The 144179-nt window shown below is 37.4% G+C and overlaps 4 protein-coding genes and 2 long non-coding RNA genes across 10 annotated transcripts in view; 3 read left to right on the forward strand and 3 right to left on the reverse strand.

Moving 5' to 3' along the window:
- The first annotated feature begins 1591 nt into the window (after positions 1-1591).
- On the forward strand, positions 1592-26149 carry cfap91 (cilia and flagella associated protein 91). The gene is made up of 17 exons (XM_051906956.1): positions 1592-1728; positions 1880-1956; positions 3509-3666; positions 7701-7778; positions 7933-7989; positions 8132-8316; positions 8897-9074; positions 9473-9630; positions 14811-14993; positions 15448-15581; positions 15677-15790; positions 17503-17574; positions 17659-17805; positions 18383-18604; positions 19798-19946; positions 20916-21007; positions 25846-26149. The coding sequence occupies exons 1-17, from the start codon at positions 1641-1643 to the stop codon at positions 26097-26099; spliced, it is 2346 nt and encodes a 781-aa protein (XP_051762916.1). The 5' UTR covers positions 1592-1640; the 3' UTR covers positions 26100-26149.
- Positions 23536-28409, reverse strand: LOC127519324 (uncharacterized). The gene is made up of 2 exons (XR_007931782.1): positions 28251-28409; positions 23536-26113 (listed from the first exon to the last, which is right to left on the reverse strand). It is a non-coding gene; the product is annotated as an uncharacterized LOC127519324 (long non-coding RNA).
- On the forward strand, positions 28259-64804 carry nr1i2 (nuclear receptor subfamily 1, group I, member 2). Of its 3 annotated transcripts, none has more exons than XM_051906959.1 (9): positions 28259-28635; positions 44545-44735; positions 53414-53544; positions 56512-56681; positions 56793-57073; positions 57194-57339; positions 63683-63799; positions 64200-64305; positions 64386-64804. In XM_051906959.1, exons 1-9 carry the CDS (start codon positions 28633-28635, stop codon positions 64525-64527), a joined length of 1287 nt encoding a protein of 428 aa, XP_051762919.1. In that variant the 5' UTR covers positions 28259-28632; the 3' UTR covers positions 64528-64804. The 3 variants fall into 3 exon arrangements, with proteins under 3 accessions (XP_051762919.1, XP_051762918.1, XP_051762920.1); XM_051906958.1 differs by lacking the exon at positions 28259-28635 and adding an exon at positions 40302-43346; XM_051906960.1 differs by lacking the exon at positions 28259-28635 and adding an exon at positions 45519-45551 and having other exon boundaries at positions 44573-44735.
- A 6517-nt stretch (positions 64805-71321) lies between these two features.
- Positions 71322-132566, reverse strand: gsk3ba (glycogen synthase kinase 3 beta, genome duplicate a). Of its 2 annotated transcripts, none has more exons than XM_051906961.1 (11): positions 131679-132566; positions 103707-103900; positions 95325-95408; positions 84970-85080; positions 83676-83806; positions 81549-81655; positions 80344-80441; positions 79020-79127; positions 76107-76293; positions 75920-76018; positions 71322-74059 (listed from the first exon to the last, which is right to left on the reverse strand). In XM_051906961.1, exons 1-11 carry the CDS (start codon positions 131764-131766, stop codon positions 73989-73991), a joined length of 1278 nt encoding a protein of 425 aa, XP_051762921.1. In that variant the 5' UTR covers positions 131767-132566; the 3' UTR covers positions 71322-73988. The 2 variants fall into 2 exon arrangements, with proteins under 2 accessions (XP_051762921.1, XP_051762922.1); XM_051906962.1 differs by having other exon boundaries at positions 79032-79127; positions 131679-132561.
- LOC127519325 (uncharacterized) lies at positions 85090-112342 on the forward strand. Of its 2 annotated transcripts, XR_007931784.1 has the most exons (4): positions 85090-87764; positions 99764-99955; positions 111155-111303; positions 111513-112342. It is a non-coding gene; the product is annotated as an uncharacterized LOC127519325 (long non-coding RNA). The 2 variants fall into 2 exon arrangements; XR_007931783.1 differs by having other exon boundaries at positions 111155-112342.
- A 5764-nt stretch (positions 132567-138330) lies between the features above and the next one.
- Positions 138331-144179, reverse strand: part of gpr156 (G protein-coupled receptor 156) — a 23928-nt gene continuing 18079 nt past the window's right edge. The window contains exons 9-10 of the mRNA XM_051906955.1: positions 143987-144148; positions 138331-143395 (exon numbers count right to left, since the gene is read on the reverse strand). Coding sequence (XP_051762915.1) covers positions 142070-143395; positions 143987-144148 — 1488 coding nt within the window. The 3' untranslated portion in view covers positions 138331-142069. The remainder of the gene's footprint in view (positions 143396-143986; positions 144149-144179) is intronic.

The raw sequence follows: 144179 nt of genomic DNA on the forward strand, positions 1-144179 counted from the left end.
GGGATTCTGAGCCATTTCTCTTTCAGAACAGCGGCCAGAACACTATGTGATGCTGGTGGAGAAAAACATTTTCTTACTTGCTCCTCCAAAATTCCCACAAAGTGGCTCAGTAATATTCAGATCTGGTGACTGTGCAGGCCATGGGAGATGTTCTACTTCACTTTCATGTTTATCAAACCATTCTGTCACAAGTCTCGCTGTGTGTTTTGGTGCATTATCATTCTGATACACAGCACCCCCTTCAGGGTACAATGTTTGAACCATTAGGTGCACATGGTCCTCCAGAATGGTTCGGTAGTCCTTGGCAGTGATGTTCCCATCAAGCACAGTAAGGAATGCCAGAATATTTCAGTCCAAACCATCACTGATCCACCTCTGTTCTTCACTCTGGACAGCAACAGTCCGGCGTTAAGCCTCTTTGGGACTTCTTCACACCGTAATTCCCACGGATGTGAGAAAGATGGTGATGGTGGACTCATCAAAGAACATTACGTTTCACATTGTCTACAGCCAAAGATTTGCAATGTTGTCACCAATGAAACCGACATTTGGCACTGGCACGAGTGACCAAAGGTTGGGCTACTATAGATGAATATTGATCCTGTGGAGCTCCCGACGAACAGTTTTGGTGGAAACAGGAAAGTCGAGGTGCGTATTTAATTCTGCAGTGATTTGGGCAGCTGTGGTTTTATGGTTCTTGGATACAATCCCGGTTAGTACCTGGACATCCCTTTCAGACAGCTTCCTCTTGCGTCGACAGTTACTCCTGTTGGATGTGGTTCGTTCTACATGGTGGTATACCAACATTACCCTGGATACTGTGGCTCTTGATACACCACAAAGACTTGCTGTCCTGGTCACAGATGAGCCAGCGAGACACGCGCCAATATTTTGTCCCTTTTGAACTCTGATATGTCTCTCATTATGTTGTGTGGATTGCAATATTTTATGTACAGCTGTGCTTTTGCTCTGCTAATTCAACCTTCTCACTGATGGAATATAAAATCAGTGAAGACTGGCCACCAGGCCGTGCATATACATACGTAAACACTACAATGGCCAGTGTTTCAGTTTCATTGTCCAACCATTGTATATATATCATGAAAATGGGATATAGAAACTCTTGATAGTTTATAATTTTAAGTTTAAAGTTTTAAATGCTGTAAAAATGTTTCCAAATATTTTTTAAATCAACATTAAATATTGTTAAATGATCTAACAGCTTTAAATTGATATTGTTCGGTAAGGCAATGATCATGATCTTTACTGGGGACTCGAAAGGCAGCGAATACCATTTATCAAAACAAAGTGGGATATTCAATTTACCTTCCAGTATCTCTGTAAGTGCATGATAACAGTACAGTTGGCCTCCAATAGTTCATGTCTACATCCACGTGTGTATATAAAGCGTCCGTTAATTACGAATGAATAAAGAGGAGTTCATCATTCATCAGACCGGAAAAACAACATACAGGTATTTACAAACTACGGTTTTGACATGAGCATGTCGTGGTGGGTTTGTATCGACTGCCCCCTAGCGGTGTTATAGCGGCAGTGACGTGATGTTTACGATCTCCATGGTGACCATTACCCCAATCTCTTAACAAATAAACACATACCAGCTAACGTTACAAGCAGACATGAGCGTCTCTGTCACACGCGCATTTCAGAAGAAAAATGAGGGCGGTAGAGGCTTCAGACAACAGAGGACATATGATTATTTGTACGGTGAGTTACGTGTGAATACGCTACAGTTGCAAATTATTATTTGACTTTTACAATACAAATATATTTTAGAATATAATATATATGGCTATTATTAGAGTATTGCGCCGTTTGTCATAAAAAGTTGAATTGTGGATGATGGTGCTGTTTTTAGATCCGGTATATACATTGTCAACTGATGTGGATCACGCCAGGGAAAACCTCCGAGCTCAGGCCTCACTGGATCGAGTGGTAAGATGAGACTGCCTCATGAACGAGACAGTAGGATACAAAAGATATACAAGAAAATGTATTATAGTTTAAACTTATATTAACTCCGAGCTGAACTTTAGAGCCCATTTCTCCCCCAACCAACTCAGTGAAGTAGGCTATGACTTAGGCCTACATGTAATTTCATAATTATTTCTATTGCCTTTAAAATAAAGTGTCGAATGTACTGTCAAATGTACTGACAAACATTTATGGTGAACTAAAACATACTTCAATCATCAATTCTATTGAAACTTGAATATCTTGTTTTTAAATACCCTATATATCTGTAATTATACATTTGTAATGAGGAAACAGCAATTTAGTACATTTAAATTACATTTGTAATGATGAAACTGCAATTTAGTACATTTAAAGTATATTAACTTTAATATTGAAAAACACTCTATAGTTAAAATGATCAGTACATGTGCTTTATTGTCAACACATCAAAATAAGTGTACTTATTTAAAATTTTAAATTGACATTACAGTGCACTTATTAAATAACAATAGCATTAGTTCATTATCATTAGGATGAATATGATAAATAAAACAGGATAAATTGTTGTATAAAAAAGAGCAAAATACTGTTAGGTTGGCAAAGGGGTAAAATGCTGCAAGTCTGAACTGCTGAATTGTTTTAGGTTATCGAAATAAACGGAAAAATGGAAGACCCTGCAGAGACTGAAGTGGTTATTTTGAGTTATTACAGATCTCTCTGGAATACTTGACACTGGTCACATAATTAAATATAATGGCCGCTAAACAGTAGGCTGCGTTTGTCCCTGGCAGCCAGTTTCCTATACTGTGCTAGTTTATGTCACTTTCTTCTTACACAATTTCTCAAGTCAACTAAAATCAATATTCCAGGTCCAGTTATTTACTTATTTATTATACTTTTTATTTACTTGTTTACTTATCTGTCTTGTATTAAGCATTCAGGATAACGTACAGCCAGTCATTATCACATTATGATTTCTATACAGGGAAGTCTGGCCAAATTCCTCTGACCCTTTTTCTCTAAGTTCTCTTTTTCTCATGCTCTGCATAATATCGTCAGGATTGTAAGCATGGATTAGGGAACAACATTAATTATGTATTTGGTATTAATGGCACACATGAATGTAGAGAGATGACAAGATGTTTTGCTAAGCTCTAATTGTAGTTCCAGTGAGTCATTGAGAATGACTGTTTGTGATATATTTCAGTTACTTAGGAAATCTGAAATAACATTAACATTTTTGCTTCATTCTAAATACATCAGAAACCTTGAACATTCAAGGTTTGAACAAAACATTCTGTAACTTTCAGAACTAAACTCCTTCCTAAAAAAAAAAAATGTATTGAAAGTAAACTTGTTCTGTACTTCTGCTACTTTTTGACAGCCTGTTTCATTCTAAGGGTCAGAGAAAGAGTGGAAAATGGTCATAAAACTGACTGGTGTTGTGCAAAAATAAGTGTGCTAAAAAAAAAAAATGATATGACCTAATATGTCCCTTTAAGCGTACAAATAATTGTTTTGTTTCTATTAGCGGAAGGTCCCAGAGTTTAACTCCATGTTTAGTAATCTTCCACACCACCCCCGTTATACATTACGCCTTGAATCCACTGACCCTGTGCCTGCATTCATTGACCGGCGTTGGCGGGGCTACGCTGAGCAGAGGAGGCAGGCCCTGCAGCAACTGACAGGGTAAAATTCACCAGATCCCCACTCTGAACACCATTTTAAGACAATAGTACTTTATAAATATTACAATAGATGGGTGAAACACACAAAAACATGCCCAGGACACATTTCACCCTAAAGGGTTAGTTCAACCAAAAATTAAATTTCTGTCATTAATTACTCACCCTCATGTCGTTCCACACCCATAAGACCTTCGTTCATCTTCGGAACACAAATTAAGATATTTTTGATAAAATCCGATGGCTCAGTGAGGCCTGCATTGCAAGCAAGACAATTAACACTTTCAATGCCCAGAAAGCTACTAAAGATGTATTTAAAACAGTTAATGTGACTACAGTGGTTAAAACTTAAAGGATTAGTCCACTTTCAAATAACAATTTCCTGATAATTTACTCACCCCCATGTCATCCAAGATGTCCATGTCCTTCTTTCTTCTTTTCTCCTTCGTTCTTGATGAAAACATTCCAGGATTTTTCTCCTTATAGTGGACTTCAATGGTCTCCAAACGGTTGAAGGTCAAAATTACAGTTTCAGTGCAGCTTCAAAGGGCTTTAAACGATACCAGACGAGGAATAAGGGTCTTATCTAGCGAAACGATCGGTCATTTTCTAAAAAAAATCAAAATGTATATGCTTTATAGGCACAAATGATCATCACGAGTGCTTCCACCAGAACGCGATTCCGTGTTCTTCAAAAAGCTTACGCAAAATGTCCTACGCCTTCCCTATTCAACTTACGGAAAAAACGGAACTGGTGCCACGTTCGTTCCGTAAGTTGAATAAGGAAGGCGTAGGACATTCAGCGTAAGCTTTTTGAAGAATACAAAAATAAGGAATAAGGGTCTTATCTAGCGAAACGATCTGTCATTTTCTAAAAAAATCTAAATGTATATGCTTTTAAAGGCACAAATGATCGCATCACAAGTGCTTCCATCAGAACGCGTTTTTTTAGAAAATGACAGATCGTTTCGCTAGATAAGACCCTTATTCCTCGTCTGGTATCATTTAAAGCCCTTTGAAGCTGCACTGAAACTGTAATTTTGACCTTCAACCGTTTGGAGACCATTAAAGTCCACTATAAGGAGAATAATCCTGGAATGTTTTCATCAAAAACCTTAATTTCTTTTCGACTGAAGAAAGGACATGGACATCTTGGATGACATGGGGGTGAGTAAATTATCAGGAACTTTTTATTTGAAAGTGGACTAATCCTTTAATGTTATGAAGCGACGAAAATACTTTTTGTGCACCAAAAAAAAATAAATAAAAAAAATAATAACGACTTTATTCAACAATATCTAGTGATGGACGATTTCAACACACTGCTTCATGAAGCTTCGAAGCTTAACGAATCATTTGTTTCGAATCAGTGGTTCGGAGCGTGTATCAAACTGTCAAAGTCACGCCCCCCCAGTGGTGAACCATTGAAATTTCGAAACACTTATGATGTAACGTAGCCTTGTTTACTGAAATCATATGACTTTGGCAGTTTGATACACGCTTCGAACCACTGATTCGAAACAAATGATTCGTTAAGCTTTGAAGCTTCATAAAGCAGTGTGTTGAAATTGCCCATCACTAGATATTGTTGAATAAAGTCGTTATTTGTTTTTTTGGCGCACAAAAAGTATTTTCGTCGCTTCATAACATTAAGGTTGAACCACCGTAGTCACATGAACTGTTTTATACGTCTTCAGTAGCTTTCTGGGCATTGAAAGTGTTAATTGTCTTGCTGGCAATTTTATCAAAAATATCTGAATTTGTGTTCCAAAGATGAACGAAGGTCTTACGGGTGTGAAACGACATGAGGGTGAGTAATTAATGGCATTTTTGGGTGAACTAACCCTTTAAAATCAAAAGGAAAAAATAAATTAAGTAATTTTGACTGAAGAAAACTTTTTACATTTTGTGACATATTGCATTTTTTAAGCACATTTCCCTAACAAATATTCCACCAAATGATTTGGCTGTTCATTTATTTATTGGAGTTACAGTATTTCTTCTTTATTGTTTGTGGGTTCTTTTTGGGATATTTTAAATCTGTTTTCTTGCACTGCTCGCAATTTATATACTGTTCAAATGCTTAGGGGCCGGTGTGATTTTTTTTAATGTTTTTGAAAGGAGTCCTCTTATGCTCTGCACCAAGGCTAATCAAAAATACAGTAAAACAGTAATATTCTGAAATATTATTACAATATAAAATATATAGGTCTATTTTAAAATGTAAAAGGTGGCAGAAGCCATTACTCCAATTACTCCAATCTTTTTATATGTCTTTACTGTCTCTTTTGATAAATGTAATGCGACCTTGCTGAAAAAAAGTATCAAAGGGGTCCTATTATCCTTTTTTAAATTTTCAACTTTCTTTAGTCAGCCGACCAATCTGTCACAGCAACTCTCAGTAACCAGCTCAGTCACTCTCTCAGCACTAAATTTCCCAGCATCCCTCCTGATCCACACCTGCACTCTGTCAGCCATCATCACCACACCTGCTGCATATCATCTCCTGAACACTGATTCCCTGCACCTGCACTTCCTCGTCAACACACCCTTCTTAAGCCACCGTTCCCATCACATCTTGTTCTGGTTTCTTCTATGAGAAGTTCCACAGACCTTACCCGTTGGAATCACCTGAGATATCTACCTGTTTGACTCACCTGAGTACCTCCCTGTTGTTCCTGAATCGTCTTCTGTTTGTCATCATCTGTTCCCCATCGCCGTCTTCCTGCATCCTCTGTTCATCAGCCTGCATCTCCACCACGTCACCTGCACAAGAAACACCATGTTACAGCCTGCTAAGTCTACTGCAATCTATCATCTGCCATATTTCCTTACCTGTTGGATTCTCGCTCTGCTCCTATATATATCTGCAATAAAGACTTGTTGTTTAACTTACTTCCCTCGTCTGTCCTCTTCTGTTTATGACAGAAGACCAGACTTCAAAAAGAAAAAGGAAAGATGAGCTGGGAACTTGCAGGTCAGATTATGGCGGTGGCTATACACCGCAAGATTCTGTCGTCTTGTCATCACGTCATGGCCACCATTCCAGAGTCTTGTCCCCTCATGGCTGCCATTCCAGAGTCTAATCTTGTCATGGCCACCATTCCAGAGTCTCGTCCCGTCATGGCCGCCAATCCAGAGTCTCGTTCAGTCATGGCCGCCGTGCCTGTGCCCTCAGCCAAAATGGCCACCGCACCTGAGCCCTCAGCCAAGATGGCCGCCAAATCTGAGCCCTCAGCCAAAATGGCTGCCACTGCGCCTATGATTCTAGTTCCTGTCCAGGATCCAGTAATGACTCCCTTCTTTGTCCAGAGTCCAGGGATGACTCCAGCCCCTGACCAGAGTCCAGTGCAGGCTCCAGCCCCTGACTAGAGTCCAGTGCAGGCTCCAGCCTCTGACCAGAATCTAGTGCAGGCTCCAGCCCCTGACCAAAGTCCAGTGCAGGCTCCAGCCCCTGACCAGAGTCTAGTGATAGCTCCAATCCCTCCAGTCCTCTCCAGTCCCTGAGTCCATCCCTGAGCCCGCTCCAGTCCCTGTGCTCATCCCAGTCTCAGAACTCAGTGCTCGCTCCAATCCCAGAGAGCATTGCAGTGCCCCTATTGGCACTAGCATTGGTGTGTATCTGGGACACACAAACTGCGGCTCCAGCCCATGAATCCGCCTTAAAGTTCTCCTCAGCCCACGAGCCCACTACAGAGATCTCTTCAGCCCATAAGCGAGACCCTGACCCTGACCAGAGTCCAGGAACTAAATAGAGTATTACTAACAGACTGGGAAGAGAGGAGCTGCAACAATGTAAAATTTGAAAGAATGTTTTTTTTTTTTTTTTTTTTTTTTTTTGTTGAAAATCAAGCATGAAAAACAATTCTAGTAGACCCCAAAAACAAAATCAAGAGTTTGAAAAATGGCATATTAGGTCCCCTTTTAATTTCGTAAATAAATAAATAAAAATTCCAACTGACCCCAAATTTCTGAATGGCAGTGTATGCTGTAATTGCATATGAATTAATAATCTTTATATTTTTGTATCTGTGTAAGGGTTGTGTCTGGGGATCATATACATAGACTGAACCCTGCTGATGTGACAGGAGTGGACCGCTGGAAGTTTTTCAAACGGTAAAAAACACAAATATACAGAAAAATGAGTGAAAGTGACACCAGCTAAACATTTTGATTTAGCTAGAATTCTTTGAACAGTTAAAGCATATAAATAAGAATAATGATTTTCTCTTTCACTTCTCCCTTTTTTCTCTCATTGTCTTTCTCTCAGCCCTCTTATTCCTTTTGCTCAACAGATTCCTCCTGATGTTGTATTTGCTTTGTCAAAGTAAGTCATGCGGTGCTTGTCACTTCAGCCTTGATCTGTTAATAGAGTTACTGTATTCAATACTATGATATCAATTACTTGATTTTCTTTCTATCTCTCTATGAGTCTGTCTCTGAACTACTAACACAACTTTTTCTCACAGATCTGACCTCCTTACTGGTCCTGATGGAGATGATAAACGGCCCCCCACTCCATTCCAGCGGAGCGTGGGAGTTCAGACTGACTATCGGGAGAGTGAGACACAGACAGACCCCTACACTCCAGACCATTTGGTTCGTCCTGGGACAGCCTCCCCTGAGTTGCTCACACTGGCTACACTCACATGGGGTAAATCGCATAAATATAATTATAGTCACATTTATTTGATGCATTATATAGATACATTTATTTGATGCATTATATAGATAGTTGAAATCCATGGCTTAGTGTCGATGTCAAAACCATAATTACATATTACTTAACAATTAGTTAATAGTCATGTGCCTCAACAAGTAAAGTCATAGCATAATGATACATTTTCAAATTATTAGTTAATGATTAATTAAAGCAGTCAACTGGAAGTTAAAGTACATGACTTCAACCCATTGTGGTAATTAACACATTAATTTACACTTTTAGTTAATAAAATATGTTATTAAGGAATTAATACATTATGACACATTTAATTAATAACGATTCATATATTACTTAATCTATTAATCATATAGAAACTTTATTAGTTGCTAATGCAGTAATCATTAATTAATGGTTTAGTTCTTCATGAGTCATACATTAAAACATGATTATCTGTGCATTAGTTAAGCATGAATTAATGCATATTAGTGCACCCGTATTGTAAAGTGTTACCGTTATCTTTATATAGAAATTAATGTTCTTGGTGTGAAAACAAACACTGGTTGTTTTTCAGGCCGTGGGCTGCCTGCAGGGCTGGCAGAAGTGGAGATGATCATGAGGGCGAGAATGAAGAGAGCATGGGAGGCAACTTTGCCCCCGCTGGACGACCTCTCTCAGCTTGACAAGAGGAGAAAGATGATGGAGGAGATGGAGAGGAAGGAGTGGGCCTTTAGAGAAGAGGAGATAGAGAAGTGAGCACTACCTGAAGAAAAAGTTTGCCGAAAAACGAAAATGCTGTCATGATTAACTCACAACGTAAATGTGAATTTATCGAAGAATATTCTGGCCACTCTCTTCCATATAATAACAGTGAATAGGGATGGGGTTTTTCAATTTCCAAAATGACAACAAAAGTACCATATAAGTTTCATAAAAGCAAGAATGGTCCATACTGAAGTTTGTTGTATAGACAAAAATCCCTGAAACATTTTTCAAAATATCTCCTTTAGTATTATGCAGAAGAGTACCATATTACTGTACTTTTTCGGGGTAAACTTATTTCTTTAACAACAGTATAAAGAAACTTTCTGTACTTCTGCAATGCACAAACATGTACATGATGACTTTTGTTTTACTTGTGTTTTATTAGGCTGCAGGAGGCACGACTGACCTTGCTGGTGCAGCTCTTGCGTCAGAGGGAGGAGAAGCAGGAGGAGGTCAAGATGGAGCGATTGGACGTGAGCTTTTCCCAGCACCAGCAAGAGAAGGAGGCGCGGCTTAAGAAAATACGCAAAGACTACATCATTTGTGAGGACACAGTTAGATAAATCACCATCATTATGTTGCACTTAAGAGCCGATTGTATTTATGTATTTTCGCCAATTGGTCATGCTGAATTGGAATTAGAATGTCTGAGAGAAGTGATGTGCTGTAATCTGGTGACTCTCAGTGTTGGTCTGCCAGTGCAGTGTGCGGTGGCCTTTTCAGAATGAGTGTGGCGTTGTGTTAATTTATGAGTAGTTAATTTATAAGCAGTGCGTGATCCAGTGTTTTCAGTCTCAGGCATGCATTGAAAAATGCAACGCGCACCATGCATTTTCCCAAATTTGTAACGAGAATCATTTATAAATCTGTTGTCAACAAAAGAGAAGCTTTAAAGGGATAGTTCACCCAAAAATGAAAATTCTCTCATTATTTCACATATCAACAGTCATTAACTCACACATCAGTTGTGGTAAATGGAAGCTCGTGCATGCTTGCTATAGACGTGCAAGAACCAATGAGGTTCATTTTAGTGTGTTATGCTGCAGGTTTGAACTTCTGCATGAACCAATGAGGTTTGTCCTCACACGTTAAGCAGGAATGGTTGAGCTTCTGCTTATGTTCGCTGATCAATGTATATGTGTGAATAAAAGCCTAAATTCGGTCTGTTCAGCATATAAAGCAATCGTGTCTCTTCAGAGAATTTGGACTAAACCGCTCAATTCATATAGATTAGTTTTACAATCTCATTATGAACTTTTTAAAGCGTCAAAGTGTTGCATAGCTGTCAACAGAGGTACAGAAATCTCTCCAATGTCATTTAAAATAAGCAAATGATGACAACATTTTCATTTTTGGGTGAACTAACCCTTTAAGTTGCCTTTCTTATGTTTGTGTGTGTGTGGGCAGTCTTGTTCTCTGTGTTAGGACTAGGAGTTAAAAAAAAAAAAAAATACAAAAAGAAGTTTATTGACTGTCTTGTGTGTTGAGAATGGCATCAAAATATTATGAGCAGTGTGTTCTGTCATGCCTTCGTTATATTACCAGGGATGATAAGCACAATCTTTGTGTTATCTTCCTGGGAGTGGAGCATGCTCGATCGGTTCTCGAGGGAGCCAGTTGCCCTCATTGAGCACGTTTACATGCACACCAGTAATCTGATAGCTCACAAATATCAGTTTATTGAAGTAACCAGTTTTCCCCATTTACATGCAAACCAGTAAACTGACAACACAAGTAAACAACGTTTACATGACTTTATTAATAAATCAGGACTAGTGACGTCAAAATTAATCATTTGCGGATCTGACTCTGAGTATTTCATATGTCATGTCAGTTGTGATGTTAAATAAAGCTTGCAACATGTCAGCGAGAAACGTATGGCTCATATATTATTCTCTCATGCAGTTACAGATGTTTTGACTGAATCACTTCTACTTCTGCTGCACGAGAGATGAGAGATCCTTGAGTGCACGTTCTTAAGCTGATTATGCTTAATATGCTTCATGTGCTTAATATGCTTCATGTAAACACGGTAACCCGTTTTCTTTTTTCAGAGTAAGGTCATAAACGGCTTAAGCATAAACCGGTCGGAGCAGGTAGTTTTTTGGCTCTTTCACCAATTTCGCGAGGCATGTAAACGCATTAACCTGCTATCTGTCGGCTTACTGAACTGCACATGTGTGATACATGACAGAAACACATCCTTGGCGCAGATTTAAACACATCCAGACAGAGCGAGCATTTTGCAGGAAAGGAAGAAGGAAATATCACAAAAGCAGACTCTTTCAAGACCCAGAAAATTTTAAAAATGTGTTCTCATCTCTCGTGCGGCAGAAATAAAAGTGGTTCAGTCAAAACGCTGCATTTCTCGCTGACATTCTGTAAGCTTTATTTAACATCACATCTGACATAACATATGGAATACTCTGAGTCAGATACGCAAATAATTATTTTTGATGTCACTACAGGAAAATAACCCCATTTATTAATAAAGTCATGTAAACACGGTTTACTTGCGTTTTCAGTTTACTGGTTTGCATGTAAATGGGGAAAACAGGTTATTTCAATAAGCTGGTATTTGTTAGTTATCAGCTTATTGGTGTGCATGTAAACGTGATGATTGTGAGAATCTCACTTTGAGGAATCTACACTCACATCTGTCTCTCTTCACGAACAATGGGAGTCAGGCGTCTGCACCCTGTGGTTCAGGTCCCACATCTACCGAGGCGGCGCGGTGGCTTAAATCATGGAGTTCGCAGATGGATCTTGTTGATGAGTTTTAAATGGGCACTGCCCTTGCTCTTGCTCAATCGCCAAAATCCGTGGACTGCTTTCTGGATCCGGAAGCTCGCCTAGCGATTTCTTCCGATCTAGACGCAAACCTACTTTCGGTCACCTATGGTTCTAAGGAGCTGGGTGGCACCCAGATACCTTGAGTGTCACTCGAACGTCTACAGCACAGCCTCATGCATTTGAGAAACTTTTGTAAGTGGTTAATTGTGCAGTAGACAAGTGAAAATTAGAATGGCCAGATGAGAAAAAAAGTGGTTAGGAGAAGTAAGATGGATGATGGCTTACTTCTGGCTTTGCACTACACTCTGAAGACATTCAGGTTCAAGATGCTAAATTTCAAAGCTCTCATATCATCCGAGGATTGGTTTGCCACGATAGATATGATAGATATGCAGGATGCCTAGTTTCATGTCGAGATTATGCCACAACACAAGAAGCATCTCGGGTTCGCTTTCTGTGGTGAAGTGTACCAGTATCGTGAACTTCCCTTTGGTCTAGCCTTATCACCCCGAACATTCAAGAAGTGCATAAATGCAGCTCTGGCTCCTCTGTGACTTCAGGGCATCCGTGTTATCAGTTATATTGACGATTGGATCATAGTCGCCAAGTCGAAGGAGCTGGTGATTCAACATCGAGATGTCATTCTCGCCCATTTAAAAAGGTTGCGGTTGAGATTGAACATCAAGAAAAGAGTAAGAGGACAACCTTTTTTGGGGGTGGTATGGGATTCAACCTCCAGGCACAGTTGTCTCCTGTTCAAGTCGATTCTATTTTGACCACGCTGAAAAACTTCAGGCTAGGTAAAAAAAATAAAAAAAAAAATCTGTCAGCCAATTTTTAAAGACTTCTGGGTCTTATGGCAGCAGCTGCCAAGATCATACCCTTGGGGCTCCTGCACATGAGGCTGTTTCAGCTGTGGCTACAGAGCAGGGGGTTCCATCCATTTTGCAACCCCCTGGGGAGAATAAGGGTTATGAGCAGAGGACTTTGTACTCTTGCTGTGTGGAACAGTCCCCGGTTTCTTACCTTGGGACCCACGTTAGTGGCATGTTGTTGGCAGAAGTTGGTAACGACAGCCTCCCTCACGGATTGGGGAGCAATCCTGGACAGTCGCCCAGCGGGAATCTAGGAAGGCCAACATCTCTTTTGTTGGTATGGACAGACAACACGTCGGTAGTCTCATATATAAATCACTAGGGTGGTCTGCATTCATGCCCTCTGTTCAGGTTGGTGCAGCAGATCCTGAATCCTAAAGTGGCATCTCTTTGAGTCTTGGTGCGCAAGGTACGAATCTATCCAAGTTAACTGTCCAGTTGGTTCAGTTGGTGCCTGATGCTAGTGTAATACTAAACATTGACTAAATAACTGTTAGCAGACAAACACATTTAAAATCTTTCTCTTCAGACTGAAAATATCAATGACTAATCCTGCACTCATGGGCGTTTCCACGTTTACAGAAACAAAGCAAGGAAAACTGTGCTTGCAGTCTTTACATTATGAAAAAAAAAAAGTTTTCCTCTAATACACATTGGCCACAATTATTGGTACCCCTAGAAATTCTTATGAATAAAATCTGAAGTATATTCCCCGTCATATTTACTTTTTTTTTTTTTTTTTTAGCACACCAGTGTGACTAGGAACATGACATTAGCCATGACTTCCTGTTTCACAGGAGTATAAATATGAGAAAACACAAAGGCTAACTTCCCTTAATCATCCATCATCACAATAGGAAAAATATAAGGAATAGAGTTCTGATGTGCAACAAAAGATTGTTGAGCTTTAAAAAATGAATATGCCTGGAAGAGGATGTATGTCTATATTGTCTTAATACTCGGCAAGGATAGTTCAAGTGTCCTAAGTCTCTACAAGGATTACAGGTGGAGAATTGCAGAAAATAGTTTAGTCTTGGGGCCAGAAAGCCTCAAAAAATATATATCAAACAGCACCACTAATTGTTTGGGAGGGTTTCAAGAAAAATCCTCTGTTCTCATCCAAAAACAAACTCCAGAATATTCATTTGTCAGACACCTCTGGAACTTCAAACAGGACCGGGTTTTATGGTCAGATGAAACTAAAAAAATAATAATAATAAAAAAAGATCTTTTTGGCAGCAAACCCAAAAGATGGGTTTGGTGCACACAGGGGAAAAAAGTATCCTGTGTGTACAATTAAATATACTGCTGGATCTTTAATGTTGTGGGACTATTTTTCTGCCAGAGGTCCTGGACATCTTGTTCAGAAACATGGCATTATGGATTATATGAAATACCAAGAGATAAAAAATCAAAACCTGACCACTTCTGCTAGAAATCTTATGGGCCGTGGTTGGATCTTCCATCAGGACAGTGATCAAAATCAACACAAAAATGGGTCACTGAGCACAAAATGAAGGTTTTGCCATGACCATTTCAGTCCCCTGACCTGAATCTTGTATAAAACTGAACAGGAGAGTCTATCAACATTTGAAGTATCTGGAGAGATTCTGTATGGAGGAATGGTCTCTGATCTCTTGTCAGGTGTTCTCCAAACTCATCAGGCATTATAGGAGAAGACTCAGAGCTGTTATCTTGGCAAAATGAGGTTGTAAAAAGTATTGAATAAAAGGGTGCCATTAATTGTGGCCAATGTGTATTAGAGAAAAACATTTATTTCATTATGAGATTTTCCCTCCATTTTAAATTGTTTAACCTCAATGAAAGGTAAGATTTTTGTGAATTTTTTTGAATAAAAGGTCTAAAGGATTAACAGCACAGATTTATTTTCACAGGCTTCTTTGTTCATATTTACCAAGGGTGCCAATAATTCTGACCATGACTTTCATTGTGTTTAAATCAGATTACGTTTTTAAGTCAGATTATCCTCATTTATGAAATAGGCATTTAAAAACAGACATAATTTTATTTATCATGTCTTCTTGTTTCTCACAGCAATGCGGAAGCTTCTGGCAAAGCGGAGGAATGTGGAGGGAAAGCTGGAGAGACGTGATATTATAAAGGATTATTCAGATTATGGGTCTAAGACATACGCTCCTCTGTCCCGGATTGGCCAGTTCCCTGAGCGAAATTCCAACCGCAATGTGGTTAAAAGTCACTTTCTCAGCACGTACCAAGGTCTGATTCTGTTTGCAGATCAGCTAGGTTGTTTTCCTTCTGACTATTTGGGACACAGTAACGTTTTTTGTTAATTATTATTATTATTATTTTTTTTAATTTCATATCATTCTTTGTAAAAATAATTTTTTGAAATTTTAAGATTTTTCTTTCTTTCTTTCTTTCTTTTTCTTTCTTAATTTAATTTAATTTAATTTAATTTAATAAAATATATTACTTATATATATATTATAATATATAACTTTTCTGAGCAATTACAATGTTTTTTTTCTAAACTTACAATGTTCATCTGGTGGATGAAGGGTAAAAAAATCTCTCCAGATCAGAATATTAGATGTAGGGGTTGGATCTTTTCACACACAGTACACTGTCAAGCACCACTGACTTAAAAAATGATTTTATCTCATTTAAAATAAGTAGTAAAGGCCTGCAGTAACATCTCTGTCTTTCTTAGGTCTGTTAGAGCTGGAAGCAGGTTTTTCTCCATCTGTCATGGAGCCTCAAATTAAGGTGCCAAGACCTAAAGTGACTAAAGGCTTCATCACACGCTCAGCCCGCAGAGAACTAGAGCTCATGAAGACTCATCAGGTAATGAGCTGCTGGGTGCTTTTCACACTTACTCACACTGTGGGAAGAGATATATGAAGTGACAGATATCACCCTGAGCTCTTCTTTCCCACTAGGCTCTGAAAGATGAAAAGGTCTGTAGGGTGGAAAAGAAGCCTCTGCGTTTCCTCTTTAAGACGGAAAAACCTGCTCCACGACCCCTGACCCCTGCGGTGGATGACCCCCCTGAGGTACAGCCCACATTCATACTGTAGAAATTCAAGTCTTCCTTCTGATGTGCAGTTTGCAAGTCAAAACGTGTCTGAATACAGGTGGTTTGGGTAGATTGTAGGTATAAGCACACCTATGTGATTCTCTAAACTCACTTGCATTTTCAAGGAAATAATCAAACTTAAATGTACCTAAATAAATACATTACAATACAATTTCATGACTTTCATAATAATGTCAAATTAAAAGTTTTACTCTAAAATGTATTTTAAGTCATTATGGCCCAGTTTCACAGACAGGGCTTAGCCTAAGCCAGGATTAGGTCTTAGTTCAATTAGGATATTTAAGTATCTTTTAAAACATACACTAGAAAAAAAACATTACTGGTGTACATCTTGAGACAAAACAATGTCACTGACATATTTTAAGATAGGTCAGTACAAGTTGCTTTCAGTTAAAACAGCTCAAACATGCATTTTAGTCTAGGACTAGCTTAAGCCTTGTCTGTGAAACCTGGGGAAAATGTTTTAACAATCTTTTGTTGTACTTTAAAGAAGTACACTTATTTTGATATGTTTACTAACATACTAAAGCACATACTAAAGTACTTGATTATAATTTTAACTGCACTTTTAACTATAACTTTAACTGTGTGTTATTGGATATTACATGTAAAGTTAATATATTTTAAATGTATTAAATTGCAACTTTGTTAATATGTAGTTACAAATACATGACATACAAGTTTCAATAGAAATGACATTAATGCATATTTTAATTTACCAAGAATGCTTGTCAGTACATTCGGTAGTACACTTTACCATTTTTAAACATATTTCAAAGACAATAGAAGTAATTATGAGATACATTTACATATAAAGATGTACTTAAGTTCTTCTTAAGTGTCAAAAAAGCACACTAAAGTTCAACTAATTGCATTTAATATAAATGTAACTATAATACATCATTTAACTGCAATTAACATGCAAGTTCCTCAAAACATTACATTCAGGTTACACTTAAGTAAATTCTTCTTAACTATATTGTTTCTGTAATAAGTACTCTTTAAAAAAAAGTTCTAAAGTGTACGTCTTTTTCACAATGTGGTCAAAGGTCTTAAAAGAACCAAAGTGACCTGAAGATACTATAGAATACATATATAGGAAGGGAAGGAAATTAATACTTTTATTCAGGACACATTAAAATAACAGAAAAGACATTTCTAATGTTACAAAAGATTTCTGTTTCAAACAAATGCTGTTCTTTTGAACTTTCTATTCATCAAAGTATCCTGAAATAATCACGGTTTCCACAAAAATATTAAGCAGCACAACTGATTTCAACATTGATAATAATAAGAAATGTTTCTTGAGCAGAAAAGCAACATATTAGAATGATTTCTGAAGGATCATGTGACACTGAAGACTGGAGTAATGATGCTGAAAATTCAGCTTTATTCACAGGAATAAATTACATTTTAAAATATATTCAAATAGAAAACAGCTATTGTAATAATTGTAAAAATATTTCACAACATTTCACTGTATTTTTGAATAAATAAATAATAAATGCAGCATTGGTGAGCATAGGAGAAACATTAAAAAATCTTACTGGACCCAAACTTTTGAACGGTAGTGTATATGTGTAGACATTGACTCTTTTTGTTTCATGTATTATGTCATTCTTTTTGTATGTCTCATTTATCATTCTGAGATATCAATTTCTATAACAGGGAGATGAGGAAAGGGAACTGGCTATCATCTTTCTGCAGAAAGTGCTCAGAGGAAGATCCACCCAGAATCAGGTAAAGCTTGGTGGGTGGAGCATGTTTTGCTAACTGATGTCTTGTGTAGTTGTTGAATGGATAATGATGTCTGATGGTTGTCAGATGTTTGAGGGAAAAGAGAAACGTTTGGAACTGATCCAAGAACTGCGTACCACCCACGCACTGCAGAAGGAGGAACAGGACAAGAAGGAGGTGGAAAAACAGGCCACACTTGCTTTGCAGAGACAGAGAGACATCCAGTCTGACAGAGTAAGACCGGAGATATAAACGCTTCAGATATGACAATAAGCACCTGCTGTATCATGCGAACTTTGACAGATAAACTACATATCTCAGTACAATCAAAATATGTCTTTTGAGGCATTTACAACATCTCCTCTGCTTTAACATTTACCACTGATCTTGTCAGGCTTTCATGGTTTCTCATGGGTCATGTCATTAAGTGTCAGATTTTCCTGTTTTGAAATGAAACAATATTCATATTTTTTCAGTAATTTTCCAAACTCAAAATTCCTCCCCCCACCCCACCAGTAAAAATTATTAAAACTACTACAAGCTATTTTTAACAAAATCACTGATCATTGCAGTCTGAACATTTTGTAGAAAAAAAAAATCTATTTTAAATGTAAAAAAAAATAAAATAAAAACATTGTAATCTCGGGATAAAAAATAATTTAAAAATATGTTTGAGCCCTTTAAATAATTGAGTGTTTGTGCTCTGAATAAAAACAATCACTCTGAACAAAACAATGATGCAAGAATTAACTATAACTCAATTATGAAACTGATTAGATTCTTATTCCTTCTCAATCTGTCTTTCTCTCAGGTGTCTCAGATTGAGTCCTGTATAGCTGGCCTGTCTGGGGGAGTAATCGTGGACATGCTGGACTTTTTGTCTAAAGAGTTGGTCCGGCTGCAGGAGGAAAGGCGAATCCATGCCTTCACACTATTGGCTGAGAGAGACCGGCGTATCCGGGAGGCTGAGGAGAGTGGAAGGCGGCAGATAGAGGAAAGGAGACGCAGAGAGGAGGATGAGACATTTAAACAGGTCACTAGAACATCAGTTGACAATAAATGTGCTCTTATTTCTACCCAAACAAAATCTCTTGAACATACACTACCATTCAAAATATGTTTTTTGTTTGTTTTTTTGTTTTTAGAAATTAATAGTTTTTATACAGCAATGACACATTAAAGCAATGACACATTAAATTGATCAAAAGTGACAGTAAAAGACACTTATATTAAAGAAAATGTATCATTGTTGCCTCAATATTAAGCAGCACACCTGTTTTAAACATTGAAAATAATAAGAAATGTTTCTTGAGCAAAAAAAAAAAAAAGCAGCATATTAGAATGATGTTTGAAGGTGACACAAAAGTCAAAAAGTTTTCAAAGCTTTAAGTTTAAAGGTTTTGAAGGCAATACAGTCTATCAGAAAAACAGACAGATAGATAGATAGATAGATAGATAGATCATTTTGTTTCTAGCATGATTTAACACATTGCTAGCATGGTTTACCATGTTTATAACATTTAACACTTCGCTAGCATGATTTACCATAATTGTTAACATTTTTCTAGCATTATTTAACACATTGCGAGCATGTTTTAGCATTTTGCTAGCATGCTTCTGGCATAAATTAACTGCTAACGTATTTTAGCATGTTGCTAGCATGTCTCTACCATGAATTAACAATGCTAACATGCTTCTAGCATGAATTGGCAAACTGATAACAAATTTAGCCTGTTGCTAGCATGCCTCTACCATTAATTAACAAATATTTTAACCTTTGTAGCTAGCATGATTTCATACATTGCTAGCATGTTTCTAACATGATTTAACACTTTGCTGGCATGATTTAGCATTGTTAACATTTTCTAGCATGATGTAACACATTGCTAGGTTGTCTAACATTAACAGTGTTAACATGTTTCTAACATCAATTAGCACATTGCTAGCATGTTTTAACATGTTGATATTTTTGATCAAATAAATGGAGCCTTGGTGAGAGACTCTGATTAACCTCAAACTTTTGAAAAGTAGAACATAAAAATGGTTGTTGTTATTTTTGTTTTTTTCCCCACAAAATTCTCCACTATTGTCACAAAGCAATCAACCTTCACCTTATGTATTTTTAATGTGTGTCCTAGTCATGCACATTTTTATCTTGTACTGCAACCAGCAGCTTTGCAATCTTCTTTTTCTATCAGAGATCTCATGTATAGCTTTTGGTATCAGGTGGTCAAGGTGCATCAGGACACAGTAGACATGTACCTGGAAGATGTCATTCTGGGCTCCATTAATCAGACAGCTGATGCCCAGGCCAGAGAGGAGATACACCGTAAAGCTGAGGAGCTGAACAACATCACCTATGCCATGGAGGAGACGTACGTTTCTATTCTCGAATGCTATGCTATCCAGTTAAAACCAGTTTCAAGATCTCACAACTAAACAACTTATTGATGACAATGAACCACAAACTCTTATAATCATGCTGGTCATTTCAGCAGGAAAAAAATTAACTTTTCAAATTGCCAAAACAAACCACTTCACTGAGCTTCCCTGAACAAAAAGGAATAAAATAAATAAATGCACCTTTAGATTTCAATACATTGAAAAGATTATATCAGCCCTGTACTGACATCATGTTTGCCACTGTCAGTCGCATACGTCAAAGGTTTTATTATAAGATTCAAGATCATTGGTGAGCTGCCAAGGACCTTTGAATCCCATGAAAACAGACCCAAACAGTGTTGACCATGAATGTTTTCAATTATTTTATCTCTCCATTCATTCATACCGTCTTTGAGCATTTAGTAAAGACAGACCATTGAAATAGAGATCTTTATAAAAAACAATCTGATAAAATAAGGCATTTAAAGTGTACATATGACTCACTTCCACTTTCAGAATGTCCTGAAAATAAAATATACAAAGCCATGCTTAGATTTGTCTACAGGGTGACTTCCACCTATTGTGCTCTGCCTGTTCAAAAACTTCAAACCCTTCTTATCATTTAATGTAAAATGCAAAGAAACACAGTTACAGCCTGAGAAATATGAAATGTATGAAAAACATCTATGTCCACAAATTTCTTCCCTCAATAAATAATAAATTAGGGATGTCAGATGTGACAGCACAGCTGTGGGAAACCACTAGAATCAGATGCTGTGTATTTGCAGATATATAAATAAACTATTAAACATTGTATGACCACGTTTCAGAGATCATTGTTATGTTTCCTTCGGTGAGGCTGCCAGCATTGACTGTTTTGGAGCAATTTCTTTGTCACAAACAGAATGGATCAGCTCTAATGGACCTGTTTTGTGTCTTTCTTGGTCTGTGTATACGTGCAGGAGGAACAGTCAGCAGTCAGAAGAGATTGTGGCAGAACTCGTCTACAGATTCCTCATTCCTGAGGTCCAGAAGATTAATGTCAGAGAAAGAGGTGGGTTATTCAATCAGGCAGATAATCAGTAAAATACCAAGCTATTACAGGCCAAGCCAAATTAGTCCTCAATGTCATTATCTTCTTCTCATGCCAGTTGACCCTTCGCCGGGAGTTTGATTGACAGGCGATCTAACCAATCATAACGCAGAATCTACCATTTTGTCTGACAAAGCAGTCAGGGGAGTTAGCAGATTAATGTTGGTGGGCTTAAACTTGAAAAATTATGTGTACTGATGTCTTTCTGTGGTTGAAATGTGGTTCATTCATGTTTATTTGATGATATAAATGAACTAGTAAGAAGTGATGATCGGTTCATGAGCCGCCTGATCTGAGGCGCTACAGCAATCTGTCACAACACATTAAAGAGCCACAAAATGGTATTTATTGTTTCAATTTCTTTTTTGAGACTTTGTTTCATATCAAAAGTAACCTGCTCTGTCTTGTCTGTCGATACGTGTTCAGTGTCCTCTTTGCTCCGCGATGTATTTTTCACTGCGTGAAAACATGATGTGTGGGGAGAGAGCGGCATGGCTTGTCGGACATAGCAACAGTAACTAAAGGAGGCGGGTCTTTGCGAACGGTCAATTAAAGGAAGCATGATGTTGTTCTGCTGTGGAACACAACATTTTAAAGATTTAAGGAACAGTGAATGAGTCATGTTGCTGTTCTCCATACAATGAAGGAGATGTTAACAGAGGCCATCAAGCTCCAAAGGACAAAATGTACCATAAAGTCAACTCATGCTATACTGTATGTCTCAAGCTTATTACAAGAAATTTAAAGGGGTATCATTTCTACCTGAAAATATCTTAATGTCACACTTTGGAGAAATCAACCTGCAAATAACTTATTTTTATTATATTATATTATATTATATTATATATTAATAATAATAATAATAATAGTGAGAGTTCCACATTTAAAATCAATGTATACAATTATTAAATATAAAATGATAAAAAAAAAAAAAAAAATGAAAACATTGACAGGGCAAGTAGAACCATTCCAGCAGAAAAGAAATCCTTACTGATGATCTTGGAGTTTAGTTTGTAATCTGGATTTGAAACAAACTGTACAGTACTTCAGCGTTAAGTTTAGTGACATGAGGATACTGTCACAATCTGCTGGTGTAGATAAACACAATGAAGGTTAGTGACAGTCAAACTCAGACTTCACTTGATAACCCCCAAGGTATATAACGAAGAATGCACACCACACATATCCACGACATTAAACAAGACAGGACTAAAACTGAGGGCTTATATACAAGCCAAGCAAATTAGATAATTAATGAGGTGATTAACCGAGCACAGGTGAATTGGATAAATTAATTAAACACATGGGGAAAACTGGGTCAAAGGAAAAACTAAGACAAAAATCCAAAAACTCAAAGGCAGCACACAAACATAACCCTGACAGATACGTATATCATTGTCCTTTTTCGTCATTGCTGAGAGATATAAATGTAGCTAAAAGCTGCCTATTTCTGAGGTTAAAGACACACAAACAGAGAATAAAGCCATATTCAAAAATGAACACGGTTTCTCAGGCTAGTTCTACACAGCCTTTCAGTTTATTGGCATTTATTCAAACACCTGATTTGAAAAGCTGATCTTAATGCAGATCTTTTCATGCTTTTCATGGTCACCTGACCAGTATTTGTTAAGTTTGACTTTTTAGTGACCTGTGAGTTTGACATGTGCACAGTATGTGTCGTGTGTGTATTACAGTGGAAGTCATGCGGCCTGTGTTATATATTCATTGAATTATCCTCGCTGTTTTCCATGACATTTTTAATTTGCCACTTCTATTTCCCCATTGTTTGCTTCTGCGCAATACAGACCCTATTCATACAAAGTCATTGACCACATGACCGAGAATAAAAGAAGAAATCATTCTGTTTCCTACATACAACAACATTTAAATGAATATTTGTTTGCATGAAGGGATATCTGACCAAAAATGTACTTCTTATTCATTTACTAACTACCATGCCCTTCAATCCCATATGAAAAGCAGAAGAATGTTATACAATGCTTTTCATACAGTAAAAGTGGGTTGTGACTATGACCGTCAGCCTTTATAAACAACAAAAAAACAACATAAATGATCAGAAAGGAACATGAAAGTGTTCTTAAGTTAAGTGTTCTTACTTAATTGTGAAAAAAAAAAAATGTTGAATGGTGCTGTTACAGTGCAATACCAAACAAGTGGCAGTTATTAGAGTCTCCCACTAAGATCTTGGCTTTTGTTGGATATGAGTCATTACATTAGACTTTTAATGATATTTTGTCTTTTTGTGACATTTCTGAATTTAACTGGAAACGTGAGCATCATCATCATCAAAAAAAAAAAAAAAAAAAACTGTAGTAAACTGTGTCATAACACCCACCCACTCTATTGTGAGCCTGACTTCTGCTTGAAACCACATTGCATACATTTTCCTAGATTTTATTACTAGTTAACATATGATTTAATTGTGGCATTTATTTGCTTTAGAACCCACTGGAAATCAAACGACCCAACACAGTACAAAAACGGTTTATTGTACAAAAGTAAACAAAAAATGTCCCTAAAATCACAAACTGAAGTTAATTTAGTTTAATAATTTTAATATACTATCAAGTGTAGTAATACTAATTATTAAATATTTATAAACAATTAAAAATAATTAAAATACTTCAAACACACACACACACACACACAAAATAACACAACTTGACAAAAACACCAATGTATTCGTTGCAAGTGAACACACATATAATTTGGTTATATTTTCATATTTTCCCCAAACATGGTGGGATGTTGTATAAAGCCCCTTAAAGGTTTAGTCCACCCAAAAATGAAATTTCTGTCATTAATTACTCACCCATTCCAAACTCGTAAGACCTGTTCGTCTTCGGAACACAAATTAAATGTTTTTTTTTTTTTTTTGTGAAATCCGAGGGTTTCTGAACCACACATAGGCAGCAACATCATTGCACCTTTTGTGGTCCAGAAAGGTAGTAAAGACTAGGGATGTCCAGATCCGATCACGTGATCGGAAATCGGGCCCGATCACGTGGTTTCAGACTCGATCGGAATCGGACGTTACCTCCCGATCAGGACTCGGATATGCATATATATTCTCATTATATTTAACACATCTATAGTTATGCGGTGGCACAGAGTTACGCCTGTTTCACACTGCAAGCGTGAGCGTAACTACACCGTCACTGCAGCTGCAGAGACGCGTGAGTATTCACACTGGAAGCGTTTGTACAGCGTCACAGCAGCGGCTCGAAGCTACATATGTGAGCATTTCTTTACAAAGACAGCTATACATTCGTTTTTATAAGTTGGTCATTTATAAACTTGATAGTCTTGAAAGTTTGTTAACATGGGGAGGTGTACGTGCACATGTTTACAAGACAGCAAACTCTGGTTTAATTTGGGTATGCTGCAGTCTGTGTAATAACTAAAATAATGCATGCCGAAAAAAATACGCGCTGCTCACGCGCCGCTTACGCTTGCAGTGTGAAACAGGCGTTAAGCCTCGTTTACACTGCACGCGTCTGCGGCGCGTTACGGCTCCGGCAAGGTTTTGTTCAGTCCACTGCGCAGTGTCAACTCACACCAGAAGCATTTCAGAAGCGAAGCGGCTGAATTCGCAAGACCACGAGATTTGACTGTCTGATGTTTTTTCCTTGATTCTTTTCGTGTTTTTAATGGCTAAATGGTTATATTTTGTCCGGTTTAATTGTGTTTATTGCTATGCCATAATTTTTTTTTTGCTGTAGCCTACAGACGAAGTTTATACACTTAAAAGTCCAATGGATGACAAGAACAAAAAAAATTCAAGTTTTTCCAACTTCGAATCTCTTGTCTTCAGTTTCTGGCCTCCTAGCGATGTGAAATATGAGCGGGAGTTTACACAGGGTGATTATTTTGATTTTATTTTGTATTTGAGCTGTGCGTCTTGGACGCAGCGTCCGTCAAAAATAGGCTTGGCGCCTATCTTTAGCGAAGCGGCGCGGCGAGCCGCTTCTGGGAGGCTTCGAAAACGCACAGCGGCGCGGCTGGTGTAAACACGAGCATTGACTAGAGTGGCCGCGTATCAGCTCCGGTAGCCGCGTCGCAGCCGTAACGCGCCGCACACACGTGCAGTGTAAACGAGGCTTTAGACCCTTTTGACTCAACACAGAAACAGCAACACGTGCGGCATGACATCACTTTGTTGCAGAGACGCTATTGGTTAAATGCCGGCAAAGTATTTATATAATATAAAAACAAAGTCTAATATAAAAACAAATATATTTATATTTGTTTTTATCGGATCGGGACTCGGTATCGGTAGATTCTCAAAATCAAATGACTCGGACTCGGACTCGAGGGCAAAAAAACCTGATCGGGACATCCTTAGTAAAGACATCGTTAAAACAGTCGACGTGACTGCAGTTGTTCAACCTTAATGTTATAAAGTGACGAGAATAGTTTTTGTGCACAAAAACAAAACAAAAATACAGACTTTATTTCAACAATTTCTTCTCTCCCCTGTCATTCTCTTACACTGTTGACGTAGTAAACACAGTGCAGTGCTTCCGGGTTCTACGTCAGAACGCAGACTCAGTATTGGCCGGCTCATGCGTCAGCATCACACACATGCATCGTGCTGCTCACGTGTGCAGCTTTGGCCAACACTGAGCCGGCGTTCTGATGTAAACACGGTGAACTAACCCTAAACTATAAAAAGACGCATACGTTTTTGCAAGTGAACGCAAATATCTTGTGAGCGAGCTTTGCATGTGAGAGAATGCAAAAGCATTGATTTGTACACATTGCTCATTCTCTTTTAGTTCATCAGAGCCAGAGAAGGCATCTGCAAGCAGCTCGTTCAATCATCAGTAGCAGTCCAGGATCTTCTGCGGTCTCCCAGCCCCCATCGCCCTCAGACAGAGCTTCTTCTGCAGTCCTGAATGACATACTCAGCCAAGTAGAGGAGGCTGTTCCCAGAACCATGACCCCAAGAGACCCTGGACCAGCACAAAACAATCTGTCCAGTGATCCAACAGCAGACACTCATGACGGGAATGGAAAACACGCAGATTAAGCCAAAGGGCAGCACTACAAAACATTAAAAAGTCCTAAATGTTAGCATTAGCTGTTACAGTTGTCTTGATTTTTTTTTTCTACAGTACTTCTAGAGGCACAATGAGTGACAGAGTGAATGAACTATAGAGCAGCTTGAGTCCAAAGTCAAAAGTTAATGGTTACACAATAAACCCAGCATTTAATTTCATTATAAAACAGTTAGTTCCTATCCTTGATTCTGAATAGCTGTGTTTTATTCACGATAAAACACTGCTATGACCGCTTCACTCAATGTTTTTGTGTGTCACTACACAACACCCTTAGCAACCACTCTTAGCAACATAAACTCTATGTTCTCAATTGATATTGTTCATTGAAGCTTACTATATTATATAGAAGAGTACTGTGAGAAAGAGATTGATTGAGCGAGTTTATTACCTGCATTCAGATTTAGCATTTTCCTTCAGGTCAGTCCTATGTTAATAAAAAAAAAAATCTGTTTAAATGTCCGATGTATTATCTTGTCCTTTTAACAGTTAGGGAGTTTTCCTGTGACTGACAGTGCTAGTCAAAGCATTTGTCAGTTGCGTCTTGTTCCGTGTTCACAATTCAGTATTTTCAATGTAAAAGTCTTTGCTACTGACTGACACACTCATAAAGACAGTCTTTGCCGCCATCTAATGGCGTAATAATGTAACTTCTGTTGCTGTTCACAGTCAGGGACTATTTTTTTCTGGCGGAAGGAAGGATTTTAGTGAAAGTTGACTTCATGAAAGTTGCATTGATACATATTTTTGGCTTTAATATTTGTATTATGTGGTAACCGTTTTATAAAAGCAATTAGGTACTCAAGGCTAGTGCTGTATCGTGAATAAGTGATGCTTTGCGTCATGCCTAACAACGCCCCTTCAGCCATGACTTATTCACGATACAGCACAGCCTCTCCTACCTTATTGCTTACATAAATTACACAATTTTACATTAATAATGGAACACATCAAAGTCTGTAGACTACTCTGTATTCTGTAGTACAGCATAGCTAAAAAGCAGATACTTTAAGACATTAAAATAATATCAGGTAATTTCAGGTACATGTAGATATAGACCTACAATATTTGTGTTAAGCACTGATAGCCTGGGTGGCTTTTTCTGACCATAAGGTCCATTAGATCCTGCCTGAGAAATGGGACAGTATTTCCTGAAATTATCTAGAATGATAAGAGAGATTTATTAGGCCTATTATACCCTGTTTCTCGCATAGCCCAACAGAGGATCTGTAGATCTTATGTTATTTCTAAAAACCATGAACAGCCTAATTACCAGTTACTAAATACAAACTCATTTGCGTTTACATGATGAAAGCTCAAATTCCAACAATCTTGCCTTCTGCTTGAATACCTAGATCATCTGTATATGAACAGGCAATAATAATTACATGTCCAATCCTGCTGCTGCAGGGCCAACATCCTGATGATTTTGTTTCAGACTTACCAAAAACACACTTGCCAGTAATCCTGAAGACATTGATTAGCTGATTCAGGTTTGTTTAATGAGAATTGTACGCAATATAATTGAAGACTTTTTGTATTGTTTGATATATTACAGATCACTGCATTTTGATTTAAATGTATATTTTTGAATTTGTTGCATTTTTAAACACTGTGTTTGGCAATTTTACATATTTTCCAAGTATACAGCATGTATTTAAATAATACTAACAAAATTATTTAAAAATAAAAGCAACGAATGTCCTGAGTATACAGATTTCCTTTAGATGTATTTTTATTTTGATGAATTTATTTTGATGAGGGCTTCTGTGTGTAGGACATGTTTTGTTCTATCTCAAGAATCAATGAGTGAATTAAACTTAAAATGATAAACAAAATGAAGTTTCTGATGCAGTTTGTGTTTTATTTGGTTACAGTTTAAAACTGGCGTAAGTTTAATACCGAAAGGTGTAAATTAGCAATGTTGCTTTAATCCAGCTTGTTTACATTATGTATCTTATACTACTATAATGTTTATTAACATGCCTTGTCCCCATCAAATAAATAAAGTACAGTAAAGGTGTAGAATGATTGAGGAATATCGATACAGCGCTGCCTTGAAAACATACGTACTGCAATAGTAGTTGCATAATTTTCTATTTAAAAAATTGCATAATACCTACGTTCCTCAGTTTGCCCCGCCTGTGATTGGCTGTGTTTCCCTCTGTTTCCCTTCCCTCTCGACTTCCAGACGGTCCTATCTATCGACTGATCGGGAAATTAGAAAACAAGCAACAGCATTCGTCTCTATAGCGAGAAAGTAGGACATGTTTTCTCGTTTTCCCGTCAAGCGTGTCCTTCTCAGGACATCTGTAACCAGGAAGTAAAAGTGTCTCACGTATAGCACACACATCAGTTGTGTGTACTACTGTATACGTGCTTTAAAAATCAGGACTGTAACTCTGTAAATGTGAAACCTACAGTGACATGATTTATTTCGGAACCGGAGGTCGTTGTGCATGGTCATATTGAAGCATTACGTGAATGTCCTGCTGCTGATATGACATGGTAAGTGACTTTGTTTTTATTTACAAAAGTAAAGTAGATCGCGAGACGTGACAACAACTGTTGTGCAACATGCAGTACAAATAATGGTGTTGCTTGTAAACTATGGGAATGAATTTCAGCACGGTGTGTGTTTGACGGAATTTTAATGAGACTGTACTGTCGAGACGTCGTCTCAAAGGTCATGAAGAGACAACTCAAGCGATTTACAAACTTTCCTGTCCGTATAATTTGTTTTAAGCAGTCATTCAGCAAAGCGATGTATACATACTGTGAAATATGTGCTGCACTTGACTGTGGCTGTAAATGGGTTAAAGACTCAAATAAATAAATAACACAAATAAAACAATACAAAAATGCATTCAAATTGTATTATTTATTAAGTTTAACACATATTTGTCAGTGCAATCCTCATTTATCTGTAATATAAAAAAGATGGTAAAAATCTTTTCTATTCTATTAGATCTGTTCAGTCATACTGTCATTCAGTGTAATGGATAACACTGTGGTTTAACAAAATTTGAACTACATTAAATGACAAAAACATTACTACTTCTACTACAAACATCCTCTACTTCAGCTCATATTCAACTGACCACCTATATCAAATAGGGAGCTTGACCAGTGAAGTTAATCACTATTATTCTCAACATTTACTTATCTTTCAAATGATCTAACAATAAAAGTGTAACTTAGGTTACCACACCATGAAAAGGTGAAATTATGAAATATATAAGAGCAATCATCTCACTTTGCTGCAGCACCACACAGTCTTCAGGGTGTCTTTCAATTGATTTCACAGACTGTTGATTGATTATCAGATTTTTATACGATTTCAGAATGACTTCTTGTTTCCTTTTACACTGAAAGACCTCTTAAAAAACAGTAAGACATAGTCCTTTTAATATAACATAGCAACACTGAAAATGCCAAGAAAACAAATATATTTTTAAGCTTTGTATTTTATATGTTTATTTAAAGATATCATGGTAAAATCAAAGTCTGAACCATTGATGACAATGACAGTTTTACAGTTTGGAACATTTCACCCATATTTTGACATTTTATTTTCAAGAAAGTTATTTGAAACATGAAAGTAGACACTTTACTTGAGTTTAATGTTTTTTGTTTTTGTTATATATATATATATATATATAAAAAATCACTTTAGTAAATTTACTTTGATGCGGACACCAAAATGGTGACGTCTCATCTTTTATCCAGTCCAGTCGGCTGTGCCGTTAAATAACTTGAACCCAGTACTCCTTTGCTGTTTTATGTAATGATTCAGTATTAATTTACCATATTACTGCAACAGTCTGCAAATGTCAATACCATTAGGATAGCTAATACATATTTTTACATTTTAAAAATTGATTATTAACGGTCATGCACAGTTACATGAAACTCTGAAATAATATATATTTTTAAATTAACATTTTTATTTGATTTTGACTGATTTTCTCATTACCGCAACACCTGCTGCCATTTACAACCAAATATTTTTTATTTTATTGAAACCTGACATATTTTCAAAATGATGTGGCAAACCTGAAAGAACATATTGTATATATTCTGCACATGCATTTTTTTCCATCTATTAAATAAATATTAAATAAACACTTGTTGCGGTAATGATACGGAAATGAGATTGCAGCCACGTACCTCATTTAAATTCTCAGTTAAATTCCATGCCTGCTCGCTATTTTTTCAAACAGTTAGTAAATATTATTTAACTTAATAACTCATAATATATATTTAGAAATAGCCTGTATAATTAAATTCTCATTACTGAAACAGAAGTTCTCTCTACCGCAACTGGCTTTAAATTGTTGCGGTAAGTGAGAATAGCATTGCGGAGGATGAGGTACCTTAGCATGTCTTATTAAATTCAGAGAAGTCATGAAAATTTAGCCAACTTTTATTCAATGTACATAATTAGACATTAATGAAGTACGTTTTTCACAGGAAATTGTTAGTTTAAAGTTTTTCTGTTACAGTAATGATAATCAAAATGTTGTGTACATGGTCTGACAAGAGAATTTTTAACTTTTAACTGGATAAATATAAAGAGATCTGACTACCTGGTAGCCATCTTTGAGGTGTGTTGCTTAGTTCAAAATCAAGATTTAATTAAAATTTTGTGTGTGTAAAGAGTCCTTAAAAAATGTTGCGGAGGATGAAAACATCACACTTCATTTTTCCACTATTTTTTCATTATTATTGTATATTATTCATTAATATTTTTTCTGTCATTTGAAAACATCTGTTAGAACATACATATATAATTTGTTTTTAGAATATTTAAATTTTTTTCTGTTTAAATTAGAACACAAACATACATTCAGACATACCTTGATGCATTGCGGTAATGAGAATTTCAGCTGAAAATTTATATGTTGAAATTACTCTTCGTTCAGTGTAGAGAACAATATTGTCTTTATTATGATGTTTTTATATATTACTAAAATACATGTTTAATATTTAAAATCATTAGTGCCGTGGTGTTTTAATGGTTTTGTGAGAATGACCCATATACATTTTTTTTTTTATATATATAACATTCTATCACAGTCATGGCTGTAGGCAGGACAGCTCTGCATAACAGCTGCGCTGATATTCATTTTTGTGTAATATTTCTTTTATACATCACTTAAATAAAGTAATTAAAATTACCAATTAAATTAAAATCCTATATTATCCAGAAAGGGTTTATTTTGTAGTAGAGACAGGCTGACTGTACATTATCCTGCATTTTATGTATAGATATACTTACCAAAATATATGTACATGTAATGTTTGAGTTAAAAAAAAAAAAAAATACTATAAATTATTTTACAGCTTAGCTCATTACATTATAGAAATCAGCCTAGCAACAAGATAATGAAATTAGTTTATGTATTATTATTATTATAATTATTAATATGCAGTCCTGTTCTTCTATTTTAAAGGGATAGTTCACCCAGAAATTTTAATTCTGTCATTTACTCACAATTTACTCACCCTCAAGTCATTCCAAAACTTAAGTTTCTTCTGTGGAACATAAAAAAATAATTTTTTATTTTATTTATTTATTTATTTTGTCCATACAAAGGAAGTCAGTAGGCACTTTGTTAATTGGTTCACAACCTTCTTCAAAATATCTTACTTTGTTTTCCATTGAAGAAAGTAGGTCATAGGTTTAGAACAACATGGGCAAGTAAATTTTGGAGTGATCTATCCAATTAAGTTCTCATGCAGCTCTTTGTGTCTCTTCTGGTTCCTTAATCTTACATAGCATTTTTTTTTTTTTTTTTTTGCTTTAACTGGAGACTTCTGAGCTTCTAGCTGCATGAAAGCTTTTTGTGTTTATAATAAAATGAATGCTGAAAGTCTTCCAAGGCCAAACTGTCTGAAAGTTTTGAAAAGAAAGATGGCTAGTATTTACTCACATTAGTATGAAAAGAGAGAGAAATGGTAACACTATTATGTTCAGTTATACACAATTACCCGGATGAACAGTCACTGTTCACTGTTCCACTTGACCACTGAATGATATGACTGATCCGAATCAGTTTTTGAGAGAGCTGTGTATAATATGGAGTAGCTTATGAGTCAGGCTAAATTAGTCAGTTTGTATAGTTGTACTATATAAAATAGATAGAATAGAATAGATTTGGGATGGCTAACGTCAAAAACACGGGTGTACTTTGTTTTATTTTCCTTAAAGGATAAGAATAAGGAGATGTTTTAGCTAGATGGCTTTTTTACCCAGCTTTAGTTGTGTAAAAAACTTCTTGTGCAGTACAATGAAGTATAATGCATTTAACATTCAGCACAATACAGATTGAAAGCAAGAAATTTGTATTTCATTCATTATTTAACAAAAAATAACCTCATTGGCCTGAGCCAGAATTAGGCCTTAGTTTAATTAGGAAATTTAAGTAGCTTTAATAAACGTGTCATAGAAAAACAAACAAACAAAAAACATTACTGGTGTGTATCTTGAGACAAAACAATGGCCCTGACATATAAGATATGCCAGTGCAAGTTGCTTTCAGTTAAAACAGATCAAACATGCATTTCAGTCTAGGCTTAAGCCTGGTCTGTAAAACCGGGAATATTTGTTAGCTTGTTTCAGTCTGAATATCTGAGGAATGCTTTGAGCAGTTTGGCCTGTTTCAGACATGTTGACCCAGTTGCAGTTAGAACATGCTGTTCAAATGCAGCACTCTGTTCTGTTTGGACATTCAGTAAAGTTGCTTTTCCCATGGGGAAGTTTGTTATTACTGTAATTGTCATTTGAATACACTTAGCCTCTTGCCTGTAGCTAAATAGTCTCATAATAAAAGAGTCACTAAGTTGTACTTGATTGAATGTGCAAATAATTGTACCCAATAAATACACAACATTTCAAAGATCCAGGTGGATAATTCCATGCAGTGTTTGGTAATGAAGCGCATATTGTTATGTCCCTTAAATTTTTAGAAATTAAACTGAGGTTAATTTGGCCTGAAGTGCACAGGTTCAGTTTTATGTTTTATCTGTGTAGTTATTGTAAATGTTTTAATTTATTCTAGAAATGTCATTGTAATATTTGCATCAAGTTGTGATTGATTTTGTCATACTTGTCATCCTGCTTTTACACAGTGACTACGCTTGTGTGAAGTCGACTGAAATAAATATATGTACTGAGTGTCATGACAACAATAAAGCAGCTCTGATGCTGCATTTAATTTACACAGAATCAAAGACTAAAACTTGCATTTAAAGTGCCCCTATTATGCTATTTTAAAGGTTCTTAAAGAGTTAGTTCACCCAAAAATGAAATTTCTGTCATTAATTACTCACCCTCATGTCGTTCTACACCTGTAAGACCTTCGTTCATATTTGGAACACAAATTAAGATATTTTTGATGAAATCCGAGAGGTACATATTGCCAAAAGTATTGGGACACCCCTCCAAATCATTGAATTCAGGTGTTCCAATCACTTCCATGGCCACAGGTGTATAAAATCAAGCACCTAGGTATGCAGACTGCTTCTACAAACATTTGTGAAAGAATGGGTCGCTCTCAGGAGCTCAGTGAATTCAAGCATGGTACCGTGATAGGTTGCCATCTGTGCAATAAGTCCATTCATGAAATTTCCTCACTACTAAATATTCCACGGTCAACTGTTAGTGGTATCATAACAAAGTGGAAGCAGTTGGGAACAACAGCAACTCAGCCACAAAGTGGTAGGCCACATAAAATGACAGAGCGCATACTGAGGCACACAGTACGCAGAAGTCGCCAACTTTCTGCAGAGTCAATAGCTACAGACCTCCAAACTTCGTGTGGCCTTTAGATTAGCTCAAGAACAGTGCGTAGAGCCTTACATCAGCAAGTGCAATGCAAAGCGTGAGATGCAGTGGTGTAAATCACACCTCCACTGGACTCTAGAGCAGTGGAGACGTGTTCTCTGGAGTGACGAATCATGCTTCTCTGTCTGGCAATCCGATGGATGAGTCTGGATTTGGCGGTTGCCAGGAGAACGGTACTCGCCTGATTGCATTGTGCCAAGTGTAAAGTTTGGTGGAGGGGGGATTATGGTGTGGGGTTGTTTTTCAGGGGTTGGGCTTGGCCCCTTAGTTCCAGTGAAAGGAACTCTTAATGCTTCAGCATACCAAGACATTTTGGACAATTTCATGCTCCCAACTTTGTGGGAACAGTTTGGGAATGGCCCCTTCCTGTTCCAACATGACTGTGCTCCAGTGCACAAAGCAAGGTCCATAAAGACATGGATGAGCAAGTTTGGTGTGGAGGAACTTGACTGGCCTGCACAGTCCTGACCTCAACCCGATACAACACCTTTGGGATGAATTAGAGTGGAGACTGTGAGCCAGGCCTTCTCGTCCAACATCACTGCCTGACCTCACAAATGCGCTTCTAGAAGAATGGTCAAAAATTCCCATAAACACACTCCTAAACCTTGTGGAAAGCCTTCCCAGAAGAGTTGAGGCTGTTATAGCTGCAAAGGGTGGGCCAACATTAAAGTTCATGTGCACGTAAAGGCAGGCGTCCCAAAACTTTTGGCAATATAGTGTATATGACTCCTCCATATAGAGCCATCACTTTCAAGGTCCAGAAAGGTATTAAAGAGATCGTTAAAACAGTTGACATGAATGCAGTGGTTAAACATAAATTTTATGAAGCGACAAGAATACTTTTTGTGTGCAAAAAACAAAAATAACGACTTTATTCAACAATCTCTTCTCTTCCCTGTCATTATCCCTATGCAGCTGATGCAGTTGATGCAGTAAGCACAGTGAAGGCTTCTGTGTTTACATCTGAACGCCAGCTCAGTATTGGCCAAAGCTGATCACGTGAGCAGCATGACGCATGCATGTAATGCTGACGCAGGAGCCGGCTAATAATGAGTCGGCGTTCTGACATAGAACCCGGAAGCACTGGATGTAAACAGCGTATGAGAATGACACAAAAGAGAAGATAGTCAAGTTATTTTTGTTTTGTTTTTGTGTACAAAAAGTGACAGAATGACATTAATGACAAAAATTTTATTTTTTGGGTGAACTAACCCTTTAATTTTTTTTTTGGAGGTTTACATACATCTAAGGTTTACATACATCTAAGCATCCGCATCCGCGAGCCTACCCAGTCTGCTGTGATTGGTCAACTGCTTACAGTGCCTTTTGGAAGCAAAACGTCCATAGCCATAGTTGAACTTTAGCTTTCTAAAGCTCAGCGATTGTACACACTGTACAGACAGTAACAATTTTGTCATATTAATCTGAGCGCGAGTCCAAAGATGAAATATTGAAGAACTAGTTATTCATCCCAAACCTCCGCAAGGACGACTTGAGCAGAACGTTTTTCAGTGATACGCTACTCAGTTTGACGTTCATCATGAGATATTGCAACTGCAATTCCACTACATCAGCATTAACAAGTGTGTGTCCATCAACAAACCGATGTGTATATATTTAAAATTTATTGCGGTGCCCATGTGGGAACTGTATTATTAACTGCATCGATAATACTGCTAACATTAGCCGAGCACTAACGTGAATGACTGATGTAACATTTGTAAAACAAATCTTGCTCCGTCCTTATCATTACTCAGAGAAGGACAACAGACAATCTGCTTTAACGGACACGATTTAGGTAATAGTGAACCACAGTTGATTAGCAAAAGTATTTCAGTAAGACAGTAGTAACGTGAGTTAGCCGGTTAGCCCGGAGACCTACACAGTATAAAACCACGTATTTTGAACATCCTATAGAAAATATATACATCAATAATTAATTATACTTACAGGCTGTGATTCTGAGGAGCACGTTGGTCCAATTAAAGTGGCTATTGTTCTCTCTTTAATGGTGTTTTGTAAATCCCATTTAGACCTCACAGAGATTTGAGAAGCAATTGTGAAAATGTTATTCTGCTGTTGTATCGCTGTGGTAATTTTAACCACTGACTCTTCACATCCTCATCCTTTCGAAGAGTTTACAAAGAGAATTTGCTTTTGCAGAGCGTCTTCTCGCTGTTTGAGGGTGGGTCAAAGTAGACGTTGTTCGCAGGCAGCCAATGAAGACCTTAGGCGGGCATTAGGCAAATGTGTTAATTTGTGACGTGTGGCCATCACGGAAGTGGGATTCGAATTCCTAACTACTTATTTAGGCTGTTCAGAGTCAATTCTTTCTTTTGAAAGACAATAACTTTATTTATCATGTACTTTCGGCTTTACAACTTTGCAGATTGTTTACATTCACAGACAGCTACATTACACATTGCATGAAATAGTAATATTCAAAAAAGCATAATGGGGCACTTTAAGATTTGAACACTTCTTCTGTTTTGCACTGGTATTTCTTTCTTGGAAGTCCTAATGTAGTCATTTTTTCAATTTTGAAAATTTAAGTTTAAATAGTGTATATAAATAAGACATTTAAATTACCCGTTCACTAACTACTAGATTAAATACTCCAAAATATGCAGGATGTTATTTAAAAAATTCTAAATATATAATTACTTAAATTTCACTTTAAAGTCATCATGAAACAGAAGTTGTGATAGTCTTTTCTTTCCTATTGAGATGTATATTTGAGTAAAAAGGCTTCTCGAAAAAGACCAAATGTAGGGCGGGACTTGATTTTGACCCTTAGAAATTGATTAGACCATTGGGTGGCTGTGGTTTGCTATTGCTGTGATGTCATGTGAGTGACAGGTTGATCGCGCCTTTGCGCCAGTAAACGAGAGATCATCAGAGAAGAGATGTCACTGCAAGAGTGAGGGAAGTTTATTTGATTAAAGATTACGAGGGCATGTGGATATTAAAAAAAATAATAATGTGCATAAAAAAGTAATGTATTATAAAACTGCAATATTCCATAGAAAAAATAGAATTGTCAATTTTTATTTCATGATGACTGTAAGGACATATTTAATCCAAGTTTGAAAAGGTTTATGGGGATGAAATTAGTGAAAAAAAAGATTAAATTATTTAAAGGTACTCTGTGTAACGTTTGGCCCTTTAGGTCGCCGATTACGTTCCCTCCAATTTATTTCTTATAGTAATATGACCCGTTGCGCTCTGTCTCACTGCCTGTATCCACTTTGTATCAACTTTTGATTTTAATGCATTAGTAAATGTTGAAATTAACATTAACTAAGATTAATAAGTACTGTAGAAGTCTTGTTCATTACTTTGTGTTAACTAATATAGTTAACTAATGTTAACTAATGAAACCTTATTGTAAAGTGTTACCATATAAACAATTATCATAATTATCATGTCAGGGTATGACAACAAAACATGTTTTGGAAGAAAGATTTATGATGTATGGTCTCATTATTAATTTAATTTAATTATGGTTTAAAAGAAAGTTACATAGTGAACCTTTAAATGAAAATTACAATGTATCATAATGACATGACTAAGTGTAGTTTCACCTTTACTAAAGCAGCAGGATGTCGCTACAGGCTGTTAATGTTGTCCCTAATGTGATTTTAGCGTTCTCTGTCCCTTCCCCCTTTATCACACTCTCGCTCTCGCTCTCTCTTCCTGTCTCTCTCCCCCTCCCCCTCCCCCTCCCCAACAAAAGAATTTCAACAGGTTTGACAACTGGTTATATAACATTTATTTTTGAACTTCCTGGTAATTTTACTGTATCCCAAGAATCAACAGCATTTTTAATGTCAAGATCTTGGAACTTATATATTATGCACTTGAATATAACAATTCATATTCCCAGGAATGCTTCTTTCCTAAACCCTATCATGAACATATATTTTAAATTACAGTTATTCAAGGTTGAACATTTTGTCCTCAGGCATTCAGTATGATGTCATCATAGAGAGCAGAGGTCTATAAATGATCAATGAAATTCAGTGTAGCGCTTCAATCAGTGAATGAGAGCACAGTGGAGAGACAAGACCCTGTGAGTAATGAGCACTTAAATATGCTCTGTAAGCCTATATGGTTAAAATTATACACAAGGAAGAACACTTGAGTAGCTTTGTAATGATCAAGATATATGCATTTGTATAAGAGGACTTCTGGACATGCAAATTAACAGTCTTAACCTAGATAAAGTGCTAGATTGAAATCCATTGATGTAAATAAAGTGTGCTTGTGATTGCAGATTGCATTAAAGAACTCTGTGATGTGTGTCTCTGTGTGAACAAAGTAAAGTAAATGGATAAAATGTAATTTATGACAATTTGTTAATGCAGTGTGTGGCATTTTTCAGTAAGAAGATGGATCAACAGAGCATTAGCAAATAAAAAATATATGATAATATATAACAGCTGAAGACTGACATGTTAGTTGAAGGGATGTGCCTGAAGCCTATATCTGAATTCGGAAAGGTATGGAAAATGAGTAACGCATTCTACGGAGCCCCTAGGGACGTTTAGGCTTGCTGCAGTAGTCGGTTACATTACAGATTTCACCTATCACGTGAAGATTGGAAGAAGAGATGCTATATAATCAATATTATATAATTACTACAATATTATATAATATATGAGCAATATCACACTCGTAGCCGTGCGATATGGCTACATATCAGCACGGCTGTGATATTGCGTTTATACAACAGTTCGATGGCACGAGTGTAAATAAATAAGAAATTACAACGGATTGTCTTTAAAAAAAAACTCTTTTTTTGAGGAACTTCCTCCTTCCGCTACGGAGTCAAATCTCAAGTTAACAGTTTAACAGTTGAGCACAAGCCTCCGTTACTTATTCTAAAACGTCACTTTAGAACTAGTAACGAAGGAACGTTGAGTCACTTCATTGAAAATCATTGTAATATGTAGAGAATTATGAGAGAGTGAGTGCATTACCTAGCTGATATTCTTCAGGTCAGTCTTATATTCATAAACACAAAATCAGTTTGAATGTCCGCTGAGAAAAGCGATTTTTGTCTTTGTCCTTTTAACATTAAGACATTCCCACAACAGCGCTAATCAATGCATTTGTCAGTTTCATCTCGTAAGATGTTTAAAGTAAAAACAATGTCCTTGTTTCCATGTTTCATAAAAAAGTCTATAAAAGTCTTTGTGACTGACTGACTCACTCATAAAGACTTTCACTGAAGTCAAAATCACTAACGGACTCTTTCTCAATACCAAAAAATATGGCATGTTATTTATATAAAACATTATTTATTGAACAATAATATTTAAATGAACAACAATAGCCATAACAGTATAAGAAGTAAAATAGGAAATAAACACAAGCAAACAGTTCAGTCAAACGTACAAAAGCAGCGCTCTAGTTAGTACAGGATTTACTTTCAATGTAAATATAAAGTTATGAAACTTACTATAGCCCTTAAACCAAATCTATTAGCTCTGGAACAAGTAATAGATTAATAAGACCATAGATTGCCCTGTTTGATATACCCAACATGAATTATACCTCATGTTTAAACACTATCTACATAAGAGCCAGCGGCAAATTCTCTGTTGAAGCTGTTCTCTGCGGGTACATGAGCGTAGAGCTGGACGATTATGGCCTAAAATCAAAACCTCGATTAATTGAACATTTTACCCCGATTATGATTAATGAACGATTATTTTGTTTCTGGTTTTTTTTTGTTTTGTTTTTTTTGCCCTCATAGTTCACTGACAAGGTTTGTACTGTAAATATGCTTGACTTTTAAAGGTACTAGTTTCTGCGTTCCTCTCTATGCACGCGATCTTCACGTTTTGCGCAGCTACTGTTTGCAGGAATGTTCGTGCCACAATGCAGCTGCGCGAGCATGGTAGCTCGAAATAATATACATCCAATCGTCTAAAATCACTTGAATGTCCAAACTGGCAAACCTTAAAACAAATACAACTGACAAAGTTTAGTGAAGACGCAAGGCTCACCGCTCGTGCGCCATCACTATGTGTTGAACCGGCGTTCACCTCCGTGTTGCTTTTATGCCACTGACTGGACGGGGCGGAGTCACGTGGCTACAGACGCGGTAGTATGTTTTTAAGGGGGAAGCATTAACAGGATTAAAAAACCGAAATAACCGACATGAGAAAATTACGTCGGTTAGAGGTTCTGAATAGTTCCCGTAGCGATACTGATAAAATATCGCATGACTGGAAAGACCTCTCAGCCAATCAGATTTGAGAACCAGAAAAAACTGTTGTATGAAACTATATAATTGTGAAAGAACGCAAAAACATTGAAATATTTTTTTACTCCGTTCTCATATTTTTTTCCATCAACTTGTCCCTTTAGGGACTCCATAGAATGTGTAATTTTCCTTTCCAAACATAGTACTCGGCTTCGGGCACATCACTAGTTGTTAGTTAGAAGATTGATAAGTCATAGCATGACCTCATAGCTGAATAAAGAACAAATTTAAAAATGCAGTCTTGCAGGAAAGTGGTGTAGCTTGTATGATTTTACATTTTGGATTTATTATTATTTGTTATGTGTTGAATTTTTTTTTTTTTTTAAAGGTGCAGCAGAGCGTGATGTCATATCACAACCGTTGCAGTGTCCGAAGAGATTCTGCATGCTCAAACTGTACTTCGCTTACTTCGGTTTTTACAAGTGCACGAGGGTCTGCGTATAGTGAGTGTGAAAATTTCGCACAGACTATCAAATGGAGTATATATTGAAAGGCTATGCATTCGACTGTACACATACGCTAGCGTTTGCATAAAAAAAAAGTACACTTTGGGCTTTAAGCACAGACATTTAAATAGCGCAGTGTCTATTTACACTAAGTGCAAATAGTGTCCCTTGTTCGCAAATGCTATTTACACTAGCTCCGCCCACCAATGCCTGGTTGGGCCACTCAAGTTTTAAAAAAGATGCGCGGAATTCAACATCTTCAAAAGGCGCAGCAGTAGCGAATAAGACTCGCAGACCTGGCTTTTAATGCGAATGACGCAGGTTCGAATCCGCCTTTTGCCGAGATCGCACTTATTTTCAAAATTGAAAATGATGTTCTAAAAGTGGAAATAAACTGTGAACGAGTGTTTAATAATATTAAAAGTGTTTATTGGGTAGGTCTAGGGGAAGGTGTAGGGAGGATTTTTATTCTCCCAATAAGGCAGGATCTATTTAATAATTTTAGTATAATCATTTACACTCTATGATATTATTGCATCTTGTTAATGTACAAAAATACTGAGTTGCAAATAGTATGTGCCAATATAAAGTAGCATCTAATTACTATTAATCTTATTGCAAGGAACTGATACTTTTACATGGTGTAAATAGAATCTATCGCTATTTTCAACTAGTGTAAATAGCATATCGCTAAGAAAATGCTGCTATTGTCACTTAGTGTAAATAGCATCTTAAACCATGTTACCTTGATAAATTTAAGATAAGAATTGTTGATTTGTTCCAAAATTGATTTTGACAATGCAGAAGGTGGTGGAGTAAACAGTGTTCTTAATCTCTAGGGAAAGTGAATAGTGAAAGGGAGGAGGCATTGCTAATGTAGGGATTGAGTAGATAAGAAGAAGGGTAATTGGAGCTGCGGGGGGAGGAAAACGAACCTGTGCTCATTTTGAATAAAGGCACAGGAAAACGCTCTCTGAAAATGGCACATTACTTAACCAACAGGTTATTGCTCTTTGGACCCAGAGAATGAACTAATGCTGACCTCACGGAGTTCAGCTGCATGAATTGTTAGCATTAAGGTTTTAGGATCACGTCCTTAAACACTTCAGCCTCTACCAGTCTCTGTAAAATAGGTCACTATTCTGTCTAGTGACCTTCATTTGGTCATTTTTGCGCTTGAAAAAAAAAAAAAAAAAAAAAAAAAAAAAAAACAACATGAGGTGCTGTAGTCAAGGTAAATGTTAAGCTGTGATATCAGTTAGATAATAGTTAAGGATTAATAATTACAGTTTTACAGATTGCTTAGCCCAGCTTAAAAAAAAATAATAATAATTTCTAAGAACATTTTTCTAACAATTTTATTAAGTTATGAAAATGTTATTTTGATCTCTGGATGTTCAAAACGTCCTGTTTTTGTTTTAAATGTTTTTTTTTTAGTTTTTTGTTTGTTTGTTTGTTTGTTTGTCCATTTCAAAATATTATGGGAATATTACTTTTGAATGTTTTCTGAACATTCTGAAAGAAGTAGTAACATTTATAAAAAAAAAATAAAAAAAAAAAATAGACAAATGTCCAACTAAAACATTTCAGGTAAAAACATTCCATGACTAATAATATTTTTGTGCTAATGTTTTAAAAACATTAAAAACCAGATAACTTCGAATGAACATTGTATCAACATTCCTAGAACAACATTTGTTCATAAACATGCCAGAAGTTTCTGAAAATGGCCCCTGTTAGCTGGTAGTTCACCCAAAAAGAAAATGTTGTCATTTATTTACAAGGCAGTTCTTTTATTGTTTTCTCCCTTGAATTAATTGATTCTGTTTGCATAATTATTAAGTTTGGAGTGTAAAGTTTAAGGGCGGGTAAGAATTTTTAATGTTTTTAAAAGAAGCCTATTATGATTAATTAATACAATAACTGTTTTCTACTGTAATATATTTTTAAATGTTATTTATTTCTGTGGTGAAAAGCTGAATTTCAGCATCATTACTCCAGTCTTCAGTGTCACATGATCCTTCAGAAATCATTCTAATAAGGTGATTTTCTGCTTAAGAAAGAACATTTATTTATTATAAATGTCTTTTTCTACTTATTTGTAATTCGCTAGGACAAAAGCCTCTGTTAAATGAATAAATTGATTACACCAAAGTCTTTGATTTGACAGTTAAAATTAAATTAGGAATTATTTATTCAGATTAAATTAAAATGATTAAATCAGCTTTTTGTAATAACAAATTGGCTATTTTATTCATCATGATAAAAATATGATATAGTAAAAAACGAAATAATAATAATAAGAAGAACCAGAAGAGTGCATTTTGTTATTAGACACTAATTCTGATCACTTTTTTTTTTTTTTTTTTTTTGAATCTGTAATCAGACATGAACCTTCACCCGACCCTGAATAACTATATAGACTATTATTCTGCAGGCACTTCAGTATTATATGGCTAATAGCGAGGGAGTCTGACTTGACCAATGATTAGTGGTCCCATGTGGATACCATGGCAACACGTAATTTCAGCTTTCTTTGGCATGGTGTGTGTGCATGCGCTGTGTTCTTTCGATAGCTTATTTAGGATAAAGGTCTTGGCCTGGAGGACGCACTCCAGATTTCTGCGTTTCATGGATCATGCAAAGGGTATGTTTCCTGAGCTTTGAACACCTACTCTGTTTTAAGTTTTAAAGTCACAGTCGTGATTTATTCAGCCTGCTCATAATAACTAACTATGTAATGATTATGTGATGATTGATGATTGTTTTATTCACTGTGATTTTATCATTTGAGTGTTTATGATTAGTTGGGAAGGTTGTTTAAAAGTTGTCATCTGTGTGAATGTGATATTTGTGTGTTTCATACACTATTGTAATGTTCATTGTCTTGTCTTAATAGAAATTAAAGAAGGCATTTATTGATGACTAATGTACAGGTGGATCAAAATTGAACAGGAATGAATCAGAATGTTTATTTCTTTTTCTTTTCAATATCATCAGACCATTTAAAACAGTTGTTCTTTCTTAAAAGAAATGAAAAGAGAGGTCATGAAATTTTAATTGCCAGACCAAACACTTTTGAATTGTTTTATAGATTGTGTATCTCTATTGCTTTCTGTCCTTATCTCCCTTTTAGAACCAGTTCAAATAGGGTGCAAACATATAAATGATTTAAATTTTAAATAATGCATGCTAATATTAACATAAGTTAAATATTACATTTTAATAAAGAATGTCATTTTCCTTCAAGCTCTTTATTGTCATTGAACATGTACATATATATATATATATATACACTACATATATATATATATATATATATATATATATATATGTACACTAAATGAAATATGCATAAGTATAACAAATGCTTAATCCTAAATAGACAAATGCAAAGGTGCTGCGTGTGAAATGAGTCAACTCGACAAGGCAATTCAGAATAATATTATCATTCTGTACTGAGGCAGTGCAAATATTATGTCTGTGGATATTGTTTGCTGGAGGCAGATTCTGTGGTTGTGCAAATATTATGAGGATGTGCAAAAGGTTAAGATTAAAGCAGGAGCTGGTATTAACAGTAGTGCAGTATGAAGTACTTGCAGTGATTTTGGTCATAATGCTGTATGTTTTATGGTATTTGTACACCATAACCATCACCATATTACTTCTGAGTCATTTGAAATAAATGTAGCTAATAGTTCAGTAAATGCAGCCTATTTTTTTTTTTTTTATTTACCATTCATGTAATCTCTGCATGAAGTCATATTAAATGTTGTTGACACAACAAACATATGTGTGCAAATTAGCCATATGAGTGATATAGTTACTTGTGCCTTGTGTTGCAGTGCTTACTTCAGCTCAGGATGAGTAAAGAAATGGAGGAGCTTTCTCCCCTGGGCGACTCGGGGCACGGTGATGGGTCTGAGGAAGAAACAGAGGAAGATGATGAGCCCAAAATTTGTCAAGTATGCGGTGACAAATCCACAGGTTACCACTTTAACGCCATGACCTGTGAGGGCTGCAAAGGCTTTTTTAGGTGAGTGAGTAAACAGCTGCTGTAATTGTTGTAATTGAAGATAATTTACTCACCCTTATGTCGTTGTGAACCTGCTTGACCTTTTTTCTTCTGTGGAAAACAAAAGGAGATATTTAGCAGAACATCCCCGCTGCTCTTTTACAAATATAAGAGAGGCTGCCAAAAAAGTAGTCCATATGACTTGTGTGCTATATTTCAATCTTCTGAAGGTATGTGATTAGTAATGAAAGTTTACAATCAGCCTACTCAGTTGAGTTAAAATGGGGTCAGATTAAACTGTGTGAGGTTGGGAGTGTTTAAAAAGATGAAATGAACAACAGTAATAAAGTGAATAAATTAAGTGCATTTACAGTCTTTACATGAAACTTAAAACAACACAATAAAACTAGAAAAAACTTAAGCTGTTAAAAGTCTCTCCTCCAATTACATCCATTAAAAAAACAGCCTCTGGTCTCCTTTCCTGCTTATGCAACGTTAGCTGACGTTACAATTTTATTTTTAATTGATTAATTTATTTCATTTATTTATTTTTTGCTAACATCGCAGGCTTGCCTTTAAGTGGCTTTGCTGGCATGCTGCCTCCTTTATGCTGGTCTAATTCCTTTTTCCTGTCATGTGATCACTCACATGACAGGCAGACCCAGTAACATTCAAAGACAAACATACACACATGTAAAATGATAAGAGGAATAAAATCATTATAATACATAGAGCGATTAAAAGATGTCTTATGTAACAGTGTTACAACTGAACAGGATTAATATCTCCTATTGTTTTCCACAGAAGAAAGTCATACAAGTTTGGAATGACATAATGGTGAGTACATTGTGAAATAATTTTCATTTTTGGGTGAACTATCCTTTAACCCAACCAGTAGGAACAAAGCACGGCAAAGTAGTTTCCATAATATGCCATGGAGAAATTGTTCTCTTCCTAAACAGGAAATGTGAAATATGACCTTCAGGATGTACACAGAGCTTTTAAAAACTGTTAAATCATCATTTCATTTTTGATTATGATTTGCATCAAAATTGTGAAAGCAACCTTGAAAAGAGAACATAATTATAGGGTAGTCGTGCATCCGAATTTGTGACCAACCCACACACATCACAGCACATTTTGTGCATCCAACTGCATTCATACAGTAATTGTTTGTTTCCTAGGATGCCTTCAGCATATTTAAAAACATGAGAACAATGCTGATGTCACAGTGGGGTGGCTGCAATAAAGCACTTAACAACAGAGAACACCAAGATCAATATTTAATTATAAATGCTCAATCTTTAACTATAAATACTTACAATCTTTAATTATAAATACCAAACATAAATGATACTGGACAAAGAAATGGACAGAGCTCAGGGATTAAATACACAGGGAGAGATAATTATCGGAACTAGGAACAAGAACAAAACAATCACGTAAACTATCTAGGGACACAGAACACAGGCATAAGAGCACAGGTAACAAAGTGAAAACAAAACTAAGACAGAACATGCATGTTACAGCTGGTTGAGAATGTACATGTACAAAATATTTTTCAGAAAATATTAGCTACTGTTGACATGGCTGATCTTTTAGATCATTCTTGTCTCACACTCACATAATATATATATATATATATACTCACATTTTTTGGTCAGTGGTTTAGACATTAATGGCTGTGTGTTGAGTTATTTTGAGGGGACAGCAAATTTACACTTATACAAGCTGTACACTCACTACTTTACATTGTAGCAAAGTGTCATTTCTTCAGTGTTGTCACATGAAAAGATATAAAATATTTACAAAAATGTGAGGGGTGTACTCACTTCTGTGAGATACTGTATATATATAGAGAGAGAGAGAGATGTATAGATACAGTAGATAGATCTAGAGAGAGAGAGAGAGAGAGAGAGAGAGAGAGAGAGAGATGGCATAATTAATAGACAGTAAGTTCAGCTCTTAAAGAAATAGTTCACCCAAAAATGACAAAAATTATTTACTCACCCTCATGTCTTTACAAAATAAATTTTCAAAAAATTTTCATTTATGGGTGAACTATTCTTTTAACCAGGGCTTGGGGCAAAAAATGCCACTGAAAGATATTTAAAATGAGGGGTCAAACATTCCTAGTAGCATGCGTCTAATTATATGTTCTGTTCTGTTCTGTTCTATTCTATTCTATTCTATTCTATTCTATTCTATTCTATTGTAGGCTAGTTATTGTATAGGTTTAGTATAAGTTTAGGGGAACTCTCAACTCTCAACTTAGCAAGCTTCTAAGTGGCTGCAGGATGACTTAGATTATTTTAATAGAATTTAAATATTTGTAACTTAATTTAAATGCTAAAAACACATAAAATCTAGGTATAAACTATTTTTATTTAAAACTATTTAATTGTGTTTAAGTGCATTAATAATAATAATAATAATAATAATATAAACTGTTTTATTAAATAATATACAGTTCTTGAAACTTCTGGAGTAAATAAAAAAATATTTTTGGTTAATAAATTTGATATAAAGTTTTGTCATGAAACTCTAGATGGCACAGGCTGATAGTTCTTAACTCAATCTGCTTGCAATCACATCATTATCTTTAGGGCACAGCTGATTGGTTCCCTCTGTAACAGTAGCCAATGAGCTTGCTGCTCAACTCTCAAATACTTGGTTATCGTTTGCTGTAGCAGTTGCAGCATGCTTTCAGAAACCCTCCACCTTCCCCAGCTCCACCTGTATAGATCTGTATTCTAAAGAGTATTCATGTATTCTTTTGTGCAGCAGCAGCATGTCTTACTTGCTCACAGCAACGTGTCGTGTATGAATTGACAGTAGCAAGTCCCGTACTTGCTCTGCAGCAGCAGCAATCTGTCCTGCCAAGACCAAACATATTAACATTGTCAAATCCATTACCATGCCAAACACTCAGAGAGTTGGCATGACAGAAATATATTGCCACTCCCAGTTCTCATTCAGTCAGTCACGTTCGACGTTACGTCGATACTGACGTAATGGGGTCTCGCTTGGGAGCCCAATCACCTCCAAGGGATACAAAACAAGCCAATGGGAATTGGCCAGTGAGATTTATATGCCAGACCACGCCCCCGGCATCCGGGTATAAATAGACCCGGCATACTCACCTGCATTCATACTTTTGCTTCGGAGCCGATCGGTTTGGATCTTCCTTTCTCCTCTGAGTGAATATTCTTGAAAAAGAGTGCAAAAACAGCAATTTTAATTGCTTAGGACCAGTTCCTTCAACAGCAATTTTAATTGCTTTTGTTGTTTTTGGTTCCGGTGGCTGCTCGAGTCTCTCCAGCTGGTGGGAAGGCACGCTTAGCGGTGGGTGTGACAGCGCGCTGCCCAGAGGACGGTGCTGCACTCATCCCTGTGTGCTTCGGCTGGTGAGTGTACTAAAAGAGCAAGCACGGGCGATCAGCGTCTTTTTCAAGATGTCTTTTCGTCCGTGTGTTTCTGGATGCGGTCGTTTCCTGACCTCCTCTGACGGCCACGATCACTGTCTCACGTGTCTGGGTAAACAGCACGCTGAGTCAGCGCTCGTGGATGGCACGTGCCCTCATTGCGAGGGCATGTCCATGTTGGCGTTGAGATCGCGACTCTCCTTCTTTAACACGGAGGCACGAGTCCCCTCTGTTACTACCCAAGCACCCGCGGCTGGCAAGGCCGCCGGTCTGGTTAGTACTTTGGGAGAACTGAGGGTTACAGTGGGAGCCTCTTCGTCGGGTCCGCCCCCACGAACCTCCCCCTCCTCTGCAACGCCATGTGCCGTCGAGTTGCCGGCTGCTGCCGCGGGGCCCTCCACGGGGGTCCCCCGCGTCACTTTCGGTGCTCCGGAGGAGGACCAGATGTCAATTGCTGCATCGGGGAGTGGGCTAGATGACTCGGAGGACGACAACGACTCCGAGCTTCCGCTCTCAGGGACGGTTGCTCAGTCGGAAGCGGACTCTGAGTTGACTGCCATGCTTGCCCGGGCCGCCGCGGGCATCGGTCTCGTGTGGAACCCTCCACCGTGTCCCGAGCGCTCGTGGCTGGATGATTGGTTTCTGGGTTCGGGCCGTGGCTCCCAGCCACGTCCCGCCCCAGTGCCCTTCTTCCCAGAGGTGCATGAGGAGCTCCAGAAGACATGGATGGCACCTCACACTGCCAGAAACCGTACTTCTGCCTCCTCCACTCTCACTACTCTCGACGGTGGGGCCGCCAAGGGGTACGTGGATATTCCGCAGGTGGAACGTGCGATTGCGGTGCACTTGTGCCCTCAGTCCGCGGCCACCTGGCGAAACCGTCCGCGTCTCCCGTCCAAGGGGAGTAAGACCACGGCCGCTCTTGCTGCCAAGGCTTACTCTGCCGCTGGACAGGCGGCCTCTGCCCTGCACGCCATGGCCATCTTGCAGGTCCATCAGGCGAAAGCTCTCAAGGAGCTGCACGAGGGTAGTTCTGAGCCAGGGCTCTTGCAAGAACCGCGTACGGCGACCGACCTCGCCCTCCAGGGCGACGAAGGTCACGGCGCGGGCCCTGGGTCAGACGATGTCCACCCTGGTGGTCCAGGAACAGCATCTTTGGCTGGACCTGGCCGAGATGAAGGACGCCGACAAAGTCCGCTTTCTCGACGCCCCCATCTCCCAGGCCGGCCTCTTCGGCGACACTGTCGAGGACTTTGCACAGCAGTTCTCGGCAGTGCAAAAGCAGACGGAGGCCATAAAACACATCCTGCCCCGGCGTGATGTTGCCACCAATCCGCCACGGGCCGTGCCTCCGCCTGCTCCTCGCCGAGGGCGTCCTCCTGCGGCTCAGGCTTCCGGGAGATCGGAGCCATCCCATCCTCCCCGAGCCTCCCGCAGGAAGGCCACGCCACCCGCCCAAGCCGCCCAGTCTTCGAAGAAGAAGAGGGCTAAGAAGCGGCCCTGAGACGGGAGACCCAGAGGTGATGGAGACTGCTCTGCAGGAGACGGTGACCGCGCCGCTCCTTCCCCCGGGACAGGGCCCGGGGGAGAATCCTGTGTTTTGTTTTCTTTCTGTTCCGCCGTCCACAGTTTCAATAAAAGAGCGATTTCCAACACCTCTGGGTCATATAAGAAGGTCTGTGCTGAGGGTAAGCGAAGCTCCGCTTCCTCAGTCTCAGCCACTCCTTCCTTCGCCACGGGCAGGGTCTTGGCGCCCCGGGGACGCACAGCCTCCCCACGCCACCCTGCCCACTCAGAGCCATGTGAGTGGACCCCACTCACGGCCTCGACTTCGGGACGCACTGCCTCCCCGTGGGTACTTCTGCTGCCCGGATGGTTCCACTCGTACAGTGCTTGGGGGCGTGGCTATGCCTTCCCAACCCGTCCCGTTGGCTCATTCGGACAGTCAGACTCGGCTACGCGATTCAGTTCACCAGGCGTCCACCCAGGTTCAGCGGTGTTCTGTTCACTTCGGTGACAGGTCCAGGAGATTGCGGTTCTCTTGGCGAAGGACGCAATAGAGCCTGTCCCTCTAGCCGAGATGAAGTTTGGGTTTTACAGCCCATACTTCATAGTACCCAAGAAAGGCGGGGGGTTACGGCCTATCCTGGATCTGCGTGTCTTGAACCGGGCCCTTCACAAGCTCCCGTTCAAGATGCTCATGCTGAAACGCATCCTCACGTGCGTTCGCGTCCAGGATTGGTTTGCAGTGATCGACCTGAAGGACGCGTACTTTCATGTCTCGATCCTTCCTCGACACAGACCGTTCCTGCGGTTTGCGTTCGAGGGGCGGGAATATCAGTACAAGGTCCTACCCTTCGGGCTGTCCCTGTCTCCTCGCGTCTTTACCAAAGTCAGGGAAGACGAGGAGCAGGTCTTGCTAGTTGCGCCGTACTGGCCCAACCGGACCTGGTTCCCAGAACTCATGCTCCTCGCGACAGCCCATCCCTGGCGCATCCCCTTGAGGAAGGACCTCTTTTCTCAGGGGCAGGGCACCATATGGCACCCACGTCCCGACCTGTGGAACCTCCACATGTGGTTCCTGGACGGGACGCGGCAGACTTAAGTGGCCTACCGTCCGCGGTAGTTGACACCATCACTTCGGCTAGAGCCCTCTCTACGAGGCGCGCTTACGCCATGAAGTGGAGTCTGTTCTTTAAGTGGTGTTCTTCCCACCGGGAAGACCCCCAGAAATGCCCAATCAGTGCCGTGCTTTCCTTCCTTCAAGAGGGTTTGGAGCGGAGGCTGTCCCCCTCCACCCTGAAGGTCTATGTGGCCGCCATTGCAGCACATCACGATGTGCTCGATGGCAAGTCACTAGGAAAGCACGACCTGGTCATCAGGTTCCTCAGAGGCGCCAGGAGGTTAAATCCCTCTAGGCCTCGCCTCATTCCCTCTTGGGATCTCTCTGTCGCCCTCACGGGCCTGCGGAGAGCTCCCTTCGAGCCCCTTGAGTCAGCTGAGCTGAAACATCTGTCTTTGAAGACAGTGCTCCTGACCGCGCTCGCCTCCTTCAAGAGGGTTGGGGACCTGCAGGCATTTTCGGTCAGCGATTCGTGCCTGGAATTCGGGCCGGACTTCTCTCACGTTATCCTGAGACCCCGGCCTGGATATGTGCCCAAAGTTACCACCACTCCCTTCCGGAACCAGGTGGTGAACTTGCAAGCGCTGCCCCCGGAGGAGGCAGACCCAGCCCTTGCGTTGCTGTGTCCCGTTCGTGCCCTGCGCGTTTACGTGGACCGCACGCAGAGCTTCAGGGGCTCTGAGCAGCTCTTTGTCTGTTTTGGAGGTCAGAAGAAGGGAAAGGCTGTCTCCAAACAGAGGTTGGCCCACTGGATAGTGGATGCCATCGCCTTGGCGTACCAGTCCCAAGGCGAGCCGTGCCCCCTCGGGTTGCGAGCTCACTCCACTCGGGGTGTTGCTTCTTCCTGGGCGTTGGCGCACGGCGCCTCTGTTGCAGACATCTGCAGAGCTGCAGGCTGGGCGACACCGAATACATTCGTGAGATATTACAATCTCCGAGTGGAACCGGTGTCCACCCGTGTGCTGTCTACTCGTAGGTAGCCACGGGTGTTCGCTTGCTGTGCCATTTCCCTCGGATGAGGGAATGCGAGCACTTTTCCCGCTCCTCAGTTCAGTTCCCCGCAATGGTGAACCCTGTGGAGTTCCTCCTGCATCCTGCGGCAGCCAGACGCGGCGGAGGCGTCCGGCGCTAGGTCCAGTACTCGTGTGTATGCCCGATTGGTCTGCCCTTGTACTGGGCTAGATGCCCATATGCTGTGATTTCCCCGCAGGTAATCCCATATGTGTTTGTCCACGGTACGGTTTCCCTGACGGTAAACCCGTGTCTTTCCCTGGGCGGCTTCGCTCTGCCCTGTCTCTGACTGCTAGTGTGTTCCTCCCGGAAGGTAGGACCTACATCAGAGATCTTCCATATGCGTTACTGTCCTCAGGAAAGTCCATATGTGTTTTCCACACATTACCTCCCTTCGGGCAGGGTGTGGTCTCCGTAGCTCTCCCCTCCTCGGGGATCGCTTTCCTGGCGTTTTGGTCATGGCTGAGAAAACGTGGGAACTGAGTTCCGAAGCACTCTTCCCCGGGGGTAAGGAACAGCAGCTTCGACCTTCTCCATGGTATCGCCCTGTCCTCTCCATCCCACTGGTATGGAAGACATTCCTGGGCTTACTCTGGGCGCTGGAGGGTTACGAGTAGGGGCCGCACTTGCACTGGGCACGCTACGGCTTGCCAGCATCTGCCTCCCTAACACTCGTAACGTGGTTCAGTCGCTATGGCGCTTTCCACTGGACCCCATTACGTCAGTATCGACGTAACGTCGAACGTGACTGACTGAATGGGAACGTCTAGGTTACTATTGTAACCCGTTACGTCCCCCTGCCATAGCTCTGAGTCACCGCTGAGCGGCCAGATGTCTATCTCAGCTCCTCAGCAAAAATATGAATGCAGGTGAGTATGCCGGGTCTATTTATACCCGGATGCCGGAGGCGTGGTCCGGCATGTAAATCTCACTGGCCAATTCCCATTGGCTTGTTTTGTATCCCTTGGAGGTGATTGGGCTCCCAAGCGAGACCCCATTACGTCAGTATCGACGTAACGTCTCCATTCCCTCCTTCAGGGAACGGGGGTTACAATAGTAACCTAGACGTTCTGTTTGAAAAATTGAAACCAAGCAGCTTTATCACAATTACAGCAGAACGAACCAGAAGAAATATCATAGCTTATAAGAGGGCCCTTCGAATATTGTGTTGGACAGTGGGGGGCCTTCAGGTCTAAAAAGATTGAGAACCGCTGGTTTAGTGTGTATGCAGACTCAATAGTCACCTGTTTCTGACTGATTTGTTCTGTATTTGCTTTCTGACATAGTGTACAGCGAATTATTCAAATTAACTAGAACTAGCAAAGCATTTATTATGTTATAATATTTTATGTATTATACAGTTACTTGTTGATTAGATTTAAATATATTGAGAATTTGTTTCAATTTATTTTCAATTAAATTGAAGCATTTGATAAATAGACATGGACAGCAAACAATGTGCTCTATGGTTAAAAAAAATAATTTGCCCTTGTGAATGTAAAATGCTCGTGAAAATCACTTCCAGGTGACAAATATGGCCCTTGAATTAAGTTAATGTCTGACAATGGTAATGCATGTATCTTTTTCTGCAGTCCTGCATCAGTGTGACTCACTATGTGTTTGTTTATGCCTATTGTAAGGCGTGCCATGAAGCGACCCGCACAGCTCTGCTGCCCGTTTCAGAATGCCTGCGTCATCACCAAGAGCAACAGGAGACAGTGCCAATCCTGCCGTCTCCAGAAATGCCTCTCAATAGGCATGAAGAGAGAGCGTAAGTTTAATTAGCCTTACTTTTCATGTTCCTGAACTGCTAGCTGCTCTCACACAGAGTGTATTGTTCACACACCAATTTAGCCATTTTATTTTCACCAGGACCTTCAGGGCAGTGTAGCAAATCAGCTTAAAGGGGAAATATTAATATTTATTCATAACTCATTATGATTATTAATTATGATTAATGATGAATATTTGAATCAGTTAATCAGATTAACTTGATGTAGCTACATTAAAATTGCAATCAATCAATCAGTTCATTCTGTGAACACTCAGTATTGATTATTAATTAATTCTAAGATAATGGTATTTTTCATGGCCATAAAAAAATGATTCTTTCTTAGCATCTACAGCACTTAAAGCTGGTAATAGGATCTAAATCATTTAAGAAACAAGTTATCAGCAGACAGGGAGTCAGAACCAAATATGTATTGTCCACAAGTTTTATTAATTAAATCACAAACACATAACTAAACTAACGAACACATACATACACGCAGGTCACACATACATAGGTAAAATGAGCAATGATAGAGTTGAACCGGAAGTGGGACAAGAAATGGAGCTATGGAGAAGCCAAAAACCAGGAAAGAATCATCAGTATTCATTAAAAAGCTCCTTTGATAACAAAGGAGGTTCACAACTTTAACTGATTTCAATCAGACGGAGCTAAACACCCTTTTACCCATATTTGTAAGGACTTTTGGGATGTTTAAAAGATAATATTCTTGTGAGTGAAGACCATATATATAAAGATATACCAGTGCTTGAGTATACAGATTGACAGCAAGGGCCATACAACCCAAGAGTACAGCAAACAATAATATGCAAGGGCTTTTGATTTGGAAATAAACCTTAAAGCTCCATGATAAACGGAATCCAATGCCTGTAAACAAGGCATAGGTGCCTGCAGATAGATAATATTACAGTAATCCAACATTGACAAGAAAGTAGCAGCTACCAATCTCCTCCTTGCTTCAAAAAAAAAAAAAAAAAAAGACACGAGAAAAACATCTAAAGAAAATGCCTAATTTCAACTTTAATTTCTTCATAAGATGCTGAACATAGGGCCCAAATGAGAGAGATTCATCAATTAAAAATCCCAAATATTATATTGAGAAACTATTTCAATCGCTGAACCTTGAAGAGTAGTTATTGAACATGGATTTGAGAGTATAGACTTTCTAGTTGAAAACATCATTAGTTTTGATTTTTCTGCATTTAAAGGGTTAGTTCACCCCAAAATAAAAATTCTGTCAATAATTACTCACCCTCCTTCTAAGCCTGTAAGACTTTCGTTCATCTTCGGAACACAAATGAAGAACAAACCTCTTCCAGAAGCTCAAACATGCTGCCTAACACACAAGAATGAACCTTATTGGTTACGCAGCATGTTTGAGCTTCCGGAAGAAGGTTGTTCTTGTGCGCCATTCATGTTCGGCTGAGCTTCAGCTTATGCTTGCTGATCAATGTTTATATGTGAATAAAAGCCTAAATTAAATCTGTTCATCATAAAAAGTGATCAAGGCTCTTCAGAAAATTTGTACTAAACCGCTCAATTCATATATATTAGTTTTCCAATCTCTTTATGAACTTTTTGAAACATCAAAATGTTAGTTGCAAAGGCAGTGGACAATGGACAGAAATCTCTCAGATTTCATCAAAAAGATCTTCATTTGTTTTCCGAAGATGAACGAAAGTGTTACAAGTTTGGAACAACATGAGGGTGAGTAACTAATGACATTTTGGGGTGAATTAACCCTTTAAAACAAGTTTTAAATCCCTCAATGTATGCTGAACTATATTAAAATCAGATTGAAGATAATTCAGGACCTGATCTAGCGCTGTTGAAGAGGAGTAAATCACCATATTGTCAACATATTAATGAAAATATGGATGTGTAATGTTAATCCCAATATTATTATTAATATATAAAATAAATAATAGTGGCCCAAGGATGGAACCCTGTGGTACACATTTTACAGTTACATTTTAAAATATATTAAAGGGTTAGTTCACCCAAAAATGAAAATTCTGTCATTTATCACTCACCCTCATGCCGTTCCACACCCGTAAGACCTTCGATCATCTTCGGAACGCAAATTGAGATATTTTTGCTGAAATCCGATGGCTCCGTGAGGCCTGCATAGGGAGCAATGACATTTCCTCTCTCAAGATCCATAAAGGTACTAAAAACATATTTAAATCAGTTCATGTGAGTACAGTGGTTCAATATTAATATTATAAAGTGACGAGAATATTTTTGGTGTGCCAAAAAAAACTAAATAACGACTTATATAGTGATGGCCGATTTCAAAACACTGCTTCAGGAAGCTTCGGAGCATAATGAATCAGCGTATCGAATCATGATTCGGATCACGTGTCAAACTGCCAAACTGCTGAAATCACGTGACTTTGGCGCTCCGAACCGCTGATTCGACACGAATCTTCCTGCTCCGAAGCTTCCTGAAGCAGTGTTTTGAAATCGGCCATCACTATATAAGTAGTTATTTAGTTTTTTTTGGCACTCCAAAAATATTCTCGTCGCTTTATAATATTAATATTGAACCACTGTACTCACATGAACTGATTTAAATATGTTTTTAGTACCTTTATGGATCTTGAGAGAGGAAATGTCATTGCTCCCTATGTAGGCCTCACTGAGCCATCGGATTTCAACAAAAATATCTCAATTTGCGTTCCGAAGATTAACAAAGGTCTTACGGGTGTGGAACGGCATGAGGGTGAGTAATAAATGACAGAATTTTCATTTTTGGGTGAACTAACCCTTTAAAGTAGAAAACAACTATTTTAAATTATGATTATATTTCACAAAATTACTGCTTTATTTGTAATTAAATAAATGCAGCCTTGGTGAGTGCAAGAGACAAAAACATTACAAAGTCTTACCGACCCCAAACTTTTAAACATTGCGTAAACTTCACTTGATTCCTGTGTTCCTCAGTGATCATGTCGGATGAGGCCGTGGAGAAGCGCAGGATGCAGATCAGGAGGAAGAGGATGCAGGAGGAGCCTGTAATGCTCTCCCCTCAACAGGAAGCTGTCATACAGGAGCTGGTCGCCGCACATCGAAAGACCTTCGACATGACTTGCACCCAATTCATTCAGTTTCGGGTAACATATTTACTTTATTTTGTTTGTCCGATTGAGATCCTGACTAATGTATCTACTGAAATATGTTTTTATAAGCACTGTATTTCTTTATCAGTGGTTTTATGTCCACAGCCTTTAGATCGGGATAAAAAATCCATGCTTGAAAACAGTCGAGAACCAAGAAGCGGCAGGTCTTACACAATCATGGATAAACCACCGCCTGAAGAGGCAATGCAGCGGACCATCAGCTTTGCCTCCGTCTCATCCCCTTCCTCCAGCTTTCAGAGTCTTGAAAGTAAAGAGAGGAAGTGGCTTAAAAGTGCCATTTTCACCTCTCTGCCACATTTTGCAGACCTCACCACATACATGATTAAGAACATAATTAACTTCAGCAAGACACTTCCAATGTTCAGGTGAGTACTGGCCCTCTTACACCTGATATAAAGATTCATCACTGGTGGTTCGGTCACATTGCTGTTTTAGTCAAGCAGCTTGACTGAGACAAATTTATAATGAAGCTGTGTTTTCCACAGGGCTCTGATCATCGAGGACCAGATCTCGCTGCTGAAAGGCGCCACCTTTGAGATCATTCTGATTCACTTCAACATGTTCTTTAATGAGGTGACAGGCATTTGGGAGTGTGGCCCGCTGCAGTACTGCCTGGATGATGCCATGCGAGGTAAACGTCCGCACAAGTCTCCATGAACCTCAGGGTCAGATTGGGGTGGGTAGTGTAAACAAAATCGTATATATTGTATATTCTACCATTCAGAAGTTTGGGGTCGGTAAGATTTTTTTAAAGAAGTTAATATTTCTATTCACCAAGGATGCATTAAAATGATCAAAAGTGACATTTATAATATTACAAAGGATTTCTATTTCAAATGTTCTTTTGAACTTTCTATTCATCACAGAATGAAAAAAAAAAAATCTAGCATGGTTTTCACAAAAATATTAATCAGCACAACATTGATAATGATAAGAAATGTTTCTTGAGCAGCAAATCATCATATTAGAATGATTTCTGAAGGATCATGTGACTGAAGACTGGAGTAATGATGCTTAAAATCACATTGAATAAATTACATTTCAAAATATATTCAAATAGAAAACAGTTATTTTAAATGATAATAATATTTCACAATATTGCTGTTTTACTGTATTTTTTGATCAAATAATGCAATCAAATTGCAATAAATTTAAATAAAAAAACTTGCATATTTTTTCTGGACAGTCAGCAAAAAATGCAATTAATACTAAAGAACCATGTAGTAATGATTATTTTGTATCAACTCTGAATTAAATACTTTAGAGAAAGAAGATCCTCATTGGATTATTTTTGTTGTTGTTGTTGTTTGTTTGGAACAAACAAAAAAGGTCATTGTTAATAGATCCAAACCAGAAGTCTGGCATCAGTGCAGAAACCACTTCACATAATATAACACTTGAGCTAAAGACCATAGAGGAAAAAAAGACAAAAAAACAGATGCAACCAACTGTAAATCCCATTTAGATGAGGCACGTTAATGCTGTACTTTGTAATGTAAACTGAGAGAGAGAGAGAGAGAGAGAGAGAGAGAGAAAACGGAATTTAACAACACTCCTAAATGTCAAGCTCTTCTTCGTCTTAACTTGTTTGGGACACATCCTGTTCTGTATGTTCACGTTACTCCATATTTGTTCATCGCTCTCATGTAAATTTCTACCATTACACAGCACTATATATAAATAGACAGACAGACAGACTGATTGATTGATTGATTGATTGATAAGTCACCTGTCCATAATACAGTGTGATCGATTGATCGATCATTCGATCACACTGTATTATGGACAGGTGACTTATTACTAACCAAAGGTTTCCATGGTTCAATGTTTCCAATGAAGACTTTTGTATGTGCATTAGTATTTTGTTGTTCATTACACTTTGAACTTTGCAGGTACAATATAGCATTATGCTTAAAAGGAATAAAACCAGGCAACCATAACCACACAAAGCCGTAAAGAAAATAGGACCACTTTAATAAGACAGTGAAAAGATCTCTGCCCCCTGCCACTGACATAACACTCCAGTTAAGAGGAGGAAGGAAGAGATGGAGGTGAGCACAGGAGGAATGAGGGGGAGAAACCCCTTACAGCGCTAGAGAGGTGTTAGGAGCACAGCAGGGAAATATCTGAAGATAATGAGGGAGATAGAGGCAGTGTGGCAGTGCCATAGAGCAAAAAAACAGGTGAACAGAATAGCCAGGCTTTCTTTAAAATGACTCCGTGAAGCTGTTTCTGTTCCTGCCCTACTGTTTTTAATTTATGCGTCAATCGGTGTGTGTTTATTGGCTTCTTCATTACTTTAAATGGGATTGTGTCATGTAAACTTCATTTTAAAGCATATTTTGGTCACACTATGGGCCCTATTTTAACGATCTAAGCGCATGGTCTAAAGCGCACAGCACAAGTGCACTTAGGGCATGTCCGAATCCACTTTTGCTTGTTTAAGGACGGGAAAAATGGTCAGTGCGCCTGGCGCATTGTCTAAAAGGGTTGTCCTATTCTCTTAATGAGTAATGGGTGTGTTTTGGGCGTAACATGTAATAAACCAACCAGAGTCTCGTCTCCCATTCTCTTTAAAAGCCAGTTGCGCCATGGCGGATTTGCTATTTACAAGGCGGAATTTGCAAGCGGAATAACTGAACGCGTCTATAGTGAGGAAATGGATCTGCTCGTGTGCGCAAGCAGACCATCTACGGGAAAAGCCGGATTCCACCAAAGCATTTTTATCTTTTGTGCACACAATAATAATCTTTTACATTGTAATCCTTTTATTTTTAATATTTGGCATGTTTGTGTGCTGCTGCGCTTCCCTGTGTGTGTAACAAGCAGAGTGTACACACGTTGTGCACCGGCCTATAGGCGCATATTAATAACGCGCTGTTTAAATAACAAAACAAATATTGCGCCATTGACTTTAGACCAGGTTTCAGTTGGTCAATGGCGCAGTCTATTTCAGTTGCCTCAAAATAGTAACACGCCAACAATGCACCTGAACACACCTCGTTTTCAGACCAGCACACCCATGGGCGAACAGATGGGCGCAAATGCATTTACTGTTTAAACAACGTGGTGCTGGACGTGAAAATGATAACTGCGCCGGGCTGAAACTAGCAAAAAGCACTTGCGTCGCACCTGGCGCCGCATTGCGCCGGGTGTTTGATAGGGCCCTTTATATTAGGTGTCTTTAACTATGTACTTACATAAAAATATACAGTGCTGCTTGAAAGTTTGTGAACCACTTGCAGAATCTGTGAAAATGTGGATAATTTTAACAAAATAAGATCATACAAAATGCATGTTATTTTTAATTAGTCCTGTCCTGAGTAAGATATTTTACATAAAAGATGTTTACATATGGTCCACAAGACAAAAAAAATAGCTGAATTTATATGACCCCATTCAAAAGTTTATGAACCCTTTGATTCTTAATACTGTGTGTGGTTACCTGGATGATCTACGACTGTTTTTATGTTTTGTGATGGTTGTTCATGAGTCCCTTGTTTGTCCTGAGGAGTTAAACTGCCCAATATTCTTCAAAAAAATCCTCATGCATTAAGAGCCGGGGGGCGAAAACCTTTTGAATTTGAAGATCAAGGAATATTGTACATAGTTTGTCTTCTGGCAAACATTTAAGTGTCTTCTGTTGCTTCCGAAGGGCAGTACTAAATGAAAAAAAAAAGATATTTAAACAAATAAAAGAAAAATTTGGACATCTTTATCCTGTTCAAAAGTTTTCACCCCCCAGCTCTTAATGCGTCGTGTTTCCTTCTGGAGCATCAGTGAATGTTTGAACCTTTTTTAATAGTTGTGTTTGAGTCCCTCAATTGTCCTCACTGCGAAAAGATGGATCTCAAAATCATACAGTCACTGCTGAAAAGGGTTCAAATATGCAAAAGATGCTGAAAATCTGAAGAATATTTGGAACCTGGAGGATTTTTTTTAAGAATATTGGGCAGTTTAACTGCTCAGGACAAACAAGGGACTCATGAACAACCATCATAAAACAAAAAAACAGTCGTGGATCATCCAGGTAACCACACACAGTATTAAGAAGTTTTTATAAATTCAGCTCTTTTTTTGTCTTGTGGACCATATGTAAACATCTTTTATGTAAAATATCTTACTCAGGACAGGACTAATTAAAAATGACATGCATATTGTATGATCCCTCTTATTTTGTTAAAATTATTCACATTTTCACAGATTCTGCAAGGGGTTCTCAAACTTTCAAGCAGCACTGTATATAATTGTTAGGTACAAACAATGTACTTATTGTGTTAATGTTGTATTGCAAAACACTTAGTTTACTTTAAAATGAAAATTACCTCAAGTTTACTCACCCTCAAGCCATCCTAGGTGTGTATGACTTTCTTCTTTATGATGAACACAGAGTTATATTAATAAATATCCTGACGCATCCATTATAATGGCAGTGAACGGGGGCAATGGAAAAAGTGCTTCCATCCATCATAAACGTACTCCACGTGGCTCTGGGGGGGTAATAAAGGCTTTCTGAAGCGAAGCGATGCGTTTGTGTAAAAAAATATCTAAATTTAACAAAGTATGAAGTAAAATATCTACCAGACCGCCTGTCATATTCAACTTACAAAAAAAGTGTAAGTGACGTGGTGGGACTATGGGGGGAGGGGGGTCTATGTGTTCCTCACCCAATGGCAGAATTGGGAACTGGGAAACCAGTTTGAAAACAGTCGTTACTGGAAATGAATACTTCAGCTTTACAAATGCTTTTTAACTTCAGCTTTTTAAGAATGTAAATTATGTGTCAGTGAACAGAGAGAGTTCGGGATGTAATGCAGTTAAACTGGTTGACATGTAACCCATGTGTGAAAGATTGAACCTGTCACAAGCCAAGTATGATACTGTGGAACTTGCTTATGTCACTGTAGCATGAATTTACTGAGTTGACTTTTAAAGGGGTCATAACATGAGAAATTAAAATTTCTATGAAAAAAATAAATAAATACTGTAAATACTATGTTTACACTAATGGCCAAAAGTTTGGGCTTGGTAAGATTTTTTTAATGCTTTTGAAAGAAGTCTCTTATGCTTCACAAAACTGAATTTATTTGATAAAAATATATTAAAATGGAATACATATTTCTTTCTAGGGTGACTTGTAACATTCTGTCCAGGGACTACAGATGAAAAATAGTCTTCGGCTAATTCTGGTGCATTTACAGAAATGTTTTATTAATGTGCAATGTCCCTGTTAACTAAACAAATAAATAAAATAAATAAATAAATAAAATTAATAACATTGTGAAATATTATTACAATTTAAAATGACTGTTTTCTAATTGAATATATGTTAAAATGTAATTTATTCCTGTGATGCAAAGCTGAATTTTCAGCATCATTACTCCAGTCTTCAGTGTCACATGATCCATCAGAAATCATTTATCAATATTGCTTAATTATTTATGGGGACACGGTGATACAGATTTCTTTCAGGATATTTTTATGAATAGAAAGTTCAAAAGAAAAAAAGAAAAATAAAGAAAACAGCTTTTATTTATTTTGTAACACTATAAATGTCTTTACTGCCTCTTTTGATCAATTTAATGCATCCCTGCTGAATAAAAGTATTAATTTCTTAAAAAAAAAAAAAAAAATCTTACTGTCCCTAAACTTATGAACAGTAATGTAAGTTCTGCGTTTTTGACAACTCGTCAGACAGATGATTACATATGTTTAGAACCTTCAAGACTTCAAGGTACAGCAACTAAAATTTGACCTGTTTAATTCTTAGGGACAGTGAAAATGTGGAAAATAGTCAGTAATATTACTGACTATATAAGTAGAACTCAGGGAGGCAAATACATTTTATATATATAATATATATATATATATATATATAGAAAAAATAAGCACTAGATTGTGTCATGCTTTTAATATTGTATATTTATGTATCTTAGAAGTACTTAAACTTGCTTTAAACTTGTCTGTTGCTTTTCCAGAGCTTACAGTCACCATAAGCATCTCTTTGCCTTCTGTAACATCATTGTGGCTCTTTCTATGGAAAGGACTCGTATGTTGCATAACCATAGCCCATGATGCCATTATTAAAAGCTCAAATCCATCCTTTATTTTCTCTTTACATTTACTTCTAAAGGCTGTGAAGTTCCCGTAGTAGCTAGAGAAGTGGCATTTCAATACATATTGACTAATTACTCTCCATCTCAACAGTCTCTAATAGGCTGCTATTAAATTCATTCTGAATTGAATGTCCTGCTGTGTCATCACCCTGACAACCAAATTCATACAGCTGTCATTCACAACAGCTCATCTAACCTTGCATTGTTTCAAACCAAACAGATGTGACTGCTTTACAAAATCCCTGTATAGTCTGAAATGTAATGAAATTAATGAATTTATTTTATTTTATTTTATTAATGAACTTGAACATTTCCCATATATTTCTTAAAAGACCAAATAATCTGAACTTTGTTTATAGTATATATATATATATATATTCAGTTTTCTTTTTAATTGTAGTAATTTGATGTGCTTTGATTGTTTTAATACATCTATTTAGCTTTCTATTATTATTTCCGTTTTAGTTTTAGTAATTTTAGTTAATTTTCAGTTAGTTGTTAGCATTTCTAATATTGTTTTATTAAGTGTAAGTTTTTTTTATCTAATATTTCATTTAATTTAATCTCTATTTCAGTGAAAGAAAGTGATTTTTAATAGTTTTAATTTTAGTTAACAATAACAAAACTGCAATATGCCTGCCCTTTAAAAAATATGTTTTCCTTGTAAAATTGAAATATCAGTATTGAATCTATAAATGAAATATTGAAATATATGAATCTTAGGTGATTTTTCATGTTTCAGCATGTGTCGCATGTAGAATGTACAAGTATACATCATGTATCAGTTTGTCTATTTCTTTACACTTTATCCTTTCCCGTAATTTGTCATTTGTTCCTTATTCCTCCTCCACCGGACAGCTGGTTTTCAGCGCCATCTGCTGGACCCTCTGATGAATTTCCATTACACACTGCGCAAGCTGCACTTGCATGAGGAGGAGTATGTGCTGATGCAAGCCATCTCGCTCTTCTCACCAGGTACCTCAGATGAAGCTCAACATACACATGAACACACATGAGCCACTGTTTAGAGGGGTAGTTCACCAAAAAATGAAAATTCTGTCCTCACCTTTAAGCTATTCTAAACCTGTATGAGTTTCTTTGTTCTGATGAACACATTAGAAGATATTTTGAAGAATGTCGGTAACCAAACAGTTGATGGACCCCATTGACTTCCACAGTATTTTTTCTTTCATACTGTGGAAGTCAATGGGGACCAGCACCTTGTTTGGTTACCGACATTCTTCAAAATATCCTCTTATGTGTTCAACAGAAGAAAGAACAACAGGTTTAGAGCAAGTTGAGGGTAAATGATGACAGAATTGTCATTTTTAGGTGAACTAACCTTTTAACCTCTCACGTGTGTGTTCATCCACAGATCGCCCTGGTGTGACTCATCACAATGAGATCGACCGTAACCAGGAAACACTAGCTGTCACCCTGAAGACGTACATCGAGGCCAAGAGGGCTGAGCCAGAGAAACAGTAAGGACGCTTTCTTTCCATCTCATTAGGAAAACGTTTTCTTTGATCGCTCTTTCATTTTAATCTTCTCCTCCTGCTAGTCTGCTGTACCCGAAGATCATTGCGTGCCTGACTGAGATGAGGACAATGAATGAAGAGTACACAAAACAGGTGCTGAAAATCCAGGACATTCAGCCTGATGTGTCTCCACTTTTGTTGGAAATAATAAGCAAAGACGGCTAAGTTTGCACAGAGCAAATGAGACTGCACCAACAGGCCTTGAACACCCTATCGGTGACCTTCATCCGAGGCCACTAAACATTGAAAGACTAGAAAGGACAAGGACGGTGCCTACAGATAATGAACTACTGAACAGCAGCACACAGCAATTGTGAAATTGTACTTTTATAATTGGTGAATTGTTTCTAAATGTAATGTAATTGTGTTTGAGTTTTACTGAAAGGCAATCTTTTTTCGGAATCTTATCACTAAAGAACAATTTCTATGGTTCATAAGCAGATGGAGGGTGGCACAAATTATCTACATTTACGGCAGGAATGAAGCTTGGAATGTGGGCTTACACGACAGCGGTTTCCAACTAAAAATGGAAAAGTTTTTATGCGTTTTTGGTCGTTCATTTACATCACAATGTCATTTTGGGGGCAGGTTTTTAAAAACGATACAGTTCTTGTCTCTGTGTAAACTACAAAATGCAATTTTTTGAAAACAGTGACGTCATGCACGTGTATTATGTGTTCAGTCTATAGGCGTGTGGTGTTTCTTTACAAAGTTACATCGTCAACTACTGGCCTGGCATGAATAATACAGTATTTTAGTCGTTTTCACAGATCCGTGTGAACTTGGATTGCTTTGACAAGGTTGTCATCTGTACGCGAAAAACGAAAAGAAAAAACTTTTCAGTTTTTAGTACATCGTTGTCGTGTAAACGCACCCTAAGGCTTGGTAACACTTTATTTTAGTGTTTGTTACACGTTACATGTACTTACTGCAGTAATAACAGTAAATTATGCATAACCAAACCCTATTCCTAACCCTATAGTAAGTACATGTTGTTAATTAATATTCCTCAGTACTTAAATGTATAATTACACTGTAACAAGGACACATTAACAAAGTGTAACCAAGATTCAATTTGAATTTCCCCCTTTTGTTATAAACGGTAACATTTTGTAGTAAGGTTCCATTTGTTAACATTAGTTAACATGAACTAACTGCCTAAAGCGTTAATTAATACTTCAGAAGCATTTATTAATCTATTAATTTCAACATTTTCTAATACGTTATTAAAACCAAAAGTTATATCTGTTAAAGGGATAGTTCACCCAAAAATGAAAATTCTGTCATCATTTACTCATTTTCAAACCTGTATGAATTTCTTTGTTCTGCTGAACACAAAGGAAGATATTTGGAAGAATGTTTGTAACCAAGCAGATCTCGCCCCCCATTGACTACCATAGTAGGGGAAAAAATACTATGGTAGTCAATGGGGGGCGAGATCTGCTTGTATACTGACATTCTTCCAAATATCTTCCTTTGTGTTCAGCAGAACAAAGAAATTCATACAGGTTTGAAAATGAGTAAATGATGACAGAATTTTCATTTTTGGGTGAACTATCCCTTTAATATTATTTAACAGACCTGAGCTAGCGTGAACTATAAACGGTTACATTAATAAATGCTGTAACAAAAGTAGTTTATTGTTAGTTAATGTTAGTAAATGCATTAACTAATGCTAACTAATGGGACCTTATGGTAAAGTTTTACCTCAAACTTTGCAGGGTAATATGCTATAAGAGATTGTTATTATATCAACAGAGATCACAAAGTATAAAATGAAAATATGAAACATAATATGATGCATACTGTATTAATGGTCTGTGTCTTGACAAATCTGTGTATTTATTGAATAGTGGTATAAGTTAACCGCTTCTTGGTGTGTTCAGGTTATATAAAAGATATTTTAGTAGCTACACTTGATTCAGACATTTTCCAGACAAGAATGTAAATGCACTTATGGAGTTATGAATCTTATAAAGAACATGTTCAGGTCATATTTTACTCTTCAAAATGAAAAAGAAAAATGATGTGTAAATGAATCATTTATATATTCATTAGGATTATATATATATATATATATAGTATTTATTTTCATCACAGTTATTTTGCATTATGGTAATGAGATTTTTTTTTATTTATTTTTTATGCAAAATATCTGTCTTTTGATTTTGAAGTTTCTGGACCTGGACATGTTCTTCTCAGGCTTGGTGAGATTCACCCTCGAAATGCGTGGCTGGCTATCAAAAAACTAAAAAAATAAAAATGTGATAGATGCGCAACATGAATGTCAACAATTTTAAAGAATCTCTGAAATGTTAAGTTTCACGAGAAGTGATCGCCTTTTGAAATGCTTCACTCAGCAGTGAGAGTAACCTTTTTTCACTTCGTACATTCAGGTTTTCAGATTTTACTGAACAGACATCAGAATAGCATTTAAAGGTCATTTGGAACTTTTTTTGGTTCTTTCATTTTGTCAGATTTTTGACCATCAATGTGAAGATTGTGAGCTATATGTGTTATATGTGGATGTGACACATGACAATGTAGAGCAGATGTTTCGTGTTCCAAACTAGGTGTGCAGTATTTTTGGAAAATAGTCTTTCACATATTTGCTCAAATAAAAGCAGAGTGTTCAGATATCAGATATCTATGTAAAGCTCAAACTCTTTTGAAAATGCCTTCATGCTGCCATTTTGTGTAGATTAAGCAATTATTTCATCCTGTCTGCACAATAAGGAAGTTTGTCATAACATGAATAATTACTACACAATACACTCAGGTTTTCTCTCTTTAAAGTGGTTATTTTTAAATGTGAGACATATATGACCCTCTCAGGAAAATAAAAGCAAAAATTGTATGAGAATGTGTACAGAATTGTTTACTGTGCAATTGTGTTTGTTTTCTAACTGTAAATAATTTCCTCATAATGTACACTATTTTACTGTTTTTGAAAGAAGTCTCTTATGCTCACCAAGACTGCATTTATTTGATTAAATATACAGTAAAATTGTCAAAAATTATTACAGTTTACAAGAACTATTTTCTATGTGAATATATTTCAAAATGTAATTTACTCCTGTGATGCAAAGCTGAATTTTCAGCATCATTACTCCAGTCTTCAGTGTCACATGATCCTTCAGAAATCATTCTAATATGATGATTTGATGCTCAAGAAACATTTCTGATTATTATCAATGTTGAAAACAGTTGTGCTGCTTAATATGTTTGTGGAAACCGTGATACACTTTTTTTTTTTTAGGATTCTTTGATGAAATTTAAAACAGCATATTATTCATTTTTGAAATAGAATTTTGTGTCTTTAGTTTCACCTGTGATCAATTTAATAAATCTACCGTATGCTGAATAAAAACATTAATTTAAAAGAGGAAAAAACAGACCACAAACTTTTGAATGGCAGTGTGCATTTTTTTTTTTTTTTTTACTATTATTATTAAAATTTTTATGCATTTGGCAGATGCTTTTAACTAAAGCAGCATAAATTGCATTCAGTAGGCTGGGGGGGATAATAATAATAATAATAATAATAATAATAATTTAAAGGGGTCATTAAATGGCACTTTTACAAGATGTAAAATAAGTCTCTGATATCCCCAGAGTGTGTACTTTTTGAGGGTGAGCAAAAACGCTTTGTTTTTGTGTGTGTCCCTTTAAATGCAAATGAGCTGCTCCTCTCAAGAAGACGGTGGTGTTAGCAGTTCCGATTACCTCAAGCAGACTCACTGAAAATGTCAGAAATTGTTCAGCCTTTTAAGGCCCTTTCACACTGAACGCGACACGAAAAAGCAATGCGAATCACGAAAGAACGGCTAATTCACGCCTGCACGCTAGGTGGCGCCGATCAACAATGCATTATAGCACAACTATATTTTGTTTAGTATGTATACTAATGCAGAAAAAATTTACTTAGAATATGACTTATATTAGATTAAATAATAGTTTCTTAGGCAATAGGCTATGTGATGCATTTTCCCTCTGCTAATTTCAAACCACTATGGTAATACAGCTAGTTAAACAATGGCTGACAGGGGCAGGGATGGTTTTAACACTTATTTAAAAAGTGTTACAACCATCCCCTTTCATACACACACACACACACACACACACACACACACACTCATTGACATGTAATTTTTGTTAGACTTAAAGCTGTACAAAGATGTTCTTTAATCGGGTACATTGTAGTAGTGTGTATTAAGTATACCATTAAGTACGTTTTTGTCTAGCAGATTAATTTACACACACATAGACGTTTTTGTTTTTTTTTGTTTTTTTTAAACCTAAAGATGTACAAAGGTTTTTCTTTAATTAGGTACATTGTAGAAGCCTAGCGTTTTTATTAAGTGTACTTGTTAAATAGGCCTAAGTTTGTTCTAGTAGACAAATGTATACACACACACACACACACACACACACAGTCATAGAAAGAGTAAGAGACATTGTTCTTTTATTTCAATAAACCTGTTTTTGAACAATATCATATGGTATGCATGTGTTTTTGCTTCTTTTGTCTAATTGTTACAACGTATCCCAGTAGTGGGGTAGGTTGTAACAAAGGAACACCATGAATTTGACATTAACTCACGAGGTCTGTGATATTCTTGTAGAGGGTTGAATTGGTTCCATTTGTAGTAAACAAATGTGGGAACTCTGTATAAAGATTGAGAACTCAAGCTAAAAAATTCAGCGAGTTATAGGTGCTGAAGCCAAAAGTGTTACAACCATCCCCGGTCTCCAAAATACCACGAGCTGCATAAAAAAAACCACACACACACACACACACACACACACACACACACACACACAAAACATATCGTCATAATCATATCTATTTGCCTTCATATTTCATCTGTAGAAAATGTTTATCTCATTTTTTTTATATATACGGAAGAGCAGGAGAAATGCTTACATGATGATTGACAGATCCAAAACGCGCTCTCATAATCATAACACTCGCGCACATGGAAGAAAACGGACAGTGATCACATAATTCAGTGGAAAATGACTAGAAATTATATTTTGTATAAAGAACGTGAGAATAAATCTGTTCTCAGATACCAATAATAATCTCCTCCTGGATACTCTTCTTCGGTGTTTGTTTACACTAGTTTTCGAAACAGCACCATCACTCTCGCCCTTCTGTGCAACAGCAGCTGCTCCGGGCACGTGATCTAAGGCGCAGCTCTAATTGGACGGCCCGTTTCATCGCGGAGCGACAGGGGGAAAAAATCGACACAGGTCGAAAAAAAAAATCCCACTGTAGGAGTCGATGGAATCGACTCCTCGACTACATTTACATCAAAACAGGGTCATAAATAAGGCAAGATGGCAGTCCTTACACACTTAATTAGTTTATCTTTCCGCAACGCGAAGTCTTAAAATACCCTCATTAAAACAACACACGTTTAGCAAGACTGTCCAAATTAGTCCAATTTAGCAATGACTTGATGAGTATCAATGTTGCTACCTAGCTAATTGCAGATACCTAATTTTACAGAGAGAAAAGTCACGAAACACATCTGCGGTCGAATATTATGTCAGAATTAAATAAACGAGAAAGAAGGGATTCTTTAATTAATTCATCTCATTATAATGATCGGGTGATGGCGCTTAAACACATCATTGTCTTAAAAGTGCTTGGACAGGAGAGTTAAAGATAATAAAATTAATACAATATATAAAAATGCATACAATAATGTACACTTATTTATGTGTTTATTGTTGATGTGAGTTTTTTTTTTTTTTTTATTATGTATGGTTAGTTTAATGATTATGAACACGGTTAACCATAGAAAATCAAATCTATATTTATTGCATTATAAGCTACCATCAATACTAAAGCTGGCACGGAGATATGTATAATTACAAACTAAAGTCACTATGACTGTTATCTATTTCTAAAGTAAGATAACGTTACATGTAGGATAAATGTGACAAAGTTTCTGCGACAGCTCTCTAACACGATTCGTCAGTGTCCGAATTCCTCGCTTCATTTCGTTCACTCCTTATTATATATAGGCTATGGATTCGAGAATCAGTAGACAAGTGAGCGGTTTCGGACACAGCAACAGAGTCAACACCGAGAGTCGATTCCTGTGCTGGAGTCGACCCCGACTCTGGGGCTATTCAGAGTCGAGGAATCGACTCTTTTGGAGTTGACTCCCCATCACTACCTCGTATTTTCGCGCCGCGAATGTTCGCGCCCAGTGTGAAAGGCTCCATGGGGATCCATTGTTTCGATTCAAGAGCGTCATTGCGGCGAAACTTTGCGCCGAATTTCGCGTTCAGTGTGAAAGGGCCTTTACATGTTCAAACCGGAGTCGGACAAAGATGGAGAGACTCAAGAAGAAGTGACAACATGTTGAATGCAACAGGATGTTTCTGAATGGTTAGTTGATTAATTTATGTAGCTGATGTGGAGTTAACGATCTTAAAGTAATTGATTAGTATATTCTGTCATGATAATCTATAAATCACTCGTGTGAACTGTTGTAAAATGTCTAGAGCCAGAGAATATATGCTGCATGAAGATAGAACAGGCATAGTTTAGTTTAATTACGGTCATAACTTACGTTGTCATCTTGCTTTTATGACATGCTATTGCATTTGTGTTGGCCTCACCCCTTTGTTGTGTGTTCTCGGGGGCAGGGTTTCTGTACATTTTAGGGTTAGTGATGTCACTAACCCGGGTAGAAGCTTGTTGTAGTCCTTAAAAAGCGATTTCTGTAAGAGAAAATATCTCCCGCATTGAACTTTGAGCGTCGTAACTAAGCAGATGTTGTTTATGCTCAAACAGCAACATTACACACTAACAAATGTTAAAAAAGTTAAATCATAATCAACCACCCATTTAATTGAAGTTTAATTTAATCTAAATGGACTGAATTTGAGGTGAGACACATTTTGGGCTGCGAAAAGAAAGACACATGGCAAATGCAGGGTCATTTCCAAGCTATCCTACTCTTTATTTAATGCAAATTACAGTACCAGGTAACTAGTCTCTGAATCCAAGTCACACCAAGGACCAAAACGGACATATTTACAAGGAGAGGAGACATTTAGCATACCTTCACAGAAAAGGAATATATTTAAAATAAAATAAAAATTTCAGTCACAAAGAGGCATTCAAGTAATATTAATGTTATACAGGTTGCTTTTTTTTTTCATTTTAAACCAAGACAACTTTTTTCCCAATAAGTGTATGTAATGCGATAGTCTGTATTTAGCCCACAGTCCTTAAAACATTTTTTTTTTTGTCTTTTTGTCTTTTTTTTTTTTTTTTTTTGTATTTGTTTTTAACCCTTGTGTCTTTACATTTTTACTCTAACTTTAGTCACAAGAAGTGGTCACACCATTTGTGGAAAGCAACACATCTATGAATGCGTATCTTACAAGCAAGCTTTACATTGAGGTTGCGGGGATGAGGGTCCGGCGGGTGCTACGTGACATCTCTACTATGTACTGTCAGCTGGCCAATGAGCCAAAACACAAAAGAAATCGTTATTGCCCCCGGGATGTCGCAGTTACGTCACAACACGCTCACAGTTGGTTCGCTTTGGTAGTGGAACGAGTGTAAGAACGCACATCGTGATTGGCTCCACAGGAACGCGACTGCATCCACATACAAAAACATTTGTGCCAATACATGAGTGAATCACAACTCAAAGAAAAAGAAACACTACAGAAATGCCACTGAGTGTGGTTTCGGACAGGAAATGAAGTCAGCTATCAGTCATTTTGACTTGACCAATTAACAGCACCTGCAGAGGGTCACATGAAGGGGCGTGGTCTGTCTTGAGTGTAGACCAGAAGGGGGTGTGGTCTAGGGACAGGAAGTGTATGGAAGCAAAGGCACTCCAAACTATAGATACACTATACATTACTAGATATAGTTACAATAATATAGCTGGGACCTACTGTACAGATAAGATTGAACTATATGGCTGGAGAAAGCTCCTTGTCTACAGTATCCAACAAACAGGTCATTCTTGCCCTGATCTTTTAAATCTGTTTTTAATCTTCTTTTTTTTCCTTTGATCCATTTTCATTTAATCCCTCGTCTTTGTTTTCGCTCATTAACAGTTCTCAGGTCAGCATATATATGTACATAGCAGAACACACGCATGTACACATTCACTCACACATGCTTACAAATTATATATATATATATAAAAAAAAAAAACTAAAATAAAAAGTAAAAGCAATATTTCTGTACTGTATATACATGTCTGTAGTTTTCATGTACTGCTATACTTTGCGTATTAAGACATTTTGGATAAAGAAAAAGTAATTTTTTCTGTAAGCAGGTTGAAAGTATGCTGAAACGTGACAGAGAAAAAAGTAGTGGTTGAACCAACACAGCCACATCAGTTTAACATTGTGAATGCAGCACAAACACAGTCCGCGAGTCGTCTGCGCCAAATCAATGAGTTTTCTTCACCTATTCTTTATGTTTAGCTGTATGTTTCGATGTGTGAATACGAACAATGAATCTGAGCATTACAACACTGACCCACACGCAACAATAAATAACGAGAGGAAATCAAGACAGAAGGTGATCTGTAATTCTACCGGGCGAACGGAAAACAGCACAAAAGAGCAAAATGCTTGCTAGAAAGGAGCTCCAGCAAAATGTGTCCAAGTTCTAAGTCATAAACATACTGTATTATTTTGGTCAGCGGCAAAATGTTCCACTGCCCTGACAATCCATGATGGATTCTGGACCGATGATGCTAGATATAGATCTATATATAACTATGTATATATATATATATATATATTTTACATAATGCAAAGTAATATATAAACTGTGTATGTATATATCATACAAGAACACAGAGATGGAGACACATGTCTCACCTGTCAATCAAAATGTCTGCCCTTCCCCTAGACTGCCCATTTTATAAAACAAAATAAAACATTCAGCAGACTTAAAACTCCTAGATCATTTGCAACAGAGAATTTCTCTGTTGGCTTTGTGGTTGGAACATGCGGTTTTTACATTTATACCTCTTGTATAGTGCTTTGTGTTTTTTTTTTTAAAGATACAATTAGATGCGATATTTCCTCTAGTTTTGAATGCTGCATCATTTCCCCCAATACATACTATATATATATATATATATATATATATACATATATATATATATATATATACTGTACATGGGGTAGCCATGCGCTATAAGAGACCCAGAACAGTAGAGAGGGACAGAACACGTAGTTAGAGACAGTCCAGGTGAGAGAAGTGGAGTCCAAATGGAAATGGAAGTGGATGGATCTGGCTACCAGATTGCTTACATAACAAGATTGTCCTCTGAGAATGAAAAAAAATAAAATTCCGGCTGGTCACGGACCAGGTTTTACGGTTTACCCCCCACCCAACCCATTTCCTCACTGCTCTCTCTGTCTCTGTCGTTCTCGACAAGGCTTTTCCATGTATCATTTTGAACTCTTTTTGAACTTCGTTAAAAAAAGATGTAAATGAAGGTTGGCTCTTGCAGTCTGAATAAGAGTGGTGGTTACATGACTCAAATCCTGCCCAATAAGCTGGTGAGCAGTGGGGTGGGCATGGCCCTGGAGGCAGGGTCAGGTCTGATTGGCTGGGGCTCTCAGGTTGAGGTGTTGGAGGCGGAGGCAGAGGCTGCAGTTGTGGTCTGATTGCGATCTCCACTATTGGCATCTGGACACAAAGAGAATAGATTTTCATTTTTATTAGTATATATTGTATGTTATGTACTGTCCTGATTTAATAATCACATAAAAATAATAAAAAGCCACATTAAATGAATTAATTTTTTATAAAATTCTCATTGAAGAAAACTTTACTCTGTAGTGAAGTAAAAAAGTAAAAATAAATAAATAAATAAACCAGCTTATTACTATTTCAAATACATCCATAAAATCAAAATCATGTGATTCAACCAACAAAGTCATGTGGTCCAAACAACATGTAGAAACATGAAGAAAAAAATGAACTAGGGGTGTGCAATAATATTGTAATTGTTATTTTGGTAACGACGTGGAAGCTGACATTATCAAGTATGTCATTCACTTTGCAAAAAACAAACAAAACCACAATTCCAGAGTCCATGCATTCACTGCATGATGTAGCTTAGTAGAAAGCAGTTAGAATGCCTGCAAAATTCAATATATAAGGGCAAAAATGCCCTGTATGTGTCTTTGTCTTATATTTCTATACGATATAGTTAAGCAGTATCGCACGAATAAGAGTGCTGTTTTTCCCAAACATCAGCACTGTATGCCCTGTATGTGTCTTTGTCTTATATTTCTATACGATATAGTTAAGCATATAGTCACTGCTGTGACAGAATATAAAGAATATGAAAAGCTTTGGGAGTCACCTGTCTATTACAGGCCTAAACCAGTCAAGGTACCAGCAGAAGCACATGCAACCAGTCCTACTCGACCCGCTCTGAGCGGGATTCGAACCGGTGTCTCCATGTGACCACATCTCCTCAAGTCTCTACCACACCTATTGAGATCAGGGGAATGAGGTTTACACTCACAGCTCTTACTAGCTGGCCTCCGTTACACTCACTGCCCTAAACCTCACTCCCATCCAGGTCACAGAACCAAATGTGACCAGTCCTACTCGACCTGCTTAGAGCGGGATTCGAACCGGTGTCTCCAGCATGGGAGGGGGGTGCGCTAACAAGGACGCAAAAAACTATGCAGTCTCTAGCATGCCTCTTGAGGCTTGGGGAGTGAGGTTTATACGCAGAGCTCTTACTAGCTGGCCTCTGTTACACTCACCCCCCTAAACCTCACTCCCATCCAGGTCACGGCACCAAATGTAACCGGTCCTACTCGACCCGCTCAGAGCGGGATTCGAACCGGCGTTTCCTGAATGGGAAGCGAGCGCGCTGACACTGATGCAAAAGACCGCAGTCTCTAGCATCAGTTGCTAGTGCACCTCTTGAGGCCTGGGGAGTGAGATTTACAAGCACTGCTATTACTAGCTGGCCTCCGTTACACTCAGCCCCCCTAAACCTCACTCCCATTCGGGTCATGGCACCAAATGTAACTGGTTCTACTCAACCTGCTCAGAGCGGGATTCGAACAGCCGTCTCCAGCATGGGAGGCAGGTGCGCTAACAATGACACAAAAGGCTGCAGTCTCTAGCGCACTTCTTAAGATCAAGGGAGTGAGGTTTACACGCAGAGCTCTTACTAGTTGTCCTCCATTACATTTACATCCCTAAACTTCACTTCCATCTGGGTCACGGCACCAAATTTAACCGGTCCTACTCAACCCCGCTCAGCATATCCGGAATGGGAGGCGGGTGCGCAGACAATGACGTAAAAGACCGCAGTCTCTAGCGTCAGTTGCTAGTGCACCTCTTGAGGCCCAGGGAATGAGGATCAATCTTACAGCTCTTACAAAACCTAATTATCATTATTGACAAAATCCCAGAAAATATCGAGATATCATTTTTTGTCAATATTTTGTCAGAGTGAGCTATATACAAATGATAAGGGATGACAGATGAGCACAAAAAGTGTCTAAAACAAGAACTGACCTGAAGTGGTAGAGGCGTTGGTGGGAGTAGAAGCTCCTGCCTGGTTACGTGCATGAGCGGGAATTAGGATAGAGGCCAGAGATGGGTTACTGGACAGCTCTGAGTGAAGAGAAAAGAAAAACTGATTTAAAAATATCATCAACAATTGGATTGTCTTCATAAAAGCAAATGCAACATAATGCCTTACCTTGAGTTGTAAAGTTGAATAAGGACGGTTTCTCACGGCCATTAGGAAGCTTGACATTTGGATCCCGCAGTTCATCAAAGAAGGAATGAGCGCAGGCCTCTAGTGGGGTCAGTCGGGCGGTCGGTGTGTACTCCAACAGCCGAGAACACAACGCAATAGCTTCCGGAGGTGTGCGTGGCCGGAACACCTGCGGAGAAGTTTAAGAAGTTTAGTAAGAGAACCAACCTATATGCAGAGATTACAAACAATGGCCTTCTTTACATATTTTGGCAATGTATTCTTCTTAAATAAGGATCAATAAACAGCAAGGGCCTCATTTATAAAATGTAAATATGATCAGATTCGATCCTAAATTCCATGGATTTAATGCTGCCTTCATGACATGTGCTATCAGAATTATCGTAAATATATGAGTTTCCTAGTTAAAAATTGGACATGAAAGCCCTCTCAAGTCGTATTTACCACTGGGAAGCTCTAGGATGGGCGTCTTAAAATTTAAACATGGCTGCTGTGACAGGTATTCTCTGTTTTTTTCCAAAACAGCTACATTGCCTTGTCTTGTCATTAAAGTACTACATATTTACATACATGAGTAATCATTTGAAGCGTATTGTATGTTTTATACACAGTGAAAATAGCCTGCGTTTGACTGAAATTCCAGAAATGTCAGCAAGCTGACTATCTAGATAGTGCAGTGAATTTTGTGAATGTCAATGAATAGGACGCTAAATATTATTTTGGCTTTAATAAGATTTTCCCACCTGGTGTCCTCCATGATTCCTGTTCATTCCAACAACAAAGCACTTGAATGTGACAAGCTCGTAATCACAACTTCAGAAGTGGAAAGTAGGAAATTTCCAATAGTACATAAAGGCAGCATAATCTTGTCCAATAAAAATGAGGAACAAATCAGGATTGAAAGAGCGCTTTCAAACCTTTTTTGAATGAATAACCGTACACTATGAATGAATAACTTTTGCATAAGCTTTATATTTCATTCCTTCTCACCGTTTTTAAAAAGTAATTCATTCACATGCACATTTACAATTAATAAATCAGCGTGCCTTTAGGAATTTCTTTTGTGCCTATAGATGTTTTATGAATCATTAGGAAATTGAATCATCTATGAATCATGTAGAAAATTATCTTACACTCACACTTAGGATGATTATACACACATCTTTAGAAATGAGGCCCCAGGTTCCCTTTGTGGCAACTTGCCTTGTATAGGGTGATATCATGTCCCATTATGGGGTGTTATTTAAAGGAACTATATTTGGGTAATAAAGGTAAAATGTTCAAATGCTTTTTGTTGGCAAGTCTTTAAGGTGATTGTCTATAAAAAAAATTACCCATCCTAGCAAAAACTGAAATAAGCCTTGTTCTGATGGGGAGAGAGGAAGGAATTTCTTCTTTTTGGGGCATTTGAGTCACAGGCATTTGGGCATATCCTGTGCAGAAGGTAAGACTGTCTTGAAGGGAGGGGTCTGATTGGAAGCAGGATAAGACTAAACACACCCTGCAGCTCAGTTGTGTACTATACACAATGACCACCAGGGGGCACCTGAAAGATCCTGCTATTATACTTAATGTGGACTACAGTGTTGCGTAAATTTATGTTAGTGCAATGGCCAGACACATTTCATTTTCATATCTGCATATTACTTAAGTATAAATTGTTTTTAATTGCCATAAACTGACGATTAGTTTATGTAAAAAAAAAAAATCCTGTCTAATCAAACCAAAGAAAAGTAGCAAGACTCATTACCAGTTGAAACATGTCCATCCAGAACAGTTCATCTGTCCTTCAACTGCATTTTCAAATGACTCAGCAAGATCAGTTTGATGTACATGGTAACATTTTCAGTTGCAAGGCAAAATCTAAACTACCGTTTAAAAGTTTGGGGTCAGTAAGATTATTTTGATGTTTTAGAACATTGTCCTCTTATGCCCAACAAGGCTGCATTTATAAAAAATCAGTTGTGCTGCTTAATATTTTTTGTGTAAAGCTTTGGTATCATTATGAATGCCACATTGCCAATTTAATGCATGCTTGCTGAATAAAAAAGTATTAATTTCTTTAAAAAAATTCTTACTGACCCCAAACTTTTGAACAGTAGTGTATATCACAAGCACAAAAAACAAAACAAAAACAAACCCAAAAACGTAGAACACATAGCAAACAACAATTGTAATGAAGTCAGTAAGCAATGTAGAGCATATCTGGTGAGGTCATTCAATTCAAATGAACATGCGGATGTGACATCACTGGCCGAGAGTGGCTCTGCTCCAAAACCTAGTGAAATGCCATCCTGACTAATGGCTAAATATGCAGCTGCCTTCTTATAATACATAGAACACATATAAAAATTATTAAAATAGGCCATTTTTAATTAGACCAAACTATTTTTATTGATTAATTGTATTTAGTATTGAATGAATCATAATTATACAGTATACATAATGTATATTTACATATTTATAAACTCTTTGCCAGCATCTTAGCTTTTTTTATTTTTTTTTTATCTTAACAATGCATTATAGAATTGCCTTCTGTCTTCTAAATTAAGCTATCTTTGGAGGCAGCATAATTATTCTGAAAACCTCTCTGATTGGGATTCTTACATAGGCAGCTCACTAGGTTTGGAACAGACCGATGTAAGGTCACTTGGCTAACCATCACAACAGAGCTCAGAAAGAGGATGACTATAGGTAGACACAATCCTGACTGAAATTTTCCATCCTCTTTAATCAACTAGTTGAGAAGTAGAGCGTCCAAGAACAATAATGTCGGCGAGTCCTGTGTGGTGCAGACGGGTGATATGAATGAAATGGAGCCAGGATGAGGAGTCGAGCTGAGGGCTGGAGGTGGAAGGCGGCTGTGCTAGAAGTAGTAAAACAGTTGACCTGTACCTGTTTACTCACCTTAGTCCATGGATGGGCCTTAATCTGCGGGAATTTGAACTCGGTGTAGTTTGGGTTCATTTCCCGAATCTGCTCACGTGTGGGAGTGCCAAGCACCTGTGACCACAAGCACAGAAAGACCAGTCAAGATAACATAATAGTGTTCCTTCAGCTATAGGCAATTTTATGTTCCGGGGATTGATTAAAATGTAGTTCACTGTTTTCTTTTTGTTATACAAAGTTCACATGACAAAGTATTGAAAAAGATTTACCAAGCCTTTCCTATTATGTTTGTTTGTTTTAGTTTTCAAATTTATTTTAGGCATAAAATTTATTGTTTTACACTTTTAATGAAAAAATTCAACAACCAAGGAAGTGGTTCTCACGGAAGTTCAAACATGCTGCGTAACACGAGAATGAACCTCACTGATTCTTGTGGAAGCACAAACGTGCTGCGTAATACATAAATGAACCTCATTGGTTCTTGTGGAAGCTCAAACTTGCTGCGTAACACGAGAATGAACCTCATTAGTTCTTGCTGAAGCTCAAACTTGCTGCATAACACGAGAATGAACCTCATTGGTTCTTGTGGAAGCTCAAACTTGCTGCATAACACGAGAATGAACCTCATTGGTTCTTGTGGAAGCTCAAACTTGCTGCGTAACACATAAATGAACCTCATTGGTTCTTGTGGAAGCTCAAACTTGCTGCGTAACACAAGAATGAACCTCATTGGTTCTTGCAGAAGCTCAAACTTGCTGCATAACACGAGAATGAACCTCATTAGTTCTTGCTGAAGCTCAAACCTGCTGCGTAACACCAGAATGAACCTCACTGATTCTTGCTGAAGCTCAAACTTGCTGCGTAACACCAGAATGAATGTCATTGGTTCTTGCAAGCTCAAACGTGCTGCATAGCACAAGTGTGATATGATATGAGGGCGAGTAAATGATGACAGAATTTTAATTTCTGGGTGAACGAACTTACTTCTATTTTCTTTGAAATATAGTTAAATTGTACTGCCAAATGTACTGACAAGCATTTATAGTAAACTAACACACTTCATTTTGTCATTTCTATTGAAACTTGGCATGTATTTAAATACATTTGTAATTACACATTAACTAGTAAGAGTGTGAAAAGTTTTAAGAGAGTTCTAAGAAAGAAACTGCCTGTGCTTGAAGAAACACCCATAAATCAAGTTAACACTCTTGTACAGAACAAACCATCTAAACCTATAAACTGACTGTGGTGCAATAATTGTTCTTCCTACAAACTCATGCAAACATTGAGATTAAATCAGACAGAAGTGCCGGTGTAGTGGCGCCAGTACCTTGATGATTTCCACCAGCTGATCCACTCCACTGTCGCCGGGGAAAATTGGTTGTCCTAGCAACAGTTCCGCCAGCACGCAGCCAGCTGACCACACGTCTGCAATGAAAGGGGGTCAAAGAGATGGTGAGAATGAGGGAAGGCCATTCTTATTAGCCAAAGGTCAAGGACTAGTACAAAGCAAGACAGTACAGAACACATCTTTTACACTATGAGCCTTCTTTGCTCACTGCATGTCCTTGCAAAATCACCAATGACACGTAAATAAAAAAAAGCATAAAACAATGCTCAGAATATGAGTGAAAAAAAGCCTTGAGCTGATGAGAGATCCTTCAGCTCCATAATCTTAGTATAAGGCAGGGGTGTCCAATACTGCTCCTGGAGGGCCACTGTTTAGCTCCAACCCCAGTTAAACACACCTGAATCAGTTAATCAATGTCTTACTCGGAATAATAGAAACTTCCAGGCAGGTGTGTTGAGGCAAGTTGGAGCTAAACTCTGCAGGACAGTGGCCCTCCAGAAATGAGTTTGGACACCCCTGGTATAAGGCCTATTCTCTGCAAGACACTTTATTTCGATAGTCCACTATAGACATACTACTTACTGTAAGTAACTTAGCAACTTCATGTCAACTACCAGTCAGAGTATTAGTAGACTGTGCAAATGTGAAATTTGCAGGCTGTAGATTTTGGAACTACTATCACTATGAATCAAACAACCTGGTATGATTATTGCTAGTCCCACAACAGCCAAATATCAAATAAATATTTAGCCTAACTGATACATCAGTGTATCCCCTTGTGAAAAATAAGTGTGCTTAATTGTATTGAAAGTGCACATGTAGTGTACTTCAAATCATAAAAGAATATGTAAAAAAAAAATGTACTTGCATATAATATATTAATAAAATAATAGTCCACTTAATATAAACTGAAACTATAATACATTTGTATGTGACTGCAATTAAGTGTCCAAAAACATTACATTCAGTTCGCACTCAAGTATATTACTAATGTAATCAGTATTATATATTATAGTACTCGTATAAAAGTATGCTAAAGTGTACTTCTTTTTCACAAAGGTCACTATTGGTATGGATTTGCATATTTATAATGATAAGGTAATAGCAACACAATGAAGGAGTAGTTTATTAAAGCAGAAATGATTTGCATGGTAGATGCAGTTGTATGATTACAGCTCATATACCTATGCTGGAGGTGTAGTCAGTTGCTCCAAAGATGAGTTCAGGGGCTCTGTAGTACCGTGAGCATATGTAGGAAACGTTGGGCTCTCCACGTACTAACTGCTTAGCACTGTAAACAAAAAGACATATTGTCACAGGTGTAACTCTCTGATCCAGTACAGTCTCTGATCACACTCATCACCATTTCAGTCAAACATGTTTATAAATCACCATTCACTTTTTTGGGCCCTGTCATTCCATGTGTTTTCTCTGATCGGATAGCTATCAAATTTGTTAAAACTGTTCCATTTACACTTGGCCTCATAAATGTGTCTGTGAAAAACAAATATAATACTGATCTTTAATTTCTACGCTATATGCAAATATAACAGAGTTCGCATTAATGAAAGCAACAGACGTGAGCTGCATTAAATTTATCATCAGATCAAATACTGCAATAGGAAAGAAAGCGGCATCAGAACTGGTTAGATGATTTAGTCTTACTACTTTTAATGAAGCTTCAGGATGTGACGCCAGACATTCAGTTTCATTTGTGGGAGTTTGCATGTCAGCTTGCTGAAGATCAGAGGCAGCCTTTGCAACTTGGAAGTCCGTTTCAAAGAAACAGTCGGACCAGAACTATTGTTACATTAATGACAAAACAAAAACTGCATTCAATCTTCGTCCCTTAGTCCCTCAGCTAAAATAAAATGATACTAAAACCGCCAGTATGTGGAGGCTAATCATCATCTTAATGAGTTAGTCATTGAATCATTCAGTCAAACGATTCATTCAAAACGGCTGATTCATTCAGGGACAAACAGAAGTGAGTGAGTTGTTGAGTCATTCATTAGAACGATTCATTCAAAAACATGGATTCATTCAGTAATGAGATGAGCAATGGCTCTACTGTTTGGAACTATTTTCGTTGGCAAAAATTTCACTGGCAAAACAGTCAATATTGACAATATTGCGTCTAAAATGTAAGTCACCTAATAGCCTAACTTATTGTTTATTGAATTGTTGTATGAAATCAATATCACATTTGCAAACGTGCTGATATTCAGGAAAACAGCACTTTTGCTCATGTGATATTGCTTATCTTGGTTTTTGGAAGCATTTTTATTAATTTTGGTGGCACTTTTGCCCCAAGCCCCCATTAATTTATGACACTGGTGTGTGTGCGCTGCGTGATGATGGGGGGCGGGGCTCTTTTTTTAAGGGCAAACGGAGGCCCCTTCTGTTGTGAGGCCCGTTTCAAGTGAAACATAGCAAAGGCCGCTACTGCTGAAGAGAAATGCTACTCATCTATTGTGGGCCATATGATACGTTTAACAGTAGTGCTGTTATATCTGGCTAACGGGAGCAGACATTCTCACACCTTTGTTTTTTATAATTTCGGGAAAAAGTAAAATTTACATTTATGGCTTCAACACCCAGACGCATTTACACTTGTCCAGTCTCCTGAAGTGGTTTGAGTGATTGGATTGAAATCTGTCTGGAAAGTGTTTCAGAGGGCATTTATATCTGGTCTTTTCATGTTTGGATAGCTATCCGATCAGTGAAAAGGCATGAAGTGGCTAAATGTAAATAGGCCCTTCACTATTAGTAACTCTAACCCCTAAAAGTGTTTGGACCAACCTTTTCTTATATTTTAGCTAAAAGCTATAAAGTCACCTGATATCTAAAGATGGTTTCTTTCTTTGTCTAGATGTTGAGTTGATTTGCTAACATCTCGAAATATCTCAAGGTCTCATCATAATTCAAGGAAAATTTGCATTCTTTTTGTCTAAGTGATCAGTAACAAGCGGCAGAATCACATGCCCTCTTTTCAGTCAACCCACGTAAGGCAAGTGAGAAATGGACATCCGAATATCACTTCACCTAAAATCTTTACTAGTATTCTAAAGCAGAAAAATGTGAAAAGTAGGCTAAATGAAAAAGGCTGAAGTCAGCACACAGATATCTCAGAGCATAGCGAGACCATCTGGAGGCCTCTGGTGAGGTGTAATATGGGATTATCAGGTTAAATGCAATAAAGCGATGCTTTCAGTTCATAGATCCACTGGGGCCGACACTAGACCTTTGAAAGGTTATCAGAAAAAGGCATTGTGTCCTATGAATTAGCTATCAAGAGATTACCAACTGACCTGCCAAAGTCACAGAGTTTGAGCACGGCTGTGTCTGGGTCCAGCAAAAGATTCTGGGGTTTTATGTCCCGATGGCAGATCCCAAAGGAATGGATGTAGGCCAGACTCCTGAAGAGCTGGTACATGTACAACTGCAGTGATGAAAACAAAGGAAATATACACAGGTAATTAGGTTAGAAGAGGAGTCATAACAAGTCGCAAAAAAATGCACCCTAAAAATGTAGAATACCATTTTGTTTTCATTGCTTGAAATATCAAACTTGACTTTGTGTGACACACAGACTAAAATATGGCAAATATGGCACCACTGGTGTTTGATCACATACATTTTTAGAACTTTGATGGAGGGAAACATTATCAGAGCATAATGATTATTGGTATGTTCTTCACCAAGACTTATAGTCTTGGTTTATAGGAATATTGTTTATGAGTCATATGGATTAATTTTATGATTCTGTTATGGTGCTTTTTTGTCATTTTGGAGCTTGAGAGACCTCAGTCCCCATTCACATTATTTGGAAAAAGAGCGTCCACAAAATTCTTTATGAATTCACCTTTAAAAAAAACCAAAGAATATTGACATTTATACTTTTAGTAATATTTCAAAATGAACATTTACTGGACTGAAGCAACTTAGGTTTACTTCATTATTTACTTGAGTTAAAATATGAGTATCAAATACATACGTCAAGCTTTTGAGGAACATTTGTTTGTACATCTTTTATCATTGTATATAAATATCATCAACTGCACAAAATGGCATAGTTTTGCTGAATTTGGGTCTTTGAATAAATATGAGGTGTTTATTTACTTTCTACCTTTAAGTATGAGCTCCATATTCTCTTATATCATACTACATGAGCCTTAAAAGCCTGATGTGTCAATTATAATACAAAACATAAAACACACATGCAACAGTTTCTTGGAAGCTTTGCTGATGACCTGTACCCCTGGTTAAGAACCACTGATTTAACATCTCCGTGGAAGGTTTTCGCATATAACTGTATCTGTACATATATGTATGTGTGTTGCGTGTGGGTGTGTGTTTCACTCTTCATGTCACATCCTGCCAATAACAGGAAGGATATAGCTCAGGACACAGCACAAAGGAGTGATGATGTCAGCAGTCAAGACACTGGTGACGCAAAAACGCACAGGAGGAGAGGGAAGAAATGCCAACACACACTTGACTGACCCGTATACTCACCAGCGAGAATGAAATCTAAGGTTTTCACTCAGGATGTACACATCATTCAGAGGACACACAATAGAAACAATTAGGAATGATCCGCACCTTCACATAAACCATGGGAAGGGTCTGCTTAGCGCGGCTGTAGTGTCTCGCCACTCTGTACACGGTCTCAGGGACGTAGTCCAGAACCAAATTCAGATACACCTCATCCTTCTGTGGGCAGAGAACAAGAAAGCAAATACTTTAAGTCACAGAGTTAAAAGTGTCAGGCTTTATAGCACATACATATATAACTTTAGTGAATCTATATATAAAATAAGCTCGGCATGGAAGAAGATAATGACTCTGAGTCAATGTCTACACTAAAAATGTCCCATACGGCCCATCCCTACATATATCTTCATGACTGAACAGGCAGCTTACGAACTATAAAAAAAGCTGCTATGGAAACAACACAAAAACAGCCGATTCTCTGGCATGATGTCATTGGGGACGTTGACTGCCATGCATTGTGTGGAACTGTGCCTGAAAGCGAGCAATGGTTATGCCCACCATCTTTACATAACATAAATACTCAGACATTGAAGTCATGTCCTCCTGAAGAACTAAAAAAACGGAAGAATCAATGGAGTGGCCTACAGGGCCACTCTGACCCCTCGTCTGATGTCACATCCTGTCTTTTATTCCCTTCTTCCTTCCTCCAGACATTCAGTTGTGAGAGAGTCTATTTCTGATGGGCTACACATGCCTGAGCTCATTTACTTTAGGCATAACCCAAAAGGTCACGAGTCAAACTGACATCCCGTATTCTGCTAAACATGAGAAGATACTTAAATATAAGAATAAGATGTACAAATATAAAAGATATAAAAAGATATAATATATCGACAGCCTCAATTCCCATTATGAAAAATAGCACTTCACATCAGAATCGGAAATTAGCAGGTGCTTGGGGCAAAAATGCCACCAAAACAAACAAAAATGTCCCCCAAATTTAAGATAAGGGGGCAAAAATTTAATCTTAATCAATTATGACTGTCACAATTAAAATGAAATGTGAAATTGAATGAAAAGTGTCGACTGCGTCATTACATTTAGATCTGCACACTTTGCATCAAAGGTTTCTTTTTACACTTTTTTCAGGGTTGAGGGTTAAAAAAAAAATCACACACATATCTGTTGAGGATATGAATGCAAAGGCCAATAAAACGCATTTAGATTAGTCACCGGTCACAGCCTACTTTACATACGCTGAGATAAATTACATTAATCTCCTAACATTACGCTATTGTTGTGTGCCATCTTTGAGTAGTGTTAAGCATGCATAGGCGGAGGGTGAACCAACTCCAGGGTAAAGCTAAGGAGATGCGCTTCCCTGTTAAAAACAAATAAACTTCCTTGTAATAGTTTCAATTTACGTGTCGTCGCACAACCTACACAGCCCAGCATAAACACTCCTGATAAATTATTTGTTATTAAAGCCACTGTTAATTTTAACAGAAAAGCAAGCATGCTGTATGCGGGATTTGGCATGGTAGAAAGTACATAATGTCTACACTTTGTTATTAAGAGAGGATTTGCGAAGGTGCAGAACTCAAAATCCACTCACCGCTCAAAACACCAGAGTTTTTGTTTAGTGCTAACTTAAACACCTCTGATTGGCCATTGCGTTCAAGAACTCAACAGATATGTTTGTGACTGGCTACATTGCTCAATGCTGCAACAACACATTGTAAACAGAAAGCTTTGACGTTCTCCGGAGCACAAACACAAATACGCACTGGATTGTTTGCCAAATCTATTTCACCCAATATACTATTATTACGAAGAAAACTGATCCTAGACCAGCAGTTATGGGCAGCAATCAGAAGCAGCAGCAGTCAGTGGTTTAAGTGAGAAAATTATACGCTAGTCCCAAGGCTAAGTCTTGCCCAGCCTTACACACGCGCCACCCCTGTAAGCATGTCATGTGAATTAACTGAATATATTGTCAATTAATTGAATATACTGTCAAATATTTGACATAAAAGACAACACAGATACATTTAATAAGGTAATTCTAAAAACTGCCATTACAAATATTGCCCCTTAATTGAAAAGTTAATTTCAGACTCTGCTCCAAACATTTTGTAATGCATCGTCTTTGGTGTTTCAAACAGAAAGTCATAAGGTTTGAAACAACATGAGGGTGAGTATGATAAGAAAATGTGCATGTTTTGGTGAACTATTCCTTTAACAAAATCAAATCTGAAAATTATTTACAAAAAAAAAAAAAAAATCTGGTTATAGCTATATCATTAGGGCACTGCGGTTCTTCACAAAGACAGAACATGCAATGAATTTGTTAGTGCCACTATTTTTCTCTAGCCAAGTATTTTTTTTTCTCCACTTTGACTCTGATTGATAAGTAGTCCCTAATAACAGATGTTTGATTTCCTAAAAAAAATGTGGGGAAAAAACCCAACCTACCCCCTGACTGTGCTGTGCAGCTAAAATTAGTCCTAGCCGTGACTCACTCTTCGCCCTCACTACAGCAACAGCAACACTTCCTCAATTACAGCCGATCGGAGAAGCTCTGAGGTGACTGAGATGCTCTCACCAGATTACATGGCCATCTGATTGGCTGCTGCTCTGTGGTCACCTGACTTTGTGAGCAAGTGATTGGTTAATCTGTGGCTCACGTCACAGTAGCCAACATCTCCCACAGGTAGAGACTCATTTATCCCCAGGCTGCTATTACGGTCTCTTCCACTTAATGCACTAACCTGAGTGTGTTTATTTATGTGCCTTTGCACAACTAGTAAAAATCAAGACAAATTCTAACTACATACATATAAAGAGTGTCTAGTGAAGCTCCAGATTGGTTTGGAAAGCAGTACTGCTCCAGTTATATATGAGTAAGTTATATAAATTTAAACCTTTATGGATGAAAATAAATTGTTCTGGTTCTGAATCTGATTGTGCTGTTTGCTATTGCCATTAATGGAAAAGAATGTTTGAAAATCATTTGGTTCAAATTCTGAATAAGTACCGGTTCTTGATTCCCAATCCCATTTATTTTATCATATATTTTTAAGCCTCATACACTACCATTTTTAAGTCTGAAGTTGGTACGATTTTTAAGGCTTTGAAAAAAGTCTCTTATGCTCAAAAATATCAGTAATATTGTAAAATATTATTATAATTTAAAATAACTTTTTATATTCTCTCAGCATCATTTCTCAAGTCTACAGTATCACATGATCCTTCAGAAATCATTCTAATATGCTGATTTGCTTATATTATATCTTATTATCATTTCTTATTATCAATGTTGAAAACAGTTGTGCTGCTTAATATTTTAGTGGAAACTGTGATACTTTTTTTTTTTTTTTTGCTGGATTCTTTGATCAATAGAAAGTTGTAAAAGAACTGCATTTATTCAAATTAGAAATCTTTTGTAACTTTATAAGTGTTTTTACTGTCACTTCGGATAAATTTAATGCGTCCTTGCTGAATAAGTATTAATTTCTTTTAAAAAACTAAAATCTTACTAACACCAAACTTGTGTGAGACAAGTGTGAGACAAGTTTGAAGAAATGCAAAATGCATCATAACTGCAGTGTGTGAATAAATGAGTTTGTTTCACACAAATACAGAATACCATGTGACACAACCTAGAGCCTCTTTCTCTACCACTCTCTCTCTCTTCCTATTTTCGTCTGAGTCGTCTATGTATATGTATTTTTTGACTCATCCGTGCCGGTCTTGTGTGGCTCCCCTGTGAGGAAAAATCAGTGGGCACTAAGTATGGTAGAGAGAGACCATGTGTAACGGCTGGTGGTTGTCAAGGCCCAGCAATCTCCTTACGTGTCAGTATACAAGCACCTGTCTCTGTAGACTCATACACCATTCATAAATAGATGGATTTAATATGTTCTGTTGGTTAAGTCTTTGCTCAATCAGCTGAACATGTTAACTCAACACTGAGACTAATAATGTATTAGTAAATGTTGAAATTAACATTAACAAAGATTAATAAATGCTGTAGAAGGACAGTTCATTATTAGTTCATGTACACAAGTTAGTTAACTAATGTGTAAGGAATAACTGTCGATGGGCCGTTGAATTCTTGAGTTCTTGAGAAACGGGCTGTTGAAGTATTAGAAAATAATGCACACCCGCTTCGCGTCGTGGCTGCATTACCACCTCGGGTGTGCATTATTTTCTAAGAATTTAACGGCCCGGAGTCAATTATTCCACTTATACTACGGCTGCCACATCTCAAGACACTGTTCCGATGTTGTATTTCAAGACTTTTGTCAGGTTTTTGTCCTTAAAACACTCTTGTGTGTGGGGCTAATTTCTTACGCATCTCATAACAAACCTCCGTTGCTAATTCCAAAACGTCATTTCAGAACTAGTAACAGAGGCAGACTAATACAGTTGATACTGTTATTAACACAGTAGAGAGAGAGAGAGAGAGAGAATAAGCATATGTGAATTAGCCTACCTGAGTCTGTGCGTCTCTCACGGCAGCAGTGTCTCTACTAATAGCAAAACTATAAGTTTATCTACCGCAAGAACCACACAGTTATTACCTCGCTGGTGAGTCATGTATCTTTTAAGTTGCTAAATTATTTTACTGATTAAGTGTGTGTCTGTACTATACAGTACGTGTGTAAGTTTGAAAGAGAGAGAGAGCACGAGAGAGTATGCGCTTTCAGGACACAATAAAATTTATTTTGTGGCAAAAACCATGACAATAATTTGTTGTTACTATATTTATTTGTTTGGTCAGTGTCGTTGTGGGTTTTGTTTCTTTTGCGGTTGTAAGCTGTAAGAACCTATTGAAATAACTGAAATCATTTGGCGAAATGATATGGAACTGCATTGCGGTCAATACCTGCCTAGAACTACTTCAGCCGTGCGTTTCCCTGAAAATAATTGCACACTGTAGAATGTTGGTCAACCAATTAGATTCGAGCATTCAACAGCCCCGTAGTATAATAGCTAATGAACCTTATTGTAAAGTGCTACCAAAAATAATAACGCATTCAACAGTCCCATAGTATAAAAGATATTAACTTTATATATATATATATAAATATTATAATCAAGTACTTTACATGTAATTTAGTCTGTTAGTCAACACATCAAAATAAGTGTTGACAAAAGCACGACAACAGTTTATTAAAACATAATGATTTAAAATGTAATTTAAAGTAAAACTTTTAATTTCACTATTACAAAGTGCACTTTTTAGTCATGAAAAAGTGGCTCTTAATTTAATTAACTTTATATTCTGCAAAAACTGTTTTTTAAAAGTATACTTTAAAGATTTTAAGTACAAAACAAGTGCACATTCAAAACAATTAAGTGCACTTCTTTTTCACAAGGGAAAGACTTGCTGTGTTTAGTATTAATACTTTTTCCAAGGAAAACACCAGCTATATAATCCCATTGTCAGGTACAAAATATGTTATGAATAAAAATAATGGAAAAAACCCTGACATCGTTGGTTTCAAAAAGTGTTTGGGGCAGGGGTTTTTGTGTGTGTGTGTGTGTGTGTGTGTGTGTGTGTGTGTGTGTGTGTGTGTTGTGTGTGTGTGTGTTTGTGTGTGTGTTGGGGGGGGTGCCCTAGTTTAGTTTTTTTTTTTTTTTTTCCCTCCCCTTTAAAACCACAGATGTTTATCAGTGATAGTCAACTGGAGATGTTTACTTTGTTTTTTTTTAGGTACATCTGTGCCACAAAATGTTTCCAAAATTGGTGGGGGCATTATTGACCCTGGCAAAAAAAGTGGTGGGGACATATCCCACCTAGGCTCGCGTAGCCAGACCTTCCGACTGACGGCAGAAGGTCTGGACTCTATCGCAGCTTTCATTGGCTGAGGACCACCCAAGAGTTCTGCATCATGTTTAGGGGCGTGAAAATGTAAAGTCGATATCCCTACAATAACAGACTGGCGTGCATCTAATAAATTATTCATTCAAGAACGTTGTGCAAGTTTACTGCAACAACGGAGCCGCGAACTTCACATACTTTTGAAAATCCAGCTTTTAGTTGATCCTGATAAGCGTTCATTGTCACATTTGTAATCGCGACAGCCATTCTTCTTCCACGAGAGGGTTTTGCATCACGGCATTTGTTTCCAGGCGGACCATTAAAGAACGCGACACACACGTCTTCCACACATCCTGAAGAATTCAACCAACCAGATGATGACTTTGAAAATCCTGAAGTTTTTCCAGTTAAGAGAGCCATGTGCATCAGATGTTCAGCCAACGGTCTGTGGGCGTGACGTCTGAGGCTGAGATTATATCCCACCAGTCCCACCCACCTTTGGCAGCTGTGACAATAAGCATACTTACAAAAATATTTAGATAGAGTAAAGAATATGCGTATATGGAGTGATGTCCGAAGGAAGGGCTCTGAGCTCGGAATTTGGCCTAAACCCAGAGTACTCCCCTCTTATCCCTAGCTAGTCAGGGTTGCATAGGGATGCAGAGAAAAAGTGTCGTGCTGATTCAGTAGATGATTTGAATGGGTTCCTCACGAACCGAACATCATGTAGTCAGAACAGCACTATGTTTTAGAACAGAGCCTGTGACTGTAGTGAGAGTCATTTAAAGGGGTCTAGAGTTGGGCTCCAGAGCAGAGTGCTGTCTGCAGTGTGCAACAACACTTCTACTAATCGTGCCACTTAGCTGAAGTGGAAGTTGTTTGGAGGGAGAGCAGACCACATCCAGACATGACGCCACCTCATCTTTGTTGAACAGTCTCTTTTCAAGCCTGATTTTAATCTCTATCTCTCTCTCTGACCTACGTCATCCTCCTCTATCTTTGTGTTTTATCTCTCCATGAGACGCTCTGGGCTCTGATTTCATGGTGGTTTACACTAGGCAAAAAACACAGAGCAGCTGCTAAAATTACAGTAGAGAGAAGCTAACCAGTCGCCTGACTGACTGCTGGGCGGTATGATGGTGCACGCCATGCGACGGTAGAAATGTGTCACCGGTGGAGATTGTGCTAAACCATTTATGCCACTGTAGAGTCCACTCTGCAAACTATGTTACAGCCAGACATTTACAGTGTAGACAGCTTTATTGATTATAATGGGAGCTATTTAGCTGCGATGCTCCAGTTGGATCTGGTGTAGACACTCGTTCACAGCAAGATCAATAACCATACTAGTGTCCACACCAACGGACGTAACGTTAAGCACGTGCTGCAAATATGACATCTGCCGCTTTAAATGCTTGGGTTCTTTGAAGTTGAGTGGATTCTGATTGGCTGTCAATGTTTTTATTGCTCATCAGCTGGAAAAAAATCATTCAGATCAATGATATTGCTCCACTGTGTCGTTCTCGTTATAGTTAACGGTGTAGACTTCGCTATTCTCCTAGAGTATGAGTGATTTTTAAAACTTAATGGTTACAGTTATCATTATAGTTTTCATCCTTGGTGCGAACAGGCCTTAACTTGATGTTTACAGATGCCAAGCAATGTCATAATATAGAACAGAATGTCTGATCACAGGTGCTGGTGTGTTTTCATCAGCTGATGAAGAAAAAATACATATACACTGAAGAAAAACCCTAAATTTGTTGGTGAACCAAATGTTTGCATCTGGTGTGAATAGCTCCATATGAATCCATTGTTTCTATTCAAAACTTCGTCGTTTGTGGTGTGAAAGGGCCGTAAAGTTTTCGGCATAGTCGCATAGCTGCACCTCCATCGTTTTGGTTCAACGATATATGATTGATGTTAAGGACATCAAGCACATGAGGTGGAGTAATAACTTCTGCTATTTAATCAATTCGAGATTGCAATTAAAAGCACAATATGTACGATTTTTGGATTGAAATATCCAAAAACCACTAGAACAGTGTTATATATTTTGTTGACTTGTGTACTTACATTATTACAGATGTTTACAAGAATGTTTAAATCCCGAGAAATAAGCAATTTTAACCAGGACATGGATTGTGTCCGTGCGTCGGCTATCAACGACATCAAACCTGCGTTACCCTCGGTTTCCGGTTTCATTTTGGAGAAACACTATTTTGTTAAGTAGCTAACATAGCATAATCAGATGCAGCTTTATTTTTAGTTACAGTAATACAGCATTTTCTCCATCATACAATAAGTTTAAAAATTAATTGCATTCCGTTTAGCAACACAAGCCATCCAGCATTTATTAATATGATATTCTAATATCGATCTAGCTTACTGAAGTGTCTCATAGCAGCTGCCGAGCGAATGCACAGAGTAACGTTATAACATTTTTATGATAAATACATAAAATGTATGATAAAACAGCACTATGTTACCCCACATACGCTTGACCGGAAGAAGCGGAAGCGGCGGTTATGGCATAATAAAAGTTCTGCGCTTTTCAATAGGCAACCCCTAGGGGCAAAAAATTACATATTGTGCCTTTAATGTCATATTATTATAGTTCATTTTCATGAATGACAGAAAGCTGTTCATTTTTTAAATTTCACATTTACATGCAGTATGTAATTGATGCACACATTTAATCCCCACACAGCCTTCTCTACAATGTCATTTCTCTGAGATGCTGCTGTGGCATCATACATGGCATCTGAGGACTATTTCACTATTTTTGTGCTTTGTGATTTTGCTTTATTTGATGTTTGGTTCATTGTGGGTTCCCTCTTACGCTACTCTCCAGGGTTACATCATACGCTATGCATTTATGTACTTGCACACTCTTAAAAATGGCTCTGATGGTTGACACTAAAATATATAGAACAAAGTGTATATATATTTAAATGGGATGAACAGAGAATTTTCTTGTTTATTTTGCACAAGAGGAAGATGTATGTAAGTCTATATGTCATAAGAAACTATGCAAGTGTTGTGGATCTAACCACACAAACTTGCGATGCCATTTGCAAATGCTCATTGGAACTATGGTTTCTGGAAACGCAGAATCGCTGAACTATGTTGGTAATAATGGAAATTGTGACCAAAGTTGGCTTATAATGCTTTTGGGAAATGCTTCCTTGTTTAGTACTGCACAGAAATTACACACTTCACCTTTAAGCCCAGAAAAGAGCATTTGTACATACAAATGATGTTGGTCTAATGTCAAGGGCCTGTTCTCTCCCATATCACTATGGACACGATTTTTCATCTGCCTACCTTCCTTCCCCTTCAGCCCTTGCTCTAGTTACCTAGACTTTTTTTTTATTGTTTTATGGACCTGTTCTCCATGCACTCCCTGACAGCCTTTACCCTGGTGCTCTGTGATTCTGGGTTACAGAGGGGCAGGGGCTTGCTTGTGGGTGTGTGAACGGAAACCAGCCACCAGCCATTTCGAAAGCATGTTTCTCAGAGAAGAAAAAACGGTGGTCAGGCGTTCTTGCAAAGTCATGGTGTGTGGGCGAGAGGTCGAGAGGATCTGTGTGTGTGATGTGTGAGATAATCGAGACCAAGAAAGACAGGGAGGTAGATGTGTGGTTTTGTGGTCAGATGATGTTGCAGTGTTGACAGTATTTATGTGTGTGTGTCTTAATATCTCAGTCAGATAGCGTCAAACCTACGTATGTCTAGCAAATACACAGATAATCACATGGGCACAAGTTCTCAGAGTCGATTTCTCTCAGGTCAGCATCTGAGCACCATTAGACTCCATTAGAGATTAAAAAAAACATACAGAGGCATTCAGACTAGGTCTGGGTGATATATTTGTAACCTAGCATTCTGACAATATTAAATATTTAAATAAAATTAATGTTCAAGTGTTTGAGGTCAAAAATGTGTCAAATAAATGCTGTTTATTCCACAAAAATAATAAGCAGCAAAACAAGAAACATTTCTTATTATTATCAATGTTAAAAATCATTGATAATAATAAGAAATGTTTCTTGTTCACCAAATCCGAATGACACTGAAGACTGGAGTAATGATGCTGAAAATTCAACTTTTCCATCAAAGGAATAAATTACATTTTAAACATATATTCAAATGGAAAACTGATATTTTAAATTGTAATGATATTTCACAATATTACTGTTTTTACTGTATATTTAATCAAATAAACGCAGTCTTGCTGAGAATAAGAGACTTCTTACAAAATCATTGAAAAATCTTATCAACCCCAATGATTCTTGATCTTTATGTATTCCTACGCTGAAAATGTCTACTGAAATACTTTAAAAAAAAAAAAAAAATCTAATTTTACAACATTTTGAGAACATCTTTCCTAATGCTCTCAAGTCTTCAGGACACTGCACAGTCAAATAAAAATTACCCTACAATTATTGCGACATGATGCAACTTAATTTTATTTCACAAACAAAATCATTGCAAATACATTGTGAATATATTTACTATATCGCCAAGACCTAGTACAGACATACAGAACTGAAAAGGGCAGCATAAAAACACACTATGATGTAGCGTGAGATAACAACATAAGATGAAGTGATACAAGAGAGACACTTACCTTATCTCCACTGGAGTAGAAGAAGTAACGCAGGCGCACAATGTTGCAGTGGTCCAGTTTCCTCATGATCTGAAGCTCACGGTTCTGCAAAAAGACACAAAAAGAAGAAAACAGTTTGATTTAATGTTAATAATATTTTCAGCTACTAACAGAGTGTAGTACTCAGCAACGGCAGTACTCTCAGCTCAGCTTAACAAATTGATGTCACTTTTAATCCTTGGATCCAGCAAAAAAGATTTTGAAGAAGAGTAAGGTGGCCCAAGTTTCAAAATTAGGGAACATTATAAGTAAATAAAACACTCTCTAATTGATAATTAATTCATTCATTCATTCATTCATTCATTCCTTCAGGAACTGCAAAATTAAGGGTGTTCACACTTGCCAGATTTGGTTCGATTAAAACGAACTCTGGCGCAAATGCTCTGTTAATGCGGTTCATTTGAATAAGCATGAACGCTACCACCTGGATCTTTGTGTACACCAAACAAGCGGACCGAGAACCACCTTCCAAATGAACTCTGATATGGTTGGACTGAAATATGAATGCAAAATGGACCAAAGACATCTAAACGAACCAAAAACAGGACGTGATGTCACAAGTAGTGTTGTCAAAATACAGATTTCGGTACCAAGTCGGCATTGAGATTTTAAAAATGTGATGATACCAGCATTTCCCCCTAGAATTTTGAGAGCTGTTGAGAGGATTCTTAAACCCCTCTGATTGGCCATTGTGTTCACGCACTCAATAGATATGTCTGTGATTGGCTAAAATGATCAACGCTTCAAAAACCGCTGATAGATGCCTGCTTTCAAACGCTGCTGTGTGCTGTGCGTCAAAGACGTCTATTTACAACATGGTTTTGAAGCGTCGATCATTGAAGCCTATCACAGACATATCTGATGAGCACGTGAACACAATGGCCAATCAGAGGTGTTTAAGAATCCCGTTGAAAATCCTAGGGGGAAATGCTGGTATCATCAAAAACTTCAGTACAGACTTGGTACCAAAGTCGGTACTTTTGACAACACTAGTCACAAGATGCTCAAGCATACCTGCTTCTTCTTCTACATTTCCCATTACAGTTTGGTACAGGCATCATAACCGTTGCGAGCAAACGCAAAAGCATTTGAATATATTTTTTCTTCCCATCTTGTTTTTGTCCCATCACCATGTCCCTGGCTCTGTAGAATTTCCTTTCTGAGCAAAGTATTTGGCTTCAGGCACATCCCTACATTAGCAGGTATGGCAAAAGCTTGAACACAATGAACCTGCAACAGTCTCCTCCACAGAGTTTCTCGCTTAGAGGACTTGGGTCAGTTTTTGACCCATATCTGACCAGAATAATACATCAAAATAGAGCTACTGAAATGGCCTGTATCCATGACAACCAGTGTCATCTGGTGGATTCCACAAGAGAAATTGGCTAATCAACGATTTTATTTAAAGCACCACCCACATGGTGTGCATCTGAGAGAGATGTTTCCTCTATTTACAGTGAGAGCAGCAGAAGATGATGGCAGAGTTAATATATCTAATACACATCTAATAAAACTTTAAGGCTTTTGAGTATTTGTTTAGTCAGGACAACAGTCACTTTGGAAAACAGCAGGTCTAATACATTCAGTGTCTGTTTGAAATCAATGTTTAGTTCATTTGGTTGGTGTGAAGTCCACTTGAAAATATGGTCTGGGTTAAGGTGGTCACTTCAGTATGATTTGCAATCAATATGAAAAAAATCTTGACAAATTGTGAACCACTATAGATGACATATAATTCCAAGCTTTATAATGGGAGTGAATAGTAACCGAAATTCTGAAGCCCAAAAAGCACATCCATCCATCATAAATGTAATCCATATGACTCCAGGGGGTTAATAAAGGCCTTCTGAAGTGGAGTGATGTGTTTTTGTAAAAAAAAAAATCTATATTTATAACTTTATAAACTAGAATCACTGGCTTCCGTGATTCAGAATTGATGCAAGTCAATTCTGGTGGAAGAGTGTACTTTTAAAGAGAAATGTCGGAGGAGCTTGAGTTTGTTGTTTAGCCCTATTTGAACTGCGAGAGGCGTCTTCTCTCACCTAAGTTTACGCTACTCCTACATCCTACGTCATACACCGGAACTCGACTCTCTCGTGAACGCGTGGACGGACATTACCGGAAGCTACTGATTATAATCTAAAGTTATAAATATGGATATTTTTCTTATAAAAACGCTTCACTTCAGACGGCCTTTATTAACCACCTGGTGCCATATGGATTACTTTTATGATGGATGGATGTGCTTTTTTGGGCTTCAAATCTCAGTTACTATTCACTCCCATAATAAAGCTTGGAAGAGCCAGAATATTTTTGACTCTGTGTTTGACTGAAAGTAGAAAGTCATATACACCTAGGATAGCTTGGGAGTGAGTAAATTATGGGATCATTTTTATTTTCATTTTCATCACCTTTAAACATTTTTTTTACTTGAATAATCACTTCAAAAAACTGAAGCAATGTGTACTTAATTGGGGAATATGTAAAAACATTCTAATTTAAAAGTAAACTATAATAATATTTACATTTTCTAAGTTTTTTTTTTTTTTTTTTAAATGGCATATTTGTTTATGCTGTAGTATCAGGGATTGTGGAATTTTATTGTTAATGTTATTAAGTACTGAAATATTGGTTTGTGGCAACATAGTTGTGAAAATCAATCTGTGGGGACAGAGGGAAGGGTGTAGAATCGAACTTGGGTTTGTGTGTGTGTGTTTTGTGTGACTCTGTTAGCCTGTAACTCCATCACAATCACACAGTTGGTGGTAATTTGTGAACACACTAGTCACTGCCAACTCTGCATATAGTCACTCTCATCAGGCCGCTCCATTTACACACACAGCTTCACAACCGTCTGTCACACTGGGCTTAAATCACCAAATGATGACCTCTTTTACAAAGAACAATAGTCATTTTTGTGATTGTTTAATTTTCACGTCTTTCTCTCTCTGTGTAAAGTGAAAAAACTAGCGCGAAAGCTAATGTATGCGTACTGCCGAACGGGTAGCCTTTCAAAGTATACGCAAGTATATGCAAGGTCGACACATGCACTCTAAAACGTTTCATCTATCTCCAGTGTCTGTGCTATTTTCCTCAGAAGTTATGACCGATAAAAATGTCTTTGTATTCCTTTAAACTAAAGTTGCGCCTATCTCAAAAGCCCTCACACAAGCGCTTGTCAATGTAGGCATCTGTTGCTGTTGCATTCTCCGCTATTTTGTTGTTGTTGTTCTGTCTCTTTAGTTTCATTTTCTACTGTGAAACAATGGCCAAACATGTGAGTGTATGTCTAAAACAAACAAAAACATGTGGTCAAAAAAATCAGGCGCCACACGTACTATTGCGGTGAAGAAATTTTACGCTTACTCGTAAAAAATGAAGTATACTTTGGGCTTAAGTATCATCACTTGGCATTCTAGCTTGCCATGCTATCTGCGCTGTTCTTCCACTGTTTACACTCTCAAAGAACATGTTTAGCTGTTGTGCTCACGTCTTTTGCAGTGTCTCGTGCATGACAGCATTCTAAAAATGCAGCGCTCAGGTTAAAAGAAGTTCAACTTTTAAAAAAAGTGTCTCTAGACCGAAAAACGCGAGCGCAATGGTCAAACATGTCCGTCTAGCGCGTTAATGGCCCCTTAGTTGTTCAGTGTGAATGGCCCTTAGAATTATTTAAAAATCTCCTTTTCAGTGAATCATTTCAGTTATTTACTAAATATTGTATTGCTCCACATTACTATGTATTGTCATATTGGTGTGTATGAATGTTATAAATGTTGTAGTTCCTTGAGATCATTTAGTGAATAATAGTGTGGAAAACAGTTTTAACTGTTTTTAATATGACTATTTTTTCTTGAATAAAACATTTCAAATCTACTTGGTTACAATGGTTATTTGGTTAAAGTTATGGTTTCTCTCATTGAACTTAAACCACCATTTTTAAGTTATTTTAGAGAAAATGCATGCATTTTGAGACTGAATATCTTCAAAATATTAGAATATGCAAGAATAACTACTGTATACCTCTCATCTATAAGTGGTTGATGGAAATAAGTCTATACTTGGCTAAGTTAAAAGCAAACAGAACCTTTGCTTCATGCACATGGCCAAGTACACATCAACTTCATGGAAAATGATTGATTACTCGGAAAAGCGGCCATTACATCACTTCATCTGCACTATTACATCACACAAGCATAAAAAAGGCAATGCTGATTGCTGTCTTCTGCTTATCAAATCATCATATATATATATATATATATATTATCTAGGTTTTTCTCTATTTTTATAAATAACATAAACATCCACAGACGTCATAGAAGCCTGCGCTTGTAGGATAATGAATAGTAGGACTGTTCTCATATGCTATCACATATATGCAAATTTGTGTGTGTTCGTTGCAGGACAAAGGTCATACAGATAAACACTCTTACAGATATTGACACATACAGATCCTCTCTCAGAAGAGCTATGAGCAAGAGGAGCAAACTCCATTGAAAGGAATGCAGTGAAGAAATGACAGAAATAACTGCAAGGGTATCACATGAAGAGAATTAACTTCACAGATGACGCACGCACCTCACAACACTCTTGAGGTATTTATACTTGACATTTTCACTTTAGCACTATTCTCCGAAACAACAGGTGGCAGCACAGAGGAAAAATAACAAGTCTCACTTACAAGAAATGAGAGGTAGTTTACCAAACTTTACTTGGTAAATATTATTGAACATGTTCAAAATTGCCCCCTATACCATTAAATAGGGCACTATTTGAGGGAACAGCCATGTGTAGTGGTGTCTGAAACCATAGTGGAAGTTATCGAGTGCAGCGATCCAGCGGCTACAGAATACCCATAATGCACTGTATGGGTCATGCAGAATGAATTCCTGTATCTCACCCACAGCTAAATCATCCATACATCCATTTTCCAAACCACTGGTGCAATGTGGGTACAATGTTATATTATATATGTTATATATATATTAGATTGCTTAATTAAGGTTTATACATAGTTTCCATCACAGAGTTCAAGATACATCTTTTCATTATTAGAGCTACCAGTTTGCTAAGTTTTAAATGGTTGTCCAATTCCAATTCCAATCCAATTCACTCACTCGTTTTCATTCACTAATGTAGGAATAGTAAAAGAGGGTATAGGGGGTGATTTCTTGTTGGTGTTAGCATGTTGCTTAGATGACAACTCAGTAGTTTAAAGCCAGTATAAATCTTGCAAATGTTTTGCATTTGCACAAAACTGGTGATTGAAATAATATGAGGTGGGAAGAAAAACTATATATTTCAATGTTTTTCTCAGAGTAAAGCAACACTTTTGTGAGAGAGTGCAAATGCACTGAAATTTAACTTTACCTCCCATCTTATATATTTTTTTACATCAACGTGTTCCCTTAGGGGCTCTGTAGATTTAAAATTTTTATCAATACCTCTTGGTATTGAATGAATTATATATTTATAATTGATTACACAGGTTTCATATGGTATCTGGGATGGATTTTTTTACTGACCTTCTCCAAAATACATGTGATACTACCCTAGAATTTGTCCAGAAAGTATCATAGAAGGCAGTATAAACATGCCCTCTACTTTTTGGAACATCCCTCCTGTCAGGAGTGTGCCAGCAATGACTTATCATCTACACTATCATCCTAGAGGACCCGGCAAAATGACAATGGAAAAGGCGCACAGCTTCATAGACAAAACACACACACACACGCACACCAGCACAGGGTGTCAATATCTCTGTCAGGTCACTGTACACATGCTGTCTTTCACATGTGACCCATTTCTGTCTCACACACACCACATAAATGCACCACAGCTCTCTTATGGCCATGGTTTATCCACACTGCTTACTGTCACAATGAGATGAGGTCAAATTTTTCACACTAGCGGAAATCGCTCGTTGACGCGAGTGACCTAAATTTCATTTACACCACCATCTGATCTTATAGTCACTTTCAGCACGACTGCATGTATGTGTCGCTGCTCAGGAAAGGTGACATCTTCTTCTGTCAATCACACTTCTCTGCTGCAGTTTACGAAAAAGATGATGCCTGTCATCTGTCAGGAAACACTGCAAAGTCCCCTTCCGTTTACACAGATGAACTCATCAGAGCAAGGCTGTCGCTAATAATGTGAAAAGTGGCAACAATTTTAGGGGCCAAATTAAATGGAAAAATATGTTACATTTATAATTTCTATTTGTTTTTACTTCAATGGAGACAGTTTAAAAAGATGCAATATACTGGTATTGACAATAACTGTGATATGTAAAAAAATTATATATTGATATTATAATACACATTTGATAATATAAATAGTCCAGGGACAGTAAGCGCCATCTAGTTGACACTCCAACACTGTAGGTGGCGGTAGTGTTGTCAAAAGTACCAACCGCGATACCAAGTCTGTACTGAAAATTTAAAAATGTGTCGCTTTGAGCGCTGTTGAGCAGATTCGTAAACACCTTTGAATGGCCATTGTGTTCACGCGCTCATCAGATATGTCTGTGATTGGCTACAATGATCAACGCTTCAAAAACATGTTGTAAATAGACATCAATGACGCTCTTCACCAAGCGCTTACACAGATACGCACGAGAGTGTTTGAAAGCAGGCTATCAGTGGACCGGTCCGCTGATAGACGCCTGCTTTCAAAAGCCCCCACTCCCGCTTTCAAAACACTTTCAAACACTTCCGTGTGCTTTCAAACGCTCCTGTGCGTTGATCATTGTAGCCAATCACAGACATATCTGATAAGCGCGTGAACACAAAGGCCAATCAGAGGTGTTTACGAATCCGCTCAACAGCAATCAAAGCATCACACTTTTAAAAATGTCAGTACCGACTTGGTATCGTGGTCGGTACTTTTGACAACTCTAGGTGGCTGTATTGCTGGGAGCCACCCGTCCTATCATAAAAAGAAGTTAGCTCAAGAGTAGCTGTGTCCCAATTCAGGGGCTGCGTTTAACTTCACTTTTAGACATACACTCACAAACTTCCCTAAGTACTTCCCCTCAGGGGAATCCTCGCTGCCATTTTGAAGTGGCATAAAAATTGACTTAAATGCAACCCCGGGCTGCATCCTTCTAAGGCCGCATTCAAAGACCAAATGCGGGCAGCCTCCATTGAAGGCTGTCCTATTTCAAAGGCCTCTTCAAAGGCAGCCTACAAATGAGTCCTTCATTTCATCTTTCGAGTGGATCCTTTGCGGCCCAACCTATCCCAAGATTCATTTCGTACTGGTGACAACTGTATATTTTGAGAGAAAATGCCAGATTGCACTTTTAAATGCAAGTATTGGGTTTCAACTTACTCAAATATCTAACAATACAAAAGTAAAAAAATAAATAAAAAAGTGGTTCAGATGTTGACGTATCTTACTAAGATGTCATTTTACAGATAGTTTATATTCTTTATTATGTACATAAATAGACCAAGGTGAACATATTTAGACAGGTTTCAAACCCTGTTTTGTTTTCAGCAAAAAAGTCGTCATTGCTTCTTGTCAATGACAGCTGTCACAGTTGCTAGGCGACAAGAGCAATACTCTATAGGCTAGACCGACCCATTTAACAATGCTCAGTTCAAAGGCGTGGCCTCTGGTGTTTGAGTCCTTCGAAGGATGCAGCCTCTGAATTGGGAAACAGCTAGTGAGGGAGTTTTTTGGATTCTGCAAAAAGACAGGTTGTTAAACACCCAAGTCAGCAGGAAGTGCCGACTGACAGTAAGTTTTTACTGTACGCTTCTGTACAGTTATGGTTACAAACTCTTCACCTCCCTACACTCATACTTTGAGTGTGATTCATTGACCAAAAAAGAGAAAATACAAAAATGTTGATTACATCTAACTGATAGCATTAATTTACCATTATTTCTAATTGATGCCATTATTTATTTATTTATTTATTTTTATATTATTATTATTTTTTCTACAGATATTGCAATAATATCAACATCTAATTACACTTTGCATTCACTGTGTCAGGTATGGACAGTATTTGATTTACTATGGCCATGAAGCACATCAGAATGGAATTCAGCTGAAATTGATTTAAGAGAAAAGATAAACCACAAGAAATGAGATCAAACATAAGAGAACAGAGATGAAAGATAATAGTATAGCAATAACACTGAAGAACAGAAATAAAGGAACTGATCAAAGAACAGACAAAAAAAATATTAATAATGATATAGGAACAAAGACAAAAGAACTTTGATGAAAGAAATACTGTCTGAGCTGTTCTTAAGAAAGGCTACAAGGCCCAAAGCATTATATAGAGTCAAGGGACCAAGAAAGAATGAATGTCATGCTTCTCAGTCTTACCTTAAATCGCTTATCCTGAAGGACCTTCTTAATGGCCACCAGTTCTCCTGAGTCACATAGCTTGGCCTGATAGACCACGCCAAAAGAGCCGTTACCGATGACCTTGGTGTCGGTGTAGCTCACCTCCTGCGGCCGGTCAGGTCCCTGTCCAGGGGTCGCCACCACTGTGGTCACTTTACTGCCATCTTTATCTCCTACAGACAGATAAAAAGAGAGATGGGGGTTAGAGACTGATGTTGCAAACAGGCAATAAAAAGGCAATCGGAAAACATAACAATGTCTCAGTAGCAACAACTTCCACCTTGCATCCTCCTAATTAATAATTTAATGATGAGTACCTTGGTTGGGAATCAAGAGCCATTTTCTCCAATTAATAAAAAAATAAATAAAAATCATTTGAATTAGGCCTAATTTGACATTTGGTTACATTAAGAGCTCTTGAATTTCTTAATGTCTAGGAACTTCTGATATATTTTTCATTTAAATGTAATGTAACCTACACTGCATTCAAAGTATAGGCCTATTTGTTTTCTATGAGTTCATGCAATCCCTGGGAATTGAACCCAAGACCTTGGCAATGCTAGCTGTTTGAGCTACAGAATACAATGTCAAACTTTTGGACAGACAGTGAAAAGTACAGTATCAACACAGTGAATACATATCCCTGCTGGTGAACAAGTCCTATACCATTCTATATTCTTTCCCTCCAATGAGCTGTTAACCACTGAGACTGGATCACTGAGTTGAACCAGATCAGGTAAATTCATGAACGAATCTTTCACGAACGTCTTAATTTACATTCATTATAACAAAGAGTGGCCAGAATGTTTTCAAGATCTTCTTTTGCGTTCCATAGAAGAACAAAAGGAGAGAAAATGATGACAGAATTTACCATTTAGAGTAAACTATCCCTTTAATTGAAAAACCAATGCAACTTATCTAAATGGCTAACAAGTCTGTTCTGTAAATTAGGACCAAATTGGGACACACTAACAGGCAAAAGCTGGAAAGAAAATCTACCTTGAACTTATGCATTTTACATTACCGTTCTTGGCAGATGTGTTCTCACCAAAGCGGCATAAAAGAAAGTGCATATTTGGCGCTTGGGAGGATTACTTCAGCAGGTGACTTAGGATGAAAGTCAGATTATATTGCTTACAATGCAAACATAGCACGTGAAATATAATCCTTAGCATGATGTGGAGAGGTTTTCAGAGTGACTATACCTTCTTTCAGAGCTGTGAGGGGTAATGAACCAGAGAAATGAGTGCAGTGGGCCTAATGCATAAAGCATAATGCCATTAGTTTATTAGGGACAGATTTAAAGAACTCATGAAAATATTTACTATGAATTACCTTATACGATACAATTAGGACTCAGCTGTATATACTATGCAATGCGCCAACAAATTCCGCCATATAAAAGACACTATATTGCCAAAAGTTTTGGGACGCCTGCCTTTACGTGCACATGAACTTTAATGACATCCCATTCTTAATCCGTAGGGTTTAATATGGAGTTGGCCCACCCTTTGCAGCTATAACAGCCTCAACTCTTCTGGGAATGCTTTCCACAAGGTTTAGGAGTGCGTTTATGGGAATTTTTGACCATTCTTCTAGAAGCACATTTGTGAGGTCAGGCAGTGATGTTGGCGAGAAGGCCTGGCTCGCAGTCTCCACTCTAATTCATCCCAAAGGTGTTCTATCGGGTTGAGGTCAGGACTCTGTGCAGGCCAGTCAAGTTCCTCCACACCAAACTCGCTCATCCATGTCTTTATGGACATTGCTTTGTGCACTGGTGCGCAGTCATGTTGGAACAGGAAGGGGCCATTCCCAAACTGTTCCCACAAAGTTGGGAGCATGAAATTGTCCAAAATGTCTTGGTATGCTGAAGCATTAAGAGTTCCTTTCACTGGAACTACAGGGGCCAAGCCCAAACCTTGAAAAACAACCCCACAACATAATCCCCCCTCCACCAAACTTTACACTTGGCACAATGCAGTCAGGCAAGTACCGTTCTCCTGGCAACCGCCAAACCCAGACTAGTCCATCGGATTGCCAGACAGAGAAGCATGATTCGTCACTCCAGAGAACACGTCTCCACTGTTCTAGAGTCCAGTGGTGGCGTGCTTTACACCACTGAGTTGCTGTTGTTCCCAATTGCTTCCACTTTGTTATGATACCACTAACAGTTGACCGTGGAATATTTAGTAGTGAGGAAATTTCACGAATGGACTTTGCACAAGTGCCAACCTATCACGGTACCATGCTTGAATTCACTGAGCTACTGAGAGCGACCCATTCTTTCACAAATATTTGTAGAAGCAGTCTGCATGCCTAGGTGCTTGATTTTATACACCTGTGGCCATGGAAGTGATTGGAACACCTGAATTCAATGATTTGGAGGGGTGTCCCAATACTTTTGGCAATTCCCATTATAAAAATTAATATAAAATTACTCATACCATGATGAAATTTAGGTCCCTAGGACCAAATCAAATTGTGTGTGAGTACAATGATGCATATGTGATTGATGGATCTGGTCCAGTATTAGTAGATGGTTGTGACTACTTGAATTAGCTTCTTTGAGTTCCAGACTAGAGTTCAAAATCTCTGTTAAAATTGTTAAAGGTTAACTACATAGACTGTTTTGTGCCTTTTCAACCCCACCCCATACCCACAGAAGCCCCATAATACAAAATCTCTGACAAGCCTCAAATCAGGCCTCGAGAGATCCAATGAATCCCTGATCTGCAGCTGGTGGCAGATTGTGTTGTAGCAGTGTGTTTTAGAACAGAATCAGAAACTGGTCTAGAGTGCAGCTCTTCTTCCTCCCTCATCACCACCTGAGACTCTGACAGTCAATGCCAACCGTATTGATTTGCCGCTAGGACTGGGCAGAAATATTGATTTGCCGATTAACTGTGATCTTCATTTGAGCATTCCAATATCGAGTTTTAAAATCCCAAGATCGATTTTTTTAAATCAATGTCTTTTTTTCAGTAGATTCTCATTAATCATTATTTGAATCATGCCTCCCAATCGGCAGATGTCGCTGAGTCAGTGGATCCTGACTGCCGGCCCCTGCACAAAGCTCAAAGATCTAAATTCAGTGAATGTCAGCCTTTCTCAATGGAAATACATGCATCGTGTTCACTGAAAACACTTAATAATATATCCACTATGTCCAAAGGTTTGGGGTCTGTAAGAAGTCTCTTATGTTCACCAAGGCTGCATTTATTTGATCAAAAATACAGTAAAAACTGTAATATTGTGAAATGTCATTACAATTTGAAATAACGGATTTCTATTTAAACAAAGACGGCAAAGCTGAATTTTCAGCATCATTACTCCAGTCTTCAGTGTCACATGATCCTTTAGAAATCATTCTAATATGCTGATTTGCTGCTCAAGAAACATTTTTTAGTATTATCAATTTTGAAAACAGTTGTGCTGCGTAATATTTTTTTTTTGTGGAAACCGCAATACATTTTTTTCAGGATTGTTTGATGGATAGAAAGTCCAAATGAACAGCATTTATTTGCAATAGAAATCTTTTGTAACATTATACATCTTTTGTAACATTATATTATGTCTTCACTGTAAATTCTAGGCCAGGGGTGTCCAAACTTGGTCCTGGAGGGTCGTTGTCCTGCAGAGTTTAGCTCCAGAGTTTAGCTCTCAGGTCACCTGCCTGGAAGTTTCTAGTATGCCTAGCAAGATCTTGATTAGCTGATTCAGGTGTGTTTAACTGGGATTGGAGCTAAACTATGCAGGACAGTGGGCCTCCAGCGGCAGGATTTGACACCCCTGTTCTAGGCCTAAGCAATCTAATGTATCTTTGATGAATAAAAGTACTAATTTCTTTACTGACCCCGATCTAATCGCTGAGAGGACAGTGGAAAAGCAACAGGAAAGTTGAGGGAGAAAGAAGCGGAACAGGACCAGGACATGAACCAGGCTGGAATTTAACCCAGATCATTACTCAACAGATCTTCATATGTCAGGGGCAACAAACTACCCTCTGTGCCGCACCTCTGATGGGACCATCCAGTTTTAATGTGTGGATCATAACCTTAAATTAAATACACACTTGCAGAAGTCAACATGAACCATCTTTGCAAATCGTTTTACTTCCATAATGTGATCCAAATGAAACTGGATATTCATTGACAGTTCTATTTATGAAAAGTGTCATTTTACTTTTTTAGGCTGCCTTTTTTATTATTTATTCAAGTGGTATAAAGGAAATTCTTTCTGTGCATAGCTGATAACCCGTAATGGCCAAAATTATTTTAAAATGTCTGAATATGAAAATAAAGTGAACCATGAACCGAAATTAACTTTAAAATATTCCCAAATGAATCAATATAGAAGATAGCTTGTATTCAGAATCGAATCAGGAAATCAGTGCCGATACCTAGACCCTTTCCCTCCATCTCCATGGCAACTGAGACGTCTCTGAGCCTGAGAGATGTTGTGGCCCACTTGCTAAAGACTCACCCACTCATCTGCACGGATACACACATGCATGCGGAGAGTGTGTCAAGGGTGACATTCACACTCCAAAAATAACACCATAAAAAGGCAACTGAGCGAATGCCAGCGTAAGCGAGAATTAAGATCTGCTGGAATGTCTAACGTAGAATTTAAGATCTGGAAGTATGATGATCTTCATTACAATGTGAAACAATTCACATGTCATCCATTCAACATTTTGACGTGATGCGTTTGCAACAGCTGAATGTGATCTCAGGGTAAACATGTCGTCAAACTGGTTCATGGGGTTTTCCTTTATCCAGGAACAAGAAACTACTTCAAATAACCATACCTCTCTTTGAATACAGAGGAAACTAAGTTCATTATGCGTAACAATGCCCAATTCGGTCAGCCCTTTGACACGCCAATACTTGTTACTCCTGTTAAATGGGCATTTAAAGCCAAGGGTTATCATGCAGATCATCGAAGATTCCTGTAATGGAACCAGAAAAAAGCAGCCAGATTTCACAAAGAACTAAGAATCATCATATTAGACTGATTTCTAAAGGATCATGTGACACTGAAGTCTGGAGTAATGCTGAAAATTCAGCTTTGATCACAGAAATAAATTACATTTAAAAAATATATTTAAATAGAAAACTATGGAAGCTTATTTCCACCATGGAATAAAAAAAATGTAAGATAATTATAAAAGATAAAAATGTAAAAGATCTCACAATGCTGACATTATAACTCGCAATTGTGAGAAAAAAAGTCAGAATTGCGAGATATAAACTTGCAATTCTGAGAAATAATGTCAGAATTGTGAGATATAAACTTATATCTTGCAATTCTGACATTATAACTCACAACTGAGACTTTATATTACGCAATTCTGACTTTATAACTCGCAGTTGCGACTTTATATTAGTGCAATTCTGACATTATAACTCACAACAGAGACTTTATAACTCACAATTGCGACTTTATATTATGCAATTCTGACCTTATAACTCGTAATTGCGAGTTTATATCATGTAATTCTGAGAAAAAAGTCAGAATTGTGAAATAAAAAGCCACAATTAGCTTTTTTTTATTCAGTAGCAGAAACAAGCTTCCATAGAAAACAGTTCTTTTAAATTGTAATAATATTTTACAATATTACATTTTTTTTTACTGTATTTTTTATCAAATAAACGCAGCCTTGGTGAGCAGAAGAGACTTTAAAAAAAAAAAAAAAAACTTAATTATTCCAAACTTTTTGCTGGTAGTGTATGTATTGCTAAAATCTATATGAATGTATACATGTATTTTACTAACTGGATGTCTTTTCTACATAAATCATAAAACATGTGTGAAAATATAGACTAGACAAATTTTGCTCAGTTGGTCAATTAAACCCGACAGAAAGTTGCAAATAAAAAAAAAATAATTGTGGACTAAAATTATGTATTATTATTATGTTTCATTTTATGCAATAATTAAGGCTGGAAATGTAATAATGGGATTAACCTAAAATAACACTTTAAAATGTTATTGACACAATAATTAAAATAATGACGCAATAAATGACTACATGCAACAAACCATGTATTGACTGTACACATTCACATAAAAACAACTCTTTCATTTATATTTGATGAAATACATTAATATCTCTTCATATTCCCCTTTTGGTGGTACCACTGATGGGTTAAACAATCAGTGACTGTAAAGTGATCCGTCCAGCCACTTCTCCTCTTCTGTTTTCCATTGACGTAAACTCTTTATCGCTCCTGGCTGTGGTGAGGCATGTTTAGATGTTACCTCAGAGGTATGTGATGTTCAGAGCGCTAGTGAAGTGAAACTAAAGGACGCACAATGAAAGGAGGGCCCTATCGAGAGTGAACATGGACACACACCCAGAAATCAATTCACATGTGCACACACATACTAGACTACAAACCCACAGTAGTCAAGGGCAAGAGTTTAATGTGTAAGAAGAATTGCAGCTGATATATTCCTGCTGTTGCTCTTTGAGCCGTGACCCGTGTCTTGACCTGAGCTCACAGAGAGAATCATATTGCACTTTCATGTGTTCATGCACTTCTCCCTGTGTTCAAATACTTTATCAAGCAGTCTATTTGATCACTATCTCCAGCACACAATTCAGAGTCCAGGAAGTCACCTGTAGGAAAAAAAAAATAAAATCCGTGGCCACAGTTTTGCAATTCGTCCCCTCAGTTTATAAACTGTACTCACAGATTCTTAAAGGGACCTATTATGCCCCTTTTCACAAGATGTAATATAAGTCTCTGGTGTTCCCAGAATGTGTCTGTGAAGTTTCAGCTCAAAATACCCCAAAGATCATTTATTATAGCTTGTCAAATTTGCCCCTATTTGGGTGTGAGCAAAAACACGTCGTTTTTGTGTGTGTCTCTTTAAATGCAAATGAGTGAACATGTTCATTTATAATACCTTCCGCACATTATACATTAAAGGGAAGGATAACCCAAAAATTTAAATTGTATAAAAAGAAGATATTTTGGTTACTTTATTTTGATGTACTCCTTTAGACATTCTGTTGATTTTAAGTAATGTTGCACCTATGTGAACTAACTCTCATTAGAGTATTAGTAAACTGTGTTTAGGTTTAGGTTAATCAAATGTTGAAAGTTGACATGTACTTGCAAAGTTACTTACAGTTAGTATAATGTCTGTTGGGGATCGTCAAAATAAAGTGCTAGCAGATATTAAGCAGACAGTCTATTAATACTCTACTAATACTCTAATGAGAGTTAGTTGACGTAGGTGCAACATTACTTAGAGTCAACAAAATGTCTAGGGGACCTTCAAAAGTAAGCGTTACCGAAATTGAGAAATATCCTTTTGCTTTTTTTTTGGTCCATATAATGAATGTCAAGGTCACCAAAACTGTTACCAACTTTATTCGAAATATATTATTTTATTGTATTATGTATGTCATATAGGTTTGGAACGACTTGAGAGGATGTAAATGATGAGTGACCACATTTCTCTTGGACATGCAGCAGTATCGAACCCCTTGGGACTGAGAACATGTTGACTTTTTAAAGGGAACAGGGATGGGACAAACTTGCTCATCATCAATGTGGGACAGGTGCTCTGCAATGTTCATTTCCACTTTGAAATCAAGTCATGTGTTTCCTCTCTTTATGGTTCCTGAGACAGCTCTAGTTCTCATTCAAAACTGTGGGAGAAAAAATTCTATATTCTTATTGCTGTTTTAAAATGAGTGTTTGTGTGTAATTTCACAGAAAATTCAAAGTTGACTTGATCAGGTAATTTGTTTTTTGTTTTGTTTTTTAGATATTTTTCCTATTTCATTAGTGTGAAACAAGAAAGGGATGCAGCGCGTGGTTAAACCTGTGGTTTTAACGCCCCTCAGGCAGTCGAGTCTTTAACCCCAATTACAGAGAAAAGGAGGGTCAGTCAGGACACCTTCAAAAACCTGACATGCTTTAGCGCAGGTAGAAATCACTTTCTTTCACTCATACACTGCATCTAATTCAGCAGATATGTGGCGACGTTTTAGTGACAACACACACTCTTTAATAATCTGCCTGTGTCTAAATTGTCACATTAATGTTTTGTCTGTATTTATTGCATACATACATATACTTTGTGTATTATATGTGTAAGTTATCATGTATTTTTATGGTATTTTATGTTTTTGTCTGAGAACTGTCCTAAATGTATAGCTGCTATATCTATCCATCACATACAAACACATTTCCCATACTAGCGTCTAATATAAGGCATAGCATTTCACTGCAAATGAAAAGAAAAACAAGAAATCATATTTTGAATAAAGTAAATAACAAAATAAACCCCTTCAGGATGACTCAAGTCCCCTATGCTTAACATCAAAGGTCCTGATCACCCTGTGTCAGTTTATTTTAGACATTGAGCAGCTGACTGTACATTATCCCTTACATAACTCCTTCAATTGACGTTTTCTGTGAATTCAGCAGTAGTCTGGCGCCCTTTGTCATCACCCATGACCTCACTACCACAAGCCAATCGGAGCCCAGCATCTCTCACTGAGGGCACTGACATGTCTGCATCACTCTGCTGCAGCTAATGTTTAATCCTGCTCTATAAATAAACTCTGATCAGCCAGAGAGCGGAAGACAGTGTCTGCGTATGGCATGTGGGTGAATTCATGATCATGTGTGTGTTTGTGTCTGTGAAACGCTGTAGGCAGGGTCTATAACAGGGTCTGTTTGTTGAGCACACTTATGTGTATAAGTTCTCCACCTGTTTGCCAGATGACCTAAATCTCATTCTCAGGGTGATAAATTTTTCTCTCAGTCCCATTCACACCGCTAGATTTGCAAGCTATTCTGGTTGTTCGCTAGTAAGCGTTCCTAGTTAGGCTTGCACAAGTAACCAAAATGTTATGTTATGTGTTTTTGTTGTATTTTGGTAACTCTCATTTGTTTGTTCTTTCTTTCTACTCTTACAGTGTTCACCAGATCACCACTGATTTGCCAGTTGTGGTGTATGAATGTTCTTTATAGTATGAGCATATTCAGGAGGTGCTACATTTGTCATGTGACCTACAGTGTCAGTTGTGGCGCTTCACTTCCATTCTCATGGGATGGTAAAGTGTCCATCATTTGCGTGCTTCAGAAATACAAGGTCATTAAGGAACTTTTCACCTACTGTTTTCAGAATCGGAGTGTCTATTTACACTAAGTGCAAATAGCGTCCTTTGTTGGCAAACACTATTTACACTAGCCCCGCCCACCAATGTCTGGTTGGGCCACTCAAGTTTTAAAAAAGTCGCACTAAATTCATCGTCTTCAGTTGGGCTGCAGTAGTGAATAAGGCTCACAGACCTGGCTTTTAATGCGATCAACGCGGGTTCAAATCCGCCTTTTGCCGAGCTTGCATTTATTTTCAATAAAAATTAAAATAACGTTCTAAAAGTGGAAATAAACTGCGAACAAGTGTTTAATAATATTAAAAGTGTTTATTGGGTAGGATTAGGGGAAGGTGTTGGGAGGGTTTTTATTCTCCCAAAAAGGCATCATCCATTTAATAATTTTAATGAATATAATCATTTACACTCTATGATATTATTGCATCCTGTTAATGTACAAAAATACTGAGGTATAAATAGTATCTGCCAAAATAAAGTATAGATAGCATCTAATTACTATTTACTCTTATTGCAAATAACATACTTTTACATGGTGTAAATAGAATATATCGCTAAGAAAATGCTATTTTCACTTAGTGTAAATAGAATATATTGCTATTTTCACTTAGTGTAAATAGCATCTACAGCTATTTGCTCTTGTAAATAGCATCTATCGCTAAGAAAATATGCTGTTTTTACAATTAGTGCAAATAGCCATTGCCTTTAGGAATACTGTGAATTCTACTCATTTCACATACTGTTTGTCGCCTACTATATAGTAGGGAAGTATGTATATTCAAACGTAGCCATTCACACCAATTGACCCTTTCATTTTATATAATTTTTGCACTCCCATTTGCTCCAATAGCAAAATAAAAAAAAAAAATCCATGATAGCATTTCTATGACTTTCTAAAAGCGGGAAAAAATAGAGAGATTGATTACGTTCGTCAGACGTTGTATTTGAAACGCCCACACAGCAGCGGTGACTAGTTATCTGAAATTGAATGTCAAGGTAATATAAAAAAAATTTTCTCTTCAAAAAATGAAAATATAAAAAATCACTTTTATCAAAAGTTACTTACATTAGATTTAAGGTACATTTTATTAGTTCATGCATTCATTGGGAATCAATCCCATGACCATGGCATTGCAAACGCATTGCTGTACTACTTGAACTACAGGAAAATCATTACCCAGTTGCATAAAGTTACACTTTTTTCAACTTGCTCATAATCGCAGGACACCATTTCACTCATATCGCAGAAAATCAATGACTTCCGATTGCTTTGTCGCTACAGAGCACTGTATGTGTGAAGGGCCCTTCATGGCTCTGGTCTGATGTGAGATTTTTAGTTGATGTTTAACAGTGAGCCGGTGGCTAGCTGCAGGGCAATGACACACAGAGAACCAGCGGGATACAGCACAAACACACACAGAAATGCACGCGAAACTTTGATCTGTACCTACTCACTACTCCCATGCTCCAGACAGTGCGTGACAACTATCTGTATGTACTGCACACACAGTAATCAAACCTCTAATTGGCTATCTTAGCTACCAGGGTCAGCCAATGGTCACATATCAACACGTGACACAAGAAAAAAACACATAAGCATGAGACAGGAAACTGCAGCGGTTCAGGAAAGAGGTCCAGTAGACACTCCACTACCTCCACAAGCCAAAATTACCATAAAGAACAAAACAGCCAAACCTACAACAGAGCCAAAGGGGAGAAATATCATTGCGGTTTTTAAGGCAGTATTGGCGTGTATATATTCTCAGTCATTCTGATCAGGGTTTGCTCTAAACATCAAGCACTAAGCATTAAACTAGTGTTAACCAGAAACACTACACCCATTTCACCCAAAAATGAAAAATCTGTCATCAATTACTCACTCACACTGTTATTCCAAAGCAAACTTTTATTGTTTTTCTATAGCATTAAGCCTCAAGTGTCAACTATACATTGGTTTGGTTTCTTTAAATAAAAAAAAAAGTGAAAATATGCATGGTATTACAATGTTATAATAAAACAATGGGAAAAAAGCCTTAAAGGGTTAGTTCACCCAAAAATGAAAATTCTGTCATTAATTACTCACCCTCATGTCATTTCACACCCGTAAGGCCTTAGTTCATCTTCGGAACACAAATTAAGATATTTTTGATAAAATCCGATGGCTCAGTGAGGCCTCTATTGCAGCAAGATAATTAACACTTTCTGATGCCCAGAAAGCTACTAAAGACATATTTAAAACAGTTTATGTGATTACAGTGGTTCAACCTTAATGTTATGAAGCGACGAGAATACTTTGTGCACCAAAAAAAAAAAAATAATAATAACGACTTTATTCAACAATATCTAGTGATGAGCGATTTCAAAACACTGCTTAATGAAGCTTTACGAATCTTTTGTTTCAAATCAGTGGTTCGGAGCGTGTATCAAACTGCCAAAGTCACACCCCCAAGTGGTGAACCATAGAAATTTCGAAACACTTATGATGTAACGAAGCCTCGTTTACTGAAATCATGTGACTTTGGCAGTTTGATACACGCTCTGAACCACTGATTCAAAACAAAAGATTCGTAAAGCTTCGAAGCTTCATAAAGCAGTGTTTTGAAATCGCCCATCACTAGATATTGTTGAATAAAGTCGTTATTTTGTTTTTTTGGTGCACAAAAAGTATTCTCGTCACTTCATAACGTTAAGGTTGAACCACTGCAGTCACATGAACTGTTTTAAATGTGTCTTTAGTAGCTTTCTGGGCATCTGAAAGTGTTAATTATCTTACTGTCAATGGAGGCCTCACTGAGCCATCGGATTTCATCAAAAAATATCTTAATTTGTGTTCCTAAGATGAATGGAGGTCTTATGGGTGTAGAACGACATGAGGGTGAGTAATTAATGACAGACTTTTCATTTTTGGGTGGACTAACCCTTTAAGATAACCTGTAGAACAAAACAACAAAAACAGCGTAATGTAAGTGGACTTTTTTTTGTAATTGCGCCTTTGAATGATTACGTAATTGTGGTATCCGTAATTGTAATCACGATCAGAAATTCTATTAATTGTGCAGCCCTGACATACATACAGCTAATCAATGGTAAACAGAAGCTCAAACATGCTTGCTTGACAAGCGAGGAAAAACTTCACTGGTTTCCACCCACAGTGAAACCTCATCAGTCCAAAATCTCACTCAACATAACTGTAAATAAAACATATAATCATTTAGCAGACACTTTTATCCAAAGCAACTTGTTGCACAAAGTTCACGTTTTACTAGTTCTTGTGTTCCCTGGAAATCAAACACATGACCTTGGCATTGCCAGTACCATGCTCTACTATTTGAGCTACATGAACATGCTACCCAATTGGCTGATATTATGCTGTCACACATCTTTTTTTCTTTCAGCATGAACAGACAAATTATTTGAAGCTGAAACATTTCACGTAAGTTATCTAAATCTTTAAAGCTATTGTTATACCTTCTTTGCCATGCAAAACTAGTTAATATTATTAAATATTATTGTCATTACACAGTGTCACTTGTTTATATATCTGAGAGAGTGTGTGTGTGTGTGTGTACAGTTGTGAAAAATATGGAAGACTTTCCACATGAAAAGTGCAGCTTTGATTGGCAACTCAATCTGAATTTCTGTCAAGCATAAGTAAACACTGCCTCAAGGCATGATAAACTAAACAGTAGCAATCACCTTTTTATCCCGGCCAAAGTGTGTATGTGTGTGTGCGTGTATAAATCAGCCCTGAGCAGATAAGAGAGAAACATGTCAGAATGGAAATGATCAGGTAAGTGGAACGCAGACTCTGCCCTTTAATAAGACACAGATAAAGTAACACACTGCTGTTCCTCGAGCATAAGAAGTCTAACTCAAGACCTGTACTGCAGGTAAACATCATAAAATATCCTTATCATCAGGAAGGGTTGGAGAAGCTAATTCATTAACTGTATTTCAGAAAACTAAAAATGAGTCATTTAGTAGCTCTTAAAAATAAAGATTTTAAAAGGTTTTTTTTTTTTTTTTTTTTTAGAACAACCATTTCAGATTCCCCAAAGAGCCTTTAGTGAGCAGTTCTTAAAAGCACAATTTTTCTTAGTGTGAAAAACTTTTCTAAAGAACCTTTCCCACTATAAAGAATCTTTTGAGCAATAGAAAGGTTCCATGAATGTTAAAGGTTCTTCATGGAACCATAGATGCCAATCATAATAAAAAATATATTTTTTAGAGTGAACAGCCAAACTACGTTTTTGAAAAAGTAGTCAGTCAGCTTCAATACAAGCTACAGACAAAAAGTAGCTAACTACATTGAAACTACGTAAGCATGCGAAAGACTATATTTAGAAATACATTACTATCAGATGATTCAGATGATATAATTTGTTTTTACAATTAGATCAGTATTTATCTGGCACATAAACTGAGGATCTCAGTTAACATGGTGAAATGATGAATGATGAAGTGATTAAAATTAGAGTGCTATTGGCAATGGAAACAATGTCATCTGCCATGCCTAATGTTGCAAAATAGGCTATATAATGTAACAGGAGTAATGTAATGAGCCAGTGCAGGCAGCCATTGACATATAAGCACTTTAAATGTGAAGATGGGCCAACATTTCAATAGTAATTCTGCATACATGTCATTGTAATGTGAGCATCACTATGCCATGCCTTGTATGTTGATGTCATAGAAAATTTATTGTTAAGCCCAAAGTATACCCAATTTTTCTAACTGCACAAACTCTGTACACTCAGGTCGTACATGTACGTGTGCGTGTATTCTAAACGTTCGCATCAAAACTGTACTGTACTTTGTCGTATAGTACACTTGTATACTTTGGCCTTTATAGTTGGCCTTTGATTACGTGACAAATAAAACTTTAGCATCAAATGAACTTGGTCTCATGGAAAGTACAATTCTTAAATATAAGTGTATTCCTTGTTTTTCCATTCATCTTTTTATGTCTGTCCAGTGTTTCATAAGAGAAAATTGTATTCAACCTCCTACACAGTTTTTTTTTTTTTTATTCTACAAAGGAAATTGCAAAGATCTCAGAATGGGTACCAAGGTTTTCAAGACATTCAGGGAATTGTGGGTGGGGGAAGTGAGAGAGAGAAAATGTGTGGAATGTACTGGCCCATAATTTAGGTTGCTGCACAAAATCTGTGCTGGAAATGCAGATTTTATCAACTGGTCCATCTCAGTCAGTGAGACAAAACGTCCTACCCTCCATTCTAACATGGATCTTCACACACTTAACACAATTAGGCCAATGAGAAAAGATAGCTCAGCTAAACACGAGGATGTTCCTATGACCTCATGCCAAACGTGAAGAGTTATGGTGTGTACAGAGATAACAAAGGCTAAAAGGACAACAGATGTTTACATCCGAACGCTTCCCGTGTAGATAATGAGATCAAGCAGACATCACTGAAGTGCCACTTTTCAGGAAACCCCACAGATTCAAAAACTATTAAAAAAAAAAAAAAAAAAAAAAAAAAAAAAGCCAAAATCCAGATGCAAAGCTAGCAAAACATAATACAATAACCTGCTTCACTATACTAAGGCATGTAAAACTGCATTTCGCAGAAAGTTATTGACTTTGGATAGGCCAATCTATGTAATAATTAGGTTTCTAAACGCAACAGATGTTGCTCTATGATTTCATTCCTCCATGGAGCCCTGAAGCACTCACACGTTATTGACATTTGGGAAACACATTCTGTGATAAGACTAAAACATCAATGATAAGAACATCAATGATGAGAAAAAAAACATCTCACTTCTCTTTAGCCAGAAATCTATGATCAAAGTCTGATCATTTCCTGACGTCCCTTTTTATCTCCAGGCAGCAGTGTAGGAGCGGTTTCATCTTTGTATCTACATGACAGTCAACATTACTAAAAACCTGGATTGCACAAAGACTTTATCTTGCCAGAAAATTCAGTGACAGGTCACTGGCATAGTAACATGCTCTCAGTGCATTCAACTCTCTTCCGATTCGGTTCCATCACCAGCCATTCATGCATGGCATACATTAGTGTCATCTCTGACGATATAGCTCAGTTGGGATCAAACACATACTATACTCTTATTGTTGATGGCAAATCTGCTCCGACGTTGCTTTTTTCTACTGATAATCATGTCATTCCAATCCTATATTATTTTCTTTTTTATGAAAAACAAAAATGGAGATGAACACTACTATTTGGGGTAGGTACGAAATTATTATTTTTTTGAAAGAAAGAAGTTTTTGAAAGAAGTCTCTATGCTCACCAAGGTTGCATTTATTTGATAAAAATACAGCAATAACTGAAATATTGTGAAATATTATTACGATTTAAATTAAATGTTTTCTGTTTTAATCTATCAAAGCCATACATCTAAACAAGTTGTGTTCCAAATTTGAGGTTGATATCTCAAAAAATGTGCTTTCAGTAAGATTTTGTTTGGGCGCAGTAAAAATGTTTCCACTAGATGAAAATTGTTTCCCATTCATTTCCAATGTGAGGAGGACCACGAGGAGCACAAGTGTTACTTTTTTTTCAGGACCATTTAACCTTTTTGAATCATGTCCATGATTTGTGTGTGTGTGTTCACATAGCAAGTGCCAAAACATTTTACAATAAGGTCTCATTTGTTAACATAATAAACATGAACTAAGATTAATAAATGCTAGGGATGCACCGATACCATTTTTTAAGGACCGAGTACGAGTACCGATACTTTTTTCTAGTACTCGCCGATACCGATGCCTATACATTTATTAATTTCTCTCTCTCTCTCTATTTTTTTTTTTTTTGGTTATTGCCGTTTTCCAAGCACAACACAGTGAGACTAATGAATGTAGGACAGCTTCATTATTACTAAAAGTAATAATTTCTATGTGCTTGTCACAAACTTAAGGAACAAAAATTTCACAGTGTCCAATAACCTTCAAAGGGCGTAATTACCAATATATATGTTGTTATATAAAAATAAATTTACAAACAAAACAACAAATACTATAGAGATACAAATGAAATAAACTTGTTTTTCAGATACAGTAGGTTTATTTACCATGTATTCATTTATTTAACATATTTTGTTGTTTTATTAACATTAATGACAAATATAGGCTACGGTCCCTTTAAGACCGAATCCATGGATACTGACACATATCCTGTTTTCACCCAAATGTTTACGTCCACTTAAGCCATAACCGACTTTATTTACGTGAGATACTCCACACGATGGACATTTTGACAACTATGTATCGCGTGCAAGAAAGAGCAAGCGCTTCTGGTCTGTGTCATTCAGCATGATTCCGCCTATCCCGCCTTCACTAATCGATAACGAATTGTGATTGAAAGCATGCAGTTCACAATGTGTGTGTTGTCATCATTAATTTTTAAGTATTTCCACACCTCTGAGGCTGACATTGTTTCTGCTGCTGCCGCCGGTGTATCTCTGCACGGAAATTCTGTTCACGTGAGGTATCGGTCTTTGGTATCAGGGGTTTTTTTACGAGTACAAGTACATGAGCTTGGTATCGGGCCCGATACCGATACTAGTATACTATCCCTAATAAATGCTGTAGAATTATCATTTCTTAGTTCATGTTAACTAATGAAACCTTATAGTAAAGTGTTACCCCAGAACCTTTACCATGTTTAATACCATTACAATAAAGTAAAAAAAAAAAAAAGTAACATTTTTGGTCAAAACAGGGTCTGGTGGCTAGGGTATACTGTAAGTGTTGAACTGGGATTATATCCCAAGTTTCATTTCTTCTTATCTACAGTTCAAGCAGGAATCAATGTGTTCAACAAACTTTAAAACAGGTTGTGCTAAACACAATATAACTCTCAGTTGGGTCAGAATGGAATACGACTGAGTTTGGAATTCTGTTGCTATTAAAATGTTCAAAAGCAATAAATTATGCATCAAGTTACCTAATTATTGTATATCTGTCTGTCATATCTCTTGCTAATAGGTCTTTCAGTAAATGGACTTGACCTGTGAGGTGATATTATGTAATATCTGCACACAATGCACACTAGAGTTGCTTTTTGAACTTAAGACATGTCGTCTTCAAGATCTTATCAGTGAGAGCACACAACTGCCTGGAAATATAGGCTATCTGGTCATCAACATGTTAACATGTCTCTTGTAAAAGTACACACAGTACTGTTGCATCAAATGACCTAAATAATTGGCATTCATATCTTGCTACTTTATCAGTTGCATTGTCTTATCTCATAAAAAAATGCTATATAATAAAAGCTACCATTTCAAGCTTGAATGGCATTTTTAAACATGGTTCATAAATTGAAAAGAACAAACCATGTGTGAACAAACCACCGGGTGTAAAGAATAATTAATATAGAGTACATATACTGTATATGTACAGCTTAGTGAGCCACACCCTGGAGCTGCTTATGGCTCCTTCTTCCCCTTTTTCTTCTCAGCTCCCATCCCCCAACTCGCTCTGTACTCATGGTATAGGAAAGCGGTGAGGGGCCCCTGGTTCGAAGATTTCGCCTGAAAGGTTCTGATCCTTAGCAGGTGGCTTAAAGTTTGTGGAGTAAAGCTAAAATTACAGCTATACTAACTATACAGATATTTTGAATATTAACAATATATATATATTTGCAATGAGTTTAATGTGCTTTTCATTGCCTCCCTAAGTTTCTTAAAGAAAGATTTTGTAATCTTGTGTAAAATGTGTAGATTTTGTGGCAAAAACATGTTAAGATTTGATGGTTCCATTTATTTTTGGTGAATCAATTCAAACTTCTGGTTTCAAAGAATCAATGGCCCTGTTTACACCTGGTATATAGATGTCTTTTGGTGGATCGGATCACAAGTAGACGAGGCAGACACATTCCTGTTTACACCTGGTATTTTAATCTGTCTCTTTTGTCCACTTTCAACCACTTCTGTCCTCATTCCTTCGAGAGGAGGGTCTATGGGCAGGTAAATGTATGTTTTTCTAGATCTTTCGATCTAATGGACAAAATAATCTCGCACAATTTACATATGGATGACTGAAAAACATACAGAGAGCACAGGGTTTTTCCTACATTGAAAATGTTTTGGCGGCCGCCAAAACAAATTTTTGTCCCGCCAAAGCCTTATTTGATCAGTTATTGAGAGTTGTTTATTAGTGATGATCTAAATCAACTGGCACGACACTAAAAGTTCGGATCCATGTTTCACGTGGTTTTTTCCTGAATATCTGCTGGCTGTGAATAGTGCTAAAAAGAACATCACCTCATCTTCTCTGACAGGCGTCCCGCACATGCAGCTGACATAAACCACAATTTCAATAAACGAAAAAAATCCTATCCACTGATGAAGTGTTTTCCTTGTTGACAAATCGTTTGCGATTTGTCCTAACGAGACGTCACTGTCTGAATTGGTGTACAAGTATAACAAATCATTTACTCGGAACAACTCTGAAATGAGAACGTGAACGTAAGTGTGCTTACCCCAAGAGTGGTTAGTAAGATTTAGCCTTATTTATCCACAGTATTTTCAGGTTATTTCTATGACAATGTGTAGTGAATTAGGCCTACCTATAAAATCAGTTAGTTTAGACTGGAGTGAGGTGAAACCAGAACAAAGCTAGGTGCATTCAATTGTATATGGTAGAAAATTAATTTAACTAATAACCTAACTTTTTAATGCTATTTTTTAATACTGATTATTAATTATTATTATTATTATTATTATTATTATTATTATTATATATCAAAATAATTTCCAGGTCTAGCAAAGAAGCATCTTCTCTTACAAAGCTATGAAATCTGATTTTTTTTTTTGCAAAGAGGGCAAGAAAGGACTACAGTAAGAGTGGAGGGTACTTTATTGTCAGTATTGGGCTCGCAGATCACGTGGGCAGGGTACTTTTTACTGTTTGTGTGGATGACCATGCCTGACAGCCACCACCGAAGACCATTTTTGACCCAGGAAAAACCCTAGAGCATCAGCTTTCATTTCTGCTCTGACAGCCACAAGACCACGGCGAACGCTACGAGTGTGTGTTAGAAATTAGGAATGGTGAGAGAACATTGTGTTTGGTACATTTTTCGGCTTCAAACTAAACTTGGGTCTTCAGCAGACAGTTTAAATCCAGTCACTTTCCATAATGTTTATGCATTAAATCAGTAGGCAGAGCAGGCAGTTTCTGAGGTTGTTTGAACACATTTTACACCCCGTTTACGCCTGTATTTAGCATTGTCCACTTGTGATCCGATCGACCAAAACACATCTTAATACCAGGTGTAAACAGGGCCAATGATTCATTTGTTTTATCACTCACAAATGTTCATGGATGCCTCCATTTGTAAAATTGTAGTTACGTATTTAGTATGTAGTATGGGTGCATATAAATGAAAATGATTAATTCTTTCTTTGTGTTCATTATTTCTTTAGTTCTTACATTGAACATTTTAGAATCAACTTCGCTACATTGGCTGCATGGGTAGACCATGGGTTGTCTGAAAAAAAAATTAAATATATCTATATTTAGCTATAAGTAGCCAACACTAACTGTGAAGGATGAACAATGCCAACTAAGGCCATATGTCTGCTGAGGACTTTACTAGTTTTACAGTTTTCTCAAAGAGCTATCAATTTTTTGTGATTGAACACAACCATCAATCACTTACAACATAAAAAAAGACACCCAAAAGACAATCACCAAACGCCCGGCTTTATGCTGTAAAAATTCATGTTGTGTCCATTTACACAAGAATATGGTCGGTGTGCTGGCTTTTAAATGCTAAACAAGGATCTCATTGTCCCTGGACAGCTGCCTTTTCCGGAAAACAAACTGAGAAGAGGGGGTTGGGGAGGCGGTCTGAAGAATCACACGTCCCACTTCAGAACCAGCTGCTACGGCCAACCACTAATGCAGTCTCCTCAGATCAACTGCCAAGTCACACACGTGTGCATGCTTGTAAACGAGACAAGCCGTGAGCAAATCTCTTCACGTGCAAGAGCACAACATATAAGTTTTGCGAAGAGGTGGCCTCAATGGAAATTCAAATATGAAGAAGTCATTCTGCCACACAGTGCATGCAAAGTATTTTGTGTCTGTGTGCAGAAAGGCATATAACTCTTGAGATATATGGTCTGAACCTACCTTGAAATATATCCTACCATGTCATCATCACAGCCTAAAGTACTGCCACGTCCATCTTTTTGAAGAACACACCCTTCTCCTCTCCCTAGGTAATCTCTGAATCATGGGTTTCCTCTTCCAAACTACGACCATAATTTATTGTCAATGAGTGAATCATTTGGTTTCAGTATCTGTTCAAACAGAAACCCTGTTTAAAACCTGTTGGAGCACGTCTGTTGAGACTGACAGCAGATGTACGACAACATCATTGCTGGCATGTGGTGTCTGGCTTTTCTCGTCCTCGAGATCTCTGCTGAATGGAATCCACTCTAATATCTGTTACTAAGGTGACAACGTCACACATCAATAGACTTTCCTCAGATAAGACCCAACAAGAAAACAGCACCTGCTAAGTCGAGCCACTAACCTAAATAAGAATTATCAAACTAATAACAGCATGAGTAGTATGTGAATTATTAGCATGAATGATTGTTGAACAAGAACAGGATAACTTAAAGGGTTAGTTCACCCAAAAATGAAATTTCTGTCATTAATTACTTACCCTCATGTCATTCCAAACCTGCAAGACCTTTGTTCATCTTCAGAACACAAATTAAGATATTTTTTATGAAATCCGAGAGGTTTTTTTTTTATCCCCCATAGAAAGCAATGTAATTACCACATTCAAGGTCCAAAATAAGTAGTAAGGACATCGTTAAAATAGTCAACGAGACTACAGTGGTTCAACCATAATGTTATGAAGCGACGATAATACTTTTTGTGCGCAAAAACAAAATACAATTAACGACTTTTTTTTAACAATTTCTTCTTTTCCCTGTCATTCTCCAAAAAGTATTCTCAACACTTCATAACATTAAGGTTGAACCACATTGACTATTTTAACGATGTCTTTACTACTTTTCTGGACCTTGAATGTGGTAATTTTGTTGCTTTCTATGGGGGATAAAAAAAAAAAAACCTCTTGGATTTCATCAAAAATATCTTAATTTGTGTTCCGAAGATGAATGAAGGTCTTCCGGGTTTGGAACAACATGAGGATGATTAATTAATGACAGAAATTTCATTTTTGGGTGAACTAATCCTTTAACAGAAGGAACAAAAAAAAAAAAAGTGTGATACTGCATATCTGTAATGTAGCATTTACCCTCAACATTTTCCCTCTTTGCCTTTGAGCAGATGTAAAATGGTCCCGTGGAAGTCTGGTATTTTTTGAGTCACTCTCCTGATACGCTCAACAGAATTTACCAAGAGGGAACTCACTCAATGTTAAAAAATCCTTCAAAGACTGATCAGCAAGTTATACTTTCTGGAATTAGTTCAAATGTGAAAATGAATCTCAGTGTAGTAATTTACAGGAAAGAAAAATGCAACAAAGACGAATACCTTGACCAAAATACAGTTAGTGTACAAGGAACAGCTGAAAGGAATTTCTATAGACTCCAGTTTTCTTATTGTTACATGGAGTATCCCGCAAGATAGGGTCAATTCCATTACAGACCACCCAGTTAAAGTCAACTGAGACATAAACTCAGTTTCATTGTGCCTTTGAAATAACAATCACACATTGTTATTTCTAAATTCACTTGTAGAATCTGATTGATTCAAGTTTGTTACATAACATGAAAATAATTATCTGTAAATCAGTATCAGCCACATCCTTAATCATAATTAAGGCAATTTTTCCATAATTAGTAAACACAAAGACTTGACATCTCAAAAAGAGATAAATTTAACTTTTAATTAAGATATTGAAGTGAACTCTACCTTGTTCTTTAGACCACTTACTTAGCTTTGCGTAACCATTCATATTTGTTTTTTGACATTTGCACTGTGTAAAACTTCCCCACATCATACTTGGTAGAGCTACGACTGTAAGGTACAGTTACTTCCTGTTGATGGTTTCATGAGATTGAGAGACAAGGTATCCTGTGATGTGTGAGACAAAGGCTAAATTAATCATATAAGCTGTGAGAACTTTTGTGGCTTCTCTGAATGAATGGCATGCCATCAAAGAGAACTGCAGTAAACTTCCTGGAGCACACTGTCAATCAACCAAAAATAGAGCATTTCACTCGTTTACTCCCTCTGAGGCACAAAGAACTAACATTAGTTGCAGCATAAGTGCTCCATACATTGTGGCATGAGCTCAACAAAGTACATGAATTGCCTGTTTATATTTCACATACTGTCAAAACCTAATTTAGGAGCAATTTTACAGCAATCACGTAACCATACTTTCAAGGTACTGTATGCATTTTTGCGCCCATAAGAGATAACTGTTTGCTACAATGTAAGAATGAAGCCAATACGCAAAATCTAATTTGTAATTCTATTTTTTTACAGACCTTATTAAAACATTTGACATGCGCAATTTTCTTTACAGTGCTAACCTACTTCCTTTGAAACAGGAAGGACATAAATAGGCATATCAAAAGGCTTGTTCTTTTTATTTTTTTTTTTTTAAATAACCAACAGCCTTTTCATTTGCTAATCTTTTGCAGGTGATAATAGGAGGGTCGTTCTCATGCTAGTCCAAAAATCAGAACCATAACAAAGAACTTTTAACTGTAAACAAGCCAGAAATAGGACGTATATCATCTCCTATTATGATATATATTAAATCATCTCCTATTTCAATAATGTTTGAGCTTCATGTGTGCCTTCCTTTTCTTCTAACATCCTGCTAATAACCATACAATACCAAAACAAAGCGCCACCCACAGAGAAAAAAATAAAAAACTCAACAGTTAATTTTTGCCAATACTTTCAAAAGCTGTTATGAGCAGAGAAATAAAAAACCTTGATCAACCTAATGTGTATAAAGCTAACAGACATGGATCACAATGTTCGATTTTATGGGCTTTAAGTCCATATATTTCTTAAATCATCAGTTACTGTTGAATGCTACTTGTGATAGCAAAAGAAGGTATGGATGCACATGCAAAGATACAAGGAGTTGTGCTGAAGGTGCAGGAAAGCTTCCACACATCCACAGAAGCTGACAGAGGCAGATGATAATGGAGTGGGGTGAAAGGTGACACCCGACTTACTGAATCCAGAGAGAGAAAGAGAGCGTTTTTGCTGCTGGACGAAGCTTTGGACAGCAAAAAAAAAAAAAAAAAATCAGCTCAGATTATTGAGAAGCACAAATCTGATCAACTGGGTGAATGAAGATCAATGAAGATCTTGAAGATCTTCTTCAATATCTAGTAGCACAGAATGAGAATTAAAAAAAAAAAAAAAAAAAAAAAAAAAAAGATGACGACGAAGACAAAAATAAAGTATGTGCTGAAAGTCCGGCTAGATTTGTTCCTTGAACTTCATAAGGTAATCTATTCTTTGATCTCATCCCTTAAAGTGCCCCTATTATGTTTTTTTTTTCTTTTTCTCCCCAGTATTACCTTTCATGCAGTGTGTAATATAATAATTTGTGAATATAAAAGGTCTGCAAAGTTTTAAAGATCAAAGTGTATGACAAATAAAGTTGTTGTCTCCTAAAAGAAGGAATCCACCTACGCTGGAATTGATACGGAAAACTGACGCCATTGTTACACTGTGTTTACAAACACTGAGGAATCCTCCGGAGCTGAAATTCAGATCTGGTAATAGGCATTTTGTTTCCAATACATAATATCAATCACAACAGAATGGGCCATCTGACCAATCAGAGCAGAGTAGGCTCTCGGAAACGAGGATTTGGAGAGACTGAATCTTCAAACAAACCTTCGAACGACTCTTTTAGAAACGAGGTAATCTGCAATGTATGCATGTAAACCTATTATAGGAGACCTCCAAAACAAAATTAGGAACCTTTAAAATAGCATAATAGGGGCACTTTAAATTTAATGTAAATTTGGTTCAAAATTTTTTGCATAATCTTTTTTTTCCAAGTGAAACAGGATTTTCTTCACAAAAAATGCTGAAAAGAACTTGATTTTATCCATCAGGAATTGACTAGATCAGGAAAACATACTAGAATAAAGCCAAGTGGTTTGAGGGGAGGGCTTGAAAAGAGGGACATCAGCCGAGAGGTAAAGACGTTTTACTGGCATAGCACATAATTAGATTTTGATAAAAGATTGGCAAGACAAATGGAATATGGAACAATATTTATCAAATAAATCTTTTCAAAATAAGATCAGGAGCATGCATTTAGAAAGTGAATAGGGTTAATTTTGACTTCATGTTGACTTTAAGTGAACAATGCTACATTACATCCCAAAATAACTCACTATTGTTACACTGTGAATGAACAAAAAGTAAGGCTGAACATACAGCTATGAAGTCTGAGAGAGTAAGTCTGAATGGGCACATTCCTATCTCTATTAATATGATAGAAAAGGGGACAAAAAGACATCTGTCTGAAAACAGATGGCACAGCTGTAGCACCATAACAACAGCATCCATCATATTAAGGTTGCAATGGCTGTTGAGGTAAACTAAAATTAGCTATTTATAGGTTACTGATGAATCCTGCTTGTGAATATTTTTGGGTCAAGAGTGTAGTTTTAGGTGGTAGGATAAACCATTACTTAATTCAAATCAGATTCATAAAGAAATTTCCAGTGCTGTCAATCTGGACACTTTAATGCATTTCACGTAATTACTGATTCTTCTGTACTGTTATTTTAAAGATAAAATTAAATATAAATAAATAAAAAGTTCAAGCAAGGGAGGTAATGGAACTAAGAATTGGTTAAAGGTGAGCAGGAGTGAGCTGGGTCTGCACAGCTAAATAAATACTCATTATGATTAACACACGATGTGTCGCATGTGATCAAGTGATTTTTTTTGTTACAAAGTTGTGTCTATGGCTTTTCAAAGATGGATCACAGCTTGCTGTAGCTAATATGGTGAAAGGAATGAACCATTCTAAAGGGCCACAATATCAAAAGGTCCCACAAACCTTTCTGGGTTTTATTTTCAAAAAGGTAAAGGTTATAGAACAAGATAAGTATGGCAAGCTATTTCAACACTTACTCTTTTCAACTAGCTAGCATCTATTTTTATGTTACTAGGACTTATTTAATTACTAGAAAGTAATCCAATAATGACTAGTAACTTTTTTTTTTTTACCAGTTACATTAGTAACTATTCATTAGACACGACTGCTTATTCCAATTATAGTATATATCTACTATATACTACATGATATACAATTATTATATAGCTAGTATATATTCAATTAGTAACTGGTACGTATTCTTCAGTTCTTCTTTTTTGCTACTTGTCACTATTCCAAATTTTTACCATTGAATTTCTCTGAGATCTGAGTTTCACATTTCAACTATTTGCTTCCAACAGGTAACAATTATCGCCTTTGTCGCGGTTACGTTCACATGGCGTCACAGTGTTGTGTCATTGTGAAAGTTTACCATTGGTATGGGTTTTTAAGCCTTGCCAGTTTTTCCATTATGAACACTGACATGCAAAAAGTCGCAGAAGAGCATTCAAGTCAGTACTCGCACCATCACAGCATCCGAATTAGTTTTTTTTCACAGCTTTTTGTGCTTAGTTCACACAAAAATGAAAATGATTCCATGATTTACTCACCCTCAAGCCATCGATGACTATCTTCTTTCAGATGAACACAACAGGAGATATATTTAAAAATATCCTTAATCCTCCAAGGTTTATAATGGTTGCGAATGGCTGCCCAGGGGGTTAATAAAGGCCTTCTGAAGCAAAGCGATGCATTTGTGTAAGAAAAATATCCTTATTTAAAACTTTATAAAGTAAAATAATGAGCTTCTGGCGCGACAGCCATACGCATTCAACGTACTTCCAAAAAGCGTTAACTTCCACGACATAGTACACAATGACGTGCCAGAAGCTTGTTATTTTGCTTTATCAAGTTTCAAATAAGGATATTTTTCTTACACAAACACATTGATTCACTTCAGAAGGCCTTTATTATGAATTCATTTTTTATGGATGGATGCAATTTTTTTTTTTTTTTTTCCTTTCTTCAAAATCTGGGCAGCCATTCACAACCATTATAAACCTTGGAGGACTAAAGATATTTTTTAAATGTATCTCCGATTGTGTTCGTCTGAAAGAAGATAGTAGTCATATATACCTAGGATGGCTTGAGGGTGAGTAAATCATGGGATAATTATCATTTTTGGGTGAACTATCCCTAAACAGTCAAATAAACAAAAATGTCAAAATGCCCGTCTTGTCGAATATTCATGTTAACACAGTAGGTGTCTTAAGTGATCGTAAACAGTAAAACTAAAATCATATAAGTGTCAATAAATTGGATCCGTGCATTGATCACTCACTGCTTTATTTTTTCATTTTTTTATTTTTTTTTTATTCATCCTATTGCTCATAATTAGTTTCGTTGGTTTTATTTGATTACTGACCGTTTACTTGTCCTCAGGAAGCCTGGGAACCTTTTCACGCATGTTAATTAGGCTAATATTAGTTATTGCTGATTTCGAAATTGGTGTAAAGAATTATATAATCCCAATGGTATTTAAAATTGCACATTGTAAAAACCTTTTTTCAAGCAAACACTAAAAAACTATATTGTGTTATATATCATTATTGCGAAATAAACTAATACATATCGTGATATACGATTATATTGATCATATCGCCTACCACTGTTAAGTACTATTAACTATTTACCTTTTAACTATTTAAATCTAGAATCTAGTATCTTTTCTAGCTTTCATAATGCTAAATTGAATAGACATTAGAATTGTATTAAACTTATACTTCAAGGTTACTGGTAACATCTTATGAGTAAGATTAAAATTGGACTATAATACAGCAATTCTGACTAGTCATCACATATGAGAAAAAAAAAATCTAGATAAGAAATATCTGGTATAGTTAATAGTCTCATAAACAGATTCAAGTATAACACATACTAATAAAGATGAGTGCCAGCAACAACTGGAAAATACATAGTAGTCGGAGGCGAGTATTTAATACCAAACCACAGATTCAATGACAAAATTTGCAATTAGTTACAAAGAACACAAAGGCATAAGTACTAGTATGTAGTAAATATCTAATTAAACAGATTTTAATGAAATGGAAAAAGATACTAGTCATTATTAGATTTAAAAAAAAAATAAGTACGAGAAACAAAATGTAGTATTAGTAACAAAAATATATCTATTATAAACACTGGATTATGAAACGGTGATCATATAATTATAAATAAGTACTAGTAGTATAAAACAAATGCTAGTTAATTTCAAGGAATAAATTGTATTGCAGCTACTGTCAGAGGACTAACTACAGCCCATGGCAGATTTAGATTACATATTGATGTGTTCATCTCCAGGCTGATTCAGCACTGATTCAGTCTCCTGTAATGTCAAGACCTTCCTTATAAGAAAACGCACAGAAAAAGTTCACTAGCCGTCAACCTGCACTGACTCAGTGCCAGCCATACCCATCTAACCCATGGCAGGGTCCTGGTACATGTTCAGCGATGAAATAAAGCACGCTGACCGATTTAAAATGGGGCACGTCATATTTCACCCAAAGGTGACACTTGAAGGCACTCAAATCTCAGATCTCATGTGCCTGCCTCGGTCGATGTGCACAGATGCGCCATTCTCGGTTATTAAAGCGAGCAGGTAAGGTCAACAGCACGAGTACCCTCGACAAAGCACTAAAAGCAGATTTCCCGGTGTCCGAAAATGATACTTACTGCTGACTTTCATGCTGCCGAATGCCGACGGCTGCGGCACTGGCTTGCAGCTTTCTGCGAAGGAGGTGGTTCTAGGCCGACCGGACATTTTCCAATCCGAAATCCCACGCGTCTCTCAGAGTAATATACGCTTGTTTGTCTTTAACGAATCCGTTTCGACCCACGGGAACCAGTTTATCTCCCACTTAAATAATAAGAAAAATGGGCGAAAGCCACTCGACTGTCCGGGGTTCCTTGGCTGTCGTTTTCTTCAGTGAGCTCTCAACCGTCTCGCTTTCAGAACATTTTCCACGGGGTCGTTTTTCTTTGACTGTTACTATTATCTTCAGTGATGAAACCTCAGATAAATTCGATCATGAATGAAGGTGCTCATGAAATTGGCCTTTTCCCAGTTTCCCTCGAACCCCACCGATCCTTGTCTCTCTTTCTCTCTCTCTGACTGGAACAGAGATTTACACAAAGAACATAGTCCGTATCTAATATACCCTCAAACCGCTGGGAAATTGGAGTGGTTTTTCATCACCATGCAGTATTTTTCATATACTGAGGTGGAGACTCAACGATCCAGTAGCACCAGCCATGGCGGCTTCCTTGCTCTAACCAACGATACGAATGAGAATTTTCCAATTGCCCAATTTCAAGACTGATATCCTCGGCCGTTCCGACCCACTTAACTCCATGCACACGGATGACGAAATAAGAAATCCAATATACACACGGGTAGTTAAAGAAACGAGCCAAAAGTGCGGTTCCTAGAGGAAACGGTGATCAGAATCCCCACGGTAATTCAGAAATTTCCTTTTTTATTTCTTCTCCGTCGGTCTGTGCTCGTTCTCTTTGTCACTCCGACCGATGAACGTAAATTACGTTATGTGCGCAATAGTGGTAATGGAGTTGAACGGGAGCACAGACGGGGTTACGCCACAGTGCGCCGTCAAGAATCGGAAAATGTGAACGCGCAGGAAGGCCTGGGGAGGTCGGAGACAGCCAATCCAACGCCTTTCTTTGAAGATGGGCGGAGCGACGGCGAGCATCTCCGCCAATCGAATGCATATGTCCGCAGAACACATGGCGTAATTTGCCAATCTGTCAGTGTTCTGAAGCCATGGATGACGCGCGGAAGTCGAAAGTGGGCGGGCGCGTGGAAAGACTGATTGTAAAATCATCCAATAAGCGTAACTGAGTGAAGGAAACAGCCCAATCCTGAAGAAGCATCAAAGGTGCAAAAGTAACCAAGCTGCACTGTTGCTAGACAGCTAAGCTCCGGTGATCTATTCCGTGCCCTGACGCTTTGCCATTGGTACATTGTAATTTACAAATCACTCACATATGTTTTCCACCAATTTTTGATTGCAATTATGTAATTAGAGTGTCAGAGTAATATAATGGGTCTAGTGCTTTTTGAGCTCTAAAAACTAATATACATGTCTTCTAATTTAAGAAAGTGTTTTTAAACTTTTGAATTTTTATGGATTTTTTTTTTTCAAACACAATGGAATGTTGTGAATTCAAACAAACCAACTAAAACCACAAAACATGATTTTTTAAAGTTAAATTGATGTTACAAAAGAACAGAATGCAAAGTGATATTAAGGGGGAAAAAAAAACAAACTGATTATGACTTTAAAAATATTCTCAGAAAAGCATCTATTATTTGAAAGACTTAGATTAAAGAAAGGGGGGAAACTGAAGAAACACCATTTGTCTTAATAAACTGCCAATTTGAGGTCAGGAAAACATAACTATGAACATAAAATGACAACATACAATCAAACAAAACTAGTGAAATTAACCATATATATATATATACATACATATAGTCTTATAATATTTATTTTATATTTTCAGTTTTCATTTTACTTTTAGTTTAAGTTTAGTAATTTTGTCATTTATATTATTTTTAAAATATTTGTTAGCTTTAATTTATTTATTTCAGTTTTAGTTTTAGTAATTTTACTTAATCTTAAACTTATTTTATTTCAATAAGTTTCCAAGGCAACATTTATAATTTTTGTTTAAAATTTTCCAACTAATATCTTCATTTTATTTTATTATAGCTTTATTTTAATTAACAACAACTATCTTGAATAGTTTTTAATTAACAATAACAACACTGATCTTAATGTTTTGGAGTTTTTTTAAACTTCAAAACAAGAACATCTTGATTCTGTCTACACTGTAAAAAAGAATTGTTGGTTTAACTTAAAAAAAAAAAGAAGTAAGTTACCTGGTTGATCGGTGGTTACCTGGAGTTCACTGAAATAAAAATGTTGAGTTAATACAATGAAGGCGATTGGTTTAATCAACAGAAACTCAAAATATTATCTGAACTACATTAATTATCTAAGTTGATTTGACAAAAGAAAAAAATGTTGTGATAACAAATCATGAAAACTTTTTTTTTTTTTTTTTTTTACAGTGTAATAATATGCAATGAATCATTTTAAATGATTCATTCTGATAGAGTTATGCATCTGTAGTGGTCAACATGCATCAAAGGATTAAAATGTACATTTATGGTCAATTAATTGTAATATTGTGATAAAAAAAAAAAAAAATCATATAAATAATTTCTATTTTTTAAAAAAAAATAGTGAGTTTAACATTTCATCCAGTATATTAATTAAGACATAGCAACAATATTTTACAGTCCTCCAAAGCAAACAAATGATTTGCATCCAAGTTATGTCAAATATATTCTTAGGTCAGCAAGACACTGGTTAGACACTGGCAGTGAATGTGCATCTAATACAGTGCTGAAAGAGAAGTGATGCTGTAGTGCTAAGACAGCAGAATTACTGACCTTTTAACTCTAGTTAAAACAAAACTGCTATGTCATTTGCAAGAATGTCTGGCTTTTACTTGCAAGGAGTTCAATTTTCATGTTGATAGAACACTTTGTAAATGTGGAACACTGTGTCTGACAGTATAGGTTGATGACAGATGTGGGGCAGTTTTAAAAGCTTAATGAGAATCCAGAAAGTGTAAAACGTTACTTACGCTATGTTACGCCTTCCCTATTCAACTTCCGGAAAAGTGTAACTGACGCGACGCCAGTTTACACTTTCTTTGTACATTGAATATGGAAGGCGGTCTGGCGGAAGCTAGATATTTTACTTCATAACTTGTTAAATTTTTTTTTTTTTTTTTTTTTTACACAAACGCATCGGTTCGCTTCAGAAGGCCTTTATTAACCCCCCGGAGCCGTGTGGAGTATGTTTATGATGGATGGATGTGGATTTTTTTTCAGCTCATAGTTGTGACCCATGTTCACTGCCATTATAAAGCTCGAATGCATCAGGATATTTATTAACCCTTTCAAGCGTGAGTTTAAAATATTCTAACTGACCCCCCAGAGTGAGTTTTTTTAAGGCGACCGTTATTTTAGAACGTTTGCCCTTATTGTTTCCATGGCGACGCGTCATGCGTGTCACGTACGCTCAACGCAGCCATAATAACACTGTATGACAGATGAATCGCTATTATTTTGTTTTTCCTTTTTTATTTAAAATATTCACAAACTTGCTTACATTGTCATCAACTATCTGATATTCCGATTCTCAAATATGTGTAAGCGAGTGTGTTTTGTCGTTTAAAAACCTTTATAAACGATCTTTATCTTGATCTATAATGCGAGATGGGCGCCACCATCTTAGTTTGCCTCACAGTTCGCAGAGTCCTGTCAGTCGGATTTACAGCATGTGAATTCATCAGTTTCTCCCGAAATACATGCAAGTAAGTGGCTGGTGAACTGAAAGAATAATAGAGTAAACTTTATAGTTATTTAGGCCCATTATGTGTGTCTGATATGAATAAATGTCTGCAAATTATATTTGAATGGATTTTTATTGCTGCTTCCACTGATGTCTGACATCAGTGTGTATTTTATAAACTCTAAATGTATTGTTTTACTGGTGCTTATGCACATTTAAATGTCTGAAACCTTAAAAAAAACATTATGTGGCTGAAAACACTGCATAGCTGTGATATGACAAGAGCTGCGCGCGTCCGTCTCGCAGCCAAAGCACGAAATTTGAATCTGGCAGTTATGTGACGTCGCTGAACGTTCTAAATCCCATATGTGAGACCGTACTCTCAGGGTTAGAAATAAAAATCCCATATGTAGGACCGTTCCACTCAAAGGGTTAAAATATCTCAGATTGTGTTCATCAGAAAGAAGAAAGTCATATACACCTAGGATGGCTTGAGGGTGAGCAAAGCTTGGGCTAGTTTTCATTTGAAAGTGAACTAATCCTTTAAAATAGAAGTGCTTTCACCAAGTAAATACATTAGGTCAAAGAGATTCAGCTGACAAAAAAGTTGGGGAATTCCTGCATTGCATGTAAATATGAAATTACATAAATGTATACATTTTAATGTTTTTGAAAGACAAAAGCCTTCCAGAGACAGTAATACACAGTTAAACGAATCACAGATTGATCATTCAAATAATAATTAGTGTGTTTGTCAGGAATTGATTAGATATGTAACATTGACAAAACACTTCTTAAAAATGAAATGATTTCTGTAAATCCAGTGATCAAATGTTGTGTTTTGCTCAGTTTTCAGTGATAGTCACATGACTAGTGGCTGGTCTATGTATGCAATTCCAAAAACCTGGAAGAACTTCTGAACGTATACAAGCAGTAGGCTTTTTTTAAGGAACATTTAAAATAATAATAATAGTAAAAAAAAGAAGTACGGAGAATCAATGAATTATGAATAATTTACTAACATGTAATCATGTCATTGTAAACTGTAGTCTGATTACGAGTATTTTAAAACATAATATAATCTAATTACAAGTACTTATTTTTTGGAATCTGATTACATACAGACGTGGACAAAATTGTTGGTACCCTTAATAAATATGATCAAAGATGACTAAAAATAAATCTTTTTGTTTATCCTTTTGATCTTTAATTTATAAAATTAGCAAAAATCTAACCTTTCATTGAAGGAAAAGAATTGAAAGTGGGGGGAAAATCACATTATGAAATAAATGTTTTTCTGCAAAACACGTTGTCCACAATTATTGGCACCCTTTTATTCAATACTTTTGAATAGAAAAGATCCAACCATGGCCCATTATAAGATTTCTAGCAGAAGCGGTCAGGTTTTGATTTTTTATCTGTTGGTATTTGATAGAATCCATGATACCATGTATCTGAACAAGATGTCCAGGACTTCCAGCAGAAAAATAGGCCCACAACATTAAAGATCCAGCAGTATATTTAACTGTGGGCATGGGGTACTTTTTATCCCTGTGTGCACCAAACCCATCTGGTGGGTTTGCTGCCAAAAATCTCTTTTTCTTTAGTTTCATCTGATCATAGAAGCCGGTCATGTTTTAAGTTCCAGTCTTGTCTGACAACTGAATATGCTGGAGATTGTTTCTGGATGAGAGAAGAGGATTTTTCTTGAAACCCTCCCGAACAACTTGTGGGGATGTAGGTGCTGTTTGATCTTTTTTTTTTTAAGGCTTTCTGAGACTCAAGACTCAACTAATCTCTGCAATTCTCCAGCTGTGATCCTTGGAGAGTCTTTGTCCACTCAAACTCTCCTCCTCACCGTGCATTAGGACAATTTAGACACACGTCCTCTTCCAGGCAGATTTGTAACATCTTTAGTTGATTGGAACTTCTTAATTATTGCCCTGATAGGGGATTTTCAATGCTTTAGCTAATTTCTTACACCCACTTTCTATTCTGTGAAGCTCAACAATCTTTTGCTGCACATCAGAACTATATTCTTTGGTTTTTCTCATTGTGATGAATGATTAAGAGAATTTGGCCTTTGTGTTTCCTCATGTTTATACTCCTGTGGAACAGGAAGTCATGGCTGGACAATTTCATGTTCATGATCACCCTGGTGTTAAAATGTGTCACTATGAATTTGTCCTGGAAGTATCACACATATGAAGGCATATAAGCATACTGTCATATTTCTATATGTACTATACACATTAAATTTGATGAACAACTAACTTGCCATGTTGGCGTTGTTCTTTCACTGGTGTATTCCTTGACCTTTGACATACTATCAATTGTGAAAACAATGTAATGGGGGTGTTGTTGAATAAGTTCTCTGCCCCAATTTTTTTGTTTGTTTTTTTTTTTTTTTTACTTTTTGAATTGGACAGCCTTTAAATGCAGGCTTACGCATTAGTACATTTTTTGGACATTCCTGCCTACTGTAGTATAAATATCCAAATGCAGGGATGGTCTACAAAATATAGCCATGTTTCAGCTAAAAATGTTTGCACATTCCTGCAGTGGGCTTACATAACACAGCATACAACATAATTGCTTATTTACATTTTGTAGATGGGCAGATTCTCCCTTTCACCCCACCATCAACGTTATTGTGGTTTAGATCTAAAGTACACGTTCCTTTTGTAACCAGTGTACTGTACATCCTGTGCTATGCAGAATATTTCACAATGTCTGTGCTTGTTTTCTGCTACCACTCTTTTCTGTGATGTGATCACGTTGCTTTGAGCACATTTTACAATGTTGTTTCACAAATAGCCCTACATCTGCAATAGAACAAGTGATGCAAGTAATCCAAGTTGCAGTTTCCTTTTTGCCTTAATGCAAATACTTCCTGGGGCAATTGTGTATGTGTGCTTGCACACATGCACAGATGTATATACAGTTGTGCACACATTTATTCACATAATATAAGCACAAATCTTATCAGTTACATTCAGTCTTTTAGTATGTGATCATGTTCCTGTATTTGTTTGTAGATGTTCAATGCTTACTAAGAGTGATTCAATAAATTTAGGTTCATAGAGAAAGCATGTTTACAGGAGGGACATAGACACATAAACATTTACACACACTTAAATATTTACACAAATGCAATATATGCAAAATAATTCGGTTTCGAAAAACACTGTTTAAACAAATAACATAAGATGCAGCTTTTCAGTCACATTTCCTGCTCCTTAAAGTTTAAATTAGATAAATGAGGAGATAAACACATATATAACAGCCTTGGTAAACATATTATCCTCTATCAAACAAAATGGAACACATCAAAAGACTAGTCAGAAATAAAAACCAAGTATGTTGTAAAGCATTCTGAATGAGACAGACTACTATTCACAAAATGTATCTTCAAAGCAATGACTATGGAATGTTTAATAAAGAGTTTTAATATTGCATGAAAAAGATTTATCAATTGGAAAGATTTAATTGATATTGAATATCACAGAACTGCAACCTAAAATGACCAAGGCACTACATCACATAAGAGTTCAAACAGTCAATGCAATACAAAACACACTAAAAGCTAACTTCACAGCTGATTGGGTTTTGTTTTGACAATATTTGCATATTCCTTCTTATCTAATTTCTCTTTTAGGTTTTGCAGTGTTTCTAAATTCAAATGAATGTAAATAATATTGTAAAAATCAGTCATACTCATAACCTAAAATTTTTAATTAAATTTGAATTACTGAAATGTATAAAAGGTGTATGGATATGAAAATAATAGCTTTCTTGAAGAAATAAGTGTAAACAAATAATTTTTTAAAACAGACACAGGAATTGGCTCTTGGCTCACACAAAAATGGCTCATTTCCATCAGAGAAGCAAGACCACCATGCCATTACTTTATGACCCTGTACATTATGTGCATTTCCCCCTCACTTGTAATATAGCTTTAATGAGTGTAAAAATGCCTAAAAACTCTAAAAAGTGATGTGACCATCAAATAAATGAATAAAATATGTGTACACATCTTTAAACAGTTTTCAAACATACACTGCCCGGCCGTAAAAAAGTCGCTGTTTGGATTTAAATAGGCAAAGACTTGCCTATAGAGTCTATGACTGGATCATTACTGCAGTGATTATTGTGTTTCTAGCATGTTATATGTCTGGCAGCAGTTCTTTTAACTCTCAGTGATGGAGTGTGTAGCTTTTCATTACTTAAATAACTATGCAGGAAGATGTATCATGGCTATATTCCAAGATGACAGCCAAGATTCATCAGGCTCAAATTGTGAATGAATGGTTGGGAGGGAGCATGAAGATTCATTTTCACACATGAATTGGCACCTCTGAGTCCAGACCTTAAATTCATTGAAAGTCTTTGGGATGTGCTGGAGGAGACTTTACAGAGTGCTCTTGCATCTTGCAAGATCTTGACCAAAAATTGATGCACCTCTTGATGGAAATAAGAGGTGCATCAATATTTGGTCAAGATCTTGTATTGACAATGCAAGAGTCAAGCACTCTGTAAAGTCTCCTCCAGCACATCCCAAAGACTTTCAATGAATCTAAAGTACCCCTATTATGGATTTTTGAAAATTACCTGTCATGTAGTGTGTAACATGGCTCTAAGTGAATGAAAACATCCTGCAAAGCTTTAAATCTGAAAGTGCACCATATATAAAGTTATTGTCTCTCAAAAGTAAGAGTCGACTTTGAGTCAATTAAATGATTCATTTGTAAAATGAATCCCAACCCGTTTTGTTGTGACGTCAAAACGAAACATTAGCATCTTGCCCGCCCACTTATTGCATGCGCAGACACCAGGGAAACCGTGAAACCCCTCAAACACTGCCAATACATGAAGAATCAGTGGTTAAAGTTCATTTTTACAACGATACCACAGCAGTATAGCCCGAACCTTGTGCTGTGTTCCCATCATTTTACTGACGACTGCTTCTCCAACCTAAATGCACTCAACGAGGGATTCGTAAGCCGGTTGTTACTGAAGGATGGGTCAGTACCCAGTTTATTTGGACCAGCTTCTTCCTCCTCCGAATTACAACCGGTAAGTATGATTAGTAATTGTTGCTGTTATGTTCTTTGTAGCATGGATAAGACGTATTTAGTTGTTTGTGTTGTGTACGCTCCGCGCAGCTTGTATGTTTCCGGCTAACCAGCTAACAGCAATATGTGTTCGCTCGCAAATGTCTAGAAATGTGTCAAATGTTTGTTGTTGTTATTACTTGGAGTTATGATAAAGAATAGAGCAATACGTTAGTGTACAACTGCAGTGCTTTATCAATACGTTTCTGCGTTGGGCTAACACATATACCATGACTGTTTGGGTGTTTACCACCGAGCTTTGGGCTAGGTTCACTAACATAAACACAGAACAACTTAGTCTTTATTTTCAGAACAGAGCGGAGCACCATCATTATTATAATACAATGTAAGTGATGCAAGCACTATACTGTACTCCGTGTTAACCAGCAGAAGTCATCTGACCAATCACCTCAGATTAGCGTCACGCAAACAAGGGGTTTGGAAAAATGAATCGTTGAGCGAATCATTTGGGAGTCGTTGAGCAAATAAGGTAAAAATAAATGCATATAATAAGACAATGAAAGTGTTTTTTGACCTTGCATCCTTGTAAACCTGTAATTGGGGACTTCCAAAACAAAACTTTCAAATGCCATAATAGGGGCACTTTAAGGTCTGGACTCAATTCATATGTGAAAAAGATTCTTACAACCATTCGTTCACAATTTGAGCCTGATTATTCTAGGCTTTGTCATCCTAAAATATGGCCATGATACATCTTCCTACATGGTTGTTTAAGAATGAAATGAACGATTAGGGTTAAAAGAACTGTTGTCAAACATTTGTATATGTATTGCCATATCTTACAAATTTCAATCATTTCAAATCATTCCCTGTTTTTATGATTTAGTTAATAATAAATTAATAATAAAATAATAATATAAATAATAATAAATTATACCACTTAATTATACTTATTCAACCACTTAAAGAGTTAGTTCACCCAAAAATTAAAATTCTGTCATTAATTACTCACCTTCATGTCGTTCCAAACCCGTAAGACTTTCGTTCATCTTCGGAACACAAATGAAGATCTTTTTGATGAAATCTGAGAGCTTTCTATCCCTGCATAGACAGCTACACGACTACCACTTTGACATTTAAAAAAATGTTTGTGTTGGTGAGATCGTAAAACGGGTGTGGAACAACATGAGAGTGAGTAATTAATGACAGAATTTTCAATTTTGGGTGAACCCTTTAATTAATTTTTTTTCTAGAATTCAGCCATTATGACATTATACAACATAGATATTTTTGACTTTAAGCACCATCAAAAATATCTACATTTTTATTAAACATGCAGGTTTTAAATAAAACATGTCCATCATAAAAAAGGTGTATTCAAGTCTGCATGAAGTGCATTTGTATTGTACACTGGCCAAATTTTGGAATAATTTTTAATAAAAGCCTTGGTGAGAATAAGAGACTTCTTTCAAAAACCTTAAAATTGAAATTATTCCAAACTAGGTAGCCTAGTGTATATCTGAATAACTTAATCAGGTTTAGACAAAACAAAAAAAGCATCATTATCACTGACCCATATATAAATAATGGATGTGCAGTCTGTTCAGACAAAGGTTGGTTTAAGGTCGACTTTAAAGTTCACGACAGGATGTGCAGAGCGGTAGAAGTCCTCATCCTCGCTGTCAGAGGTCCCTGAGGTGAGGCTGTCTGTTGAGTAGTAGGGGTGATGACAGGCCCCACAGTAGGGCCGCTGGTAGTAACAGTAGTCCTCTGAGCTGCTTGAGTCTGAGTCTGAGTAGTCATAGGGCTCCTCTGAGTGTTTGACCCCCTCTATCAGCCCAGCAGAGGCAGGCTGAGGAACCTGTCCTGTGAAAGGAGTAATGGAACATTTGTGAGAAGAACATTCCCAATTGTCCTGTCCAGAGCTCCGCCGAGTCTTTGCTTTCTCACCCCTCTTTCTCCTCTTTCCCTCATGCCAAAAGTCATGTCTTTGAGGGTTGCTGGTGGGACTAGTTTTAGAGTCATCATCCCTCAACTTTTCATGGTCTGGTAGTGCTGATGCCCTACTGCGCCCTGGAGGTACAGAGCCTGGAAAATAGTAAGGGGGAGGTCCACCTCGTGAGGAGTAAAATGGAGGTCTGCGTTTACGCATGAGATAGGGTGAGATGGTGGGGAAAAGGAAATGTAGAGGAGATCGAGGAGAAAGAGCCACATTCAGATCATCTGTATTGATGGTCGGACTCCGCGCCCGATCAGGCGATTTGACAGAACTGCTTATAGCATCCACACTCAGGTCCTGCAAGATCTCCACCAGCTGCTCATTGGTTACAAAACCCAGGCGCCCTGCTGATGACATGGCTGGAATCTCCATGGAGGCTGATGGCTCTGGAGACTCAACCTGAGGTGAACTACACCAAGCCGGATCCAAAGGGGGGGAACCCTGTGCTATTGTGTCCTGATCCGAAGGCACATCTAGTGACTTCTCCAAATTTTCTCTTTCAAGACCTGAGTTTCTAACATTGTTCACGGCTGGAGTTACATCTTCTTCATTTATATTCAGACTCACAACCTGATTGGCCTCAACTTTATGAGGTGGAGGCGTCAGGTGTGGTGGAGAAGAAGGAAAATTTGTAGCTACTGAACCTTCAGGGGACATTTGCTTTGAGGTAGTGTGAGTGGGAAGTGGTGGAGGAGGTACATAGGGAGGTGGAGAGAGAACTCCGGTGGGAGCAACTTCTGAATATTTCTTTAGAAGAAGGGTTGGAGAATCAGGAGATACCACTGTGGTTTGGGTGGAGGTGGAGTTGAGGTTAGTGTTGGAGGAGTCCATTTCTCCTTCATCCAAGGGGTGGTTAGCAGTCATCAGTTTGAGTAACTTGTCCTTGGCATTGTTCACTTGTTCCTGTAGGCTATCAATAACGGCATTCTTCTGCAAATATGGAGGAAACATGGGAAAATGGGTTAAATCCTCATCACCCTAATCACGGTCATTATCTACAATGGCTCACTTCACTAAGTAGGTGTATGGGATAGATGCCAATTTTACAGGATGTGAGATCATAATGCGGTGCCTTGAGGAAATGTAAAACAAAGGATCCAGCATCACTTGTGGGGTAGTGACGCAAAACACACTGCTGTCCACACCCAGCACTGGAATTCATCATCAGACACTTAACCAAACCAGGAATCACTGTGTGGATACTGTGTTTCATTGCTTTACTCAGGTCAGTGTAATCAAATGAACTCAGTTTTAATGTTGGCTTGACAAAATCCCAAAATCTCTAAAACCTCCTATATATAGCTACCATAATCTCAGTCCTTCACCCTCTTCTGAATTGGACTCGTGTGCTTTATCTGACTCGTTGCCAATGAACTAAAATACCATAGACATTTTTCTGTCTGTCTGTCTGTCTGTCTGTCTATCTATGTATCTATCTATGTATCTATCTATCTATCTATCTATCTATCTATCATCACTTTGCTTTGAATAACACAATGTAAATGCAATAACTATTGGTACCTCATTGATGAGTCTTTTCATGGAGTCATTTTCTCCAAGTAGATAATAGATCTCATCTTCGCTGTACATGGAGTGTGTGGACTTGCTAGGACTACTGAAGTATTTGGCCATTTGACTGGGATGAGAGTTTGTCTCCTCTTCAAACTGTCTCCATTGGGTCAGCTAAAGGGAAGAAGAAGAAGAAGAAGAAGAA

The sequence above is a fragment of the Ctenopharyngodon idella genome, chromosome 9 (assembly GCF_019924925.1).
Source record: "Ctenopharyngodon idella isolate HZGC_01 chromosome 9, HZGC01, whole genome shotgun sequence".
Taxonomy (NCBI): Eukaryota; Metazoa; Chordata; class Actinopteri; order Cypriniformes; family Xenocyprididae; genus Ctenopharyngodon; species Ctenopharyngodon idella.

Coding starts and splice junctions, on each gene's coding strand:
- cfap91 (XM_051906956.1), top strand. CDS start 1,641: ATGAGCGTCTCTGTCACACGCGCATTTCAGAAGAAAAATGAGGGCGGT. Junction 9,075..9,472: donor AGAGAAGAGGAGATAGAGAA/GTGAGCACTACC, acceptor GTGTTTTATTAG/GCTGCAGGAGGCACGACTGA. Junction 18,605..19,797: donor AGGATGAGACATTTAAACAG/GTCACTAGAACA, acceptor TTTTGGTATCAG/GTGGTCAAGGTGCATCAGGA.
- nr1i2 (XM_051906958.1), top strand. Junction 63,800..64,199: donor CATCTCGCTCTTCTCACCAG/GTACCTCAGATG, acceptor GTTCATCCACAG/ATCGCCCTGGTGTGACTCAT. Junction 64,306..64,385: donor AGGGCTGAGCCAGAGAAACA/GTAAGGACGCTT, acceptor TCCTCCTGCTAG/TCTGCTGTACCCGAAGATCA.
- gsk3ba (XM_051906961.1), bottom strand. CDS start 131,766: ATGTCCGGTCGGCCTAGAACCACCTCCTTCGCAGAAAGCTGCAAGCCA. Junction 85,081..95,324: donor TCTACTCCAGTGGAGATAAG/GTAAGTGTCTCT, acceptor CTCTGCCCACAG/AAGGATGAGGTGTATCTGAA. Junction 81,656..83,675: donor AAACTCTGTGACTTTGGCAG/GTCAGTTGGTAA, acceptor TTTTGTTTACAG/TGCTAAGCAGTTAGTACGTG.